Below are 139957 nucleotides of genomic sequence, written 5' to 3' on the forward strand. Positions count from 1 at the left end.
GGACACAGCTTAGCGACTAAACCACCAACAACTGTTTCATAGGGTTATTGGAAAGCTAATGAGATGAATGGGAAAGCACGTGATAAACTGTAGGTTGTTGTTATTTTTGTTTTCCTTCTGTTCTGCCATGAGAAGTGCTGGGCACCACCCACTAGTCAAGTAAATGTCACAACATTCATTGAGTACCTGATGTGGGCCAGGCACTGGGCCGCGCAGCAGAAGATGGCTACAGAGGTGACTAAGACAGAGCCTCTGCCCTCAGGGCACTCACTGGATGGTGGGCAGACTGGTGTGTAAACAGCTGGCTGAGATACAAGTAGGCATATGATTAGTGCCATGGGGACATATGGGCAGAGGGACCTCAGACAAGGGAGTGATTACTCGCTGCTAGAGAATGGGAGAAGGTTTCATAAATGGTTTTGAATTCAGCCTTGAAGGAGGAGCAGAGTTTTATTACTAATCAGAGAAGGCAGGGAACACATTCCAGGCATAGGGATCAGTAGGTGCAAAGATAAAGATTACATAAGGTTTGTAATCCTGTATGCCTGAAGGTGGAGTGATTGGGCAAGATACATGGTAGATTTAAACTCCCGGCTCTTCAGCCTCATCTCTACTCTGTCCCCTCCCCCGCTCACTATACACTGTGCAGACCTGCTTTCTACTGCGGTGCACCAGGTGCTTCTTCAAGGCTCTGTTCATCTCTGCTCTTTTCTGCATTTTTCAGGCTTTGCCCAAATACCACAGCTAATGTAAGGCCACCATTCTCTATTACATCACTCCATGATAAGAGCAGCCACTGGGGTGCAATGCAGGAACATCTCAACTAGGCTTGGAGAAATAGGTGTAGGCTTCATAAAGAAAGTAATTTTTACCTAAGTAATGCCCGATGGGTAAGTAGGAATTGGCCAGGTGCAGACAGAAGGGAACAGCATTCAGGGCGCAGGAAGAATATATACAAAACAAGAAGCACGGCTCATTCAAAAAACTGAAAGCATTTCCAGGTAGTTAGAGCTAGAACTTATAGGAGAGGCAAGGAATTTGATCCAAAAAGTAGTCATAACATCTGAATTTATCAATACTTGCCATGTGCCAGGCACTGTCAATTATAACATCACATGTCGTAACTCATTTTTCCTCAGGATAACTTTCTGAGGTAGGTATTATTACCTCCATTTTACAGATAAAGAAACTGAGACACAGGAAAGTTAACCATCTTGCCTGAAGACACATACCCATAAAGTAGTAGAAGTATCTCCAGAGTCTCTGCATACCAAATGACCCCGCACACTCCCAGATCCCAGTGTCCTTTTATTATAACAAATATAATTCAACTTTACTATCCCCAAGTGAAATTAACAGACAATTTAACCTGATTTAAAAAAAACAACAACATGATTTCAAAAAACAAATCAGGGCTTCCCAGGTGATCCAGTGGTTAAGAATCTGCCTGCCAATGCAGGGCACATGGATTCGGAAAGATTCTACATGCCATTGGGCAACTAACCCTGTGTACCACAACTACTGAACCCACATTCTAGAACCTGAGAGCTTCAATTACGGAGCCCACAAGCCGCAACTGCTGAAGCTCGCACGCCTAGAACCTGTGCTCACAAGAAAAGCCACTGCAGTGAAAAGCCCGAGTACTGCAATGAAGACCCAGCACAGACCAAAAATAAAATAAATAAATCTTTTTTAAAAATCAATATAAAGCCCTGACTATAAAAAAGAAATAAGAGGAAGGCATTTCAGTCTGTTAACACTCAGGTATCACGACACTGGAAGATGCATAGTGAAGTAGTTAGACGCTTGCACTGATATTTAGAATCACTGAGAATGCGACAGCAACAAATGCAGATGGACCTAAGGGTGTGTGTTGGGCAGTGCTGCCATTTACAAGGTGATTTTCCCAAATAGTGAACAACTCTTGTTAAAGTTCTGAACAACACAAAACAACAGAGTAGTTACATTCTTTTATGTTTACTTACTTAAGCTTTGACGGGTCTCAGTTGTGGCACGTGGTATCTTCGATTTTCATTGCGGCATGTAAGATTTCTTAGTTGCGGCATGTGGAATCTTCACTTCAGTCATGTCCAACTCTTTGAGACCCCGTGGACTGCAGCCTGCCAGGCTCCACTGTCTGTGAGATTTCCCAGGCAAGAATACTTAAGGGGGTTGCCATTTCCTCCTCTGGGGGATCTTCCCCACCCAGGAACTGAACTCTAGTCTCCTTCAGCTTCTGCATTAGTGCATTGGCAGGCGGATTCTTTACCACTGAGCCACCTGGGAGGTCCTGTTCTGACAATATGACAGACTGAGTACCTTGAAGACCTTCTCCCTAAAAACAACTAAAAATCCTAGATAAAAAATTTTTTAACTCTTAAATGCTTTGATGAAAAACTGAGGAATGTGGGGAGCAAACTAAGTGAAGGCTAAGCTAAACTAAGCTAAGTCACTTCAGTCGTGTCCGACTCTGTGCGACCCCATAGACGGCAGCCCACTAGGCTCCCCCGTCCCTGGGATTCTCCAGGCAAGAACACTGGAGTGGGTTGCCATTTCCTTCTCCAGTGCATGAAAGTGAAAAGTGAAAGTGAAGTCGCTCAGTCGTGTCCGACTCCTAGCGACCCCATGGACTGCAGCCTACCAGGCTCCTCTGTCCATGGGATTTTCCAGGCAAGAGTACTGGAGTGGGGTGCCATTGCCTTCTCCGAAGTGAAGGCAGGGGACATGAAAAGAGGTAAGAGGAATACTGAAGCAGGTTCTTGCTCAGAGGACACTTGCCTAACTACATGAGCTTGAGCTTTTGTCAGTGTCTTCTGGGGAAAGAGAGCATCCCAGGAACTCTTCAGCAGGGATTTTAACAGTAGATTCTCCCTGATAGCTCAGTTGGTAAAGAATCCACCTGCAAGGCGGGAGATCCCGGTTCAATTCCTGGGTCAGGAAGATTCACTGGAGAAGGATAGGCTACCCACTCCAGTATTCTGGCCTGGAGAATTCCATGGACTGTATAGTCCATGGTGTCACAAAGAGTCGGACGTGACTGAGCCACTTTCACTTTCAATCCTTCATATAGATGGGATGCCAAAGGACTACATCCTCATAGTTAAGGTGAACCAGAAATAAACCTGTCCCTTCCTCCCTTGAGGGGCTTCCCTGGAGGCTCAGACGGTAAAGAATCTGCCTGCAATGCAGGAGACCCGGGTTTGATCCCTGGGTGGGCAAGAGCCCCTGGAGAAGGGTATGGCAAGTATTCTTCAGTATTCCACTTCACTATTCTTGCTTGGAGAATTCAATGAACAGAGAAGCCTGATGGGCTACGGTCTGTGGGGTCACAAAGAGTCAGACACAACTGAAGCCACTTAGCACACACTTCCTCCCTTGGTGTAGGGTTAATGAAGATAGATTCCAGGCTCAGATGATAATTAATAGATTTCTCACATAGAAGGTTCAGTAGGACATTGAAAATCACATGGATAATTTTTGGTTGTGCAGAATGGTTCCTTGTATTGCCAAAATCTAGCATCCCTAACCCTGTTCACCGAATACCATAGCACAAACACTGTGATAAAAAAAGTCATCATAGGGAATTCCTTGGAGATTCAGTGGTTAGGACTCTGTGTTCTCACTGTTCAGGGCCACAGATCTATCCCCAGTCAGGGAACTAAGATCCCATAAGTTATGTGGTGCAGCAAAAAACAAACAAACAAAAACAAACAAAAAATTAGCCACCCAAGATTTCCAAGATGCTGCTATAGAGAACCACTGCTCTATGCTACACTGTCAAGTTGCCAGGGACCAGTTTGTGAAGGACTTTATTATCTCTCATGAAAAGTTAGATTTTATCCCAAGGGCAAGAGGAAAACCATGACAAGGTTTGAGTTGAGCAGTGCCATGACCCACTTTGCCTTCTAGAAAGAGCCCTCTGTCTAACTGCAGCATGTGCTGTGCTTAGTCGCTCAGTCGTGTCTGACTCTTTACGACCCCACGGACTGCAGCCCTCCAGGCTCCTCTGTCCATGGGATTCTCAAGGCAAGAATACTGGAGTGGGTTGCCATGCCCTCCTCCAGGGGATCTTCCCGACCCAAGGCTCAAACCCAGGTCTTCCACATTGCAGGCAGATTCTTTACCATCTGAGCCACCAGGGACGCTTTGGAGAACTGCAGCATAGAGGATGAATTAGAGGGGGCCGGGCTAAAAGCAAGAATGTTGTAGACGTCTCAGTGAGAGATGATGGATGCCTGCATTGAGTGGCAGCTGGACACAATTGGGCACAAAGACCTTGAAGACAGGGCTGCTTATCTGCAGAGCTCAAGGCCTCGAATCTTAGGTCTCCCCACTACTGAATAGGGTGAGGCTTTGGGCAAGTTACTCAACTTCTACCAGCCTTAGGCTTCCCATCTACAAAGTGAGATAAGGCTAAATGAAGGGACTTCCCTGGTGGTTCAATGGTTAAGAATCTGCCTTCCAATGCAGGGGACACAGGTTAGATCCCTGGTTAGGGAACATGCCATGGGGCAAGTAAGCCAATTCACCACAACTAGAGATCCTACGTGCTGCAAGTACTGAATCTTCGGGCTCTAGAGCCCATGTTCCACAACAAAAGAAGTTCCTGTGTGCTGCAACAAAAACCGGGGATTGGGGGGGTGGGGGGGTGGTGATGGTGGAGAGTGAGACTAAATGGAATGCTCCTGAACCATGTCTGCACTTGGAAACACTCACTAACTGTAAACGTGATCACTATGAGGGTATCAGTGGTAGAGATAGTGAGATGTCATTCTAGAGATATTTATGAAGTGGAATGTGATGGTTGAAGAAGGGGAGAACTCAAAGATGATTCCCAAGTTTCTGGCTTGAGCTCTTTTGTGCAAGTGATGCCAATACTTAGCCAGAGAGTCGAGGAGAAAGAAGAGGGGTTGGGGCAAGGAAAAAAGATTAGGGAGACTAGGTGGGTGAGGGAGGGAAAAGAGGTTCTTTAGGCCACGGGATGTTTGTGTCTGGAATTTAGAAGACCAATCCTAGCAATCTGGGACTCACAAACTGGTTTAGCTAGTCTCCAAGACAGCCCCTAATGACCCAGGACTCCACGTGTTCACTGAATCAGGGCTGGCCTGTGACTGCCTTTAATACAGAAGAAGGAATGCTGTACCAGGCCCATAATTAAGCTTTAGAAAGACCTGGCAGCCTCCAATCTTGTGCATCCACCCTAAACTCCCATGTGAGAAATCAGTTATCCTGTTGTAGAGACCACCCGGAGGGGGCGGCCTCCACATGGAGAGAGAAGACTAGCCATCCTAGCCTTCCACCTGTACCCACTGCGTATGAGATGCGTAAGCCAGCCATCTTGGACATTCCAGCTCCAGTCACCTTCTGACTGCAGCTGACTGAGACACCCCAAGGGGGACAGCAGAACTACCCAGCTGAGTCTCCATTAACTGGAGGGTCATAAGTTTAAAATGGCTTTTAAGTCATTAAGTTTTTGTTTTTTAAAAAACATTTATTTATTTATTTGGCTGTGCCAGGTTTTAGTCATGGCACTTAGTATCTTTGATCTTCACTGTGGCATGAGGGAGCTTTTCTTTAAATAAACTTTATTTATTTGTTTGTTTTTGGCCGTGCTGGGTCTTCACTGCTGCTTGGAGTTTTCTCTATGCAGTGAGCAGAGGCTGTTTCTAGTTGTGGTGCGCCTACTTCTCATTGTGGTGGCTTCTCTTGTTGCAGAGCATGAGCTCTAGGGCACACGGGCTTCAGTAGTTGTGGCTCCCAGGCCCTAGAGCACAGGCTCAGTAGTTGTGGTGCATGGGCTTAGTTGCTCTGTGGCTTAAGGGATCTTCCCAGACCAGGGACCGAACCCATGTCCCCTGCGTTGGCAGTTGGATTAGTGAGCCACCAGGGGAGCCCCAGCATGTGAAATCTTTAGTTGCAGCATGTGGAATCTCGTTGCTCAACAAGGAATTGAACCTAACCTCCTGCATTGGGAGCTCAGAATCTTAGCCGCTGGACCACCAGGGAAGTCTCATAAGCCACTAAGTTTGGAATAGTGTGTTATGCAGCAGCAGATGCTCAAACAGAGATAGACTGATGAAGTCTAAGCCCAGATGTATGGAAGGGAGAGAAGAGGGCTTAGGACAGAACCAAGGAACTCCTCATGCAAGGGCCCAGCTGAGGGAGAAAGCCAACAAGGGAGGCTGAGAAGGATAGGACAGAGGGAAATCCTGAGAGTGTAGTGGCCAGAAGTAGCAATGAGTGTTCAGGAGGGAAGGACCATCAGACACACTGAACGCCAGGAGAGGATGGTAAGTATAAGCATCGCTTGGATTTGGTAAAATGGGAGTCAGTGACCTTAACAAGAACAGTTTCAGTAAGTAATGAGGGCAGAAGTCAGATGTACTGGGTAGAAGAATGACACATTTTGAAGAAGAAAAGGACATTGTTGCTTAGTCACTGAGTCGTATCTAGCCCCATGGACTATATAGTCCACCAGGCTCCTCTGCCCGTGGAATTTTCCAGGTGAGAATACTGGAGTGGATTGCCATCTCATACTCCAGGGGATCTTCCCCACCCAGGGATCAAACCCACATCTCTTGTGTTTCCTGCACTGGCAGGAAGCTTCTTTACCACTGTGCCACCAGGGAAGCCCAGGATACATAGAGCACAAAACCAAACTAGAATTTACACACACATTGACCTGAGAATCTCACAAGCTTAACACTGAGGGGAGAAAGTTGCTGAACATTGTATCTGGTAGGACAGTATTTAAATCAAGTTTGAAAATATGTCAATATAAAAACTCTTAAACTCACTAATAAAAGGACAAATAACCCAACTTTTAAATGGGCAAAGGAGGGACTTCCCTGGTGATCCAGTGGTTAATACTTCACCTTCCAATGCAGGGGGTGCAAGTTCTATCCCTGGTCAGAGAGCTAAGATCCCACATGATTGGAAGCCAAAAAATCAAAACATAAAGCAGAAGCAATATTGTAACAAATTCAATAAAGACTTTAAAAATTGTCCTCATCAAAACAAAAATCTTAAAAAAAAAATGGGCAAAGGGCCTGGCAGTTGGCTGATGACTAGCATTCCGCCACAATCCACGACTACCCAGAATTTGACCTTTTTTGGAAATAAAGTCTTTGAAGATGGAATTAGTTGAGGCCATGCTAGATTAAGATGAAGTCATCCCAGGGACATCCTTAGTGGTCCAGTGGATAAGACTCCAAGCTCCCAGTGCAGGGAGCCAGGTTCAATTCCTGGTTGGGGAACTAAGATCTGACACACTGCAACTAAGCCCATGTGCCACAACTAAGATGAAGTCAAAATAAATACTTAAAAAAAATTTTTTTAATTTAAGTCATCCTGGATTAGGGTGGGCCCTAAAACTAATGACGGGTGTCCTTATAAGAAAAGAGTGTTCAGAGACACTCACAGGGAGAATACCATATGAAGATGGAAACAGAGTTTGGGTGATGTGTCTACAAATCAAGCAAATAAGGTTCCCACAACATGAAGCCATTGTCACCTATTCAAAGTGTACATTTGAGTGGGGCTTAGTGTAATCACAATGTTGTACACCCATCACTAACATCTAATTGCAGAACATTTTCATCACCCCAAAAGGAACTCTACACGTTAGCAGTCTCTCCCACTTCCACCCTCTTCCCAGCCCCTGGCAACCACTCATCCACTCTCTGTCTCTATGAAACTGCCTATGCTGGAAATTTCATATCAATGGAACCACACAGAATGTGACCTTTTGTGTCTGGCTTCTTTCACTTAGCACATTTTCAAGGTACCCATGTTGCAGCATGTGTTAGCATGTCATTCCTTTTTTATGGCCAAGTAACATTTCATTTTATGAATATACCACATTTTAGTTTACCCGTTCATCTGCTGATGGAATTGTGTTGCTTCTACTTTTTGACTATTGCTAATAATGCTGCTATGAACATTCTTATATAAAGACTTTCTTTTGGGGGTGATGAAAATGTTTTAACTATACTCCCATACAAAATGAAATTTAAAAAACTTATAAAATAAAATGTTCTAAAATTGATTGTGGTGATGGTTGCACAACTACATATTTTAAATAGTGGCTGTGAATTACATCTCAATAAAACTGCTACTTCCTCCTAAATGCAAAACACTATGCTGTTTTGAGATGTATACATATGTAATGAAAGTTTACAGAAATGCATGAAAATGATACCATGCTCAGAAAAGTAGTGGCCTCTGGGGAGAAAGGAAAAGGATGTGACTGGGGTAGGGTACCAGGGATCTCAGGTGTAGGGTAAGATTTCATTTCTTAAACTGAGTGGAGACCGGTGTTCATTATATTTGTCTTTAAACTTTTTGTATGATTGAAATGTTACACAATACATTTAAAAATAACTTTTGAACAAGAGTGAATGGTTGGGATACACAGGATATTTGCCAGATGCAAAAATCACTGCATACTAACTGCAAAGCGGGGGCAGGGCGGGGAAGGGTATCTTTTTAATGGAGAAATCTGGTAGCGCCTCTTTAACCACAGAGTCAACCTCAGCCACCACTAACAGGGGCCAGATGGACACTATTTGCCTCCTGGTGTAATGCTATTAACAACATCACCTATAAAGTATTCTTCCCTAGAATATTTAAGCTCCAGAAAACCACTAGAACTATACGGTCCAATCTAGGAACCAATAGTCACTGGTAGCTGTTGATCAATTAAATTGTGATTTAGTCTGCACAGACGTAGAAAACAGGCTTGTGGTTGCCAGGGGAGGTTAGGGTCAGGGAGGGATGGACTGGGAGTTTGGGGTTAGTAGACTATTGTATTGAGAATGGATAAGCAATAAAGTCCTACTATATAGCACAGGGAACTATATTCACTCTTCTGGGATAAACCATAATGGAAAAGAATATTTTTAAAATGTATATATATACGTATAACTGAGTCACTTTGGTGTACAGCAGAAATTGACACAACATTGTAAATCAACTATACTTCACTTAAAAATAAATTTTAAAGTGATTAGTCTGAATCCACATATGCTGCAAGTAAACCTGCACACCAAGTTTCAAAGACTTAATACAAAAAAAGGAAAGTAAAATGTCTCATTAATATGTTTATATTGATTACAAGCTGAAATGACATTATTTTGGATGCAGTGAGTTAAATAAAATATTACAATTAACTTATCTGTTTCTTCTTACTTCTTTAATGTGAGTACTAGAAAAATTTTAATTACCAACATGGCTCACATTATATTTGTATTGGACACTCCTCTCTAGACAGAACCAGTAGCTTAGACTCTACGGAGGGGATGAAGGTAAAAGTAAACAAGAGCCTTGGGGAAACAATCAGACAATTCATGCATTTACAAGATATCTGTCTAGACTGAAAAGTCAATGTCATCTAAAAAAGAAGCTATTCTAGATTAAGAGGCTAATGAGACCTAACAGCCAGATGCAATGCATGGACCTTGATTACATCAGGATTTTTTCCCCTAAACTTTTTTAAAGATTTATTTTTATAAATTTTTATGTATTTATTTATTTATGTTTGGCTGTGCCGGGTCTTCGTTGCTGCCTGCAGGTTTTCACTAGTTGTGGTGAGCGGGGCTACTCTTCATTGCTGTGCACGGGCTTCTCATTTCAGTAGCGTCTCTTGTTGGGGAGCACAGACTCTAGGCCCACAGGCTCAGCAGTTTCGGCACAAGAACTCAGTATTTGCAGCTTGCAGGCTTAGTTGCCTTGCAGCAAGTGGAATCTTCCCAGACCAGGGATCAAACTCATGTCCCCTGCATTGGCAGGTGGACTCAACCACTGGACCACCACGGAAGTCCCTTAAAGATATTTTTGACACAACCTGGGAAAAAATATAGACTGAATATTAGCTGATATCATGGAACTACTGTTGATTTTCTTAGGTGAGATAATGGTGTGGTGGACATGTAAGGCAATGTCCTTATTCTTAGAAGATTCTTACTAAGGCTTTTAAGAATGAAGTGATATTAACATTTGCAACTTACTTTCAAGTAGCTTGGCAAAAGAAAAAGTGTGTGTGTGTGCACGTGTGCATAGAGAGAGAACAAAAGCAAATTTAACAAAATGTTAATTATAGAGTCTAGAAAGTTCTAAGTATTCATTGTACTAATCATTCAACTTTTCTATGTCTGAAATCTTTCTTGATGAAAAGTTGAAGAAACAAGACAAAATAAAATAGGAATGAATGGGGGGACTTCCCTGGTGGTTCATTGGTTAAGAATCCTCCTTGCATGCTTCCCTGGTGGCTCAGTGGTAAAGAATCCAGCTGCTAATGCAGGAGACATGGGTTCAGTCCCTGGTCCGGGAAGATCCCACATGCCTCAGAGCAACTAAGCCCATGCGCCACAACTGTTGACCCTGTGCTCTGCGGCTAAGTCGCTTCAGTCGTGTCCGACTCTGCGCGACCCTATAGACGGCGGCCCACCAGGCTCCCCCGTCCCTGGGATTCTCCAGGCAAGAACACTGGAGTGGGTTGCCATTTCCTTCTCCAATGCATGAAAGGGAAAAGTGAAAGTGAAGCCGCTCAGTTGTGTCCAACTCTTCACGACCCCATGGTCTGCAGCCTACCAGGCTCCTCCATCCATGGGATTTTCCACGCGAGAGTACTGGAGTGGGGTGCCATTGCCTTCTCCAGACCCTGTGCTCTAGGGCCTGGGAACTGAGCCCACGTGCTGTAACTTCTAAAGCCCATGCTCCACAAGAGAAGCCACTGAAATGAGAAGCCCTCACACTGCAACTAGAGAAAAAGCCTGCACAGTAATGAAGACCTATCACAGCCACAAATAAAAATAAATAAAATAAAAATTATTAAAAAAAAAAGAATCCTCCTTGCAATGCAGGGGACTCAGGTTCTATCTCTTGTCAGGGAACTAAGATACGACATGCTTCGAGGCAACTAAAATTGCACGCCACAAATGAACCCACGCTCCACAACTAGAGAGACTTCCTGTCGCAATGAAAGATCCCCCATGATGCAACAAAGATCTCAAGTACCACAAATAAGACCCAATGTAGCCAAATGAATTAAATAAGTAAATAAGTTTTTCTTTAAAAAAAAAAAAATGGGACACGAGGAGGTAGAGACAATCTCTTCAGGAAGTTTTGCCTAGAACAAGAAACAAGAAGTGAAGGGGGAAAGTAGCTAGAATGGACATGTCAGCTCAAGGAAAGTGTTTATAAAAATGGAGAGTTGAAGGACCTCCCTGGTGGTCCAGCAGTTAAGACTCCACTCTTCCAATGTAGGCGGCGGGGGTTCAGTCCCTGGTTATTGTTGTTGTTCAGTCACTCAGTCGTGTCCGACTCTTTGCAACCCCATGGACTCCAGCACGCCAGGCTTCCCTGTCCTCCACCATCTCCTGGAGCTTGCTCAAACTCATGTCCATCGAATCGGCAACGCCATCCAACCATCTTGTCCTCTGTTGCCCCCTTCTCCTGCATTCAATCTTTCCTCGCATCAGGGTCTCTTCTAATGAGTTGGCTCTTTGTGTCAGGTGGCCAAAGTATTGGAGCTTCAGCTTCAGCATCAGTCCTTCCGATGAATATTCAGGACTGATTTTCTTTAGGATGGACTGGTTGTTCTCCTTGCAGCACAAGACTCTCAAGAGTCTTTTCCAACACCACAGTTCAAAAGCATCAGTTCTTTGGCACTCAGCTTTCTTTATGGTCCAACTCTCACATCCATACATGACTACTGGAAAAACTATAGTTTTGACTACGTGGACCTTTGCTGGCAAAGTGACATTTCTGTTTTTAATATGCTACCTAGGTTTGGCATAGCTTTTCTTCCAAGGAGCCAGGGTCTTTTAATTTCATGGCTGCAGTCACCCTTTGCAGTGATCTTGGCACCCAAGAAAATAAAGTCTGTCACTGTTTCCATTGTTTCCCCTCTATTTGCCATGAAGTGATGGAACTGGATGCCATGATCTTAGTTTCCTGAATGTTGAATTTTAAGTCAGCTTTTTCACTCTCCCCTTTCACTTTCATCAAGAGGCTCTTTAGTTCCTCTTCACTTTCTGCCATAAGGGGGTGTCATCTGCATATCTGAGGATATTGATATTTCTCTTGGCAATCTTGATTCCAGATTGTGCTTCAACCAGCCCGGAATTTCCCATGATGTACTCTGCATATAACTTAAATAAGCAGGGTGACAATATACAGCCTTGACACACTCCTTTCCCAGTTTTGAACCAGTCCGTTGTTCCATGTCCGGTTCTAACTGTTGCTTCTGGACCTGCATACAGATTTCTCAGGAGGCAGGTCAGGTGGTCTGGTATTCCCATATCTTTAAAAATTTCTCACAGTTTGTTATGATCCACACAGTCAAAGGCCTTAGTGTAGTCAATGAAGGAGATGTTTTTCTGGAATTCTCTTGCTTTTTCTATGATCCAGTGGATGTTGGCAATTTGATCTCTGGTTCCTCTGCCTTTTATAAATCTGGCATGAACATCTGGAATTTCTTGGTTCACATACTGCTGAAGCCTGGCTTGGAGAATTTTGAGCATTACTTTGTTAGCATGTGAAATGAGTGCCTGGTAGGGGAACTAAGATCTCACATGCCACATGGCCCAGCCAAATTAAAAAAAGGCGGGGCGGGGGTGGTTGGCAAGAATTGAGAAGGTTTAAATGTGTAATGGGAAAGACCCAGTAGAAAGGCAGAGAATGAAAGATTTGGGATATTCCAGTCAAATTTCTCATGCCTGGGAATAGTCCCTTGTGATAGACTCAACTGTACCAGTCCCAGGCCTCTGCCACGGTGAGACGTAATCTTGGTGGCGACACCTAGTGGATTCAAAAGGCACTGCTTAAATTCTTCACTCCAAATCCCAGATCCAGAGAGCCTCTATTAATACATTGGTCTGACTGCTTCAAATTATTTCCACCTTTTTGTTCATTGCTAAGCCAACCTCTGGAGGTGCAGCATTACTAAGTAAGTTCACCCGCTCCTACACAGCCCACAGAGCCCCAGGGCGTCATCCCCGACTTCCCGCATCCACAGATAGGCCATCCAACTCCGTGCCTGCAAGTCCTGGATCATCTCTTTTAAGAAGTTTGATTGTAACCACGCTGAACCCACAGACCATAAGTGAATCTCTTTGCCTTGTTTCCTAGAGCACTTATCCTCTTGTGTCTTGTCCTCCTCTTTCGACTCCTATTTCAAATAACCTAATTTATTCATTCAGCAAATATGTATCGAGTGTCTTCTCAGGGCCAAGTACTGCTCTTGGTACTGAAAAGGAACATGACAGACTCCCGGAGCTAACATTCCGGGGGCAGGAAAATCAAATACATGAGGAAGTATAGATGATGTCAGGTAGCAATGAAAGCCTTGAAGAACATGCAGGAGAATTAGGGGAGACAAAGTAGGGGGTGGTCAGGGCACTCAGGAAAGACTCAGGAAAGAGCAAAGGTAAAATCCCTGAGACAAGAATGTGTTTTAGGAATGGCAAGGCATGGAGAAGGAAATGGCAACCCACTCCAGTATTCTTGCCTGGAGAATCCCATAGACAGAGGAGCCTGGTAGGCTACAGTCCATGTGGTCGCAAGAGTCGGACACGACTTAGTGCACTATCTCACCCCAGAGATCCTGCCACATATACCACAAAAACCAAACATCCCCCAGTGACCTTGGCCCCACTGTTCCAATCACTCCCAGGTGGGAATTCAGGCACATGTCCACAGAGGTCACAGACAACATACAAACGGTTCTGTTATGTCCCATATATTACCCTTTCATGTCCCAAGGAAGACATTTTCTCTTAGAGATTTTCATTTAGTGTATCTTTAAAAAATCTTGTGTTAAACTTGCCTCCATCTTTTTCTTGGGTAAGGACAACCCAGAAATGGCCCTTTTGTGTCTGTCATGTTGCCATTCACAGCTTTCTTGATAGGCCTAGTACAATCTTGAGAACAGGGTTGCTGTATGCTGAATGTCAGACGGTAGCTCTTAGCTTTGCCTATCTTAGGTAGTTATGCTATGCATTTTTTATTGGTGTACCATGTTTGATTTTGTCCCTAATACCTTTGAAGTTTTTCTGAGAAATGAATAATGCAACATGAACTTATTAAAATACATTTTAAGCCTTTAAAAAAAAAAAAAAGGAATGGCAAGGCAGTCAGTGTGGCTGGAGAGGGTGAGGGAGAGAAGAGAGAGAAAGTGAGGTCAGAGAGGGGAGATTTTTGTTTTTAATCTGTGTTATCAAAAACAGAGGAGTGTTACAATCAGGATTGTTTTCATTGAAATATAACATTACAGTAAAGTGTATTAATATAAATCTCAGTGAACACATACTCACACTGTAGCCACATTCAGGTCAAGATATAGAATATTGTGTTTATGGCAGCACTATTTACAAAAGCCAAGACATGAAAGCAACCTAAAGGCCCAACAGATGAGTGGATAAAGAAGAGGTGTACATATCATATACACAATGGAATAGTACTCAGTCATAGAAAAGAATGAAAAAAAATGCTATCTGTAGCAACATGGATGGACCTGAGATTATCATAGTAAAGTAAGCCAAAGACAAACATCACATGATATCACTTATCTGTGGAATCTAAAACAAATGGCACAGATGAACTTATTTATGGAACAGAAATGGGCTCACAGACGTAGAAAACATTCTTATGGTTACCAATGGGGAAGGGGGGCAGAAAAAAGAAGGAGTTTTGGATTAACAGACACACACTACTATATATAAAATAGATAAATAAGTGTATACTGTATAGCACAAGGAACTATATTCAATGGCTTTCTATTTTTTTTTTAATTTCAATTTTTGGGCCACATCGTGCCACGTGGGAGATCTTGGTTTCCTGTCGTCCAGGATGGAACTTATGCCTCCTGAAATGGAAGGGCGGAATCCTAACCACTGGACCACCAGGGAAGGCCCCTATATTCAATATCTTTAATAACCTATAAAGGAAGATAAGCTGAAAAAGAAAATATGCATGTGTATATGTGTGTTATATACATGTATATATATATAAGACTGAATCATTGTTTTGCACCTAAAACACAACATTGTAAATGAACTGTACTTCAATTAAAAAAAAAAGATGTAGAACATTATTATCACCACAGAGGGTTTCTTCACACCACTTCAGTACTCTCTCCCATCCCACGAGCAACCACTGTGTTCACTTCTCTCTCCATAATTTTGCCTGTTTTATAACTTCTCTAAACAGAATTGTATGTGTGTAGTCCATACATCTGGCTTTGTTCACTCAATGTTATATCTATGAGATTCATTTACACAGGTGAGTGAGAGTCGCTCAGTTGTGTCCAACTCTTTGCAACCCCATGGACTATAGAGTCCATGGAGTTCTCCAGGCCAGAATACTGGAGTAGGTAGCCGTTCCCTTCTCCAGGGGATCTTCCCAACCTAGGGATCAAACCCAGGTCTCCCGCATTGTGGGTGGATTCTTTATCAGCTGAGCCACAAGGGAAGCCCATGAGGGGAGTAGTCATTTGTTCCTTTCTTTTGCTATGTAATATTCCATTATAAGAATATACAATCAATTTGTTCATTTACCTGTTGAAGGAAGCTTGGATTTTTTCCAATTTCTTTATCATGAACAAAATGATATGATCATTATTGTATATATTCTTTGGTGGACACAGGCACTAAATTCTCTTGGGTATATATACACCTAGGAGTGGAAATGGCACCCCACTCCAGTACTCTTGCCTGGAAAATCCCATGGACGGAGGAGCCTGGTGGGCTGTAGTCCATGGGGTCACGAAGAGTCGGACACGACTGAGCGACTTCACTTCCACTTTTCACTTTCATGCATTAGAGAAGGAAATGGCAACCCACTCCAGTGTTCTTGCCTGGAGAATCCCAGGGGCGGGGGAGCCTCGTGGGCTGCCGTCTATGGGGTCGCACAGAGTCAGACATGACTGAAGCGACTTAGCAGCAGCAGGAGTGGAAATGCTAGGTGACAGGTACAGAGTACATTTAGTCTTAGTAGATATGACCAGACAATTTTCCAAACTGAGTGTACCAACTCACACTCCCACCAACAATTTATAAAAGTCCTGGTTTCTCTGTATCCTCGCTGATACTTGGTATCGCCACTTTCTTTAAGCTTCTATGTGTGTGTGCTAAGTTGCTTCAGTTGTGGACTCAGTGATGACCCTATGGACTGTAGCCCGCCAGGCTCCTCTGTTCACGGGATTCTCCAGGCAAGAGTACTGGAGTGGGTTGCCATGCCCTCCTCCAGGGCATCTTCCTGACCCAGGGATCGGACCCACATCTCATTTGTCTCCTGCATTCACAGGCAGTTTCTTTACCACTAGTGCAACCTGGGAAGCCCTTCTTTAAGTTTAGCCATACATTATCTGATTTAGGTTTGTAAAAAAGCACCCTGGTTGCAGTATGGGGAACTAACTGGTGGGGTTAGAAGCGGGTTGGAGAGAAGCAGCTGAGAGCCCAGGTAGGAGGCTAGCGCAAGCATCCAGGGAGGACATGAAAGTGGTTTGGACTGGTGGTAATGGAAAAGTGGACCGATCAGGATTTGGTTTTGGTTGTTTTGCTGTTTTTTGTTTTTGGCAAGCATGTGGGATCTCAGTTGCCTGACCAGACACTAAACCTATGTCCCCTGCATTGGAAGTGCAGAGTCTTAACCACTGGACCACGAGGGAAGTCCCAGGATGTGTTTTGCAATTGAAGCTGCTGGACCAGGCAGATGAGGAGTGAGGGATAAGAGAAAGGGGCATCATCAAGAGTGGAGCCCTAGATTCTTGCCTCAAAAACTTGGGTGGATGGGAAGACTATTTTCTGAGATACAGGAGACTGAGGGAAAAACTGATGCAGGAGGGAAGGTCAACGGCTCACATGTGACTGAGTACGCAATGTTTCCGGGAGGTCAGGCTCCCATTAGAGCCAAACCCTAAGCTCTAGTTGCCCCACATCTTAGTATAACTGGTAGATACTGGTTGCGTGCAGAGTGCATGCATCTGGGTAGCAGCAGAGAATGTGCACGCTGTCTGCAATGGACAGATTTGGATTAGGGGCCCTGTTCTGCCACCTCACTCACCCTGTAACTTAGACACTTTGCTGGGACTGTCAGCTTCCATCCTCCACCTCACAGTGTTAGAATTAACCAAGATCGCATATCCATGGCACGCCTGGAACACGAAAGAGCTAAAACATTCATTCTTGCAAGTCCCAGGCACTAGGCGGCGTGGCTCCCGAGGCTAGCATCTTTCCCTCTCACCCACGTTTTTCAAAGTCACTCCAGGACAGCCCAGCCCAGAGTCCTGATAGATGGATTCCCTCTCTCCCCTTTTGGCCCTTCCCCAGCCTCAAAGAAACAGAATGGAGAACCGCAGGAGGGTGGATTCATAGACTTTTATCGGCTTTGACTCCAGCAGGTTTCTGCAATGACAACCGAGCCTGTACAGCACACACGCTTCACTCTGGTAGAGCTGTGGGGCATGGGAAGGGGTCTGGGAGGCCCGTGGGAGGCAGCAGGGCAGGGGTCAAGGCCAGAGGTGGGCAGCAGCCGAGACTGGACCAGGGGGTTTGGTGAGGACTGTGAGCGCTGGAGTGACAAGGCTGCTGAGAGGTGTTGGGAGGAAGGGTGGCTGCAGGGACAGAAGCGCACATCAGCAGTAGCAGGGAAGAGTGGACAGACAGAGGTCACTGTCTCTAGGGGTGGAGGGGGTGGGACACAGCGCCTGTGGATGTGGTGGGGTGGGGAGTCTATAGACATATTTTTGCGGCAGGAACAAGACAGACCGCAGTATAAAAGGGACTGTACAACGTAACCTATGATACACTGTTTACATATGATACAAGGCTCTTTCCCTCCTTGTGTTTTTAAAAAATAAATTTACAATTCCCGAGCTTTTGGTAAAAAATATATACACTCTCAGAACAGGAGCAGCAGCTTCTTTGGCTGGGGTTGCTGCTGCCTCTTCAGAAGGGAAAGAGGTGGTGCCAGAAAGGAGGGTGAGGCTGTGCCAGGAAACCTCACCCTGTAGCTGCCGGGAGTCTTGCACCCTCAGCCCTGGAGGCCCCTGATGGGAGAGGGAGGGGAGACTGAGAGGTAACAGAGGCATCGCCAGGGCCCAGTTTCGCTTTTCCAGTCTCTGCCGTTCCCTGCCCCATGTCGGGGAGGGGGGAGCGGCTGCCTGACCCAAGTACAGGGGTCCACCCCATCCAGCTCCGATGGGAAGGACCAAGGGGGTAGTCAAGACAGGGAGGAGGATGAGACCATGTGCTGGCATCCTTGCAGAAGGGCCAAAGGGAGATGATAACACCCTTCTTAGCAGTGAGACACCCTAAAATCAGGAGGATGGGCAGAAATCAACCCTGACTCCTGCTACCATGTCTCACCCCACTGCAATGTGGAGGGAGGGTCCTGTAGGCAGCTTAGGCCTGTGTTTCCCTGAGCATCTTTTACCCTCTCATCAGAGCCCACCCAGGGAACTTTAGGAGGCCTGAGTGGGAGATCTGTAAAGGCTGATGGTAACCCTCCTGTCTGCTGCTGCTCCCTGCCCTCTGGAGCGGCTTCAGCCACAAGCCTGGGGTGTGCAGGGCAGCGGAGGAGCTGGGCAGGGAGTGGTGGGGGTGGGGAAAGCACCCCGTACTATCCCAGGAGCAGACAAGGGTAGCACCAAACAGAAGGACCCCCTCCCCAGGACACACAGCACCTTCCCTCAAATGCCAGATGCAGTGCTACTCCTTCAAAGGGGCCACACGCGCATGTGCAAACACACACACACACACACACATGCATGCACGCACACAGACACAAGGGCAATATAATATCTGGGGGTGCCTCTAAGGGTCCCAGCCCTCACCAGGAAGAAGTCAGGGAGAAGCCAGGCAGAAGCCAGGCAGGTGGTGGAGAGGAAGGCTGCCAACCCTTCCCACAGCTCTGCTCTGTGAGATGAGATGGGGTGGGGGGTGGGCAAAGCCTTCCTGCCTGCTTGGGTAGAGGAGATGGGAAACTCCATCTCCGGAACAGACCTGGATGGGAGGGGCCGGGGAAGGAGCTCTCTGCCCACTGCTTCCCCTGGGAGGGCAGGAACCAGCAGAGGGTGGCTTGGGCTTGAAGGAGCATGGGGGAAAGGACTTCAGCAGGAAGAACAGGCTTATGAGTCCAGGGCTCAGTCCACCCAACTCCTTCCCGTGGGGCAGGAAGCAGCTCCAGAAGAAAGCTGTCAGATGTGGGCAGGGAGTCGTGCAAAGTGCTTGAGTGCCAGGTGCCCAAGGACCCTGGTGAGGGGCCGTCCAGAACCTCAGTTCTCACTGACTGTTGGCCTCCAGCTTGTAGGAGAGCTCGAAGAGGAGGTTCTGGTTGTCAATGACCTGGAACTGGCGCACGTAGGCCTTGGTCTGCAGGTGATGTGGGGAGGCCTCCATATCAAGGCCTGGGGATGCGAGGACAGGGAGGCAGGCAGTCAGGGTGCCCTTTTTCCCCTGCACACAACCAGCCCGAGAGAAGGAAGGGTGTGGACTGGGGTGGTTGGTGGGCAGGAGGGCCCCCAGGAAGGCCGGGAGAGAATGGAGAAACGAGACGTTTAAGGAAATAACACTGGAGTGTGGGAGTCTCCCAGAAACCCTCCTGCTCTGTCAAACCTCCACCTGTAACGCCCTCAAAACCCCGACTACTCACAAAGGGGCCGGCTCCGGTATTTGCGGACTGTCCTCACTTTTTCAGCCACTGAATGCTGGGAGATGACAAGAACTGAGTCCCGAAAAGGGCCCAGAAAGGTGCTCCCCTCCCAAGGCTCCCTCTCCTCCACTGGACCAAAGAAGGGGTGTGACAGAGGCCCAGGTTAGGGAGAGGCAGAGCTGCCCCCGCCCCAAGCTGCCTGTCAGTTTTGCCACCCATGGGCAGGTTGCCACAGTGACACCACCAGAGAGACAGTCAAGAGTCTGCCAGGCAAGCTGGGCACCATGAGGAAAGGTGCTGTCTTCAGGGGTGTGTGTGCCAAGAGCAAAGGAGGGTACCAGGCGCCCCACTCATGGGACTAGGGTTGGCAGTGTCACTCACCAGCTTCTCAATGTTCACCAAGCCATCTACCAGGGTCTTACTTCCCTCGTGCAGGAAAGTCAGGTCTAGGGATGGGGGGAGAAGCAAAGGAGTAAGAGGGGGAGATCCACTTTTCCTGGAAGCAACCCGAGGAGACTTGTAAAAACGGTTCGCTGTTCACTTGACCCCAGAAAATCATGCAAATCAAGAGGTTCAAATCTTTGTGTTCACTTTAAGAACACTCGTGAAACTGCCCAGGCCCCTAAGGGGACTGCATATCCCAAAAGTCACCAAGTATCTGAAGGATGTCCCTTTACAGAAGCAACGCGTGCCATCCAGTCGTTACAGTGGTGGAACTGGTAACCAAACAGTGGGGCTGGACTCAGGGTTGGTGGTGCAAAGAGTGCTGAATTTTTACTGCACATGCTCAAAAATGCAGAGAGTAATGCTAAACTTGAGGGCGGAGAGGTAGATTCCCTGGTCACTGAGCACACCCCAATGAACAAAGCCCCCAAGATGCTGGCGGGTCTTACAGAGCTCATGGTCAGATCAACCCATATGTGAGCCCTCCCTGCCACATGGAGATGATCCTTATTGAAAAAGAACTTGACCCCAGAACCAGAGAGGAGGCTGCACAGAAGAAAAAGACATCCCAGAAGAAACTGAAGAAATAAAAACGTATGGCTGGAGAATAGATCACACACACACAAATGCAAATAAAAGTTAAAAAAAAAGGGAGAGGAGGTCCAAAGGGCCCTTCCCTTCCCCTAAACCACATTCAACCTGGGGGCTTCTCTCTATGTGGCCACACACAGAGCTGAACTGAGAGGGAACTGAGGGTCTGAAAGGGGCATGGAACGTGTGGAGAGGAACATAGCTTGGAAGCGACTCTCACCTTTGAGGATCAGAGGCACGAAAGGAATCACAGGGGGTTTCATCTTGGAGATCACTTCCCGGTAGCTTTTGTGGTTCCTGCAGGGGTCCTAGGGTTCCACAGTAGAGGGAAAAAGTGACAAATAGGCCCAGTGTACCCCAAAGTTGTCCCCCTCCCCCTCCCCCAGCCCCTTCCCTACAAATATCTCCAAACAGACAGGGGTGTGCTTGGGTGTCTAAGTGGGGACTTCACTGCTGTATCCTCTTCTCTGTGGAAAACAAAGCCACAACCCTCCCAGCTTCCCTCCCAGCGTGGTGGGCTGGAGGAGAGGGGTGGGAAAGGGGGCTCCCAGACACCGAAAACCTTGAAAGGGAAGCTGGAGGTGAAAGGTTTGCGGGCACTGAGTCTCTGGGGAGCCAGTCCAGTGGCAGATAAAAGAGCCAAAGCCACTCACCGTCAGGTTCTCAAATTTGCGGAACAAGTTCTTGAATTTCCCTGGCAGCTTCTGCAGGTTGAAGGAAGGAGATGTCAGATTCTGGAGCTCCTTGGGTTTCATGGGCCCCCCTAACTAATCCCCAGGTGTTCGAGTGGGAAAGGGCCGGAGTGCCGGCAAGAGGCTGGGAAGCCTACGGGGTGGGAAAGTAGACCCAGCCTTGGGCTAGGTCTGGGGCGCTGGCAGCAGCCCAGAGGAATGATCTCTTCTGGCGAAATGGAGGCCACTGCTGATGCCTGAGCCACGCACAAAGCTTCCCTGGGTGCGGGCTGAAATCCCAGAGCCCATTCTGAGACCTGGGCCGGGCTGCCTGCCCCCCACCCACCACCCCGCGGTCAGGCGCGGATTCGCCTTCACTGATTTGCACAGGTACCCGGCCCTTCAGCCCTGCCCGGTGCCCCTTAGCTGTGTTCGCCAGAAGAGGGCACCTCCTTCCAATCCTCACAAAAGCTCCCCAGAGGCGAGCAGCCGTCCCGGGAAAGATCTCTGGGGTGAGCCCAGGAATGTCAAGACTGTGTGTGGAGGCCAAGATCCCCGAGGTGGGCCGGCCCAGGTGGGAGGCGAGGAGGCGGTCACCTCACCTCCCAGGTGAGCCTCAGGCGGCTGACGGCGGCGTTGTCCAGCCCCATGACCACGGCGTAGAAGGACAGCAGATCCTGGTTCTGCTTGCAGCTGCGGGGGCGAGAGGCCGGGATCAGCCGGCGGGAGGCGGGGTGAGCGGGGGCGGGAGGCGGGGTGAGCGGGCGGGGAGGCGGGGTCAGTGAGCGGCGGGCGGGAGGCCAGGGCTTCCCCCTCCGCTGCCGGCCGCACTCACATGGCCGCGATCTTGATGAATTTCTTGAGCAGCTGCGCGCGCTTGCCCGGGGCCTCGCAGAGCAGCACCTCGGTGGCCACCCAGTGGGTAACCTCGCTGCAGCGCTGCAGCAGCAGCTCGAGGTTGGCCGTCTCCCGGCGGCCGCGCTCCCCGTGGAACACGTAGTCCACGAACTCCAGCTGAAGCCGCAGCGGCGGAGGGGCCGCCAGGGCGTGGGATGGGGGCGGGGGGCGGGGAGATGACAGTGGGAGGCGGGGAGCCAGGACAGGCAGGAGGGCGGGGGCGGGAGGGGTGGAAAATAGAAAAAGCGGGGACAGGACAGGATGCAACGAGGGGGAGGGGAAACAACCAACATTAATAATACTCTACCATCTACCGAAAGCTCACACGCTGCCAGGCGCTTGAACCATCTGATCGACATTACTGTCGCTGCCTTTTCTTTAATAGTGAATATTTTACAAATACTAACTGTGGGTCAGGTTCTGTATAAGCGCCACTTGGATCCTGAACTACCCTGATGGGGGGCGGGGGATGGTCCTCTTTTTCTTCTTTTCTCCCCAGATACGGGGACAAAGGCTTAGAGAGGTTCTGGCGGCATATTGCCCCAGGGCATGCTGCAAGGGCGCGGAGCGTCCTAACCAGAACTTTCAGCCCAGAGCGCTGCCTCTCTGCAGGCCCCCAACCCAGCTGCAGCCTCAGTCCCCACCTCGTGCACACAGCGGAACAGCTCCCAGTGGAAGGCGGTAAGGTGGTTGGCCACGTCCTCAGGCTCCCCGCGATGGATCTCCGTGTCTCCAGGGGACACCTGGATTTCCTCAGGAAGGGGCACCTGGTGGGGCAGGCAGCGGCACAGGGGCTAGGCTTGTGAATTTCTGCCCCAGCCCCTCTCAGCCTCCACTACCAGCCAAGGCTTATGAGGGAGTTCTTACCAGGGCCTCAAAGCTGTCTCGGGTGCAAGCAAACAGGTGGCTGTTGATGCCCAGTGTGGTGAAGACACAGTCTTCAGTCGGCTGGAGAAGGACCTTCTCTGCAGGAGAATGAGCTGCTTTGCCTTAGTATCGACCCCTGCACCCTCGCATCCCCCAGCCACTGCCCCATCCCGACGCTCCCAACCCTGCACAGATGTACTCTAGACTAACGGGACTTGTCATCACTGGCCTATGCTGTATTTAAACGACAGTTTTCAAAAAATGGGTTGTCTTGCATTTACAACCTCCTTTTGACTCCCAACATTCTTTTTAGCTCTTCTCTTATTTTATCATCCCAGTGACACTGAGAAAACAGGATTTTTTTTTTTCTGTCTTAGAGGAAAAATAAGGCTATAACTACACTGCAGGGATTTTTGCCTTCCTACTGGGATTGGCGGAGAAGGCAATGGCACCCCACTCCAGTACTCTTGCCTGGAAAATCCCATGGACGGAGGAGCCTGGTGGGCTGCAGTCCATGGGGTCGCTGGGAGTTGGATACGACTGAGCGACTTCACTTTCCCTTTTCACTTTCATGCATTGGAGAAGGAAATGGCAACCCACTCCAGTGTTCTTGCCTGGAGAATCCCAGGGACGGCAGGGCCTGGTGGGCTGCCGTTCATGGGGTCGCACAGAGTTGGACATGACTGAAGCGACCTTAGCAGCAGCAGCACTGGGATTGGAGGCCCATCCTGTGTCTTTGGTCTCAAAAATGTAGCATCCGTAGATGCTTGAGGAGGTTAGAGGACCAGATCCCTAGGTGAGTAAGAGGCAAGCACCCAGAGCAGCATCCAAGTGTCCTGGACCAGTGTGCCCCCAACTTTAATGTGCACAGATATCACCTGGGGATCTTATTAAAACACACATTCTGACTCTGCAGGTCTGGGGTGGGGGCTGAGACACTTTTTAGCAAGCTCCCAGGTGATGCTCCTGTGGCTGGTCCCAGGACCACACTTAGAGTAGCAGCCAGGGCCTAGAATTCAGCTGTTACTTCTGCCCCGGGGCATTGGGCTTGTGAGTTTCTCTCCTTGTCCCACCACTCCCCCACCGCCCCGCCGCCCCCAGACCAGCCCAGCTCCTTCCGACCCTCACCTCCTGAGGAGGCCACAGCAACCAGGATGAGGGAATCCTCACGCCCCGCAGGCTCCTCTGAGTACTGCAACTTCTCCGTCACAGAGCCCAGGATGTCCTGCACAGATGCTGAGAGGCGGCTGCGTATGGTCACGTAAGAGTGATCAGGCATGTAGACCCGGCAGAAGACTAGACAGAGACCGGAAGGTGGCTTTTCACCAGTGGGCAGAATGGCAGCATCAGCACAGCCCCCTCCTGAGCACCTCTGTTCCCCACCCCACTGCAATCTTAAATGGGCTGGCCTCTGAAAAAGATGTTGCAAAAACTGGTTCTGAGACAGAAGGAAACCCCATAGAGGTCGCCGGTGATCCGGAGACCCCTCAAGCCCCCAGAACACTCACTCTCATCGGAACCCCGGAAAGCCACGCGGGTCTGCAGACAGGAGTCTATCCGACGGAAGTGGCGGAAGAGTGGCTTCACCTGCTTGCTGGGTGGCTGGCTCTCCTCCGGGATCCTGGTGTGGACACCGCTGGGCATCAGAGAGCCCGGCCAGGCATCTTGCATGCCAGGCAGGTGGCATCAAGCAGGGATATCAGAACCGGGTCAAGGATGCCCCAGCATCAGGTTCAGAGAGTGGTGAAGGAGGTCAGAAGACAGGACCATGGCCAGCATTGGGATGGCTGTCCGAATGACCGAATCAAATGCCACCTCCTCCCTGAATTCTTCTCTATCCACCCCACCCACCAGCAGAGGTCACCTTTTTGTCTCAGTGGCTGTAGGACATTGGGCTAATATGTGTTTACCTTCGTGTCTTATCTCTTCTACAAGATTGAGAGCTGACTGAATTTTATTTTCAACCTCCAGGCCTAGCACCCTGCCTGGTACATGGCAGGTGTAGATCATCAGCTGTTTGCTGAATTTTACTGACAAAAACTCCACAGTCTGGGAGGGAGACAGACTTGCGTACAGCTACTTCTCACACCAGACAGGTGTTAGATGATATAATAAAGGCACAAGAAGAGTTTTGTTGGTACAGGGAGGGAGGGGGGGACAGCTACCACCAAAAGATGCTTTCACTGAGAAGATGGCATTTGACCTGGACCTTGAAGGGCAACAGGAAGAGAAGGGGGTGGGAGGAGGGCACTCTGGGGTGGACCATATAAGTGATAGCAGGAAGTTGAGAACACACAGGTGTTCATGGAATTGGTGGGTGTATAGGGAGTGTCATGCGTAAGGGGGGATGTGGGAGATGTGGAGGGAAGGATCAGCAGAAGGCAGACAGAGAGGGGCCAGGATGCTGTTGGGGGAGGGGCATGGATATTTTGGGAACAGAAGCACAAGGTTGTCAAGTTTGAAAGGTCTCTCTGGCATCAGCATAAGAAAGACACAAAACCATAAGCTAAAGCCCTGGATCAGAGGCTGCAGCCATAATCCAAGTGAGAGATACTGAAGCCTAAATGAGGGTTATGACAGTGGAATGGAGAAACTGAAAGGGCTGAAAAGATGGACAGATGGACACAGTGGTGTCTTGAAGTCAGCTCACAATGGCTTGTGAAGGCAGACTGTTAAATTTTGGAAAATTTTGCCAACTGGTTTTAAACACAGCCATTAAAAATTTAATTATAATAGATAATTGTATATAAACATATATATGTTTTATAAACTTATAGCCAAATTATTATAATACAAAAAAGTCATTTCCTAATTGTTTCACCGTGTTATTCTCTGTGCTCTTCAGGTTATTTGCGTCTGTTGGATTTGTATGGTGAAGATACTACATAATGACCTGCTACCGCACATCTCCTCCCAACTTCACATTCAATGACGTCACATTGGGAGCTTGAAATAAACCATGGTGAAAGAATTTACACCATGCTGCTGCTACTGCTGCTAAGTCGCTTCAGTCGTGTCCGACTCTGTGCGACCCCATAGACGGCAGCCCACCAGGCTTCCCCATCCCTGGGATTCTTCAGGCAAGAACACTGGAGTGGGTTGCCATTTCCTTCTCCAATGCATGAAAGTGAAAGTGAAGTCACTCAGTTGTGTCCGACTGTAGCGACCCCATGGACTACCCCATGGACTGCAGCCTACCAGGCTCTTCCGTCCGTGGGATTTTCCAGGCAAAAGTACTGGAGTGGGGTGCCATTGCCTTCTCCGAATTTACACCATGGGAATCAGCAAAAGCTACAAGTCAGGGCTCTTTTTCCTGAAGTGCTGGCTGTTCAATATTTATCAGTACACCACTGGACTGACAAATAAGTGGATGGGAGAATGGACCCCCAAAATGTCTGGAGATGATGCTTTGTGCTCCTCTCCAGTGAGAGAAAGGGACTGAAATCAAGACATCTTGGAGTCCAAAGGCCAGAGGCACCCAGCCCTCTAATTGAGGAACAAGGAGGACTTTGTTCCTGGCCCCTCTCCAAGCCCATTCCCCTCACTTTAGCTCCACTGTTTCCACAAGCTGGTGCAGCCTCAGTGTGTCCTCTCGGAGGTCCTGGTAAAGGGACTCATCCTTCATAATCAGCAGGTACAGGTCCTGCAGAGACAAGGAGAAAGAAGGTGAGGGCAAGGGTCTCATCCCAGCATCACTCTCTGCAAAGGCAGGGCAGGGCCTCCATGCCTTCAAGCACAGAAGAATCCTATAAGCTAGGACTTGCTGGCCTCTTTTCTTCCAGGCACCCAGCTTGAGAAGTATGGTTCCTTCAAAAGGGCCCCTTCCAGAGCAAACAGCCTGGTCACCCACCTTCTCATCCCAGGCCCACCTTGATGATGCGGCCAGCCCCCTCTTCCTCCTGCAGCAGCCCCTGGTAGGTGTCCAAGAAATGAAGGAGCATGGCTAGACAGGCCTGCTTCCGGCCCAGCCCCTCGGGGCCTTCCATGCCTCCTGCCCAAACAAAGCTGACCCCTAAGTTAAGAAAAAGCCCTGGCAGGCAGACTTGAGGACACTGAGAAGGGGTATGGAAGGCAAGGCTTTGCAATGGGAGCCAAGGCCACCCCTAAAAATTCTCTAGGTTTGGGGCCAGAGAGAAAGGGGCTCTGAAGTTCCCTGGAACCAGGACCCCTCATGCCCCAGCCCAGGTTTTTGCCAGAATAGGTAGGGATGGCACCCACTTGACCACATGCAGCTCTTGCCTGTTTGACTTTCACTTGAAGAAATTCACTAGAAGCTACTCTGCCTGGACCCACCCAACCCCTGATCAGCCCACAGCCCAGAGCTCACAGCAGGCTGATAAAGGCCAATGGTGCTAACCACAAACCTGACCATCTCTCCGTGTAAGCCCTGGTGTTTCAAAGAGAACCTATGATATTCTACTCATTGGCCTGCCATTTACAATTAGGTCCTAGAATAACTCAGTGAGAGGCCCTATGAATAGCCCAGTCAGTGACTTGTCTCTAGTGACCCTATGAAAGCACAGCCATGACCTGATGTTTACATCAGACCCTGTAATAACTCGCTGGGCAACCAGATGTTTAGAGCAATAATTCAGTGGGGAGACAGGCGCTCTTAATAGAATAATAACACCTTACATCCATACAGGGCTCTGCAGTCTCCAAGCACTCCTACCTCTGCTGCTAGAATGGTCTCCACAACAGCCCCAGGGGCAGGTACTGTTTAGCCCCGTTTTACAGAAGGGGAAACTGAGGCCCCAGGAGGTCAGGTGATCTTCCCGAGGTCACACAGTTGGTGAGTGAAGAAATGGGATTGAAACCCAGGTGTGTTTTCTTGGGAAGAGCTTAGCCCCTCACATCCCATGGCATGTGGGATGCAGGGAGTGGCTCCCTCCTGACCTTCCCTTTCGCAAGCTTCACAAAAGGATATTACTGGTGCAGCTCCTGCAGAAATTTCTCCGTGGGAAGGAAGAGCGAATGAGTGAGGACGATGTCATCCAGCAGGGTATCTGTAAGAGCAGTCACCACCACTGATGTCAGGAGGGCACTTCCAGGACCTGGTTGGACGCTCACCACTCCCCCTCTCTTGCCTCGAGGGCAAATTCTCTTTAGCTGGGCTGGAGCCTCAGCCACCTGCCCAGTCATGCTCTGCACATGCCCCACCATACATACACACACACACACACACACACACACACGTGAAGGTTCTGGGCAGCCGCTGCGGGGGTGGGGTTGGCAGCTGCCGAGGCAGCTGGAGGGAAGGAGGGGGCGCCCTCCGATTGCCACGCCCACTTCTCGCCAGTGTGCGTGGGTAGCGGGTCATTTAATACGCCAAGCTTGACATCTGTGTGTGTGGGGGGGCGGGCGGGGAAGAGAGGTAGTCTCTACAAGTGTCTCTAGGCCAAGAGAACTAAGCACAGGTAGGGTCAGCGGCAGCGTGTGTTTGTGTGTGTGTGTATGTCCCTCCTCCCCTCCCCACTCCCTACCTAAGAGTTTTGAGTTCCAGCTAGGCAGGTGAGAACCAGCCCCATTAAAAGGGAGAGGGACGACTGCCATCTCTTTGATCCCAAAGCCTTTAAATAGAAAGCTTGTGTCCTCCAGCTGCCCAGGGATGGAAGAGTTAATGATGCAAGGGTGGAGGGGAGTGGCTCCTCACACCACCCTTTCCCCCTCCACACCCCCATCTGGGCCTGGCTCAGCCAGTCAGCCAGGTACAAGGTCGCCCTGACTTGCAGCCAGCCCTGGGGTGGGGCAGGGCAGCCTGGCACACACAGACAGGCAGGGCATGGGGAGGGAGCCAGGTGTCCTCATCAGAACAGGTTAGGGCCAGGTCCCCAGGTACTGCCCCAAGGCTTCTGATGGCCCTTGGGTCACCATCCCCTGGCCTCCAATTCTAGCCATGAAAGTGGAGCGGGTGAATCAACATGAGATCCTCAACTTCAATGATTTCATTTCACAAATGAGAAACCAAGGCCCAGAGCTGAGAGGAACTTGCCTGGAGCTAGAGTAAGAACCCTGACTCCTGCGTTTCAGTTCTTTTCTCACTGTGCTTGAGGCAAGCAGAGTGTCAGAGTGAAGTACAGTGGGCAGCGGGGGGCTGCTTTGGCTTGTTTGGGGTAGCTTGTGCAAGTCTCCTCTGCCCACACACCCTGGGAGGGAACTGAGATAGCTTAAGAATATATTGGAGAATATCAGAGTGGCAGGTTAAGCTTGATTCTCATCTATTCTGGGACTGCTTTGGGGTTTCCCCAAACCAGTTACTCTGGAGATCCAGCCTGCCAGTCCAGCTAATACAGTGACAGTCAGTTCAAGAGTCCTTCCTCAGGGGACACTGAGCAGCATCTGTGGCACCAGGCCCTGGCAAAAGGAGAAAGACAGTTTCTCCCTTTTTCTCTCTGCCCAGCCTTTCAAGTGAGTCAGAGAGCCCCTCCAGCCCTGATCCTCAGCCCCAGGGATGGGGACGAGGACTAGGGATGTCCCCAAACCTTCCCTCTACTCTTTATCTCACAGGAAAGATAAACAGAGCAAAGAAAGAGGACCATGGGGCAGAGTGGGGGAAATGGTGCCATAGGGGCTACAGCTTGGTGCCTGTCTCTTCCTAGGCAGGCTCTGGTCCAATGCACAGCCTCCCCAGGGAATGTGTCATAGAGACACAGCGTGTGTGGTGTAGGCGGGAAGTTATGGTTAAGAGAGCTGTGTGTGTCTGATATTTTTCTAATTAAATCCAAAAGGTGTCAGCTCCCCAGGGCAACTGCAACCTGAGCCAAGGAGAGTACCTGGGTCTTGAGAAAAATCTAGGGGAGTGGAGCCCCATTCTGCACACCTGGGTTGGGGCTCCCTGCAAAGGTCTGGGAGCAATGCGTGAAACCCCCATCTGTAAGCCCTCAGCCTGGGCTCCCAATCCTCAGATCCCACTGGGTGTTAGTGAAATGCTGACAACTAGCCCTGAAGACCCTTGGATCTTTTACTTCAGCCGCTAACCAGCAATCTGGGGCCTCAGTTTCCTCAAAATCTCCTTAGCAGGGGTGCTGGTGGGGAGTGGCAAAATAGCTTCATCATTTAGGGAATAAGCCTCTCAGGGTGTGGTTATTTTTAAAGAGGCCCTGTGCTGAGGCCTGCCACCGGAAGGGCGGGAGCTGGAGAGGTTTGGACCCCCCTGGATGCTGCAGGGCCTGAGGTCTGCCCAGCCACCAGACACCTTTGAATCCACCCCAAACTAGAATGCCTCCCTCCATACGTGCCCCTCCCCCCTTCCAAGCTGCTAGGGACAATGCATCCCTTTGCCAGAGCCTAAAGGCAGCTTGGGCCACTGTGTGCCTGTCTGGCGCTGCCCCTCCGAGTGGGTCAGCCCTCTGCTCTGGGCCTTCTAAAGAGAACCCGGGACTCCTAGAAGGTCTTTTGGGGCTTGGCAACCTCTAGAGGGCTGCACTGACTGGTCTGGGTAGCTTCCATCTTAGTGTGTCAAGCTGTAATTCTCAGCCACAGAAGGAGGTAGTCAACACCAGGGACCCACAGGGTCAGGATGAAATGTCCAGGGGAGACGAAGGGAGGCTCAATGAGGAAAAGGGGTTCAGCTTCTTCTCCAGGCGTGGTTGAGGCTGCTATGCAGAGGAAGGTGGCACTGCCACTTCTCTGCTGCAGAAAGCTCTGTCCTTCCCATAGGCCCCTACCCCACTTCAACTGACCACTCAACCCCACACCAAGGCTTCCGCAAGGCGCCACCATCACTGTCCAAGGGCAAGCAAGAGGACCCGGGTGGGGGATGGGGCAAACCCTACTCCGGGATAGATGAGCCAGCCCACTCCTTACCTGAAGCGGCGCTGTCCCTGGTGGCCCCTCCAGCCAGCCGCTCCAGAACCCAGTTCAGAAGATGCTCCGGCCGCTCGGGGGCGCCCAGAGGGGCCCAGGGTGGAGGAGTCAGAGGCTCGCCGGGGGACAGCTCGTCTGAGGAGTAAGAGGAAGGGGAGCGCAGGGGTCCCCCTCCCCCGAGCGGCCCGGGCCCTGGGACCTCCTCCAGCTGCAGCCAACAGGGGCCCCCGCTGCCGAGCTCTTCCGCGACCCCCGCCGGCTCTCCTCCGTCCTCCTCTGGGGGCGGCTCCAGCCCCGGCTCGGCGGGGGGCTCCCGGAGGAAAGCTGGGAGCAGCAGGCGAGACACACTCTGACGCCGCTGCAGCGGCCGCGGTCCCCCGGCTGGACCGCCGCCCCCGCCAGGTCCCCCACCCCCTCCAGGCCCGCCGCAGCTCCCCGGACCCCCGCCGGGACCTCCCGCCACCGTTCGCCCCGCCAGCTGCGACGTCTGCTTCTTTAGAAATTTCTCCAGCGGCTTCATACCCCGCCCCCCCCCCCCGCCCCTCTCCTCAGGGCCGCCGGGGGACCCAGGTGTCCCAGGCACGGGCGGGGAGGGGGGCGGGGACACGATGCTCAGAGCCGGAGGGGCAGAGCTGAGGGCCGTGCCAGGCTCCGGACTAGGGGCCAGAGGTGCCCGAGGCTCGCTGGCCGGAGTCCAGTGGCCAGTGGCCGGGGGAGGTGCCAGAGGGAAGGAGTGCCGGCTCTCAGTGGCCCCCCATGCCGGCTGCAGAGCACGCGGCCCGAAAAGTGGGCAGGCTGCGGGGCCGGTGCCCAAAGGCTCTGCGCTCCTGGGCCGGGCTGCGGCGGCAGAGACAGCGGGCGGAGCGCAAGGCTGTGAGGACGCGGCGGCGGCGGCGGCGGCTGCGCTCCTGGCCGGGGGGAAGGTGGCAGAACTGAGACCACACCCCCTCCTCCAGTCCCCGCCCAGTCCCCGCCCCTACCCTTCAGCGGCCCGCCCACTTGGGCCGCGCGAGGCTTGAACTTGGGCGCTGGGGCTGACCGTGAGGGAAACAGTAAGGGGCTGAATGGATTGGGTTCGGAGTAGACGCAGACATTAAAGGCAAGGGTGAGGGAGTCATTTACCAGTGGAGAGGGAGCTTCCTGGCTCGAGGCTTACGAGGACTCTTGGTATCACTGCAAAAAATCAGGCTGCACACCTTGATGGACCTGCCTGTATTCAAGTGAGGGAGGCCTACAAAAATTGCTGATTGGGTGTCCATCACTCTCGATCTCGATTGTGCCCTCTGTTGCCATACTCAGTGGAGTATGTGGTCTTTATCTTCCTTCTGTAAAAAGGGCTGGGTAGGCCTCGAGTGAACTGGCATTGGAAGGGGGGAGGGGGACGGGAGGGCACCACCCATCTGCCCTTTCTGGTAGGGCACAATAGATGGTGAGGGCCTGGCCTGTGAGAGGCAGGTACTGGCAGGCAGGTAGGAGCCAAGCAGAGAGCAGCAGGTTGTGGCAAGTCTAATTAGGGTGAGGAGAAGAGATGGTAGGCAGAGGGAGAGCGAGATCAGGAGCACAAGGGCACCTTCACCTACTGGCAGCAGGAGGAAGCAGAGCCCTGGAGATGGGTGACAAGCTCTAGAACTGCCAACCAACACCATCAGACATAGAGAGACCCTCCAGAGGTGACATAGCCATGGAGTGGGGAAAGTGGTACCAAATATGCACTCCAGATAATCCTTATTTCTGATGCCTATGCCCAAAGCATTCTGTCGCTAAGGATAGACTGTCCCAGGTAGAGGCGGGTATGGAGACACGCTCAGGGTAAGCACGTCAAGGTTAAAGTAACAAGGTGGGGGAGTGGCACCAGGCAACATGTGGGTTGAGGCTCCTTGGACAATGCCCCACCTCTGTTTACTGTGCATGGGCCAGGCAGAGACAGGAATGCGAAAGCCTGGGAGTGGTGGTAGAACTGAACAGGGTGTGTACTACACGTGTCACCATGTGTGCTTATCTGGTCCAATGTGTACAAGAGCATGTGTTCGCAGAATTAAGGCTTTGCACACCCATCTGTTTGTGGATTTGCAAAAAGGAACAGTAAAAAAGGAGAGAGCACAATTTTGCCTGAGAAGCTAGAGATCCAAGTATCAGTTTCCTGATACTTTCTTCATTGGATACCCTGATATCCCTGGGGTCAAGAGGGGAAACTGGCTGGAGTGGCTTGGAGCTCCCCAGGTATTTCATGAACTGAGTAAGAAGAGAGGAGGGCTCCACTCCCAGCACATGCCACAGTTACCAGATTAAGCTGGTTGCCTTGGTAACGTCCTCTCTGGGCAGGATTTGGGATTGTCATTTAGGAAGGGGGAAGGATTGGGGAGTGTGGAGCATGTGGGGGCTGCAAATACAAGGGTCAAAGAGACTCCTGGAATTTGGAATTGGGGAACAGGACCCCAGCACCCTCCAACTACTCAAGGATATCAGGCATAGACTAAGTTCAAGACCTTGAATCAGAGAGGAAAACCAGCATCAAGTTATGGCGCTCCTAGAACAGCAGTGGTTCTCGCCCCAATTGCACATTGTAATCCAAGGAACTTTTCAAAAATACTGTTGCCCTGGCCACACCTCAAATTAATTAAATCAGATCTCTGAGATAGGGCCAAGGTTTATGGTACTTTTTTTTTAAAGGATCTCCAAGTGATTTGCGTAGCCAGGATTGAGAATTACTGCCCTAGAGGGACAACCCAACTTAAGTGGGCTACTGATGCTGGGAGACAACTTTGGGATTCTAAGTCCTTTGCTGTTCTGAGTCTCCCATACTGACCTCGTGGGGAAGATGGTTGTCAAGGCATCTACACTCTATGATGGAAGAAACGGGGAGAGAGGGCGGTGTGATTAACACCTGTGAGAAGGGGGCCAAAAAGTTTAAGCACCCAGTCCATGGACTTCTGGAAGGGGATAGAGCAGGACTACCTAAGGCTGATCTGTCTGCCCCTAACAGCTGCCTTCTTTCTGCCCACTGAGAGGCAGGCTGGGAGGGCAGAGAACCTGGGGGCTTTGCTGAGCTTGAGTTTCTTCTTGCTGAGCTGGTTACCAGGGCAACAGGGAGAGCAATGGGATCTAACTGCAGGACTGGAGAATCAAGAGGCAGGGGTGAGGGGGAAGTATCTAAACACGCTTATTCCTCCAGCCAGCGATCCACCCCCAAGGCTGGCTGGCATTCTTTGTATGACCCCACGAGATCAGGCCCATAGTTACCCATCACTCTGCAGGGGAGGAGAAGGGAAGTTAACTGACATGATTCAAAGAGAAATCTGGGGTGAGGGTCAGAAGAGTCAATGGTTTTCTGGCTGTGGCAGCAGCAGCAAGGGGCATATGAGGGAGTCCCAACTGTCATTTGAAGATGTACCACAAAGATTTGTGGGACTCAGACAGCTGCTGCCAGCTCCACACTGAATTCAATTGCTGCCCCACACCAGGGACAGCCTTTGTAGTAAACTTCCACACCACCTGGGATCTGGAGGAGGAAATAGGTAAACTCAAAGCTAGCTACCCAGTGGCCTAGCTAACTGGCAGCATAACCAGAGCTGGTCTTTCGATCTCTCTTTTTTTTCCTTTAGCCAGACTTTGAATATATGCAACTATTAATTATTCTATACATAAATTTTAATTTCTTATAAAACTCTGTATTCCATATTGCTAGGTCACTTCTCATTTTATGCCACATTTCCATCAAGAACTATTTCCCCAAATCACAATCTGCCAGATTGTGCGTTGTTGTTCTAAGTTGTGTCTGACTCTGCGATGCCATGGACCATAGCCCACCAGACTCCTCTGTCCATGACGTTTCTCAGGCAAGAACACTGGAGTGTCACCTCTTCAACTGCACTAAGACTGATACGAGCCTCTTAGACTGTGGTGCTTGAGGTTTCATGCCAGTGCAAATTTCAAGAGGACAGCTACTTCTCTACACCTCCCCCTTATCCAGGACCTGGTAGTTATATTGACATGTGGGGCACCGCCCTGGGAAACTTGCTTGCCAAACACAAAGGCAGGCATGAGGGATACCAGATGTCACATGGGTACACAGCATCTATTCGTTTTTCTGGCCCCTGCACTTCCAGTCTAAGGGACTGCATATTCCTGGTGTCTACACGGCAATGTGGTTAAGAAAGTTAATCAATGGGGAGTCACTTGTGGCCCCACAGGGGCTTCTCACCTCTTTGGGCTTCCATTTCTCAAGTGTGAGCTGGCCAGAGTTGTGACTGTGACTCTACGGAGTCAGGGAGTCCTCTTCCCTCCCTCCCAAATCAAGACTCATGCAAAACACTGGCAAAGGAGCCAAGTTTACATGTCTAAATTTTATTATCTTCAAGTCACAATGCCAATCACATATGTGCGCTCTTTAAAACAGTTACAAACAGCAACAATACACATGGAGAAATTCTTGCAACAAAACACAGTGGACCAACAGAGACAACTGTCACAGTGTCTTAAGGTCTGGGAATTTGGGCATGCGGCCCACTGGCTTGAGGAGACATCTTCGGGTTTAAGGCAAAGGGAACAGCCTACAAAAGGCACAACCATGCGCTACCCTTGGAAGAATCTCTTAGTTATTTCCTCCTTGGGGGTTCCAGCTTGAGTGCCTCTCTCCCCTCCTACCCCACACCTGTGACTCAAAGTGGTTAAGCCAACTGCTGAAGAGAAGGGACAGAATTAGTGACATTACTTGGGGAGAGACACAGCTGCCACCTTCTCCCTCAGGTTCTGTAGGACAGAGACAGTGGCCAAGTGACCCCTGGCAGACGCAAGTGCCGTAGTAACAGGAATCTCTTCTGCAGAGGCAGCTGGGGAATGGTTCAGTGCCGTAGATAGGGAGGAAAGGAGGGAGAAGCCCTTGCCCTGAAAAGTGACTGCTTTTAGGCCCAGGTGTGGTATCCTGTTTGCAAGGACAGGAGTAAAACTGTCCTTGGGAAAATAAGATAGTAATACCTAAAACACTTACAGCAGGAAAGACGAGGAGAAGGGCAATTGCAATGGACAGGGACGATTGCTGGCTAGGTAATATTTACCTCTAGAGATGCATTGGTCCATAGCAACTGGAAAAGGGTGTGGTAGAAAGGATGGAAAAAAGAGCAGAGCCCTCTAACTCCACTCACCTCAAAGACTGAGCCCTGAGGACTGTGAATACACACCCCTAAGGTGCAAAGGCTCTCACTCTACTCTCCCTTTCTCACTAAAGCTTCTGGTTTGCTATCTCTCCCCACTGTTGACATTCTGCCTTCAGTAGAGAACTAAAGATTATCAGAGTACAGAGACTGATGGAGGCTCAAAATTCTAAAAACCCAAGGCAAGAAAAAGGGCTCCTACCACAGTTGAGATTTTCTCCACAATGGGACATTCTGTGCAGACAGCAATGCTTCCATAGTATTAGAAGAGTTAACAAGCTCCAAGTACACAATAAAAAATGCCAAGAAAAAAATGAAAGGTCAGCTCTTTGTAGACTTGGTGGGGGTAGACTGGCTGGTAAGTTCTCAATTATCTGGGATGTAGGGAAAAGCCAAAAGGGAACCCAGAGGAGCTAGCAAACCAAAGAATGAACTTGTTTAATTTAAAGGCAGAGAGAGTGAAAAAGAGGGGCAGAAGAAGGGGTAGGGTGATGGACTAAAAGAATATTAATTTAAGAATAACAAGCTAGGCTTTAAAAATGAACATCTTAGAAAACAAAACGAAACAGGAAGGAGCTTCCAAGCTTCCCTGGGAGGAGAAGACACGAATTTCCCAGGAGAAAGTGAAGAAGAGCAAAAGACGTGGGCTCCTAGACTCCGAAGCCTGGGCTGTCTGATCTCTGCTCCTCTGAGCACAGTTGACACAACACAAACTGAAAACGGGAGGGAGTCCACTTGTTTTTCGTTTATCCAACAGAGCCTATCCTCAGAGGAAGGCAGGAGTCCCCTTCATTCAGCTGCTCGCTGGTAGGCGCCACCTTGGGTCTTCAACGCTCTCCTGGCGCAGACAGCCAGTTGTTTTCTCTCCTCTCCTAGGTTTTCACTTCTGCTGTCCTGACAGGAGTGAGAAAAAGGGAAGAACCACCAAAATGTTACTGGACCTTTTAGGCATTTACAAGCTATTTTCAAAAAGCCACATTCCTAAAGAATGTACACTAAAGAAATATCCCTAAAACAACACAACAAAACCTCCTGGTTTTTGTCCTCCACAGCCTTTGTTTTTTAAAGAGTGGTTTTTAAAACTTATTTATTATTATTATTTTTTAAAATCTTTTGACTGTGCTGCATGGCATATGGGATCTTAGTTTCCCGACCAGGGACAGGATCCATACCCTCTGCACTGGCAGCTCAAAGTCTTAACCCCTGGACCACCAGGGAAGTCCCTCCTCCACAACCTTTAGAATTGGCTCTGCTATAACACCTCAAATTCAGATTTTCCCTTTCCTTTAATAAAGAATGCCCTCTTGCAGTTTTTCCTTCCATCTTCCCAAATAAAATGCTGCCACACTGACAATGGTTTCCACTCAACCCTACTCAATGCATTCATAAAATGAAGAAATTGGCAAATTTTGGGACTCCTCTAAGCCTCCCCCTGATATATCCCATGATTACAACTTAAGAGCATTAATTAGGTGATTGTTGAGCAAGTAAGCATGAAAATTAGTTTTAAGAACATTCTAAATCACAATAAGTTTTACACTTACTTTTATTTGATGTTAGATTTAAAATATTCAGAAATTCCTATTAGCTGGAACCCCTGCTTACAACCTGAAATCATAAAGTTGGAATTTGTTATCAGGTCATTATTTTTAAAAAAAGGAAAAAGAAAAAAGACCATTTTCCATAGAAACACAACAAGAAAAGGAAGGAAATCTGAAGAAAAGGAAAGCCCACTGATGTCAGATGTGCCCCAACATCCTTTATTCAGAGCTCCTTTCCTAGAAGCTCTCATACCTCAGGCGGTGGGGGCTTGATGGTGACTGGCTGGGGAGTCCTCCGGGGTGGGGAGGGCTTTGGCTGCACCTGCTGCTGGGCGGGGTTATAGTAGGTCACTCCTCCATATACCTGTGATGGGGCCTGGGAGCCCAATAAGCAAGGAAAAGAAAAAGGAATTAATTCATCCAAACTATGCTAAACAGGAAATATTATTCAGGCACAAAAATGAGAATATAGGGGAATTTTTTTATAATTTATAAGGAGAATCTGTAAGAGTATAGGGGAATTTCTAAGCTGCCCCCCTTTAAAATAATTATTCTTTTCTGCCTTAGTATGTCCTAATATAGTTCCTACTTCTTCAAAGTACTGCCCAACTTTCTCTAATTCCTATCATCAGCTGACAAACGGAAGACACTGAGCTCAGTGGTAAGACTCCAGATACCAGAAGGTGTTAACCTGTTGGGAGTTAAACACTATAGGGAAGAGTAGGGCTGGTAGGTAGAATATGGCTTTATTATGCAGTTAAATAAATTGCAGATGTGCCCACCTAAGACATACTAAAACACTTGAATGAAACACCACTAAAAAAATGGAAGAGAATGCACATATGATAGGCATCACCTAAGTAGCATTTCCAGCTTCTACCATCACACGCAAATCAGTGGCACTGAAATGCTCTCTAGAATTCCTTGAGTATTCTCCTCATCCTATATTCTTGTCTGATTTAAAGGATGTATACTTAAGAAAATCTCATCAGCCATCTCACCTGTGTATTAGGATACAGATGAGGAGGTGGTGGGGGAGGCAATGCCCCTGGAGCATAAGGGTAACTGGGATTGCCAAAGTTCATGACGCCTGGAGCAGAAAAGTAAGTAGGAGCAAGCAACTGCTGAGGTGGTGGTTGCCCTGGAGACATGGATACTGGTGGGGGATAGAGGCCTGGATTGGGCAGAGGTGCCGGTGCCTGGTGGGGATGTAAACCTGGACAAGGAGAAGAAACAACAATTAAAACAAGAGGTAACACCTTTTCCATGGGATGGCCTGGCTAGACTGCTCAGCACAAACAGGCTCAGACTTCAAGTCCTCAGGATGGACCCAAGAGGAGTTTGTTGCCCATGTAGCCAAAGTGGCCAGCCTCATAAGCAAGCAGCATAGAGCTGAGAAAGTTGGGGTTTGTGATGCCCCCAACACACATCCTTATGTACTGGAAGCATACAGAGGTGCAAAGCTTACCTGGGTGGGGAAGGTGCATTTCTGGCTGTACAATCATGCCCTGAGGAGGCAGTGGGGCAGGGCTGTCACCATGGGTATAGATTGGTCCCTGGAACTGCACTGTAAGATATCACATTGGGACTCTCATAAATCCTCACTCTTTCCATCAAATGGACAAGTTTCCTTGTCCCCCAAGCCGCTGAAAAGATGTTCTCAATTTTCCATATGAAGAAAACAGCAACCAGAGAATGTTTGTTAACCACCATGAGAGGTCACAAGGGAAGTTCAAAAGGCTGGTCTTTTAGTTCACTTCATCCTACCAAGAAATATATCCCAGCTATAAAAATAAACTCACGTGGATCATAGTAATGTCCTTCCATGATGCTGATATGCACAGGAGGGGCAGGGGGCTCCGGCACAGGTCTTTGCCGTTGTGATGAATAGCGTTTGGCTCGCCCACCCTGGACACCCTGAAAGAAAGAAAGAGGTCAGAGCAAGAAGACTTCCAAAAGGCTGACTCTCCTATTAAGTCCTAATGTCCTGTAGAACTGCAAAACATTTACTGGGTACATGGCAGTATTAAAGAAGTATTTGCAGGACTTCTCTGGTGGCACAGTTGATAAGAATCCGCTTGCTAATGCAGGGGACATGGGTTTGATCCCAGGTCTGGGAAGATTTCACATGCCTCAGAGCAACTAAGCCCATGTGCCACCACGGAAGTCCTTGCGCTCCAGAGCCCGGGAACTACATTTACTGAAGCCTGTGTGTCCTAGAGCCAGGAAGTCGCAACTACTGAGCCCATGTCCTACAATTACTGCTGCCCATGTGCCTAGAGCCTGTGCTCCGAAACAAGAGAAGCCACCACAATGAGAAGACTGTGCACTGCAAGTAGACAGCAGCCCCCACTCTTCACAACTAGAGAAAACCCACTGTACCAACGAAGACCCAGAGCAACCAAATAAATACAGCAGTATGTACATACCAAAAAAAAAAAATTACAAAATGAATTGAAAAACTGATGAAAAACATTAAGCTCTAAACCCAAACCTAAACCGTACATTTCCAGAGACCCTAAAAGGGAAACATGGGAAAACTGACTTGGCTTAAACAGTGACCCAACTGTGACATGCAACCCTCTACATGCGCCCCTTTCCGCCTCTGTACCATTTCTTCCATCCGGTTGAACTGAGGTGGAGGTCCTGCTCCCATGTGTATGTGGTTGGGCATACCTGTAATATACCAAAAAAGTCACTGCTGCAGAGCAGATAGATGTGAACAGAACTAAAGATACATCAAGAAAATGACAGGGTAAAGAATCCAACATGGGGAATGGCTCTCATCTTTTAAACTAACAAAATTCCTTTTAAACTATCTCTGCTTCCTGTCAACACCAGCATTTGGAAATTTGCCCTCACTGCCTGCCACCTTAATATAGCAGTAAAGCCTTTGAACATGAAAAAAAAATTACTTCAGTAATGCAACTCAGAAAATCCAAGTTCAAAATTTTCCCATCAAATATTTACCATACAGAATCCCTGGGAGGTTATAATTAGCATATTATATTATCAAACATATTGGAAAATCTCAACCCTAATGTTTCTGAGCAACAACTAGGCAGAGAAGGATGCTCTAAATCTACCTCTGATTATTTCTGGCCACAGAGGTCTAGGCTAAAAGTATGGGAAGAGATTCCCCTCTGGTTGAAGATGACTCAGGACAAAAAAGGATGTTCTAGAGACTGTCTTCCAATAGTAATAAGGCATTGGCAGGAGAGAATGTACTTCTCTATCCAAAGATCAACTCCAGGTCCAGTTTAGGCTACCCTAGTTTTTGATATTCCAAAATTAACACACACCAGAGAAGGACGCTAAAACTGCCAGTCCAAGTGAGGTTTTCCAATCTAAGTTTGAACTAGATTTCAGAAACAATGGAAAAGATCCTCTGATCTATCTGACTGGAGGAAGAAAAAAAAAGGATGGGTCAAAGGGGTGGTAGGTAGTTCCTAGTCATGAGCACTATGCTGTCCCAACATGATATCCACTAGCCATATATGGTTACTTAAATTTCAATTAATTAAAAATGAAAAGTTCAGTTTTTCAGTCACTCTGGCCACATTACAAGTATTCAAAAGCACCATCATTACAGAAAGTTCTACTGGGCAGCCTGGCTCTAGAAGACTAAGGAAATTAGAGGCTTTCCTTTCAAAGAGATTAGGAGATGCTTATCCAAATTCAAATGCAGTTTCTGCCTTGAAACATTTAACCATTAGCTAAAATAATAAAGAACACTGCCTTCTTCCACTTTTTCTACAGAGAGTGGTAAAGGATTCTGCACTCAGAAGCTCAATGGTGGTGACTGATCAGTTAATAGTAAACAGTAAGCAAAGTAGTGGGCTAGTCTTACGTAACAGATAAAGCTGCTCTGAGCTCTTTGGATGAATATGCCTATGGATCCATTTGTTTCTTGCAATTAATGAAAATGAAGATATTGTCAGACACCACATCTCTGAGAGATATTAGTTCCATGCCCCTGAGTCCAATGATGCAAAGGGATAAAAGCTAGTCATTAACCCTAGGTACCTACCCCGAAGCTCCCGTGATTGCAGGAAGGCAGGCTGCCCTGGACTCCAGTTCTGTTCTGTTATATTTAGTTGTGCCACATCTTGTTCAAGACCCGCTGTAGTAGAATCCACCGGAGCCTCCCAGTTTCCAGTCTTAGCAGGCGTAGGAGGTGTAGCTTCTGGGACTGGAGGTGCTGGGGTCAGCCCTTCAGGTGGCGGGGGCACCTCCTCTGCAACCTTGCCTGCATCTCCAGCTTTGATTCTGGTTCTTCTTGCCCGGGAATAGGATTTTTTTTCAACAGGCCTGTCAGGAACTGGTGGTGCAGTATCAGGAGCAGGATTTGGTATCTCGGGGGCTACCTCTTCCTTCTCAGGACTGCCAAGCACTTGAGCATCTGCTTCTGGAGATGGATCCCTTACAGGAGTCTGTTCCAAGTGCCGAGACCGGTAACTAGTCTCATGTTTAACAGTCTCACCAGACCGGCCAGCATGCTGTCCACCAGCTTCCACAGGCCTAAAACCAGTACGACCTTCCTTAAAGCCTCCAGATCGAGAGTAATTCCTGGGAGCCGACATGCGGCCAGTACCCGCAGCATTCCTGTTGATAAATGTCCTGGGTGGTAGGGTGCCCCCAGGACCCTGGTGGCGATGAGACTTACTTGGCCGCTCACCAATCCAGTTTGGATCTCTTTGTGGAGGACTCCCAAACCTGAACAAAGGGAACAGAGAAATATTAAAAGGGGCCACTAGAAATATAAACTGTGGGTCAGGCAGACTTCCCATATTCCTCACCCATTCAATTACGGGCCGGAATGGCATTTTAAAAAGCAGAGTTTTTTTTTTTTCCTTGCAAATATCAATAATATAGGCTCCAAAATGTCCTCACCTAGGTTTCCGGATTCTTCGGGGTTTGATATCATCAGGATTGTGAGCTGAGCGGATGTCATAGCCATAAAGAGCAATGAGCTCCTGTCGGGACTTTGGAGCCTGTTCATCTTCCCGAAACTTGTCATGCTCCCAGCGACCCTCATCCTTCCACAGCTTTCGCTGACGTCCCTTGGGTCTGGTTGGAACCAGGGAAAAGTGTCTTAAGTTGGCAGATTCTGCCATGTAAAGATGTTCATGAAATAAATAGGGTTGGCAGAGAAACATTAGGAACTCAGGTAATCTCTCCATCTTCCCAGACAGGTTATACAAAACAGGCCTTCCAAAAAGCAAGGGTGAATCACAGCACCTCAGGGCCTGCTGGGCATGAATGTAACAGGTATAAAAATAAGGAAAGCCTTTAATTCAAACTACCCAGCACTCTGGAAACATCTCTCTCCTATAAGGCCACCTATGCAAGTATTTAGAGGCCTTGCGCCTCAGATTAATGAAGGTAGTGGACATACAGGTCTGGATCCCAGCTCCTCCACCAAGAGTTACTAAATATTCTAAGTCTTACTTTCCTCATTTGTACAAAGGGGATAATCACAATACTTACCTTAAAATGTTGTGATCAGTAAATAAGACAATACAGGTAAAGCACTTAGTAAAGTGCCTGGCATATAGTAAGCATGGAATACATATAATACTAACATACTACAGAGCAGTAGCAAGGGGCTGTTACCTGACTTCTTCCTCCTGAGTCTGCCCTCGAAGATCATGCTCAAAAAAGAGCCCTTTCCGGGGTATGTATGCTGGGTTCTTCCGATCTTCATCATCGTCCAAATGCTTAGGGCCCTTTTTACCAACTTTGTTCTCCACAGGCTCTGTGCTTTCCTGTCGGACAGATAAAGAGCTCTTTACTCACTCCAAGCGTAAAAGCCCCTGTTCCAGAACTCGAATGGAAATGGAGGCCTTTGGTGGGTACTAACCTGTCCATCCCCACTTTGCCTCTCTCCAGTCACAGTGCCTTTGGTGTCAGGCTTTTCTTCTCCCTTCTCATCTTTTGCTGAAGAATTAGCAGCATCATTGGCTTCTGATTTCAGCTCCACTTTGGAGTTTTCCTCTTCACTGTACTCCCCGTCATCGCCCTGAAAAAAGTTTCCTGGTACTTCCTTGGTGGTCCCATGGATAAGATTCCGTGCTCCCAATGCAGGGATCCCAGGTTCAACCCTTGGGTCAGGGAACTAGATCCCACATATTGGCAACTAAAGAGTTTGCATGCCCAACTAAAGATCCCACATGCCGCAACTAAGACCTGGTGCAAATAAATAAATAATTTCCCTTTTAAGTTTCCCTGTTAGCTATGGAGATAAGATCTAAATAGTGCATTCTAAAATTTTTCATTCTTTAGGAAAACATTTTCTAACAAATTTTACTATAATGCAAGGACTAAAAGCAAACACTTCAATATGTTTACTAAAATTTCTACTGAATAGAAGCATTGTTAAAAAAAAAAATTAAAGCCACATTAAAAAAACCTATACAGGGAATTCCCCAGCAGTCCAGTGGTTAGGACTCTACACCTTCAATGCCAAGGGCCCAGGTTCAACTCCTGGGAGAAGAATGAAGATTCATCCACAAGCTCCACGGCTCAGACAAAACACACATGCATACATATATGTGTGTGTATACACATACACAGCTTCCCAGGTGGCTCAGTGACAAAGAATATGCCAACACAAGAAACGTGGGTTTAATCTCTGGGACAGGAAGATTCCCTAGAGAAGGAAATAGCAACCCACTCCAGTATTCTTGCCTGGAAAATCCCGTGGATGGAGGTGGGCTACAGTCCATGGGGTCACAAAAGAGCTGGAAACAACTTAGCAACTAAACAATATATATATGCACACATAAACAAGCTTATATAGATCTCTGTTAAGTTTCCAGTAAGATATGCATGGAACTGTCAGGAGCAGCAGCCTCTTTCACTAAGCTTATTGTAATAATCATTTCACCATGTAAGTCAAACAATTATGCTGTTGTTACACCTTAAACTTATACAGCACAATTTTACCTCAATAAAACTGAAAGGAAAAAAAACCAACAAAACAAATAGCTGCAGCCTCTGGGGAAGAAGCCCAGGGCCTATGGATCAGAGGCTTTTAGGTGTCTAAACCATACAGAAGCAGCTTTCTTTTTGATAATTTCTCTCAATAAATTGTCTCTTAAACATGCAGTGCCTAATAACTACACTCTAACTGAAGCTGTTAATTCTCTCATCTCAAAATGTCTTACAGCAGAGATTCCCAACCTTTTAGATTACGTGAATCCCCTTTTAGGACCTAAAATTTTCATGGAATCCCATGAGAAATAGCACAGTATAGTACCCATGAACTGAGAAAACACATAATGACAAACAACTGCTATATGTTCAATAATACTTTAAAATACATTAATATATTTTCATTAATTTATATATATTAAAAAATAGTAGTACATACAGATAGATGTTGATTTGGTCTATAGATAATGAGAACAGAGTTAGTGAATGTGCAATCCCTTATCATAACTCTGTACACTTTCCCACGGCACTATTACTCTCAAGTTGGGAAATAGTGGCTTACATTTTTTTATGTCTGTGATATGAACACTAAATTTTCTGTAACATGAGAGCTCTTTAGCCAGTAACTCTGTCTAGAATGATATAATTATAAAATTTTGACTTTTAAAACTTTAGAACTTGCATAACCACTGCATCTTAGAAATGAAAAAAAAAAAAAAATTAACACCCAAGTGCTCCCTTCCCTTTCCTTTCCTTGGCACAGCAAGATTGAATAACCCAATCAATTACACTTCAATTTTTTAAAAAACTGAATAATCCTGCTTGTGACATAGAAAATCTATCCATTCAAAGAAGGGTCCTGAGGCCATCCTTTAAATAGGGGCAACTAGAAAGGGTTAGGCAAGAGAGGTGTGGCTTGTTTCAGGTAGGGAAAAAAAGCAGCTAAGATTCATGCTAAGGGAGCTGGCTTCAGACTACAAGTTACTCTCTCATATCCTGGTCCTTCCAAGATTTGGACCTAGGGAAGCAGAGATAAAGGCTAAGGAGGTAGGTCTAGAGACCTAGAAGGACACAAAGAAATGGGTTCAAAGGAAGGTGGTCTAGTCCCCATGCTGGGCTAACAAGTCGGTGCCAAAACACCTCTGCCCCCCGGCAGACACGTACACTGTTCTCTTATTCTTCTATTGGATCTGACACTCGATCTGTGACTAACTCCAGGCCCAGGATGGCCTAGGAATATGATCAAAGATACTCACTGAGATTCCTGATGAAACAAGAAGCTCTCAAGCTCTGTTTCTGATCTTTTTTTCAAATAGGACCTAGACTGCCAGATTGGCCCAGATAAACCAATTAATTATCCTTCCCCTTTATTCCCTGTCCACCGTAAGTATTTCGGCCTGTTTTGAGTTAGGATTCCCAGAAAGATGATACTGTTATGAAGCTCATAGACCACATCCACACTATGAGAACCAAGCCTTTATTTACAGCTTTTTAACAACCAAGTACCCTAGATTCTTCCCATTTTCCCTCAATCACAAGAAATTTTCTCTCCTCTTGAGTTGGGAATGGGAGGGTGGTAATCATTCAGTTCTTTCCTTGGTCCTAGATTCCTTGCAGGTTGTGTTGCAAGAATCTGCAATTATCGTGCTTGGTGTGTATGTGACCTTAAATCACTACTTCTCCCCCCTTCAACCCCAAACCTGCCCCCACACACATTGACTGAATTCAAACATCTTAAAATAGTATCAGCATGATTAATGAGAGAACTTTGTTTCATGCTCTATCCTTCTTAGTCTGTGGTGGAAGGTCAAATGAAGCAAATTCCAAAGGAGAAACTAATTTTGTTTCCAGGGCAGGACAGAAGATACAAATAGCATAGTGCTGAGAAGACTCCAAATTAGAGTCAAAATCTGGTGTAACTGAAGCCAAGGTGTTACCCTAGGGTCAAGCTTCTTTGGCTACAGAAGTGGAAGTGTTAGTGACTTAGTCATTTCCAACTCTTTGTGACCCAATGGACTGCCATGCCCTTCTCCAGGGGATGTTCCCGATCGAGGGATTGAACTGCAGGCAGATTCTTTACCATCTTTGCCTAAAGGCTGACATCAAAACCATTTTCCCTACTGCTAACTTTCCCATTTAGTGAACACCCTCCCAACTCTAAAGCCTAGCCCTCCACTTAAGCAACTGCTTCCCTGGCAGAATTTTCATGCAGATGTTTTAGCTCATTTTTCTATTTCCCACATATTTCAGAGTAAAAGGGGAGTCTATCTTTCTCATTCTCAATGTCTCTTCCAGATCTCTGTCGCCTTTTATCTTTTACTGAGGTATAGTTGAATTATAATAATTTTAATTATTGCTGTACAGCAAAGTGGCATAGTTAATATATATATATGGCATATACATGTAATATAACTATATGTATATGTGTGTGTGTGTGTGTATCGGAGAAGGCAATGGCACCCCACTCCAGTACTCTTGCCTGGAAAATCCCATGGATGGAGGAGCCTGGTAGGCTGTGGTCCATGGGGTCACTAAGAGTCGGACACGACTGAGAGACTTCACTTTCACTTTTCACTTTCACGCATTGGAGAAGGAAATGGCAACCCACTCCAGTGTTCTTGCCTGGAGAATCCCAGGGACGGGGGAGCCTGGTGGGCTGCTGTCTATGGGGTCGCACAGAGTCGGACACGACTGAAGCGACTTAGCAGCAGCGGTAGCAGCATATGTATATATAGGGTGTGTGTGTCTGTATGTATGTGTGTGTGTATATACACACACACACTTTTTTTTTGGCCTCACCACATGGCATGTGGGATCTTAGTTCCCCAAACAGGGATCGAAACCGCACCCTCTGCATTACAGGCACAAAGTCTTAACTACTGGATCAGAGAAGTCCCTATACATTATTTTTCATATTCTTTTCCATTATAGTTTATCACAGGATATTAAATATAGTTCCTTATACTGTATAGTAGGACTTTGTTGCTTATCCATTCTATATATACCAGTTTCCATCAGCTAATCCCAACTCCACTTCATTTTAAATTCCTACTTCTCTGAGGCTTCTATCATCTAGCTATATCTTACTACTCGAAAGTTCGGATTACACCATTTTGCTTTTTTTTTTTGACAAAAGACCTACAGTAGTATTTGTTTTCACAAACTGAAAGAAATTTGAAAAAGATAAAAAAAAAAAAAAGGCAAAAGTGAAAACTGCACTCAGTGTTGGCTTTGCAGTGAGTTGTCATACAAGCAGCTCTATACCCTAAGCGGAAGGAGTGGAACCACCAAGCTCCTGCCCTGGGAACTACACTCAGCCTCTTAGCATCAAGCTGCCACAGCTTTGAACTGTGTCTGTGAGCATCGGTGCTTTACCTCAATTTATTTTGTGCATCACTTGGTGAGAAGCGTCCTAAGGTAATTGCTTCTTTGCTTTAAGTCACTTCAACTTACGAAAGGTTTCACAGGGACACTCTATAAATTCAACGGGAAAACCTCCACCTCTGTCTTTGCTTGGGTCTATCCCGTCACTGATCTGAAGATTATGGAAATACGCTCACACTTTTCACCTCCACTTCAGTCATCCACTTTCATGTATACATTTCAGACCAGTCTTACCTGGAACTGCTATACATTTTAAGTAAATTTGATCTACTTTTAAACATCTTAAATTTAAATACCCCAGGTTTTCATCAGCACTGCCACATAAAAAAGAATGAAGTTACATTCTTACCTGACTCCTCATACAAAGATTAACTCAAAATGGATCAAAGACCTAAAACTAAGAGCTAAAGCTATAAAAGTCTTAAAAGAAAACAAGCCTTTGGATTTGGCACGGATTCAGCAAAAGCTTCTTTGGCATGCATGACACCAACAGACACAGGCAACTAAAGAAAAAACATATATACTGGACTTCATCAAAACTGAAAACTTAACACCATTAAGAAGAATAAAGACAACCCAAAGAATGGGAAAACACACTTGCAAATCATGTAGATGATAAGAAATAAATCTAGAACATATAAAGAACTCTTACAACTCAATGATTAAAAAAAAAAAAAAGACAAAGTGGGACTTCCCTGGTGGTCCAGTGGTTAAGAATCCACCTGTCAATGTAGGGGACACAGGTTCGATCCCTGGTCCAGGAAGATTCCACATGCCACAGGGCAACTAAGCCCGTGCACCGTAACTACTCAGCCCTATCAAGCCTGTGCTCTAGGGCCCATGAGCAACAACTACTGAGGCCTGTGCACCCTAGTGCCCATGCTCTGCAGTGAAAAACCACCACAATGAGAAGTCTGTGCCACTGCAACTGAAGAGCAGCCTCTGCTTGCTGCTACAATGAGGACCCAGCCCAGCCAAAAATAAATACATAAAAAATTTAAAAATGGACACGGTATCTGAATAGCCACTTCTCCTAGGAAGATACACAAATGGCCAATAAGCACAAGACAAAATGCTCAACATCAGGTAAATACATATCAAGATACCATTTTACACATTTTACTAGGATGACCAGAATCAAAAAATCAAGACAATAATAAGTGCCATTGGTATGTGGAGAAACTGTAATCCCCACACATTGCTGCTGAGAATGTAAAATGGTGCAGCTGCTTTGGAAAACAGTCTGACAATTCCTCAAACAACTGAACAGTTACCATATGACTTAGCAACTCCATTCCTAGGTACATACCCAAGAGAAATGCAAACACACATCCACACAAAAACCTGAACATAGATATTTTTAGCAGTGTTATTCATAAAAAAATAGAAACCCAAGTATCCATCAGTGGATGAATGGATAAATAAAATATAGTATACCATACAATGGAATACTGTGTGCTTAGTCACTCGGTCACGTCTGACTCTGTGACCCCATGGACTGCAGCCCACCAGGTTTCTTTGTCCATGGGATTCTCCAGAATCTCCAGGTGGATTCTTTACTGTCTGAGCCAGGTAAATCCCACAATGGAATATTATTCAGCCATAACAAGGAATGAAGTACTGATATATGCTACAACTTGGGTGAAAACTTCAGAAATAATATGCTAAGTGAAAGAAGCCAGTCATATGTTATCATATATGATTCTGTTCATAAAGAAGGCCAGAATAAGGAAATCTCTAGACACAGAAAGGAAATATGTGGTTGCTAAGGGCTGGAGGGAATGAGAATGCAGGAGCTGTGGGAGGATGAGTGACAGTTAAAGGGTACAAAATTTCTTTTTGAAGTAATGAAAATATTTTGAAACTAACTATGGTAATGGTTGCACATACTTGTATGTACTAAAAACTACAGAACTGGACATTTTAAACTGGTAAGTTGAATGGCACATAAATTGTATCTCAATAAAGCTGTTTCCCCCCCAAATCCTGCCTGTTATTCCTGTCCGTCCCCAGTTATTTATCCTTCCCTCTCTCATTTCTCAAGACATCCGCTCCATTGAAATTCCCACCTTTTCTCTGCCTATCAGTCCTCTCCCACATTCGCTTTCTTCTCTTTCTAGACTCTCTGGCCCGATCATTTCAGCATTATCGGTAGCTCCCGCCAATCCCCTATTCCTATGCACTCAGGACTGGATCAACCAAACTGTCTGCTTTTCCTAAGCTTGCAACTAGACTACTGATCATCACTAGGGGGATTAAAAAAAAAATCATACAACTTTACATATCAGTGCCACCTCCAGCCTCAACTATTCAAACTTTCTTTATCTCAAAATTCCTATACTGTCCCTTCATCAACAACCATTCTTTTATGTTTTTCCTTCTATTATATTTCACAAGGAAAACAAAACAAAGGGAACACCAGCTTCCTTCCCACCTCTCTATAATTACAGTGGAAAATGTTTTTCTCATCTGGTTCCTATTTCTTCTCATATACTCAATTAAGGACATCACACACTTATTACCTATCCTCTCCCTTTACTTTCCCTTTTAATCATTTCTTCAACTTTTAGGCATACTTGATTCTCCAACTCAAAAAATAACACCAAACCCTCTCTTGACCTTAGAGCCTTCTTTCCAGCTACCATCTCTCTAGCCTCCCTTTCACAGTCTAATTTCTTTAAAAATGTTTCCTCAGAGGATTCTGGAAAAAATGGCAGCAGCATAGTTTTTGATCTCTTCAAATCTCCACATCAAATGGGGGCTTCTGACAGCAAAATCAAAACCCTCTGGACAATATTTACAACAAAACTAGGTTACAAGGTATCCCCCACACCCCAAAATACAAGCACATGAGCAAAGCAACAACTGCCACAAGACCTGCATCAGATTGGTATCAGGGCTAGAAAAAGCAGAGAGCAGTAAATGGACCTGAAAACAGGAGAACCTTGAACTAGTCAACAGGTAGTCAACAGAAAGTAAAACTGAAAACAATTGAAACCAGAAGGGGTTTTGCTGTCTCTAATAGAATGTGAGTTTAAGGATCGTGCAGTAAGAAGGTCCAAAAGGGCTGGAGCAATCCAAGCCTTCTGAAATCTTAAAATCAACCTGGCTGCCAGGGGTTCCCTCGAGGATAGAGCACCACACTGAAGATAAAATTATTGAGAAGAGAATCAGTTCAGCAGAAGAGGGACAAAAGGAATGAAGGAAGGAAGAAGGTCCAAAGCAAATTGGAGAAGGGAACAAAACCAGGAAATCTCAGAAAGGCATATATATATGTATGTGTGTGTGTTTTAACACTACAGGAAAATATCTGAGAAGGGAGTTCTACAAAGTTAGAAAAAGCTACTTTGAGCCATACTTCCTTTGAAAAGATCAGGAAGACTAAATAGAAATCAACAAAAGAAAAATATAGAGATCAAATCCCACAGAAACTTACTAAAAGAAAAAAAAAAATAAGTAGAATAGCACTCCTACAATGAAAGCATGCCAGAAAGACATATGCATATCGTACCAAAATTGCAACTTCTATTTCAAAATGAGCAAAAAAAAGACATTAAAAATATTATATAAGGCATGAAAGAACATCAATCAGAATTTTAAAAATCCAGAGATGAACTCAAGAAGATATTAGAAATTTAAAAAATCATTTAAAATACAAAGTCTAGAACTAGAAGGAACACAAACAAGAGTGAATAAACACAGTAATCAAAAGAAAATAGAGATACTACAAAGGATTAAAGAGAAAGGGTCGTTTACTGAAGACAGGAAGAGAGTATTTGGATGAAGTTCCATGACATACTGTACAGCACCTCTCATACCTATGAATATTGATCCAGAATGACCAAGTCTAAGAAAAATTTTAATACAACTATTGGACCTTAAAGGAAAATATACTAGGAATATCCAGACAAAAACAGTAAGTGACTTACAAGGGAAAGAAAATTAGGTGATCAGCTAGTTCTGTGCAAGATAAAAGCTTTGGGTCATACTGCTATTTTCCATGGCTACCATGGAAAGACAATTTGCAAGAAATACAATGGATACAGATAGCATGGTGAGTTGTACAATGAGTGAGTGGCCATCAAAATCTTTTTAACAGACACACTATTAAAAAAAAGGATGAAAAACTAACCTGTCAGATTAAGAGACAGATCAAAATTTAAGACAACAGGCAAAACTAAGCATAGCATCTAGGTATACACAGTTAGTAATTAAGAAGAAATGCAATCAAGTAACAGATAACTACGTAAAGCAAGATATCAAGTCAAACTCTTTAATCTAGATCAGTGCTGTCCAACAAAACTTGCTGGAATGAGGGAAATGTTTTTACCTATGCACATGAGGAGCTGAACTTTTTTATTAACTCAAATAGCCACGTATGGCTGGTGACTATCCTATTTGACACAACAGAACTACACTCCTCTCTTAAATTTTAGGAAATACATACCAGATATTGCCACATCAAAGCTGCACATGTTCCTCAATCTCAAAACATCCAAAACTTAACCCAACACTGTCCTTCCTGGAATCTCTTCCTTCTGTGGTCCCTTTCTTAGTGACCAACACCATTCTCCAACCTGGGCATTACTTGGACTCCTTTTTCTTTTTTTGATATTACAAATGTATTGAACTTCAACATTAGTAGCACAATCTTTTATCTTTTTTTCTTAAGGTAACAACACTTTTTTTTTCCTTATAATTACTAGTTTTTACAACAGGAGCTGTATCTTACACATAATGGAATTGTTTTATGATACTTGACTTATGAAAAAAGGTTTCTCCAAATGATAATTGCTCAAATGTAAAGGGTAAAGTAGAACTAGGGTGTTAACACAGGAATGTGTGTCAAAAGAACAAAATTAATTTAAATAAGTCATTCTAGATGTTAACATTAGAAGAACTAGGTGAAAAGCCTATGGAACATCTGTATTCTCTCTGTGATTTTTTTTGTAAATGCAGAATTATTCCAAAATAAAGTGTATTGAGAAGAAAAGTCCTTGCAGTTCTATTTCATTTACTAATCCAAGAAAAGTTTACTGAGGGCCTATTACAGATACTCTTATAAGTTCCCAGGATAGAACAGTGACAAAGACAGTCTCAGCCCTCTAGGAGCTTGCATTCTGCTCAGAGCTGAAGGGAATGGATATTAAAATCTGAAGGTTAGACTGCAGACAGGTCATTTGAGGCAGAGGTAAGTCTTAGGACAAAACAACAGAGGACACTCACGAGCAAGAGTCAAAACGCTCAGTATTATTCTAGGGCTTTGGAATGAAGCTAGAGAAACCCGGATCACCAAGCTCCCTCATCCCAGTCCCTTCCCTCAGCACGCTGTTGCTGTTCTTGTCAGTAAACTTTCTGGCTCTATCACAGGCATCTGGCCAGGTCCCAGACCTCACCTGGATCAACATCATCCTGTCATCAGGAGAGGTCAAACACTGCTGGGCATCTAAAGCTTATAGGAACCAAAACAGCGGTCTTTCGAGTTTCAGCAGAATTCTCTCTGACTCCTCCTTAATTCAGGCTCCACGTTCAATCAATCAAGAAATTCTGTTATTAATAATAATACCTAAATCTCTCTCAAATGTATGTCTTGCAGTGCCACTGCCATCGTCCCTTCTTTAGGGCACTATCACGCTCCTTGGACTATTCTCTTAACAGCTCTGTCTTCAGTCTTGCCTCATCCTCAGATCCTCCTCCACTTAAGCCTCCAACAGTCTTTCTTTCTTTGCTGTTAGAGTAACATCCAAATTCATTATATACATAATGGTAAACTGCTATAAAGTCACAGCCACAAAACCTCACTGAATACTCCACACTGCCTGGCAGTCTTTCCGATGTTTCCTTTCTTTAATGACTACTGCAAACATTACTCACTCCAAAACCTCTCATCTTCCTTTAATTCTTCGTGGATAACTTTACCACTGACTTCACAGAAAATAAGTCATCTCACCAATCACCACATTCTGTCATTCCCACAGCCCAAATAACTGCCAGTGCCGCCCACCTCTATTGTCGCTGCCACCACTCCACTCCACTCCACGCCACATTTTCTGCTTGCCTAGTCTTCCACAGTAGCTTTCTTAACTAGTTTTTCTGCCTCTAATCTTGCTCCCTTCAGATAATTCTCCCCACTGCACACAAAACAATTGTTAAAGATAACAATTCTAAAATATTACTGTGAATCAACCTGGGATTTTGTTAACATATAAACCTCTGAGTCTTCCCTCCCTCTGCAAGAGTCTGTTTCAATAGGATTTTCTTTCATGTAGACGTTCCTTGGATCTAACAAACACTGCTTTAAAATTTAAGTCTAATCCATACTCCATATCATACTCTGGTTTAAAACCCTGTTATACTTTACTTACTTAGAATAAAATCCAAATACTTTTTCAACCAGGCTTATAAAGTACTTAAGCTTTGGACTGAGATTCATCCTTACCACCAGTTATACTAAATCTTCCATGTCCTCCAACTCACTATCCTCCAATCCCACCACTTCTGGACTTTCTTCTCGGACTGTTTCCTCTGCTAGGAAAATTCTAGCTAGCTAACTCCTACTCATCATTCAGGTCTCTATTTGAAGAGTCCCTCCTGTAAATACTTCCAAACACCCTACACTCAGTTAGCTGCCCCTGCCATGTGCTCCCAAAGCACCCTATGCTTCCCATACCATGGCATTTAACAAAGAGTTATTGTAATTACTTAACTGTCTATATTTTCCCTCTCTGATCTGGAATGTAAATTCCATGAGGGCAGAACCATGCATCTTTTATTCCAGGGCCTAGCACAGCTCCTGGCGCTAAGAGGCATTTAATAAAAAAAAAAAAAAAAAGAAGTAATCCCTGCATGATCTGACCCCTACTCTATAATTTGCCTTTATTTCTGGTATCCATCCTGTCCCAACGATGTTCCAGCCACACCAAACTACTTTCAAGTTTCCAGATAGTCAATCTTCTCTCCTATCTCTGAGCTTTTGCAACTGTTGTTCCCTCTGCCTAGAACATGATTTGCCTGGCTAACTCCAATTTATTCTTCTCTGACTGCCTAATATGGAATCAGTACCCAGTCATTAACACCCTATTTAACCCTATCCCCCAGCAGTTGTCACCAAGTCCTATGATTTCCTCAATGTTTGTCTGACTTCTTTACTAAGCTGTAAGATTCCAAAAGATAGGAACTTTGTTATAGTGTTCACTTCTGCATCTCCAGGGCTTAATGGTAAATCTAATATGTAGCAACAGTTCTATAAGATTTACAGAATGAACCTTTGATCCACAATCCAATTCTTTCTGTATCAATCAGAGCTCTATTCAACAGTTCCAGGAAACAAGTAGCCATTCTGATAACATCTCTAGTAGTTTATCCAATCAAAGCAAACTAAGTTCACAAACATTTGGCTTAGGGAAACTTTCTGCTAAAGACAGAAAACCTCATCCGTAAACTGAGAAATGTTTCTGACACAAACCACTAAGAATCCTACCCTTCTGAGGTCTTCAGACATACTCAAAAAATACCCAACTGACTGGTTTCACCACCTAGGCATCATAAAATGGAGTGTCAAACATCCTGTGAAGGGCCAAAGAATGTTCTCCTTCTCTTATTTAGCATCTTATTTTCTTTAGATAGGGTGACAGGTCAACTATAAACAGTGTAACACATGTGGCCTGAAGAGGTTTATACAAAGTTTCCCTCTCTATATCTGAACACTTCGTATAATAGCTTTTCAGAAGCATAAATGAAGAATGCACAGGCGGAGTAACAAACAGGTCAGATGCTTTCAAACCACAGGCGGGTACAATTTTTAAAACACATTTTCCAACCTACATCATAGGAAAAAAAATCTATCACACTCACTTCTGAGTCTTCTGCACTTTCATAATCCGAGAGAACAGCTGAAAGAAAACAGAAACATATAAAGAAAAAAAAAATGCAACAGAAATTTTATAATTACATCTTCCAGTGCTTGTTGTGGGTCAAGCTAAAACTCTCATTTAATTCTGACATCAACCTATGAGGTAGATGAAATTATAGTCCCCATATACAGATGGAAAACAGGTTCAAAGAGTGACTTTGACTTTCCCAAGATCATACAGCTAGAACTTAAGCTCTTGAACATTAAACTACAAAGAGCCCCTTTGTGGCACCCTCCCCCAAACCCTTAACAGTCTGCTGCTGCTGCTAAGTCGCTTCAGTCGTGTCCGATTCCGTGCGACCCCACAGACGGCAGCCCACAAGGCTCCTCCGTCCCTGGGATTCTCCAGGCAAGAATACTGGAGTGGGTTGCCATTTCCTTCTCCACTTAACAGTCTGAGAAGATGTCAACTGCTGCAGACAGGTGACCTGAGTTTAAAGATCTCTATCATGATGCTACTCACCATCGCCCTCGATGCCATCTTCACTCTCCTGAAGGAAAGAAGACATGGGTTAGTTCTACTATTTTCAGGGGGTGGAGAAACGAAGACTGAACACAAAATGGTTGAAAAGGCAGACGAAGGAAGGAATATCTTTAACAGGCAGGATCTGAGGGAGGTCCCGTCTATCCACCTCCAGTCCCAATTTCTGAGTAAATATCCGCTTTCCATCCGCAGCAGCTCCGCCTGTCCCCCAACAAAGCCTCAATCCCTTCTCTTCCCTTGGAGCTCCGGATGCAAACCGCACCGGGACCGCTCTCCTCTTCAACACACTACGCCTCAGCATCTACCGTCAACTCCCAGCCTCCCATCACCACCTACACCCCGCCCCCGGTCCGCCCCGCCCGCGCGCACTCACACACTCCGACTCCTCAGCGCTCTTAGCGCCCCCGCTCTCCACCCGCCGCAGATGAAGGGCCCCAGCTCGGCCTCCGCGCTGGGAAGGCAGAGAGCCGCTGCCGCCGCCTCCAACACTACCGCTGCAGCTCCCGCCGCCCCGCGCCGGGGAACCGCCGCTGTCTGAGCCGGAGGCACCAGATTCTTCGTCCTCGGTGTCCTGCGAAGCGCGCTGCCGCCGCCGGTCCGCCATCTTACGGAGAACGGCCGCCGCTGGCCAGATCCTGACGTACCGCGCCCGTCGCAGGGGCTGCCGGGAGGCTTGAGAGCTGGTCCCAGCATGCTTCACTTGCGGCGCTGGTCGCCCCGCTTTTCGGGGGGAGGGGCTGGGGGAGGAGCTGGCACGCTGCGGCACGTTTGCGGGTGCGCGGGATAGCGTATTCGGTGACGTGAGGGGGCGTGGCGAGGCCCCTGACTTCCCCGCCGCTGGGCCCCGGGCGAGGAGAGTTGCTCTTGGGCGGGCAGTCGGCTACGGTCCTTGCCCGGCCATCTTGGGCTTGAGTGGATAGCGGTGACCTGTCACAGCTTCACTGCGGCGTTAGAGTTGTTTCATGATTTTCTTTTCCATCTCTCATTTCTACCTACGTTTGAAGCAGATCGTTTGACTGTATTCGTTTGCTTAGTAAAAATCACGAATCAAGGGAAACCTCTGAAGCCGTTGTGCTGCTTCAGATTTGTTATATCAGTCCATTTTAAGCTAAAGGGCGGAGGAGAAACCAGTTGTCTGTAGGGAAGCCCGAGGATTTAGTGTTGCAGCACTACAGTGTTTCCGCTGTATTCTCATTTCTTCCCCCTTCATGTGTCTTCCCACCCCAGCCATCACCTCCCTCAAAGTGCAGGCTAATACGATGTGCTTAGTCGCTCAGCCATGTCCTATTCTTGGCGGCCCCATGGACTGTAGCCAATATGGCTCCTGTGTCCATGGGGATTCTGTAAGCAAGAATACGCGAACGGGTTGCCATGCCCTCCTCCAGGGTATCTTCCCAACCCAGGAATCGAACCCAGGTCTCCCACATTGCAGGCGGATTCTTTACTGTCTGAGCCAGATGGTAATCTTACTAAAATTTTAGAACCGACTTAGAGATAATCATCAGATCAGATCAGATCAGTTGCTCAGTCGTGTCCGACTCTTTGCGACCCCATGAATCGCAGCACGCCAGGCCTCCCTGTCCATCACCAACTCCTGGGGTTCACTCAGACTCATGTCCATCAAGTCGGTGATGCCATCCAGCCATCTCATCCTCTGTCGTCCCCTTCTCCTCTTGCCCCCAATCCCTCCCAGCATCAGAGTCTTTTCCAATGAGTCAACTCTTTGCATGAGGTGGCCAAAGTACTGGAGTTTCCGCTTCAGCATCAGTCCTTCCAAAGAAATCCCAGGGCTGATCTCCTTCAGAATGGACTGGTTGGATCTCGTTGCAGTCCAAGGGACTCTCAAGAGTCTTCTCCAACACCACAGTTCAGAAGCATCAATTCTTCGGCGCTCAGCCTTCTTCACAGTCCAACTCTCACATCCATACATGACCACTGGAAAAACCATAGTCTTGACTAGATAAACCTTTGTTGGCACTCTGCTTTTGAATATGCTATCTAGGTTGGTCATAACTTTCCTTCCAAGGAGTAAGCGTCTTTTAATTTCATGGCTGCAGTCACCATCTGCAGTGATTTTGGAGCCCAGAAAAATAAAGTCTGACACTGTTTCCACTGTTTCCCCATCTATTTCCCATGAACTTCCTGATGTTCAAGCTGGTTTTAGAAAAGGCAGAGGAACCAGAGATCAAATTGCCAACATCCGCTGGATCATGGAAAAAGCAAGAGAATTCCAGAAAAACATCTATTTCTGCTTTATTGACTATGCCAAAGCCTTTGACTGTGTGGATCACAATAAACTGTGGAGAATTCTTCAAGAGATGGGAATACCAGACCACCTGATCTGCCTCTTGAGAAATTTGTATGCAGGTCAGGAAGTAACAGTTAGAACTGGACATGGAACAACACACTGGTTCCAAATAGAAAAAGGAGTACATCAAGGCTGTATATTGTCACCCTGTTTATTTAACTTATATGCAGAGTACATCATGAGAAACGCTGGACTGGAAGAAACACAAGCTGGAATCAAGATTGCCAGGAGAAATCTCAATAACCTCAGATATGCAGATGACACCACCCTTATGGCAGAAAGTGAAGAGGAACTAAAAAGCCTCTTGATGAAGGTGAAAGTGGAGAGTGAAAAAGAGATAATCATAGGAACGGGCATTGGTTTAATATCCCAAAATGACTTCCTTGCCAAACAGGTAGATGACGGAATGCTGTGATTTTAGCAACATTTTTCAGCAAGGAAAAAAATTGGTATATTTTCTCTGAACCATAATAAAAAACATACAAGAAGCGTGAGCTAACCGTGTACCTAAAGGAGTACACAATAATATACACCCGAGGGAGGTCACTATCATAGCACAGGACTCTGCCCCCTGTAATGCTTTTACAAATAATATGGTCAGGGCTACTGATGCTTACCAAATTTATAGACATTATGAAACTAGACGGTATTATGAATGCCTTCAGAGATAGTCAGGATCCAAACAGAGCTCAACTGGTTATAAACAAGTGGTCAAATGCGACAACTTGTAAATACAGGTCCAGAAACCAAATGCTTGGGCTCAAAATGTAGGATATATGATTTAAAAAGTGTTAAAAAAAAAAAACCTAGAGGATCCTATCAATCACAAAGTAAATTGATATAGTAAGGCTGCCAAATTTAGTGTCTAAGTAAAGTGATAGTCTGCCACTTTGCCTTTCAGTTGTTTGGTCTGCATTCAATTTTTAAATGGACATGAGCAAATTGTTCACTCATCCAGAGAACTGAAACATTCAAGATTCTTTTGAGGAACAATTGTAAGAGCTCTGAATGTGAACCATGAAGATTGGAACTGCCACAGCAAAGTATTTGAGGGACTATGTGAACCATGAACTTCCTGATGTTCAAGCTGGTTTTAGAAAAGGCAGAGGAACCAGAGATCAAATTGCCAACATCCGCTGGATCATGGAAAAAGCAAGAGAGCTCCAGAAAAACATGTATTTCTGCTTTATTGACTATGTCAAAGCCTTTGACTGTGTGGATCACAATAAACTGGAAAATTCTTCAAGAGATGGGAATACCAGACCACCTGATCTGCCTCTTGAGAAATCTGTATGCAGGTCAGGAAGCAACAGTTAGAACTGGACATGAAACAACAGACTTGAGGAGTACGTCAAGGCTGTATGTTGTCACCCTGTTTATTTAACTTATATGCAGAGTACATCATGAGAAACGCTGGACTGGAAGAAACACAAGCTGGAATCAAGATTGCCAGGAGAAATCTCAATAACCTCAGATATGCAGATGACACCACCCTTATGGCAGAAAGTGAAGAGGAACTAAAGAGCCTCTTGATGAAAGTGAAAGTGGAGAGTGAAAAAGTTGTCTTCAAGCTCAACATTCAGAAAACGAAGATCATGGCATCCGGTCCCATCACTTCATGGGAAATAGAGTCCACTTCCAGACACAGTGGAAACAGTGTCAGACTTTATTTTTCTGGGCTCCAAAATCACTGCAGATGGTGACTGCAGCCATGAAATTAAAAGACGCTTACTCCTTGGAAGGAAACTTATGACCAACTTAGATAGCATATTCAAAAGCAGAGATTACTTTGCCAACAAAGGTTCATCTAGTCAAGACTATGGTTTTTCCAGTGTCATGTATGGATGTGAGAGTTGGACTGTGAAGAAGGCTGAGCGCCGAAGAATTGATGCTTTTGAACTGTGGTGTTGGAGAAGACTCTTGAGAGTCCCTTGGACTGCAACGAGATCCAACCAGTCCATTCTAAAGGAGATCAGCCCTGGGATTTCTTTGGAAGGACTGATGCTAAAGCTGAAACTCCAGTACTTTGGCCACCTCATGCAAAGAGTTGACTCATTGGAAAAGACTCTGATGCTGGGAGGGATTGGGGGCAAGAGGAGAAGGGGACGACAGAGGATGAGATGGCTGGATGGCATCACTGACTCGATGGACATGAGTCTGAGTGAACTCCGGGAGTTGGTGATGGACAGGGAGGCCTGGCGTGCTGCGATTCATGGGGTCGCAAAGAGTCGGACACGACTGAGCGACTGATCTGATCTGATCTGATGAGGAAAGGAGGAATTGATTTTTTTTTTTTTTTGGTCACCCTGGAAAGCAAAGCAAGAACCAGTGGGCTCAAGTTACAAGAAGTTAGATTTTGTCAACAAGAAGAATTCTCTAACATTTAGGAAAAACTGGACAGGAGAAAAAGTGTTAGAGAAGAAGCTGGATTTCATTTGTCTGGAATGTTGTCAGAGGGAAATCATGTACTTGGGTCACACTACATGACCTATAAGGTCCTTCCAACTGAGGTTTTATTAATTAGACACCAGGCACCAAGCATCCTATCATCTCTTTTTTTTTTTTTAATTGCCCATTATCTGTAAGGAAGAACCCAGGACAAAGAGAGATGGAACATACATTGTGTACATACACAAATGGAAGTTAGTATCTCATATAAAAGGGAAAATGGTGTTTTTCTATTTTGTGAAAGTGGATTTCTTTTTCTAGTCCTTTAAAATATCCAAGCAAAATTGTTTAATGCTTCCCAATAAATCTAATAAATTGAAGCAGAAGTTCAAAAATTAACAGCCACAATAGTTTATTTACAGTTGAACTCTTTATAAGATATTTACAAGACAACCAATTTTACACATCAGAAATGGTATCAAAAGTATGAATTACAACACAGACAACAATATGAAATGGGCATAAAACAAAGCTGAAGTAGACAGACAAGCAATTTCTTTTTTTTAATTTATTAACACTAGCTTAAACTTTGTTAAAGAAAGAAACAAAGAACTATGTTTTAGGAGAACGGCAGGGCCTTCACTTGAAGATTGAATTTCACAGTGTTGTATCCCATGTAGGGAAAAAATAAGACTAATTTCCCCCCACACTCTGACACACTGTCTTTTTGCTCTTGGAACTTAGCTCATCTACTCTCCAACCTCCTTCTCAAAAAAACTTCAACATATCCAAATCAAAGGAGAATTGATCTAGAAGAGGGGGCAATAAAATAAAGAGATACTAGGTAGAGGGAAAACCAAGAAAATTAGAATCCACATAAATCTGGGCAAATAGCACCTCATGGATTCCTCTTCATCTAACTTGAGTTCAGAATCTGGGAAGTCCCTTGGGTAGCAACAAACAAAGGTGAAATCTGCTAACCCATATCCAAAGGAATCCAACAAATGCTGAAAATTAAGAAACTGAGAGGAATCAAGGAATAAAATAAAGAGAGACTGACTGGTCTTTTTTCTTCTTGGGCACATTTTAACATAGGTCAGAGTAGGAAAGCCAAACAGTTTGCCACATTAAAAGGATGGAGAACAAAGAAAATCTGGCCTAGTTTTTCTAGAAATCTCCTTCCTCTCCTTAAGGTGTGAGATGAGAGCCCCTAGTGGAATAAGTCCTATTTCTCTCTACATTCTTGCTGCAAAGAAGTTCACAGCAGGTTCCCTTGTGGAGAGCCCACTCTCCTAAGCAGATGGAGTTACAAATGAAAACCCATAGCCACACACACACACAAAGGAGAAATAAGAGCAGCAAGATCATCCAAGAATACTACATGTGCTGCCCGAGTAATTCCTTTAAAAGTCAAACTCAGGGAGCACAGACCAACATCTCACAAAAAGCTTTAGCAGTGGGAGGCCCCTGAGGAACTTTTTTCTTCCCTTCCCACAATGGTATCCCATTCTCTCATGCTCCACTGACGGGCCGGCCACACACCCTACATACCTTGGCTTCTCCTCTAAAAGTGCTAATAATCTGGGGACATATTCTCTTCAAGGATAAAAGCCCCTACCTTCTAGGAGATTAGACCCCTACTTGTTTTCATACAATAGTCCTGAAGACTAAAGAAAGGCAATTCCTATATATTTAAGACCAGAGGTCTTGGCTCTATTTTCCTTCCAGATAGTTACAGGGATCTTACACTGAGACCAAAGTGGCCTGGAGTGCTGTCCTGAAATTTTTTAACAAAATGGGGGAGGTGAGGGTTGGGAGGGGGGAACCAAGATGGTACACATACAAATCTATTTTTACAAAATGAACTGGAGAAGCTCATTAGGTACATCTGTTTGTTTCAAAATGTAGACATTTGCCAGCCAGAGGAAGCACATATTTCCACATACATCCCCACCCTCACTAAATCTCTAACCCACCACCAAGAGCTCAGCTAAAAGGATAAAACCCAACTAAGGAATACTCAAGAGGTGATGTGACACAAAGACATCTGTACAGGATCTGGCATGCCATTCCCAAACACCAACTGCTTTTGTTTAGAGCCATAACTGGCCCCAGACTAACCATCCTCTTTCTCTCTTCAGAAGATTTTATTCTTGAGGGGTGGGGAAAGAAATTCAGTTACCCATTAACTTAAGAAAATAATCACAGCCAAACATCCCTTCCCACATGGCTGTATCACAAAACAGTTTTAAGACAACAACTGTGTTTTCAGATATTTATCAACCAACTCTCCATTATCTTTTCTACCCTGTGAAGATGACTTGCTTCATCATGTCACTTGTTATTCCTCATTGGTCCTTAAGCTCCTGGTGAAATTTTGTTTTGTTTTAGGGTAAAAACCACTATACCCATACTATAAGGAAGGGTATACGGGGCGAGAAGAGTGCCATGCAGGCACAACTCTAAAGGCAGGGGTTGCTTCATCTTCCATAAGTCTAATGAAGAGAGCCCTTTTACCCCTTTAACATAGGCAAATGTAAAGAAGCAGACCCCTGAAGCTTCCAAGTCTGCCATCCTATAGATTTAAGTTGAGAACTCATTTCCCCAAAAAGGGAAAAGAAATCCCAATCACCCTCCACAATTCACAATTAGCCCAATGAAAGAGTTTTTGTGAAATCAGAGTGATGAAAACAAAACCAAGATCAGGGGAGTATGGAAGGGCATTTTCAGCAAATGGTAACATACATAAGGACATAGGTCACATATACAGGTCTCTGCCACTCCCTGGGAATGGCATGCTACAACTATCTGAAGACAGAAGGTTCTTGCCAGCACAGCTATTTCCTACACGTCCGATGAGGTGTTTGCTTCTTCTGGATCTCCAACCTGCATCGGCTACGCTCATCCAACCAGGGCAGCTCAAAATTCCTGGCAAAAAAAGAATAAGGAAATCAACCTGCAAGACTAGAAGAAATTTGGTATGGACATGAGACTGTCAAAGAGATGGTATATCCTTCACCATTCCTAGCCCTGACTCCCAAGTCCCATGTTTGGAGTGTCTTTCTTGCCTCAAAGTCAGAGCAACGGTGTGCTATTAAAGTGATTGAATAATCTATTTCTAAATCGAAAAGCAATCCTCCTAATTCCTGGCTTGGGAATCTGATCATTGCAAAAGCTAGTGGCCCAGGCAGCCTCACTTGTCAAAGAGCCATGGCTATCCCTAAGCCAACTATTCCACCTTATACTGAAGCTTTCATGAAGACTGAAAGGGAAGTGAAGTGCAAGCCACCTGAGAAGAGGGAAAAAAACTTTATACTTACTGTGGAGTTAGTTTTGGTAATGGTCGTCCAAATGCTACAACAGGCAAGAAGGGGGTAATCATCAAACTTTCAACTATGGAAGAAAGCCAGATGGGACCTTGTTAGTGACATAGATGGAAGATATCTAGCAACTATACCTCTTCCAAAATACCACATTCATTCAGAGCAAGCTGTATCCTGGAGCCTTGTACCCTTTTTCTTCTCCGAGAAACTTACTCTCTTAGATAAACAAAACTTACCATCATCTGGCTCAGGGAAAAATGAGGTAACCTCGGGCTCAGATTCCTGAATTCCTTTCTTTTTATACATTCTGAGCTGCAGTCGCTGTAAAATTCTTTGTTCCCTGATCCTCTGAATATCCCATCTGGGAAAAACAAACCAGACAAAGAAAACAAACAAACCCAATATTACTGAAAACCTGCTCTATAAAGGCAACTTATATAATCCAGATGCTAGGGAGATCCTGGCTGAGACTTCTAGATGAGGGGATGGGGGGGGGGGGAAGTAGGGGGTAAAGAAAACTGTCTGCTTGATTAGGGAAGAGCTGTTTAGGTATAGCAGTCTGGATCATGTGTTAGTGTTCCCCACAAGAAAAAGAGGCCAAACATCTTTAACAATAACCACTTCAAAACTGTGATACTCAATCAATTAGGAAGTCAGTAATTTAAAAGTATTAAGAGCTCCTGGGCTCCCCTCAGCATGGATGAGAGATGTCACAGTCCTATAGGCTCAACTGTTCCCACAGTGAACATCTCTAGCCTCACCTTTTCCTTCTCTTCTCATCCAGCTCCAGTTTTGCATGCCTCTTTGAAAACACACTGTCATCCAGGTTCTGTGTAAAGAATAGCAGCTGATAAGTTATTTATCACTGTGTGACATGTATTCTCATTTCCAGTTTCCAGGAATAAAAACTCTTTCACCTAAGTCTGTGAGTTCTATGGGTATCATGGGAAACTCCTGGTAACAAAAATCAACAAAACACATATTCCTATCCCCACTCCTACCCTTGCAGAATCTCCATATTTCAAAATCATTTCTATAACTTTCCAAAGTGAAAGTCACATAAAACTGAAACAACCCTTCAGACTGCCACAAACCCTCCCTACCGCTATACTTTATAAGGGTATGAGTTTAAAGTAAGTATCAAGCTTTCAAAAGGCAAATGAGCTTGGAATATATAATTCTGTTTCTGAGTGGTACATGCCTAACTTTTCTACTTAGCATGAAACCTAGCTCTGTTTTGAATATTCACTAGCTACTTATTTTTTAATAAATCACTTAGCCATTTTAGATCTCAGTTTTTTCATCTATACAACAAAGGAGTTGGACTTGATAATCTCTCAAGTTACCTTCTGGCTTCAGAATTCTATTTAACCCATCCATACAGTTATGATGACATATTCAAGTTATACCCCCATTTCTATCTATCTCTCACTCCCTTCTACTGACAGGTGTTGGGTACCTACCTCCAAAAGGTCTGAAGGATTTGGGTCCCTTAGAGGCTCTACTGAGTGGTCCCTCCAAGAAGGAACTGGAAAGAAAAAAAAAAAGAAAAAGAAAGGGAGGAGGGGTGGAACCACCCTTAAATCCAAGGTCACACAACCTACTATTCACTAGGACAAGAAGTCTCTCCCCAGATAAGACAAAGTTACCAAGTGATAGGAATCCATTCTATGGCCTCACCTGAAGCCATATTCAGTGTCCTCGCTATGGTATTGAAAGAACCTAAAATGCCATTGCAGTCTGCCAAACACAGGATCACAAAAAACCCTAAACCAATACCTGACAATTCATATAATGGATGCTATTGCAGTTCCTGAAAAACAACTGAAATTTGTAGTCATTTTGAAGTCTATAGTGTAATCACATACCAAGAAATCTCACTCTCCCCCATCCAACTGATGGGGGATGCAACTCCCAACCATCCACCATCCCACCAGCCCCCACCCCAGGCCCAGTCAATATAATTCCTATTCTACTCACCAGCCAAGACTGAAGTTTCTCCTGCAACACTTGATGGCATCAGACACCCTAAATAATGCAGGAAAGAAGAATCATCTCAGTGTAAAAAGAAAAAAAGCCCATACCCAAAATGGAGGAAAGGATCATCACTGATGCTCTCACTAGGAAGCCATTTTGTTTTTTTTGAGTTGCTCTTTTGAGAATTTCTCTCGGGGGAGGGGAAGAGGGAACAACAGACAAAAGAAAAGAAAATAAGCCCACCACTTTTTTTTTTTTTACACTGAGACGACTTCTTTTCTTCATTATTTAGGGTGGTTTCCCTGCAACAGTTGATGGCCAAGGATATCAAACCTTAAACTCAGAACATGGCAGGTGAGTAAAAGTTGACCCTATTTTTCAAATAAAAGATCAGTGTTCTCAAAACTTACACATGTAGTCTTCTTAAACAGCTCCCTCCTCCCTCCAAACAAACTACCTTGCTGGTCCAGCCTGAACAACATGCACAAAGACTTTGGCTTCCTTAGAACAAGCCATTGAGACTTCCTCTTGAAATAGGGGCATCCAGAATAAGGATTCACACATTTATTCACAACTCAGGCTCCTCAAAGGACTGGGATCCCCCCAATCAGACTCTGTCTGTACTACTAGACCCACAATATCAGAGGTGTTTGGAATTTTCTGTACTACGGCAGAAAGGGTTTTCAAAAACAGCCAGTCACACAGAACAGCTCCGGACCAAGCCATTTCTCAATCCCGGATGGGAAATTGCTTCACGGTTTCTCTTGTTACACAGCATTGCCATGGCAGCAAGAAGGTTAACCATTAAGGATGAACCTGTTCAACTGACTGAACCAACAAAAACCTGAACCTAGATCAGGGTCCTGGTCTATCTATGTACTCAAATGTAAGGCCTAATGAATTTTAGATAATGAAGAAGAGTAATCTATCTTCCCCACTTGATTTTGTCACCAGAACAGCCAAACAAAAGCCTGGAGAATGCTCTTGTCTTATTGGAATGGATTCCCATACCCAGCCCTACGAGGGCAAGACACATCAGTAGAAACTCAGGACTGTGACTCTATCCAAGAAGGCTTCCCCACCATCACCCCGGAGCACCCACAGTGACTGTCATAGACTAACATTACACGATTGAAGGCACATTCCAGTTACTGGTTGATGTAGGAGATAGGGAAGCATCTCTGTATGGAAGCCATGAAGAACAAAAAGGGAATGAAGACCAAGGTCCCATACCCCACACCCATCCCAAGCAGCTCAGATATCCCAAGATAGTCCTTATTGTTTGAAAAATAGTTTGTAGACCATTTTATTTAAATATATGAACAACCAATGGGCTACTGCAATCCAAGTAAACTCTTCACATTTAGAACCTTTGTGAAGTATAGTGAGATATAGTAAGACTGTTGGTCTTTGGCAGATTCCTCCTGCCCCCCAGACCGGGACACAGAGATACAGATAAATGTTTATATAGTTAAAGAGCGGAGGCCCAGGTGAAATTCCCCACCCCAAGCTGGCTCCCCAGCCCAAAAATTACCATTGGCCCCTGAGAACACCCAAAGACCACCCTCCCAGGTTTCACACAGTATCAATTGCAGGAACAGTCGTGCATGGCAAAGTATAAGTTCTATGCATTTCACAGCACAGAAAACCCTTCTTTCAGAGGGCATGCAAGTTGCCGGAGATTACACCCCCAAGTCTGGTGCTCTTGTGATGAGCAACTTACTGGCAAACACATCTCCCAGTGTTGTAAGCAGGCAAATACATTGAGCACATTTTGCTGTAATTCCATCTATTTGCAATGCCTGCACAGTGTCTGTCTCTGGCTGTTAACTTACTCATTCTTGACAGAACTCTGCTTTATTGATTGCACTTTTTTAAAAATGCCAAAGGCATTTTCACACTTGTTAGCTTGACCGCCACCACTAGGGTATAAGAGCAAGTGTTCTCTATGCCTTACTTGCTACAGTCTCCTCCTTCTTTGGAGAGGATTCCCGTAATGGTAACGGTGATGGGGGAGGCTGGTGCCAACGACACAAATACATTTCTGTGGTGGAAAGGTACGGCAAATCTTCTATCTCACTTGAGAAGGCTTTCTCCTTGGGATGGATGCTGGGTCCCTTCTGGGGAGTTGAGAGTCTTGGCGGGGTGTCCACTGAAGACCGGGGCTTTTCTGGAGTTTCTTGGCTCCTCAATTCACGTTTACAAACAGTTTCAGATAAGGAACCACAGGGTTCCTCTTTAACAGGAGAGTGCTTAGGAGTTTTTGTTTTGACTTTTGAAAATTCAGGAGCCAGCTTTTTAACAGGAATCTTTCTTTCTGTACTTCCAAATGGGGATTTCCTATTAGATAGGGAAGAAAACATTATAGAATTTTATTGACTCTTGAATAAAATCTGATTTGATTACATTTTCGGGCAAGAGAACTAGCTTGCACCAAAATGACCAGTATTCAAGTATCTAAATATCTGGGTTCACTTGGCTGTCATGAGCAGGAACAGCCTCATGCTTAACCGTATGTATAATAAGCCTTTAGTAAACGTTTGTTGAACAAGTGAGTTTCCATGCTTAAGCACCTCTACTACTATTCTATTTACTACTAAATGTAAAAAGGTTCCTATTTTATTCAAGATCCTTTAGCTAACATCAGATGCCTCTACTCTGTGGTCTATTTCACTCCTGTCAACCAGATGCCAGTCTTATCCCACCCCCCTATTCCTATACCATGTTAATTACAACCATTTTTTTCTTGCTATCTTCTGATTCTCTTTCTCCCACCAGTCTACACACACACACACACACGCACACACACACGCACACTTCAAGAATGTCATCTCCTTTCCTTTTTTACCAACCTAAGTTCTATACTTTTTCAAGATCCATTTCCTCCTTAAACTTTCACTATTCTAACACACGATAATTAATCTCTTAATAGTCTATATCACTGTTGTCCATCTGCATATTGAATTCTGAGTTTTCAAAATGTATGCTATCTTATAGCTAGACTAATCTCTTCGAGTCCAAGGACAGTTAGAGCTTACTTTTTTTTTTTAGAGCTTACATTTTTAACATCTACCAGTGTCTAACGCAATGAAGTAATTTAATACTTCCTAACTTGAAGTGAAGGGCTATAGTTTTAAGAAATTCAGCTGTCACATTTGCTGCCCATTCTCTTTATGATGTATACTGCATTCTATAATTATTACTGTGGCCAAAATGTTCCTAACACACTTTTATAGCCCACACAAGGATGTTTCAGTTTCTCAGTGCAGAAGACCTCGTGATTCAAGATACAGTTGTATTAAAACTAATTCATAAGTCCTCATCCCTTACTCTCAGTCACTGCAAACAAGTGACCTCAAGTCCAGACAGTGTAACAAAGTTATCAGCACACCTTTTGTGTCCCTTTCCACTCCGCCCACAGGAGAAAGGCTTGGGAGGCAGAGTCTGGGGTGTCTCAGAAAGCTCCGGCTGGCACTCCAGTTTAATTTTCTCCGATAGCTCCGTTTCCTCTCTTTCTTCAGTTTCATAGCCCTGAAACAGCTTGTGCCTTTCTTTCTCGTTATCCTTCTTTACCAGCTGCATCCGCCTTTCCATACGTTCAATCCGAGCAAGGAGCTAAAAAAGAGAGTGGCAAAATGCAGACTTAAAAAACAGAAAAATTAAACACAGGTACTTATCCCCATTCTGGAATCAGTCTGGTCTTCTGCCTCTTTTCATGAACCACAACAATTCAACTTATTTTTAACAGGCAGACATAATCTGAATAGATTTTCTTAATCACAATAGAGAAGACAAGGTACACTGGTTAATTTTAGGAGCTAATGTAGTTGGGGAGGGACATGGGGAATCTGTAGTTCATTCTTCTGAAAAAAAATCCTCTTCACCGGGAGAGGCCACAACATGCCTTTTAAATGGCATGGTCTCTGCTACTGCTAACATGTGGCTCCAAGTCAGTTTGGGAGTTTCCAGAATTAACCTTAATGTTCTTTTAGGAGGCCCTGAAGTTCTCCAAACACTATCCTCTCTACTTCCACTCAAAAATGCTCCACACGAGGGCAAAGTGCAGACAGTGCATTGAGACAGAATTAAAAGCTCACACAATCACAGTGCCGCTAGGGATTGCAATGTTATTTGAAAGGGGGTACGGTAGGGTGGGGAGGTGCCACCTAAAATGTGAACACTCAATTTGGAAAACTTATAAAAAGAACCAGTACCCATAAGTCCCATCAATCATCAAATACACATATTGCTTTGCATTTGAGATAACAGAAAAACTTACACCTATTTATTTAAATATTGAAAAGTGTTTTGACTCTAATAATTAAAGGGAGGACCACATGATCAAACACAAAATGGAAGTCTATTATCATTGAAAATTTCACATTAAAATGTTCTGAGAAAAGATGCCAACTGTGCTACCTATACTCTATAACAAGAATTTTATTTGGGTTAGACAGTGATATTAATGTTGACTTCATTACATCCACTTAGCTGCACAGATCTCATGAGGCCAAATAACAACTGGAATAAGAGAAACAAGCTTAAGCAACACTAAGACTGCAATACACAACAGAGGCAGTGAATGCCAAGTTCAGACTGACACTCTATCCTTAACTCACCCCACTTTTCCTGCCTAGGAAAATCTGCAAAAGGGCCATTACCTCAGGAACTGAGCAGAAACCACAATCAGCAGAGAGCCCCTGTCAGCCACACTCTCATTTCATCTCCTTCTGTTTTGATTCACAGCTTTAACGTTACTTAAACACGTTTGTTTGTGGATGACATTTCCTTGATTTCTTCTCCTTCACTGGTCGTCCTCTCCCGACTCCCCCCCCCAAGTCAGGACATGATGTGTTGTAATTACAGTACCATCACACCCCTAGACTGCAGTACAGTAGCTGAGCAGTGCCACCTCCATATTGAGTAACTTCCACAAATCAACACCATGAAATATTTTAATGAGACCGGCCCCAGCTCCCATCCCACCTTGCAGAATGCATTCTCTAATAAAACAGTTGCTGCCTGAAGAGATTCATTTGGAAAGCAAACAAAATGAATAGCCCTCTGCTCCCTTGCTCAGCCCTTGGCGCACACAACGCCAGAGAGAGAGAGGGAGGGAGAGAGAGGAGAGACAGAGACTGCTGCAGCCTGAACACAACAATTGTAGAAACCATGTTTATTTTTAGGCAGCTGTAAGGTATGCTAGCACTATAATATCCCACCACCACAGCTTTCCTGATATCTGGAGTATGTTTTAACACATCAGGTGCCCTTAACTACTGCTACAAGGGTAATAAAATAAAATAAAACAAGCCTATATAGTCATGCTCCTCAGAAGTACAAAGAAATAATAAATGACTTCCCTACATCTTAAGATTCTAATGTAGGGGGAAAAATTTTGGTCTACTTAATGCATTTAATAAGCTTAATTTCCCCTTATGCCTTAAAACCCTTCCAGTTTCTAAACACCATGCTTATACAAGGGAGCTGGTCAGTAGGTCATGTTTTATAACTCAGATTCCTATTAAAACAAAAGAAAAACTGTCTGAAATCAAAGGTGATGATTCTCCTAATATCATTTTAAAAAGCTAAAACAGGATTCCACTGTGAGTCACCCCAACCCCTCTGCCAATGAAAAGGTCTACTACTCTATCTAGATAAAGATGCTACAGCAGTGCTTAGAGCAACAGCTGCTATGGCCCTCTCCTCCAGAATGCATTTCTAACGCAAAGCTCTTTAACTCCTTCCATAAAGCAACCACATATGCATCCCACCTTTTCATTTTTCAACCCCTCACAAATCAGGTCTTTCCCACTCAACGTCTTTCCCACTCAACGTCTTTCCCACAAGTCTGGGGCTGTCATTTTAAATTAACCCTTTGGCACCTGAAACCTCCCCTCCCCCTCCTCCTGGGAGGTTGCCCTTTAACCCTTCCCTCAAACCCAACGTGTCTGTGAGCCTGGCTCCCAAGGACCCAGCAACTGAGAAGACTCCTTTGCTGGTGGCCGACCTCCTTACCCCTAACTCAGGGATACCTTAACCTCCTACAGCCCCCTTCCCCCGAGCATGCGCACAACTCGCTCCTCGTCCCGAAAGCAGATTAACCCTTCCCGTACCGTGTCTCTCTCTGACTTCAGCTCCTCGATCTCCTTTTCCTTGGCCTGCAGCTGCTGCTGCTGCTGTTCGATGAGGTCCAATTGCAGCAGAAGGATCTGTTTGAGGCAGGCGGCCTGACTGGAAGCTCCAGAGCCGCCGCCACCTCCGAGAGGGCTCTTCCTCATACTCTTCCATCGGCCCTCGCTGGCCGCCAGGGTCCCGGCGGCGGCGGTGGGCGCGAGGGGTGGCGGCCCGGGCAGAGGTAGTGGTGGGGGTCCCGCCGGGTCCGAGGCGGTGGCAGCTGGGGGAGCCGCCCCACCCTTGTCCCCAGCCCAGGGCGTAGGCTCTTTGGCCGCCGCCACGAGAGAGCCCGTCTGAATGGGCAGCACCGCCTGATACTTGGGTCGGGGACTGCAGCCGGCTCCGGCTGCCGCTGGCTCCCCCCCAATGCCAGCTTGTTTGGTGGCCGGGGGTGGACAGGGCAAGGGCACCGAGCCGCCCCAGCTCTCTTCCTGCTGCCCGGGGGCCGCCCCGGCCGGGAGTAACAAGCCCCGGCCCTTGCCGCCGCAGCCGGCCGGTGAGGGCGCGGGGCTCCCGCCCTGGGAGGAGGCCAGCGGGGGCCCCGGCTCCTTGAGCTTACGGTGCCGGGGGAGGAAGTGGGCTTCGGCCGCCCCAGGTTCGTCCTCGGGCCCGCCCAGCGCCGCAGCCCGCTCGTAGTCCAGTCGCTGCTCAGGGTTGCCGCCGGCAGGGGCCGCGGCCGCCTTGAACACTGCGGATCTCATGGTCATAGTGGTCCGGAGCAGCGTCGGGGACCGAGACGGAGGAGGGGGTGGGGAAGGGGTGAGGTGCGGGGGGTCGAGGACGGAGGAGGGGGAGGGGAGTTTGGCGGGCTCGCCTCAGCAGCGCGGCAGCAGGCCTCGGCTAGCGCGGCTCCTCCGGGGCCCGGGCGCCATCCCGCCGGCGTGCGGAGAAGTGGAGGCCGCGGCTGAGGCCCGCCGCCGGCCCATGGGGGCCTCGCCGCCGCCTCTGCTGCCGCCGCCGCCGCCTTCGCCTCAGAGGCAGAAGCTCGCACCCAGCCGCCCCCGAGCTCATCCCCGGAGCTCGCTTCAGCCCCCCCTGGCCCGGCCGGGCCCGCCTCGTCTCCCCACCCCACACCCCCCTTCCCCGCCCCGGCCCCCCGCCCCGGAGCTCGCCTCAGCCGCCCCGAGCCTCCATTTTCCCCCCCCTCCTCCTCAGGAGGGGGTGGGAGGGATGGGTCCGCCCAAAGCCCTCCTACTACGGGAGAGGGTCTGTCGCCTCACCCGGGGGTCTCCGGACTCGGGGTCCCCCTCCCCCACAGTCACCCCCGACGCCTCAGCGTTTCCCTTTAAAAAAACGGAGCCGCTCGGAGCCGCCACAGCCGCAGCCGCCGCCGACCGGAGGGCGCATGCGCCGGGAGAGAAGCAGGCGGGAGTGAACCGGGAGCGGAGAAGAGGGAGGCGGGCCGCGCTATTGTGAAAGGGGCCGCTGTCGCCTGGAGGAGGGCGGGCAGGGGGCCGCGGGGGCCCCGGGCGCGGGGGGCCGGCGAGGGGAGGCCGGGAATAAGGGGCGAGGACCGAGGAACCCGCGGAGCGGCGGGGTGAAGGTGGGCTGCCGGAGGAGGGGCGAGCCGGGGGAGGGTCCGGAGGAGGGAAGAAAGGGCGAGGGCGGCGACGGGCTGCAGGCGAATGCTGAGGGTCCGGGAGAGAGAGAAGCGCGAGAGAGTGGAGTTGAGAGGAAGGAAGGGGGCTTTGGGAGGCAGATGCGCCCTCCGTGGAAGTGTATCGAGTGCTCCATGTACCCGGCCTGCGCTGGGCGAACCCTTTCCCGGGCACGTTGGCAACAGGCCTGGCCCTCACTGGAGGGGCCCCGCGGCCCCGCGCGCCGCCTGGACCAGAGTTAGGATACAGGTTCCTGTTTGAGCTTGTGGGTGTTTCCTGGGCATAGAATTCTAACCCCTCTATCCCTGTGCTCCCCAGCAACCCCACACTTGTATGGGAGAGAATGAAGTTCTTTGTCTCTAAGGGACCCAGACCAGAAACGGAGGGGACCTCTGGTACCCCGAGGGAGGAAAATCCATGATGTCTGCTGCCTAGGGAGTTGTTGCCATCTCCCTAGAATGAAGTATTGCCAACTACCAACAGTTCTTTCCCAACGGCCACCTCCCTAGACTTCTTAAGTCACTTCTAGCGTCTTCTGGGAGTGTTCATGAAGGACTGAGGCAAAGGAAGTCTAATAAAGGATCTTTACCTTTACCGACAATAGAAATACTTTAGGGTATTAACGTATGCTGAGCACTTTGTCCTCTCTGTGTTCATTTTGTGTCTGTCTAAACTTTCAGGCAGCTTTAGCCAACAAGTCCTTACAGAATTTCTCCTTGAAAACTTTTAAATAGTTTTTATTGATTTTTCTTTTCTGTTTAGGTGGGATTTTTTTTTTTTCCAGTCTGTATGGACATGACTATCATTAGTTGGCCTCATGTGAAAACCTCTAATTGAAACTGTGTCTCTGCCCTGTGAGCTCAGAGCATGAAGCACTGCAAACTTTAAACGAATGGATGGGAATGTGCTAAGAAGCCAAGGGAGCCACAGCCCTCTTCTGCCAGACTGTATGGCCTCAGATCTGCAAAGGGAGTATTTGGAGTTAGGGATACCAGTGAAGTGGGGGCCATGTGTGGCAGGAGGCATATAGAATATGGTGATCTTTTTCAGTGTCAAGACCTTCAGTACCATCTCTACACTGCTCACATGCTCACTCATGTCCGACTCTGCGACCGCAAGGACTATATAACCTGCTAGGCTCCTCTGTCCATTTTTCAGGCAAGAATACTGGAGTGGGTTGCCATTTCCTACTTCAGGGGATCTTCCCGACCCAGGAATCAAACCCAAGTCTCTATACTGGCAACTCCTAAATTTAGATCTTCTTTCTAGGCTCATTCCCTCACTCCAAAATGATATATTCAGATGCCTAGGAAACATATCCACTTGGACTTCTAATAGGCATTTCAAATTTGTGTCTAAAAGCACACTCCTGAATTTGCCTCATCTAAATCCTGTTTCTTCTATAGCCTTCCTCTCTCTCTCACTTCATATCCAGTCAGTCTTCAATACCATTACTCTTCAATATGTATATCCAGAAACATACACCTTTGCAACGTTTCCACAACTTCCACCTTGAGCCATAATCGTATCTCACCTTTTTTTTATTGCAATAACATTGTAATTAGCCCCTCAGTTTCAACCTTTGCCTTCCCCCACTGAGGTCTGTTCTCAACACAGCAGCCACAGTGAACCTGATATGAGAACATGTTCTTTCTCATGACTTCCCATCTGACTTGGAGTAAAAACAAAATTATCCTTTTGGTTTTTAGAATCTGGTGATTCCTACTACTCTCCCCCTTACTCAGTCCCCTCCTGCCACACTCACCTCTTTGCTGTCCACACACACCCAGCATGGGTCTGCTCAGGTCCTTTCACTTGCTATTCTCTCCACCTGTCACTGTTTCTTCAGATATTCACGTACCTTCCTATTCATTGCTTCCGTGTTCTACTAAATGTCTTTTCATCAAGCCTTCTTTTCTGGCTATCTTATGTAAACCCACAACCTCTTCTAAATTCCTTCCTGGGCCTTTCCTGCTTTAGTTTTTTCATAAACTTATTACTATCTGAAGTGAAGTGAAGTCGCTCAGTCGTGTCCAACTCTTTGCGACCCTGTGGACTGTAGCCCACCAGGCTCCTCCGTCCATGGGATTCTCCAGGCAAGAATACTGGAGTGGGTTGCCATTTCCTTCTCCAGGGGATCTTCCTGACCCAGGGATCGAACCCAGGTGTCCCACATTGCAGGCAGATGCTTTAACCTTTGAGCCACCAGGGAAGCCCCTAATAGATAATGTTAGATATTACTATCTAACATGTAATTTATTGTGTTTATTGTCCTCTTCCACTAGAATGTGAGCTTTATGTTTTCTTTCTCTGCTGTCTCCTTAGCCCGTAGAAATATATCTGGCCTAAAGTAGGCAGTTAATAAATATTCACTGAGTAAATGAAGTGTTTAGATATTTAAGAGAAAGCCTCTACCCTTGACCTTTAGCTTGGTTGACAGTGACAGCCTTATTAATAGGGTGTAAATAGTGAAACCTAGGGAAGAAAAAAGTTGTCTAGAAGCACAGAGAAGATAGAACATACTATTTGGAGGGAACTGAGGAAGTGACAACTGAAGTGGGTGTTAAAGGTTGAGGCCATAGGAGGACATTTCAGAGTTGAGAACATTGCAGATACCTGGGATAAAAGGATGTATTGGAGTAAATGGAGAAGTCGACTGGACTTTAGCTTGGATAGTGGGGAGTATAGGCGATAAAACAGGCGAGGTATATTGAGACCAGATTATTGAGGTCTGAAGGCCCAGTTAAGAAATGGATACAGTCAACCCTCCACATGCACAGGTTCCACACCTACAGGTTCAACCAACTGCAAGTTGAAAATATTCAGGAACAAAAATTCCAGAAAGTTCCAAGAAGCAAAACTTGAATTTGCTACAAGCCCAACAATGATTTACATATCATTTGCATTGTGTTAGGTATTGTAAGTAACTAGAGATGACTTAGAGGATATGCATAGGCTATATGCAAATATACACCATTTTATATAAGAGACTTGAGCATTCGAGGATTTTGGTGTCCTGAGCAGGATTTTGGAACCAATCCCTCTCTGAGGGACTTGAGACAACTGATTTATCAGCCAAGGTGAAACACTGAAAGATTTCCAGCAAAGTGAGGAATAATCAGATTTGTGTTTTTGAAAACTAATATATGTTTGTACTGAAGGCAGGAGACCAACTTGCAGGCTATTAGTTCAAGTGAGAGATGATAAATGGTTAATATAAGGCTTGAGAATCTAGTTTTCGCATTATTATTTTAAAGAACTTTGTAATCAAGTGGAGAAGGAAATGGCAACCCACTCCAGTACTCTTGCCTGGAAAATCCTGTGGACGGAGGAGCCTGGTGGGCTACAGTCCATGGAGTCAGAAAGAGTCAGACAAGACTGCACGACTAAATTTTCACTTTCTTTGTAATCAATAGAAACAGTGAGGAGGGCATGAGGGAGAAGGAGGACTTTGTGGTCGACTTCTAAGACCAGGATTTGTTCCATGAACAAATTCCCTGTTCTGTTCCTCACTAGACCAAATGTTAGTCGCTCAGTCACGTCCAACTCTTTGTGACCAATGGACTTCAGCCCACTAGGCTCCTCTGTCCATGGAATTATCCAACAAACTCCCATTATTAGTCAAAGCTATGCTTTTTGCCAGTAGTTGTGTACAGATGTGAGAGGTGGGCCATAAAGAAGGCTGAGCACCAAACAATTGATGCTTTTGAACTGTGGTGCTGGAGAAGACTCTTGAGAGTTCCTTCGACAGCAAGAAGATCAAACCAGTCAATCCTAAAGGAAATCAACTTTGACTATTCACTGGAAGGACTGATGCTGAAGCTCCAATATGCCGGCCACCTGATTGAAAGAACTGACTCAATGGAAAAGACCCTGATGCTGGGAAAGATGGGGTGGGCAGGAGGATAAGGGGGTGACAGGATGAGATGGTTGGATGGCATCATTGACTCAATGAATGTGAGTTCAAGCAAACAGAGATAGTGAAGGACAGGGAAGCCTGGCGTGCTGCAGTCCATAGGGTTGCAAAGAGTGACACAACTGAGTGACTGAACAAGACCAAATCTCCTGGACTGGCATTACCTGGGAACTTGTTCGAAATGCAAATTCTTGGGTCCCAATCTGCTGCTGCTGCTGCTAAGTCACTTCAGTCATGTCCAACTCTGTTCGACCCCATAGATGGCAGCCCACCAGGCTCCCCCGTCCCTGGGATTCTCCAGGCAAGAACACTGGAGTGGGTTGCCATTTCCTTCTCCAGTGCATGAAAGTGAAAAGTGAAAGTGAAGTTGCTCAGTCGTGTCCAACTCAGCGACCCCATGGACTGCGGCCTACCAGGCTCCTCCATCCATGGGATTTTCCAAGCAAGAGTGCTGGAGTGGGGCGCCATTGCCTTCTCCGTGGGTCCCACCCTAGACATAGTGAATCAGAAACTCTGGGTGGGATTAAGCAGTATGTGTTTTAACAAGTGCACCAGATGATTCTGATTCACCTTAAGTCTGAAAAACACTACATTGGTGTCTATATCAGGACCTATTATTCAAGAACCAGATAGTAAATATTTTAGGCTTTGACAGCAGTGGAATTTCTTGCACTATTCAACTCTGCTGTTGCAGCACAAAAGACTGTAAATGAACAAATGGTGGCTGATGGTTAAGGTACCACTGGTATGGGGATTTAGAGGGAATGACAGGTTGCAGATTCACTGTTTGAAAGCAAAGGCTCTGGTGTGAATACCGCAAGCAGTGATCACATTCCTACCATGTTACAAAATTTTATTTATGGACACTGAAGTTCGAATTTCATACATTTTCATGTTATGTGAAATACTACTTTAGATTTTCAATATTCAAAAATACTTAGCTGAATTATTAGAGAAATGCAAATCAAATTATAATGGAGCACCACCTCAAACCAGTCAGAATGGCCATTATTTGAAAGTTTACAAATAGGACTTCCCTGGTGGTACAGTGGATGAGAAACCAGCTGCCAATGCAGGGGACTCAGGTTCGATCCCTGGTCCAGGAAAATTCCACATGCCTCAAAGCAACTGAGGGTGTGCACCACAAGAGAAGCCATTGCAAAAAGAAGCCTGAGCGTCTCAAGAAAGAGTAGCCCCCACTTGTCACAACTAGAGAAAGCCTGTACACAGCAATGAAGACCCAGTGCAAACAAAGATAAATAAATACTTCTACAAATAACAAATGCACCCATGTAAATTTAATGCCAGGCTCCTCTCTCCATGTGGATTTTCCAGGAAAGAATACTCGAGTGGGTTGCCATGCCCTCCTCCAGGGGATCTTCCCAACCCAGGTATCAAACCCAGGTCTCCCACATTGCAGGCTGATTTTTACTGTCTGAGCCACCAGCGAAACCAAAATTTAAGGCAGGGTGGCTTAATAGTGTCACTTACTCAGAGATCACATACTTCCTATTTTGCAAATGTTTAAATGTACCTTTCTAAAATGATGATGATAGTACACAGCAATTGGTAGTGGTAGTTTTTTTAATGTCCTTACTTGGCAAAATAAAAAGCTGGCAATCCTACATCAGTTCCCTACATTTTTTTTTTCCCTGAAAACTTTACAGCACTGAAATCCAAAATCTAGGATTTCACTGCTTCAGACTAAGTAAACATGCTTTTCTCCCCCAAAAGGCTGGAATTTTGAATTTGATGTCTGATCTCCTTCATCTCAATTCATAGGATGAGGTGAATAAACTACCAGAAAACTGAAACTTGGGAAGAGAAGCTCTCTAAAAAGGAAGAGAATTTTTGCTTCGAAACCATTAGTTTTTTTTTTAACTAATCGTATTTATTTATTTTGGCTGTACTGGGTCTTTAGTTGGAGAGAGTGGGGGCTATTCTAGTCACAGTGCACAGGTTCCTCATTATGAAAGCTTCTCTTGTTACTGCGCATAGGCTCTAGGGCTCCTGGGCTTCAGTAGTTGTGGCTCTCCGACTGTGGCAAGGCTCAACAGATGTGGCCCGTTAGCTTAGTTGTTCTGAGGCATGTGGGGTCTTCCCAGATCAGGGATGGATCCTGTGTCTTCTGCATTGGCATGCGGATTCTTTATCACTGAACCACCAGGGAAGCCCTATCATTAGGTTTTAAACTGTGATAATCCCTAAACTAGGACATATAAGGACATAAGATACCAAAGACTAAAGACCAAGAGGGAGAGAGTAGACCTGCTGGCTTGAGAAGGAGCCTGAGGTAAACCATAGGACCCATAAATCAAGTCCCTAAACAGTTCTCTGCCTATTTAATCCCTAATGGGATAGTGACCATTTCCATTTGCCCTCTGGCTAAGTGTATGGATGGAGATAAAGCCAACACTTCAACCATTATTCTTAAGACTTTTGGAATGACGGAATCCCATTTCCATGACCTACATTCTTTGACTGGAAAGCCTATAGTGTGGAAAGACCATGTAGCAAGCCCTTTTACCAGTCTGGGTCCTGGTTTCCCCAGACCAAAAAAAAAAAAAAAGAAAAGAAATAGATCACCTTTAAGACTGCATGAAGTTGCCTTTCCCTACTAATAGTGGGGTAGAACTAAGTAGTAAAAAGAGACTTGCTTTGGCTTCTTCCCAGAAAGAGAAGATTCATCTCTGCAGCTTCCTGAGGCTCTCGGAAAGGTAAATAAAGACTGGGGCTGCGTAGCTGGCAATAGCCCAGCTCCACAGGGCACCGAAATGAGACCACGGGTGGAGAGGCTACCTTTCCCTTCTTGAGTATTGGGGGATGGGGAACCAGCATGGAGCCACAGAAGTTTCCGGCTCTGAAGCTCGGCACCGGCCCAGAGCTCTTTCTGGCAAAAACCCTGCCCTGCGCTCCAGGCTTCCGCGAGCAGGATGCTTGCGTGCCGCTCCCGTTCTCCCCTCCGCGGGGGCCTCTCCGCAGGACACACCCTCCACCCTCTCTGCTGCCTTTTTTTTTTTTTTTTTTTTTTCCCAAATAAAATCACAACTCAAATTCGGGTATTTTTCTCCCTTTGCCAGCCCCGCCAAAACTTTCAGCGAGTCCCGCCCACTCCACGTGGACCTCCCTTCCCTTCCCAGAAACCTCTGCGAGGACACCCCCCCCCCCCCAACACGTGACCAATTGTAACATTTCCTTCTTCGGCTCCTTTTTCGCTGGCAAAAGGACTTTTAACGACTGAACAAAAGTGCCCCCTTCAGGGAGAATGTGGAGCAGCAGCATGGGGAGGAGAGGAAAGCTGACTGAGGGCTGGAGTGCAAAAGGGGGCTGTTGCTGCCTCTACTTAAGATTATTTCAAACCCACGTAACTCCCTGGCTGATAGCTTTAAGGATCATACAACTAAAAGATGAGGCAAATTCAAGAGGAGGGATGTCGTGAAAGGAAATTGTTTTGGAGGAGGAGTTAGGTAGAGTTTTAATCCCTAGCTGCAAACTTGACTACCTGTGCTTGATTTCCCCTAGAGTTCTTCACGATGTTGGCAGAGCTCTCGGAGATCCCCGAATACCAGCTGAGTTCTTTAATTATGTGCCGGATAACGGGAACGTGACCTCTCCTAGAGTGAGCCTTCAGTTTGTGGCCTCCTCCATCACCTCCCTTTCCCCAACAACACTGAAAACAGTTCTTCCTCTATGGGCTGTTTCCTCAAGCTGAAAATTATTTCCAGAATGCAGAATCCTCTCCCAGTGTTGAGAACATTTGCCCAGGATGGGTAGAGCCCTGGAAGATCATGTTCTGGAAGATCATGTTGGAGGAAAGGGGAGGGCAGGACAGTAAAAATCAGTCCAGTGGGAAGGTTTGATGCAGAGCAAGGGGACTAACCAGGAAAAGCTAGCCAGTTCAGTCGCTCAGGCGTGTCCCACTCTTTGCAACTCCTTGGACTGCAGCATGCCAGGCTTCCCTGTCCAGCACCAACTCCCGGAGCTTGCTCATGTCCATCAAGTCGGTGATGCCATCCACCATCTCATCCTCTCTTGTCCCCTTCTCCTCCTGCTTTCAGTCTTTCCCAGCATCAGGGTCTTTTCCAATGAGTCAGTTCTGCACATCAGGTAGCCAAAGTATTGGAGCTTCGGCTTCAGCATCAGTCCCTCCAATGAATATTCAAGACTGATTTCCTTTAGGATTGACTGGTTTGATCTCCTTGCAGTCCAAGGGATTCTCAAGAGTCTTCTCCAGCACCACAGTTCAAAAGCATCAATTCTTCAAGTGAAGCTAAACAGAGGGAACCGTTTTCCTTGGGAAAAATTCTCACAAAGACTTTGTCCATTTTCTTCTCCACTCCTTTTCCCCAGGTAAGATGTGAGACTGAGGGTTTGGGTAGGAATTGGGGTAATGGAAGGTATGTGACTGAAGGCTGACTAGGAGAAAGGGTTGTACATTAAGCAGTGCTCAGAAAAGGAAGGGTAAATTTAAAATCAGAATAGTCGGGTGCCATTTGTCCCTCCAGAGTCATAGAGGTCATGAATAGTAGATAACCCAAAGGCTAAAAGTCTCTTGGGACACAAACAGGGGGACTTCCATTGTAGCCAAGAGGTACACTACCCAGGGGCATACTAAAGAGAGATGTGTGGAAGGGAATGGGAGGAGTCCTAAGGCACTTATTTTCAAGCGAAACAGCTCCAAGGCAATGAAGCTAGAACGTAAAGGACACTTGCCCTCCTATAACTCAGCATCTGTCAGCGCTCCCGTTACCAGGTGCTATTTCCAGAGTTCTGGGCCTAGTGCAGGAAAAGGGAGGGGCCCTGGTGGAGAGGCTGAGGGAGACCCGATGGACTCCTCCCCCAGCCCAGCTGCAATTCCAGATTTTCGCCACTCGGGGTCTCCCGAGCTCAACCACAGCCCCAGAGTTAGGGACGCGGAGACAGAGAGCCTCCAGAGGACTGTTCAGGACTTCAGTGGTGACCCTGAGCAGAGAGGTGACTTAGGGGTCATTTGCTCTGAAGCTGCAGACCCTTCGCATGGCTGTTGGGAAGACATTCAGCCTCAGCCTTTCTTTCTAAAAGGGACTCGTGGGACCAAGAACTATAATAGTTCCCCACCTCTTACCCTCCGAAGTCATTTCCTCCCCTGCGCGTTTCCTTCCCCTCCCCCATCCTCGCGGTAGGAGCACTACCACCATCCCCCACGGCCTGTCAGAGTCCGGAGGAATGCTCTCACCCTGGCTGGGTGCCAAGCTCTGGACTTCCTGGGCTTTGGGGTGGGGCTTGGCCAAGGGGAAGCCCTTTGGACAGGAGAGCCACCCAATCCTTTTTAGCCTGCTCGCTCGCTCGCTCGCTCTCGCGCGCTCTCTCTCTCTCTGCTAAGCAAAAGGCTCATCTATCATTCTCTGTCACCATCACCTAATTTCCTATCCCCATAATAGGATTTCCTTGCCAGAGCAAAACATCCACAATCTGGAGGTGGTGGGCATCCTAAACACTGGTTCGTAGTGAGAAGTGGGGGTGGGGGAAAACTATTTTAGAACCTGTCTTGCCTGTTCCAGAAAGCCTGTAGCTGGAAGCAGAGGTTCAGCTGCCAGGGTCCTGAGCCCTGGGGCTCCTTGTGGATCCTTCTCAGAGCCATTGGGTCTAAGGAAGTACATCTCTTAATAGTAAAGCTTGGGAGTGGATTTCTGCTTATCTGACTACTTCTACCAAACCTCCATGTTCCTGAAATAAATCAGTTGAAATCTAAACTTGTTGGTTTACCTCAGGGCCAAGGAGATCTTTCCAGCCGACTGGAATGGGTTCAGTGAGAATGGGTAATGGGCAAAAACTACTCCCAAATCTAATGAATATAGAGACCAGGCCTGTCAGAGACCTCTGGCTCCTATCCAGTGGGTCACTGCTCAGAAATGTTTTTGCGTTGGAGGGGATAGGAAAGTCTTCTGATATTGTCCACAAATGACAAAAGTGAGAACTCAACCCTACCTCACAGTCCACCAGTGCAGATTTTGCAGCCTGTCTCCCTGAAGTCATCATCTGCAGATCTGTGCTAGATTCCTAAGTTCCTGTCTTGAAACCTCAGCCCCCCCACACCCAGGGCCTAGGGGAGAGCCGATGTAGGTCATTGCAGCTGAGCCTGCAGGGCTGTCTGCTCCTTGAGCCCAGTGCCTTTCAGACGGAGAGGAAACCTTGCAGAGAAGTGAGAGAAAGGGCTCTGTGAGAACCGGAGGAAAGCATATTCCTCAAAAAATGAAGCATGGAGAGGCTATAAGTCAACTGGTCACATCTGAGACAAGTCATGGGAGTTCTGCTCCTGAGAGGCGCTACCTGTGATGGAGGAGGGGAGTGGAGAGAGGCGAGGCTGAGCAAGGCCCCATCCCTGGCTTTCCCTCCCATGCTCCATTTTTTCTCTGCTTGCCTGTGTGAGGGAACCCTTCTTGTGTCCATCCCCCATTCTCCAGTCACCTTGCTTTCAAGGCTCAGGTTTCATTCTCAGAAGCCTTTGTGACTTGCCCTCAGAGACCTTCTGCTTCCTCTGGTCAGTTTTTGGGTCTCAGGAAGCTAGAGTAGGCCAGGGTTGTCCCCACCCTCCCCCATTGAAAGGCTCTTCCTGCTTTTTATCTGTTAAACTCATTTTGCCTGAGGGTACTTCCAACCCTTTGGGACCTCATTCCATTTCTTGACTCTCCCTACCCCTGCCACCCCACCCCCACCCCACCCTGAGGAATGTGTGTCTTTGTGTGCCTCTATGGCATCCGGTCCCATCACTTCATGGGAAATAGAGGGGGAAACAGTGGAAACAGTGTCAGACTTTATTTTTCTGGGCTCCAAAATCACTGCAGATGGTGACTGCAGCCATGAAATTAAAAGACGCTTACTCCTTGGAAGGAAAGCTATGACCAACCTAGATAGCATATTCAAAAGCAGAGACATTACTTTGCCAACAAAGGTCCGTCTAGTCAAGGCTATGGTTTTTCCTGTGGTCATGTATGGATGTGAGAGTTGGACTGTGAAGAAGGCTGAGCACTGAAGAATTGATGCTTTTGAACTGTGGTGTTGGAGAAGACTCTTGAGAGTCCCTTGGACTGCAAGGAAATCCAACCAGTCCATTCTGAAGGAGATCAGCCCTGGGATTTCTTTGGAAGGAATGATGCTGAAGCTGAAACTCCAGTACTTTGGCCACCTCATGCAAAGAGTTGACTCATTGGAAAAGACTCTGATGCTGGGAGGGATTGGGGGCAGGAGGAGAAGGGGATGACAGAGGATGAGATGGCTGGATGGCATCACTGACTCAATGGACTTGGGTGTGGGTGAACTCCAGGAGTTGGTGATGGACAGGGAGGCCTGGCGTGCTGCGATTCATGGGGTTGCGAAGAGTCGGACACGACTGAGCGACTGAACTGAACTGAACTGATGGCGCAGTCCATGGGGTCCCAAAGAGTCAGATATGACTGAGCAACTGAACTGAAGAGTATGATGGTGCTCATACTATTGGTTTTGCATGGGGAGTCAAAGGACCTATGGTTGTAACAAGTTTGGGGTCCCCAAGGCCAGCAAAAATAGACAAGGGACCAGTTTCTACCTCTAGACTCAAAACAGTTTAAACCACAATGGATTGTTCTGTAGGAGCCTCAGGAAGAAATGTAGGGAAGATGGAGAAAGGATAAACAGTCTTGGCCTTCTCTTTCCCTCATTCTTCCCCGCAAACCTTACCCTATCATGTCTCAGCTCCTTATCCTCTCACTACTCATTTGCTCTCATTTCCAGAATCCTTGCAGACAGTAGGCACTCAGTAAATGCTTTTCACACTGAGTCAAAATGAATCAAGTTACGCTCTCTGGCTATACTTTAAGATAAAGAAGCACAAAGGAAGAAGGAAGACCTTCCCCAGATTCTGGGATAGAATCTCCTACCGGACTGTTTGCTAGAGAAAAGAGACCCAGAGCCGTGGTTCTCCAGCATCAGACTCGCCTGTAGGGCTGGGTGGAACTCAGACTGCTGGGCTCCACCACCAGAGTTTCTGATTCATGAGCCTGGGATGGGACATGAGAACCTGCATTTCTTCTAACAGGTGCCCAGGTGATGCTGACCCCACCACTAATCCTGGGACCACCAGTGGATCCTGAGCACACCTGGCTTAGGCAACCACAGCCCCTCACCTCAGTGCTCACTCACCACGGGGACCTGGTTGGTTCTAATTTCATACAGTTTAGTAGGAAGGAACAGGTGAGAATTAGGAACACGTGACTCCTGCTCAGCCCTCCAGGGATCCCAGAGAGGGCAAGGGAGGGCAGAAGCGGGTCTCCGACTGATTATCCGTTCTGTCTCTATTTAAATAGTCCATCGACTCCGTCCTTATTGAAAGTCACTTCCCAAAAACATGTTTTGCAGCAGCAGCGGAGCACTAGGAATTTCCTGTGGCGAGGCAGCGCCAGCCCGGGGAGGGGAGAGGCCGTGCTGAGCGAGCGCCTTCCCTTGGCTCGGGCAGGGCCACGTGCCCCACCCCCTCGCTCGCACATGTCTGCGCCGCCACCGCCGCGGCAGCCGGGCTGTTTATGAGCGAGTTGTTGTGGTAGAAATGGAGCAGGCTGCACATGCCCGGGCCATGTGACCCCCGGCAGCCCGCGTGAGCCTCGGGCCGGCACAGACACACTCGGCCCGGTCCTCCACCGACCGGAGAAGCAGGAGGAAAGATGGGGAAGAAGTGAAAAGGCATTGGGCTCCCTTTCCCCGTCTCCTGGCTCTTTACCCTGCTTGCGTCTCCTTCTGCCTCTCGCTAGCCACCAGGGGAGAAAACACCCAGGAAAGCAACATGGTTTCCCCTGGGGCAGGTTCTCCTCCAAGGCAGCCCCTTGGCATTTACACAACCTAGAGCCCTAGGCCCCAAACGAACAAAAAGCCTCCCCAAGCCAAGAACACAGAATGCCAGCCTCAGCCCTCCAATTGATGTGCTAATGGCAGCCCAGAGCCAAGACTTGGTTTCCCTGCAGTCTGGGCTCCCCCAGTCAGGCTGCAGGGTCCCCTGTTTCTAGGAAGGAGGATGCCACCCAAAGATACAGTGAGTGCTCCGTCCAGGATTAGAACCTGGAGAGCTCAGGAATTTGTGGGGCTGGGGACTGGAAGCAAGGATTCTTTCTGCAGCAGTGATCTGCAGGGTGAGCAGACAGGAAAAGGAAAATCCCTCTGCCAACTGGGGATCGGGAGGAACTGAGGGATGGGATGGGGGTGGGGGTGAGATCTGGAAGAACACTAACCCCGTCCAGCTGGAGAACAAACTCTTCCTTAGGATGCGAGAGACAAGTTCAGCCTCCATCCCTCCATCCCTCCAGCCTCCCTTCTGCCCAGTCCTCCCAGCCCCATAGTATCTTGTCTCAGCACTCTAACCCCAGACCCCTGGTCCCAGCCCTGGGCTCTGGTCCCCGCCCGTGACCCTGTTTCTGAACTGCAGTGCCTCTAGCTGGGATGTGAGACGATGCTGGAGTCAGGCGGACAGTAGGTTAGCAGGAACAAGCAAACGAACTGAGCACGACCCACATTTCCTCACCGCATCAAAACTTCGCAGATCCTGCATTGCAGAGCTAGCGCTTTTTTTTTTTTTTAATTCTCTGCTGGGCCCCTACACACGTCTGCATTTTTGCAACCAGCACAGATTTTTTTTTCAGGGTGCAAACTGCGCATTCTAATGAGCCAAAGCTCCTTCCTGTGGCATTGAAAAATCTCTTTGGCAAATTGCTTCTTCCCACCCCGACCCCCAATTTAGAAAAAGGGGAGGGATCCCAAATTTGTGAAGTCGCATCCTCCCCCTCGCCTTCGCCTGCCCCCTCCCCCAAGATACTGCAGTCTTTCCAGACCAACTAACAGCTGCAAACCAGGGGAGAGAGATGGGAGGAGGGAAAACCAGCCTTGTTCCTTCTTTCCACTCAGATTGAGCTGGCTGTCCGGGGTTGCTTTTCTTCCCTGGGCTGCCCATTGCATCCCTCTTTCCCTCCTCATCCCAGCCAGTGTTTATGTAAGCCTCCCAGAAGCTACACTTGGCCCCTAATGTATGCCCAGGCTGCAGCTCCTCCAAGGTCCATCCTGCTCACGAGGACTGTCATGAGCCTCTGGCCTCCCCCAGGCAGCTCTGAGGAGATCTGCAGAGACCCAAGGAATGAGGAGAGACACTGGACACGGAGGTTTGAGACAGAACTCGGGGTAAACGATCGAAATAGGGGCAGGCACACGGGCATCCCCGCCCCCACCACTCCCCCTGCACATTCCCCTGTGTGTGTGTCCTACAGAGGCTCAAGGACAGCCAGTGGGCAGGTGCAGGAACCTGGAAGATGACACCAGCCCTGGGCTCCAGCAGAGCATACAAAGGTCGGACAGGATGGCCTTGGCATAACCTGTGCTGGATGCCACCGCCCTTCAACGTGGCAGGGGGAACTCCATGCCAGAAGGAGGGCATTCAGGGGCTTAGTTTTCTACTGCCAAAGGCGGTCCATGTCACCTCCCTGATCCTGTGGTTTTGGTGGGATCCTGGGTTCAGAGAGGGGAATCCTCCTTTGAGTTCCCCAAATCATCTGCTGAAGAAGCACTGACCCAGGATGATGAGTGGCTCTCAGAGGACTGTTTTTAGAAGTACTCGTCTCTCAAGCAGGTAAATGGGGAAGCAAGCTGTCATTTCCTTATGGCATTTTATACAACTTCTGTCTGTCCTTGGTGGCCTTCCATACTCCTTTAACCAATCCATTCTTTTTTTTTTTTAACTGAAGCTTATATTTGAACTGTTAGCAAGGAAAGAGAACTTTGTTTCACTGGAAAAGTCAATCAACTCAGTGAATTATAAAGGTAACCAAATATGTAACAAGTCATTTCTGGCAATAGATCCATATCAATTGGTTTCTACCAAGGGATCCATGTAGATATGGTTACCACCAAAGGGTCTGCGCGTACAAGGCTCCTAAGGGAGGAGGGCATCCATGCAGTCTTCATTCATGGAGCCCCTGCCGAGGGTGCCTTTCAGCATGACCTCCCAAAAAATCCTTTTTTTTGTGGGCGGGTGGCATCCCACATGTGGCTGGTGGGATCTTAATTCCCTGACTAGGGACCTGGTAGTGAAATTGCGTAGTCCTAACCACTGGACCGCCAAACGATTCCCATTTCCCCCCTAACCAATCCATTCTTGATATACCCCTTAGAAGGAAGCGGGTTTCTTTGGTGGCTCAGATGGTAAAGAATCTGCCTGCAATGCAGGAGACCCAGGTTTGATCCCTGAGTCAGGAAGATCCCCGGGAGAAGGACATGGCAACCCACTCTAGTATTCTTGCCTGGAGAATCCCATGGACAGATGAGGCTGGCAGGCTACAGTCCATGGGGTCCCAAAGAGTCAGACACGACTGAGTGAGTAACAGTTTGGAAGGAAGTGCCATGGCCCTTTAAGGGGCCCAGACCTACATGTCAGTGTCCCTCTCCCATCATCACCAACTAAAAAAGCTCAATGCCTGCTTCAGTTATCACCTCTGTAGCAGATAACATGGAACTCTGTCTTTTATTTATTTGGCTGCACCACATCTTAGTTGATCTTTAGTTGTAGCACGTGGGAGGAAGTTCGTCTTATTGTATGTTTGTTTGTTTGCACCTTATTCTGGCCCCCTTCTACCTCACCAGAAGAGGAGACTGGAGGAGGGAGGAAGGCAGGAGTTTAAGGGAAGAAGAAGAGTGATTGGAGTGAGTTAGAGGTTCTAGATGGCTAAGGTACTTGTGGGGTCAGGAGCAAGGGGTGCTCAGGCTTCCCCTCCGTGGTGACACACCTCACTTGTAGCACCAGGATGAGCTTGCAGCTCAGACATTCCACTCGGTGTAATCCTTCTCTCCAGGATGGGCAGCTTGCTAGTGGAAAGAGTTTGATCCACAGGCTCGGGGTTGAATTTCTAACATCCCCATTTTCATTGTGTCTCTTGGTAGTTCCAAGAGACAGCTGGGGGAGTTTTAAGCACCTCCAAAACCTCCATTAACTCCACTGTTATTTTTTCCCACCATTATTTAACGTGACATCTCAGTTTTACACACTTCACTTCAAATACAGCTTCAAGGCAAATCGCCTAGTCTCTGAAGCATCCTGGGCAAGTGAATAAATGTCTCTAGGTCTCAGACTGCCCACCTCTAAACTCAGAATGAGACCTACTGCACAGGGTAGTTGTGGATATTCAGTGAAATAATTTATGTAATACACTTAGCCCAGTGCCTGGCATATAGTTGGTGTGCATGCTAAGTCGCTTCAGTTGTGTCCGACTCTTTGTGACTCCATGAACTGTAGCCCACCAGGCTCCTCTGTCCATGGGATTCTCCAGGCAAGAATATTGGAGTGGGTTGCCATGCTCTCTGAAGGAGATCTTCCCGACCCAGGGATCGAACCCATGTCTCCCAGGTCTTCTGCATTGGCAGGTGGATTCTTTACTACTAGCGCCACTGGGGAAGCCTACAGTTGGTACTCAGTACATATTTATTATTCCCTTTCCTTGGAAAAAGGAGTATTGAGGTAAAGATAGAATCTGAGGCAAAACACATCCATGTAACCCAGCTCTGGATCATACTTCACCCTCCCTTTTTCCATCTCCCTCAAAGAACAAATTAACTCAGACTTTAACCCTCCTACTTCATTCTCTTGAAATTCTCCCCAAGACATCAAAGCTCTGGGTGGGTTAGGGAAAGCTGGCTGGCCTTTCAGAGAGCAGGAAAAAAAGATCTAGGAGGGCTGGGAATGAGTATCTCCCAGCGCAGGGCTTGCTGCCTGAGTGTAGGGCATTCCCAGAGTTTCTGTCTTGGGGTTTGCATCACCTGGGCAGGTAGGTTATTTCCCAGGGGCAATGGTTCTCTCGGTGAGAGAGGGGTGGGGGAGGAAGACACCTACTGAAGCCTGACCTGGTTTCCAGCAAGGACCCACCCTCCTCAGTCAGTCAGTCAGTCAGTCATTCAGTCAAGATTTAGGCCACCCAGGATTTGCACAAGGTGTTGTCCTGTTACCCACAGTATCCTACTGATGAGAAGAAAAGGTCTTGGATCAAACACACACATCCATGCACACTCCTGCCATTCACGCTTATACACTCGGACATGCAGTCTCTACGATCGCATACACACACACTCGGGCCAGAGCTTAGAGCTCTCACTCTTTTCCTTTCCTCTACCCTATCTCTGCTGTCTTCCCCAAATCAAAGAAATCCAAGAGAATTTAAGACATAGTTGGAAACACACTCACATACAGGATCCCACCCTGTCCCTAAATGGTGAGGTCAGTCTGGAATCTCAGACTCTGAGGAATCTGTGCAGAAGTGTGGGCAATATGGAGCTAGATGTGCTTTGCTGTGCCAGGTCTTGGATTCTATCTGAGCACTATTTATTAAGGGTCCAAATTCTTGGGCTGAATTTGGCTATGGGAGATATGGTGCATGAGTGCACATGTGTGTGTGTGTGTGTGTGTGTGTAAAAGAGAACTGGAATGTCCAGCTGGCAGGAGAGGGTCGGAGGCCATGTTGATATACACCTGTTGTCTTAGGTCAAGGCTGAAGTGAAAGAGAGGCCAAAGCTAGATTCTATTACAGGTCCCCAAAGGCCAGACAACCCAGCCTTTTCTCCCTCCCTTTGGTGGCTCTGAGTCCCATAGTCTCTGTCCTTTTCCCAGCAGCTGTTGACAGAGAGAGGAACAGGGTGGATAGATAGAAGCTTCTGGAACAAAGGGAGAATCCTGCCTCTTCATTATTCTGTTTCCTTCTCTCCAGTTTTAGAAGGAAGATCCCAAAGTTACTTGTCAGGGAGAAAAGGAGGGGCCCTGTAAGAGGTTCAGAGGAAGGAGGACCCAGAAGGAACCCCCCTCCTTTGCCTCCTCCTTCCCAGCCTCCGCTTTCATACCTCACACAGACTGCAAAACAACCCAGCTTCTTGCCAAGAGTTAGGCTGACTGCATTTCAGCTCATGCAGTCTCTGCCTCCTCCTCCCTCTCACTGGCTGTAAACTCAGGGAGGGAATCTTGACCCCTGGCCCTCCCCCCATGGGAATAAACACCAGCAAGCAGAACAAGGGGTGGGCAGGGTCACCACAGCAGCAAACAGAGCTGTAGGTGCTAAACAGGGCAACGAAAGGGAATGCTGAGGCTGGTGGGGAGCTGGAGGTCACGCCAAGGTCCCTGATTTTGAATCCAGCGGTGGCAGGTCCCTGGGCTCGGGTCCTGGCTCTGATGGAAACTCAGAAAGGGCACAGAGAGCGTGCAGTGCTGCACAAGGCAGCTCACCTCCCAGGGCTCCCTCCAGAGCCCTGAGGGAGGAGGGAGAGGGGGTGGAGGCCAAGTTCAGAACCAAATTTTCCTGAAAAGCCTCTTTCCTTGTTTGTCCTAGCCCCTCCCAGGCCCTCCCACGCTGTGCTGAAGCTTCCCAGCTCTGGGCCAAGGGGCTCGGGCAGCCCAGGGAAGAGCCCACTGCCTTCTCTCTCCCACTGTTCTTGGGGGCAAGGGAACAAAGCTAAATCCCAGGCCGTTGTAGGGAGTCCATCTGTCTTCCCCAGGGAAGCAGAGGGTCAGCGAGTGGTCAGGCCAGCTGCCCAGCTGCCTCCCCTTCAGTCACCATCACAGTCCTCTCTGCTTACTCACTTCCTCACCACCCAGCCTACTCCTTCCCCGGGGTCCACACGCCTCCTTTTCTCTACCTCTTTGATGGCTGTGTCCAGGCATCCATCAATGCTGTCCCAGGAGTGGTCTGTGAACAAGTGGGGAAGGGCTTCCTGTGTGCAAAAAAACAAACAAAACCCTCCCTAGGAGCAGTGGGACTGAAGAGGGATTAGCAGGAAGCAGCAGGTGGCGCGGGTTCACTGGGCTGCTTCAAGAAGAGGTTCTCAGCTCTCCCCACACCCAAGTCCTCAAACAGGATAGACCCGGGAATTCCCTGGCAGTCCAGTTAGGACTGCGAGCTCTCTGCCAGGGATCTGGGCTCAATCCTTGGTCAGGGATCCCACAAGCTGCATGGTGAGGCCAAAAAAACCCAAAACAAAACAACAAAAAAAACCATGATAGACCTCCACTGGAGACCCGCTTTCACCAGTGGGGTAGAGTTGCTCCTCTGAAGGGAGATGCTGGCTGTTTTTAACCCCTGTTCAATGTTTCACTTTCATGTCAGCTCACTGCCTGATGGTAGGCAAATGAAACCAGCAATGGCTGTCTGACCTTGGGCCAGTCACTCCTTCTAAGCCTTTCTCATCAGTAAAGGATAGGGGTTAAGATGATCTCTGTGTTCCCATATGAAACCCATACTACCCTGAAGCACTGGGGTGGAGCTGGGGGGGGTGCCCCCAAGTCCTGCCTTACCTCTGGTCCTTTTACTTTAGGACCTCAAAACACTTTCACCACAGTTTCCTTCCCTTGTCCTTTTTATTTCCTAGACAAAGGGAAATGACTCACCCCAAAGTCTCCTTGAGTGGGTGGGATGGTGTCATATAAGCAACCAGGGAGTCCCCAGGGACATCCTCAACCCCTATGGCAACTCCTTTCCCAAAGGGGAGTAGAACGCAAAAGGGGTCACATTTTCTTTCCCTCTCAGGACTTGGCTCTGCAGGAGCTTAAGCTCCTGACGGTGGGGCTATCTCCCTCCCCTATCATCTCTCTCTCTCTAGTGTGGCCACTAACCTCAAGGCAGGGTCAGTCCCACAATCACGTGAAGCCCTCACGTTTGCAAGATTTGCAGAAAGGGGCTGTTAGCTTTGATCTCCCAGGGAGCCGCCAAGCTTGTCAGTCCCTCCCCAGGAATTCACATGCCTCTGCCATACAAGCTTTCCAAACACGCCACCCTGACTCTTCAACGCACTCCACCCCACAAGGCTCGCAGCTCCTCCCCGGTTCCAGCAAGAGCTTATGCAAGGCAGAAATGGGGAAATAAACGCAGTCCGCCCACTTTGCCAACGGACTACATATCCCGACATCCTCGGCTTTACGCAGGCGCACCGAGCTCAACGTGCCTGCTGCTGGAAAAGTGTGTCACTGGGGCACGAGGCGCTCCCTGGGATCACATGGTACCTGCTCCAGTGCCGCGTGCGGCCCGGGAACCCTGGGTTGCTGGCGCCTGCGCAGAGCCCTCTGTCCCAGGGAAAAAGGCTGGGGCAAAAGGCGGCTGAGATTGGCAGAGTGAAATATTGCTGCCGAGGGAACGTAGCAGGGCACACGTCTCGCTTCTTTGCGCCTGGGTGCCCTGTTTCTCCCCATCACCTACTTACTTCCTGACTGCAGCCTCTCTCCCTGTGGGACTTTTGCACAAGGAGCTCCAGATTCGATACCCTGCAGCGCTGCGGAGTCGTCAGGCAGTGGCACCCCGTGCACTGCAGAGACCCGACCCTCCTTGCTACATTCTAGCCAGGAGTACTGCAGGCTGATTCCCTCCGTCCCCTTCCCCCACACTCTCTGCTCTTCCCATGCAAAACAGACCTCGGTGCCTCAGCGTTCTACCCTTCTTCAGGGCTGCAGTCCTGCCCCGCCAAGACCTTGCTGCAGAGTGCCTCGGATCCTGATCGTGAGCCGCGGGGGTCCACTCCCCGCCCTCGGCCAGTGCCCAGGGGGCGACAGCTGCAACTGTAACCTCCAGTTGTGTCAAGGTCCAGTTTGAATGACCGCTGTCAGCCAGTGAAGACATGACGACCCTGGACTCGAACAACAACACAGGTACTAAGATTCCTTTGCTACCATCATTCTTTCTATGTCACTGTCTCCTCTCCTCTATGCCTTGGAACAAGAGGAACTTTGAAAGGGACTGGGGACTCCCTTGGTCAGGGGATTTGCTAGTGATGGACATGGGGCTGGGATTTCCACAGCGGGTTGTTCGGCCTGGGAATGCGCCCGGAAACGCCCCACCGTCACCCTTCAGACTCCCAAAGCTCCCTTTAGCTAGGACTCAGATCCCGGGGAAGGAGGGAATGGAGAGAGTGGGTACGTGTGGTGAGATGAACAGTTTAGAGTAACTAGGAGTTTTGGAGCAGTGCCCTGAAACGCCCCCATCTATCCTCCCGCTGCAGTTGTGGCATGCCTGGACTTTTCGGAAAGAGGACCCCCTCTTTACAATCTTCCTCTTCCTCAGAGTCCGCAGGAACTTGAGAAGCAGAGGGGCGACTCGGGTTCCAGGCAGGAGGGACTGGGGAAATGGGTCGGATCTCATTGGGGAACCCTCAGTGACAGTAGGGAGTGGCACTTGAGGAGCCCCAAGAGTGGTGCTGTGCCCCAGGGAGGACACCCAGAGCGCCCAGGCAGCCGGGAGCGCTCACATGGCTGCAGAGCCGGGCCCACGTGCTGCGTTTGTTTTCATTCAGCAGAAGCCGTGGCCGCCACCCCATTGGTGGGTGCCTCCCGGCCCCGTTACATAATGAGCTCCGCCCCCCGGTTGCCCCGGCAACGCGTGATTTTCCCCCCTCCGCCTCTTCTCCTCCCTTTGTAGTCCCGACCCAGCCGGTGTTAGAAGCTCAGCCCAAGACCCCGACCCGGGACTCCTAGGAGGGGCGGAACGGGGGCGGGGCTACTGCTCCCGATTGACGGAAGTGGAGGGGGCGGAGCCTCGGGTACTGGGGTTCCTCGTTGGGGAGCCACGTGCAAGAGTCACACGTGGAGCTGGGACGTGAGGCCGGCTGAGGGCCCGGCTCCTGCCCCGCCCCGCCGAGATCTGGGTGAAGCTGGGCTGACTCACCGCCCCCGCCTGCCTCCTTTTCCTGTCCGCTTGTCGGAGGGGGGCCCCCCTTCGCCATAACCGATGCAGAGTAAGACGGAGTCATCCCTGACCTCTCGTGGCCTCATGTTTACACTCCTCAAAGAGACCTCACATCTAGCTTTCTCCTCACTCCTTTTCAATTTATTGTCCTTGCACCTACTTCACCTTACCGCCTTTAGAGTCAGCTTCTCCACAATACAAATTCCTTCTGTTCCCCAGCATCTCTTTTCTTAGTCCTGCCAACACTCTTACCCCTTCCCCCACGAAACAAGACGCAGCTTGCCTCCTAAGGACTTCCCCAGTGGGTAAAAAATCTCCCTGCAATGCAGGAGACCAGGGTTCAATCCCTGGGTGGTGAAGATACCCTGGAGAAGGAAATGGCAACTACTCCAGTATTCTTGCCTGGGAAATCCCATGGACAGAGGAGCGTGGTGGGGGACTTCAGTCCATGGGATCACACGACTTAGGGAATAAACCACCACCACGAAAACAACTAGATATCAGAAACATAGCTGAAAGGATATAAAGTCTCTTTTCATCTTTCTTTTCTCTTCCCCACTGAAAGTAAAACTGGGGCTCTGAGAAGGGAGTTGATTTCCTCTAGATCACAAATCAAGTTGTTGGTGGTAGATCTAGATCTAAAACCAGACTCTCTTGAATGTGCCCCTCCTTCCAGGTTGGAAGTCTCTTTGGATGAAAGTCTTACTTCCTTTTGGGGGATGGCTGAACTAGGTCAGGTTCATTTACCACCAGATAAATATCCCATCCCCCCACCTCAACCCTGAAACTGTAGGAGCTGATCTGTTGTGCAACTGTTTTACAGGGAACTGGGTTCACCCTGACCAACCTTGAGCTATTTTAGGGTGGCCCTGCCCAACTTAGTGTGTGTCAGTGGGTGAGCAAGACATGCCTCTGTAGACACGGTGGCATGGCCTGTGTCGGCTCACACGTGTCCTGGGATCCTCCCTTCTCCCACCCCACCGATGGCAAGCCAAGCGAGGTACTTGGCCAAAGGTGTGGCAGACAGGTCGCTTTTTTATCCTGCTAATGCAATGGGAACTCGGCCATCTGGTTGGCAATATAACTAGAGGGTCAAAGTCCCTGAATGGTTTAGAGAGCCAAGGTCATTGTCACCAGGCGGAGAGATCTAGAAGGGGGAATTCCAAAGCTTTAGGCTGGACAGTTTGTTCTTCACTTCCACCTCCTGCAGCTCATACTGTTAAGCCCTTCCTGGATTCAGAGATAGAGCCTATTCTGACTCTTGATTTTGGAGGCCAGGGGAACAGTACCTTTGGAGATGATGTCTTTCAGTTTTGAGAGAATGTAATTGTTTTATTCTTGTAAGACCTCTGTTCTCCTCACTGTTGGCTAGCTGCCCCTCCATGGTCTCATCCCTGGAATGGTGTTGGTATTAAAATTGGCAGCTGGGCTGTTTTTCTTGAAGCTTGTGCATTATGAATGGTTTTCAGCTGCTCTTCCATCCCCAGGTCAGCTGCTGACAATTAAGTCATTAGCTGCGTTTGATACTCTAAAGGAAGGCATCCAGGGCGGGGGGGGGGGGAGCAGTACATATGTGAGATGGCCACAGAGCATCACAGAGGTCATGCCTCTAGGGAGGTACCTCACACGCAAGGCAGACGCAGAATGTACCTGCCAAGAGTTGCAGGGGTTGGATGGCCATGTCTGGTTTATGTTGGGGAATTGCTTATTGTGGCTCTTCTGGGGACTCCAAGAGTAGGGGTGCCACATGGTTAACTTCTGAGTGCCCAACAGTTGACACCCCTTTCCCTTGTGTTCTCCTGCCAGGTGGCGTCATCACCTATATTGGCTCCAGTGGCTCCTCCCCAAACCGCACCAGCCCTGAATCCCTATACAGTGACAGCTCGAATGGCAGCTTCCAGTCCCTGACCCAAGGTTGCCCCACCTACTTCCCACCATCACCCACTGGCTCCCTCACCCAGGACCCAGCTCGCTCTTTTGGGAGCATTCCGCCCAGCTTGGGTGATGATGGTTCTCCTTCTTCTTCATCTTCCTCGTCGTCATCGTCGTCTTCTTCCTTCTATAATGGGAGCCCCCCAGGGGGTCTACAGGTGGCCCTGGAAGACAGTAACCGAGTGTCTCCCAGCAAGAGCACCAGCAACATCACCAGTGAGTCAGTTTCCAGCTGATTTGGGGGAAGGGAAGGTGTCCAGGTCTAGGTGGGGAGTTGATCTTCATGTGGCAGTTATTCCAGGGCCTACTCAGGCCTCGGGGATTTCTCCTAGAGTTGCACCAGCTGCTGTTGGCCCCGTCTGGTCATCCAAATGCCCCCTAGATACTGAAGTTCCTCCTCAGCTCTTCACCCCACCCAGTCTCCAGCCCAGAAAACCTCCAGCTCTCTGGCCACTCAGAAACCCCCGTTTACCTGCCTCCCCTCTCTTCCATTCAGAGCTGAATGGCATGGTGTTGCTGTGTAAGGTGTGTGGGGACGTGGCTTCGGGCTTCCACTATGGCGTGCATGCCTGCGAGGGCTGCAAGGTGAGGCAAGGAGGAGGGAAGGGCAGGGGCAGGTGACCCTCTCACACAGGACACATCTTGGCCTGGACCAAGATGCTCACTCGCTGCCCTGCTCCACAGGGCTTTTTCCGTCGGAGCATCCAGCAGAACATCCAGTACAAAAGGTGTCTGAAAAATGAGAACTGCTCCATCGTCCGCATCAATCGTAACCGCTGCCAGCAATGCCGCTTCAAGAAGTGTCTCTCCGTGGGCATGTCTCGAGATGGTGAGGCAGCACCATGGCCCCGCCAGCTTCCCCGCACCTTCCCCCTTTCTTCCACTCGAGGTTTCTGAATTAGTCCCTCCCTTAAAAAGTCCCAAGACTGTGTGTCTCATTTGCAGAGGGGGTGGCCATATTTCATCAGGGCTTGGGTAAACACACACTTCTTTCCCAGTTAGTTCCTCTGGTCCCCTCCTACCACAAGCCCTGCTTAGAAAACCCCCTTCATGGGTGTGGCCTTCTGGGTTTTAGTTTTGATATGGAACCCCAAGTCCTTGGGGGCTTGCCCTTTCAGGAGGAAGGAAGAGAAACATGTGAGTGTGCGTGAGAACTTCCTGACACTGCTCTCATCCTGTCACAGCTGTGCGTTTTGGGCGCATCCCCAAACGGGAGAAGCAGCGGATGCTGGCCGAGATGCAGAGTGCCATGAACCTGGCCAACAACCAGCTGAGCAGCCAGTGCCCACTGGAGACCCCACCCACCCAGCACCCCAACCCGGGCCCCATGGGCCCCTCACCGCCCCCAGCCCCTGCCCCCTCACCCCTGGTGGGCTTCTCCCAGTTCCCACAGCAGCTGACGCCTCCTCGATCCCCAAGTCCTGAGCCCACAGTGGAGGATGTGATATCCCAGGTAGCCCGGGCCCACCGTGAGATCTTCACCTATGCCCATGACAAACTGGGCACCTCACCTGGCAACTTCAATGCCAACCATGCCTCGGGCAACCGTCCGGCCACCACCCCACATCGCTGGGAAAGTCAGGGCTGCCCGCCTGCCAATGACAACATCATGGCCGCCCAGCGTCACAATGAGGCCCTGAACAGTTTACGCCAGGCTTCCTCCTCCTACCCTCCCCCTTGGCCCCCCGGCGCTGCCCACCACAGCTGCCACCAGCCCAACAGCAATGGGCACCGTCTGTGCCCCACCCACGTGTACCCAGCCCCCGAAGGCGAAGCCCCTGTCAACAGTCCGCGGCAGGGCAACTCCAAGAACATTCTGCTGGTGAGGGCACTGGGGGTGAGGTGGGCAGGGGGCTGGGGAGAACGGATTGAGCACAGGGTCGCTGGGTGTGTATGGAGGCTAAGTGCAGAGAGGATGTTCAGTCCTGCAGGAGGGGCTCTGCCTGGGAAACCCTGATCTCCACCTGGCATTTGATTGCTGCTTTACCTGAAAGACCCATGCTCCAAGGCCACAATGCTAACCCAGGCAGAATCTGGGGCCCAGCCCTGCTAGGGAAGCCCATCTGAGCTGGCCTGGCTCATACTCCCCTCCCCAAATCCTTCCCTTTTCCAGGCATGTCCCATGAACATGTACCCGCATGGACGCAGTGGGCGAACTGTGCAGGAGATCTGGGAGGACTTCTCCATGAGCTTCACGCCCGCTGTGCGGGAGGTGGTAGAGTTTGCCAAGCACATCCCCGGCTTCCGTGATCTTTCTCAGCACGACCAGGTCACCCTGCTTAAGGCTGGCACCTTTGAGGTGAGTGACCATTTGGGCTCCCTGCTCTCGACCTTGGGAAGGAGCCAGCAGAATGGGGGTCTGGGGTGGGCAGGGGCCACCTTACTCTTGAGTGATTAGGAAGGGGCAGAATCCCACCCAGTCCTGCCTGTGGATGGCCGGAACTTATGTCATCTCAAACGGGGTCTAATCACATCCTGCTACCGTAAAATAACACTTCAGAGTACAGCGCTACCCCCCGTTCTAGGCATGAGCGGATTCACTTTGGCGAAGGGCCTTGCCCAGGGTCACAGGGAGTGACAAGGCTGAGACTCAGATTCAGGCCCGCTGGATTCCAATGCCAGTGGGATGTTCCCCATCCTTCCACCCGCTCCGCCTCACTGACCACTCAGAAACTAGCCCTGGTCTTGACTGAGAAATCCAAGGCAGCACCTGTAACCCCTTCAGAAAAGGGTAGGGGTGATTTGGCAAGTCTTCCGCCCCACCCAGGACGACTGTCCCCGCTTCAGGTGCTGATGGTGCGCTTTGCGTCGCTGTTCAACGTGAAGGACCAGACGGTGATGTTCCTGAGCCGCACCACCTACAGCCTGCAGGAGCTCGGCGCCATGGGCATGGGGGACCTGCTCAATGCCATGTTCGACTTCAGCGAGAAGCTCAACTCCCTGGCGCTTACCGAGGAGGAGCTGGGCCTCTTCACCGCGGTGGTGCTCGTCTCTGCAGGTAGGTCAGGCTCTCGCCTGAGCCTGACCGGGGAGGAGGCGGACGCAGTTCGATTCAACACACCTTTTATGGAGTACCTACTCTAGGCCAGGCCCTGCACTGGGCACTGGAGATACAGACATGATTCAGACACAGTCTAGCTCAGGAGACAGACTCATGCCCGACTAATTATAAAACAGTGAGATAAGTGTCACAGTAGAAGCATGAACCAAGGGCTTTGGGAGCACACACAACTATTTCTGCCTGGGGAGCTGGGGAAGGAGGTGACACTCGGGTGGGGCCTCAAAGGACAAGCAGAGATACTGCCAGGCAGAGGAGGGGGGAAGGGCGTCCCAGGCAGAAGGAACCACAGAGCAGCGGGGGAGCCAGGGCCCTGTTGGGCCTGTTCAGGGAAGGAGAGTGGCCTGGTGGGGCGGGAGGGGGGCCGGCCTTGCTGAGCCTGGGCTCCTGGTTTGCAGGCATCTCCTGCTTTCGGGTCAGGGCCTGGGAGAGGGCGTTATGTTCCCCCTCCCGCCCCTTCCCCGTCGGCCCTCTGAGGGGCTTCAGGGGGAGGCTGCGTGGCCACCGCTGCATCCTCGCAGACCTCCGCGTCCTCCTCCTCCTCGTCAGAGTCGGAGGAGCTCAGGGAGTCTGCCTCACTGCTGTCGTCTTCCCCACAGACCGCTCGGGAATGGAGAATTCCGCTTCGGTGGAGCAGCTCCAGGAGACGCTGCTGCGGGCTCTTCGGGCTCTGGTGCTGAAGAACCGGCCCTCGGAGACTTCCCGCTTCACCAAGCTGCTGCTCAAGCTGCCGGACCTGCGGACCCTGAACAACATGCACTCCGAGAAGCTGCTGTCCTTCCGGGTGGACGCCCAGTGACCCGCCCGGCCGGCCTTCCGCCGCTGCCCCCTTGTACAGAATCGAACTCTGCACTTCTCTCTCCTTTACGAGACGAAAAGGAAAAGCAAACCAGAATCTTATTTATATTGTTATAAAATATTCCAAGATGAGCCTCTGGCCCCCCCGAGCCTTCTTGTAAATACCTGCCTCCCTCCCCCATCACTGCACCTCCCCAGCCTCCCCTATTTAAACCACTCTCCCCCCACCCCGCTCTTTCTCTCTAGCCCCCCGATCTGTTCTATTCCTGTCTCAAATCCAATAGTTCACAGCTGAGCTGGCTTCTGTGGTGTGTGCTCGTTCTGTGGGGAGGGGGAGGGGGTGGTGGAAATATGGCCAAGGCTGGGGGCACACCTCTCCATCTGGTCAGTTTGGGGGTGGGTACTCTGCCAGCAGATGGGAGGATACAGGGAAACAGCACGCAAGTCTAAGGGGGGGGGGTGCCCAAGGGGGTTATTTTCATCATATATTTATTACATAAATATATAGTAAAATAGACGAGCAACAATTACCATAAAAATATCTTTCTTTAAAATCCTGACCCAAAACACAACGGGGTGAAAAATCGCACATAACAGACACACTGATTGTCAACGTGGGGCAGGAGTAGGAGCCCCCAGGTCACCCCTACTGGCCCCAACCCCTCCCTGGGGAAGGGACCTACCGCCTTCCCTGTTTCTGGCCACAGCCCCCCTCCCCCCACCCCAGCACCAGCTTCTCATACATTCAGTAGCGCCTGCAGGGAAGTGTCCCCCTCCTCCCACCCAGGAGCTCCCAGGGCAGGAGTTGCTGTCCCCCTTCTGGACGGTGTCTGTGTCACACGCCCCGCCCTCTCCCAGCCCTGTAGACCCGCCGCCAGAGGAAGGGGTAGGGGCTCCTCCACCCCCACCCTCCCCAGGTCTGAGCAGGGAGGAGGCTGGATGAGGTATGTGTGTTATGAGTGATGGGAGGGGGAATACTGAGATGGAGAGGCGGGTGGTGGGGGCGGGGTAGTGGTCATGGCTCTGGCACCCCCTTGTCCTGGCCTGGCCCCCTCCTCCTTGTCCCAGCAGCCCCTCCTCCCACAAATACTGCACCTGCTGCCCCCACTCTGCCTGCCCTAGCGCCCCGGGCCAATACTGGGGAAGGCAGGCTGAGCACCCACATCAAGGCCATCCCCCTCATTAGCACCAATGGCCCCCAGAAGAGGGCCCTGTCCCCCACTTCCAAAGCAGGGACTGGGACGGCTGGCTGCCCGTCTAGAGCAGGTGCGTGGCACTCCTGAGTCCCCCAGCTCCTCCCCCACCACGTGTACTTGCTCACACATTCACACAGAGAAAAACACACACACACACACACACCCCACCTCACTGAGAGTGGGGGGAGGGGTCAGGGGTTACGGAGAGGAGTGGGGGATCACAGCTCATATGACTGGGCGGGGGTGGGTGGGTAGGGAGGGTTTCCCAAGTGCCTGCAAGAGGCCAAGCCTTTTGGAGGCCTTTTCTCCACCATGTGCATGGCTGAGAATGGGAATGGAGACGTGGCGGTGGGGATGCAGGGACGGGGAGACAGCAGACAGGTCAGGAATTCCACTGGGCCCCCAGGGGTGGGGGGAGGGTATGAGAGGGCTTATCCATGGGACTGGAATAATACAGGAATCAGGACCCCAGAAGAGAGATGGGGATTGAGACAGACAAAGACGGCACGGGCAGCCCAGGAGCCCGAGGGGCGGGGCAGGCGCAAGCACAGGTGCACTGCCTTTCAGGCCTCCAGCCCCAGCGGAGCGCCTGAACAGGGGGAAAGGACATGGCCCGCGGGCAGCGTAGCACTGCCCTCCCGTGCGTGTGCGTGTGCATGTGTGTGTGTGTGTGTGTCCACGCATGTGTGCGCATGTGTATAGGGGGCTGTGGCAGGCTGAGGGTCAGGGTGGGGTGGCAGGTTCCCCACTGCTTAAGACATTTTGCCCCAATAGTGCAAAGCGCAGGAAGCCCTGGCACCCCTCCCCCCGCCCCCTGCCCCATTCCCCATGGCTTCCGGGGGCATCTATGTCCACCCATCCATCCCTGCCGACATGCAGCCCTGAGCCCAGGGCCCTCCGGTCTGCTCTGTCCCTCCCCGCCCTCCCCTCCCCCACCCTCAGAGGGCTACCTCCTCCCTCCCTCTCTTCCCTGCGGAGTGGGCACTGGCAAAGAAGGGAGGAGGAGGGCAGCTCACCCAAGTGCAGACCAACAGAGCACTCCTCACCAGGAGGGTGGGAGGTGGCTCAAGCCAAAGTCCCTGAATTAGAGAAAAGAAGAGGGGGAAGGGGTCCCAGGGGCACAGGGGTGGCTGGCCTGAAGAGCTTCAAAGGAAAAAGGCGGAGCACCAACCTCGCTCTCCCCCAGGGCCTTGACTAAGTGCCACTGATCTAAGCACCCCATTCCGGGGCCCACCCGCCCAGATTCTGGGGTAGTGCTAGTGGGAGTGGGAAAGAAGGAGGGCAAGGGTTAGAGAGAACCCAGCAGACGGATGGGAACAGGGGCCCGCGGGTGTGCAGGTTCTGGGAGAAGCTCACACACACCCCTTTCGCCTCCCCCATGCTGCCCCCCCACCCCCGCCCCGGGGCAGCAGCATCTGGATCGTAGCTAATACTGCAGGATGTGAGGAGGGCGGGAGCTTGAGCCACAGTTTTTCCTGTGTGGGTGCCAAGGTGCAGAAGAGGAGGGGGGTGACAGGGAGAGGCCCCCGGGGCTGGGCACTTGAAAGGGGAGCTGTGCGGGCAGCAGGGCAGGCTGGTGAGGGGCCAGCTGGCATCCAGAGTGAGAGGTAGATGGAACTCAGCGGGCACGAGTGGCAGAGAGCAGAGGGAGTACTGGGGCGGGGGGTGCCAAAGGGCACAGAGGGAGGGGCAAGGCAAGGGGGCATGGCCAGGACCCTGCTGTATTAACTCACAGCTCTGATGGCAGCCCTACCCTTGGGGACCTGACGTGGATGGGGGGGCAGTTCTCTCTGATTTGGGGGGAGGAGGGGCAGCTCTCAAAGTGCTCGGGGGTGGGAGGGGGGGTCCTCCCCTCTGGCCAGCCTCAGTTAATAACTTAATATCATCTCTCTATCAGTCGCTCGCTCTTTTTTCCTCTGTCTAGTATTTCTTCATTTATCTTCTCCCCTTGCCTGGTTTCCAAAGTGCAGTTAGAATGACTGTAATTTTTAACCTCCAGGGGAGGAGCCAAGCCAAGCCTTTCTTTGCACCAGGCATCTGGGGAAGCAGAGAGGCCCTCAGCCTGGAGGGGGGACCTAGGCCAAGAGACTGGGCGAGGGGGCTCTCTCTTGTGTGTGTGTAGGGGGTGAGTGAGGGCCTTTGCCCCCACTCCACATTCCTCTATCCCCTACGGTCAAGATGGCTTGTCCGCTCTTAGTTCTCCCTCCCTTCTCCTACCTTCTCCGAGGACAGGGTCCTGGGAACTGCAGGACACGGTCCCCCCGCCCGCCTCCCACACTGTCCTTTTCATGGCAAGTTCATTTGTTTGCCCTGTCCCAGGGCTGGAGGTTCTGAGGAGGGACAGGGCAGTGTGGGGGGGTGTGTGGGGAGCTGAATCTATCCAAGGATGAGACGGAGGAGAGAAGAGGTGTGGGGGTCTCCCTCAGCCCCCAGCTCTGCCCCTTCTCTCCAGGCTCCTCCCCACCAGCTCCGCACACCCTCTGGCCGCCTGAGGCTTTAGACTTCCTGATCCTCAAAGACCTCGAGGAAGAGTGGGGGGAAGAGTTCGGTGGGGCACTCGACTTTCATGTGGAGGAAGCGGCTGGCGTGGCAGGCCCCGATCATGCGGAGGTCAGTCACCTTCATCAGCAGCTTGGGCCAGAAGTGCGGAATGTTGTGTTTGCGGTGGTTGACGTAGTGCTCGAACGCCAGCAGGTACGCCTCCTGACTCTTCTCAATCTTGTCCACACACAGCAGGCCCGAGCGGTCTGCAGGGAAGGAGGGGCAGGAGGCTGAGAGGGTGGGGGCGGGGCAGAGGCTGAGAGGCTAGGGGAGAATGGAGAAAAACATGCATTCTGCGGGGGCAGGGGGCAAGTGGGGGGCAACCGCAGGGCAAAGCCGGTGGAGGGGGCAGGTAAAGCAGACAGAGGAGTCAGAGGTGGGCCTGGGAAGAGAGGAGAGGAGGAGATGAGGCAGGCCTAGTGGGTGGAGAGGTGGGTTGGGCGGAGGAGTAGGAGGAGGTTGGGGGCAGGGACGGGGGTTCTGAGAACAGAGGAGGGAGGGGAAGGCAAGGTGGATGGGAACAAAGTCAGGAGTGGGGAACAAAGGAGACTATGAGAGACAGAGCAGATGTGGGGCAGAGGTGAAAAATGAAGCCAGGATAGGAGAGGAGGGCGTGGGAAGCTAGAGATGGGCCTGGAGAGAAGAACAGAGGGGGATGGGTGACAAAGCAGGGGACAGTGGACAGAGGATGGACCTGGGGACAGGGATAAGCTTGGGGGACAGAGAGGTGGGCTTGGGGAGCAGAGAGACTGAGGGGTTAAAGAAGGACAAGCCTGGGGCCCAGCCAAGCTCTCGGTCCCTGGAAGCTCTGGAGCCCCCCAGCCAGGCGAGGTACCTGTTGACATTAGCAGCACAGCCTGCAGCAGAGCCACTTCCGTGTCATCCAGGTTAAAGGCAGAGAGTGACTTGCCCAGTTCAAAGATGGCGTCAGAGACGACACCCAGGCCGCCATTCTTGAGCTGCTCCCGCTTGACGGCCATCTCCCCGCTCAGCGTCAGGGTGTCGCTCTCGGGGTCATAGCGGACAGCCGCCCGCAGGGACATGATCTCCATGCAGCACCCCTTCAGGAGGATGATCTGGTCTTCGCAAGGCAGCTGCAGAGTCACAGGAACGCTCAGCATGATCCTCCCCATGAGTGTCCCCTGAAGGTGCCCCTGGGAACTTCGAAGCCACCACCAACTGGGAACGCGTGCTCTGGACAGCTACCCTTGCACTGGGAGGCAGACCTACCTTGCCTCACTAAGCCTCACAACTAGGTCTCTGAGTTAGGTCCTGTCATTACCCCCATGCCCACTGCAGATGAGCAAAGGGAGGTTTAAAGAATTAGGCCACGTGGCCAAGGTCTCAAGCCAGTAGGGCAGCCGGTCCACAGAGTTAGTGCTCTTTAAAATAAGAATCTCAAGTCAGGATGGTCACGTAGACTTGCGGGGAGTTGGGCAGGGAGAGGCTGGGGGTGCAGGGCCGGGCCCATAGAGCCTGTTAGTTCTTTAGGAATCAGCTCACCCTGTGTATGCGAGTGTGCATGCATGTGTGTGTGTTGGGTGTGTTGACCTATAGGAATTGCTCCCTGTCCAGAGAGCTTCAGATAAGGATGAGCTGGGACTGGGTGACCCGGGGAGCAGCCCAAGGCTTCCCTCCAGTGTGACACCAGGTCTCTCCTCCCATCCATCACTCACCTCGGAGAACATGGGCAGTTTTTTGGCAAAGTCCACCACACGGGTGATGGCCGGGGTGATGATCTTGGTAAACTCGCTGAAGGCCTCAAGGTCCACCTTGTCTCCGTCTGGCATGGAGACGATGGGTGACTGGCCGATGTCATCCGGCTAGAGGGAGAGATGGGGGTCAGTTGGGGCTGCAGACCCCTTTCAACTACTCACTGAGGCTCCCTGCCCACCAGGGGGAGCTCCAAGGCAGCTTGGGGAAGCGGGGCCACTGCACCTAGGGACTCTGTGTCCCAGGCCTAGGGCTTCTCCCACCTCGCAGCAGAGAACAGACTAGCACCAGAGCTTCGAGACGGCTAATAAGAACAAGGATCGTAGCACCAGTAACCATAATGTCATGACAACAGAAGCTACATTTGACTAATACGTAGCTAGGAATTAGGCCATGTGTTTTACACGTATTATCTCATTTAATCCTCACCATGATTTATCACCATTAGTTGATGTTATACTTACCGCATTTCACAGGTGAGGAAACTGAGACAGAGTGAAGCTAAGTAATAAGCCCAAGGTCGAGGGACTAGTAAGCGGTGGAAACAGGATTTGAACCCAGGCAGTTTGATCCCTGTTACACACACACACACACGTGCTTGGTTTTAGAGCTGGTGCTCCTTACAGAGTCCTGTTTCACCCGCTGACGCACTCCATCCATCAGGAGTTCTCTGCCTTCCCCCACCATACACAACCAACTGTCCATCTCCTCCCACGCTGACCATTTCCTTGGCATTCAGTTTTGCCAAGGCCCAAGACAACACGTGGCCCCCAGGAGGCTCCCCAAAATACTGTTCCATGACTGTGTTCTTGCCCCTGCCTCCCAGTCACTGTGGACAAGAAAAAGAGGAGAGATCCTCCCCCCTTCACTGGAAATTTGATGAGGCAAGGCCCTGCCCTCATGGAACTCCCAATCAGATGGAAAAGGCAGTGACACATACACAGGTGTACAAATCAGAATGCCAAGTTGTGCAGACTAGCAGCTTTGGGGTGGATTAGTCTAAGAAGGCTTCCTGGAGGAGGCAAGACTCTGAATTCACTCTCCTCTCCTGGCCACCAGGCTGCCACTCTCACTCATGCCCCTTCTCTCCTTACCAGGAATTTCCGCCTCTGCTTCCAATGGCTGCCCTGGGCATTCGTGCTGCGATGGGCCTCCGTGGCAACATGGATCAGGTCCCACTCTTCAGGAGTGGGCTCTGGTCGCTGCTGCAGTGATCGGATCATCTCCTCCTTCCGTCGCCGCTCTCGGTTCTGCTCAATCAGCTTGCGCTTGGCCACCCGCTTCGAATCATCTAGAACCACTGTCAACAACAGACACGATGCCCTTTGCATGGCACACTCTGTCACCTGCTCAGAAACTACTCTTCCTGGTGTTTAGGTTGGAGAAACTCAGGGGAAGGGCCAAGAGAGGCTAAAGGACTTCCCTAGTAGTCAGGTGGCACAGCCTGGATCATGATAATCACTGGGACCACATCAACTCCGATCTGGGCTGACCCAGAGGATACCATGTTCTGGTCTAAGGGAGACAGTGGTTACCAGAAGACTGAGCCATCCAGTCCCTAGCTAACAAGATGCCCTCTCTCACCCCACAGAGAAGTGGAGTGCCTTCCCTGGTAGTCAAAAATACTGCGTTATGGTGGGGTACTCAGGACTTATTTCTACCCAACAACTCTCTGAAGACCCTTGACTGGTGAAAGGCAGGTAGGCACCAGGGCCCGTGCTCAGGGCCAATAGAGGAATCCTCTGTTTCCTTTTCTTCTGAGATGAGGGCAGCATGGACTGCTGAATTCCCTGAAGATTCTGAATACTCATTCCGTCACCAGCCTGACCCAGATGGTCACTCTGCCCTGTGGGTACCCTGGAAGGGAGCTGCCCCATCTGCACACACCCCCACCTACAGCTGCCTGGCCCGGTTCCCCCACCCATCCCCTTACAGTCCATGGCCATGCCCACAGCGATGCACTTCTTGAAACGGCACAGCTGGCACTGATTGCGGGTGATCTTGTCAATGACACAGCAGCTGTCGTATTTGCACGAGTAGGTGGGATGGAGGTTCTTCTGGATTGTGCGGCGAAAGAAGCCCTGGGGTGGGGGCGTGGAGGGGAGAGACAGAGCATGGTGTGATCACCATCTTCTCTTCCTGAACCAACCATGCAGCTCTCTGGCAGGCGGTGGGGGGCTAGGGGAATTAGTGAGGGGACCTGGCATCCTCTGGACAGAGCAAGCCCAGCATCACCTGGGCTCTGCCAGGACTTAGAAACACACATCTGCAGCCCCCAACTGCCTATGGGGTACCTGGGGAGTGGTGGTGGTGGCAGAGGTAAGGATGGTGACCATGGAGAGGAGATTTGAGCCTGGGAGGGTGTGAAATATGACGAGGCCTGAAGGAACAGCCACTTTGGACATCCAATTAATACCTGAGTTTCCATCTTGCTAAACAACTCTAAAAACAACACTGGCCCCAAACCATTCTCATACACGCTGCCTGTTACCTATGCAGGTGGAATTCATGAAATGGTGGAGGGCGGGGAGAATGTCAAAAAAATCAAGAAAAGGCATTGGGTGTGAACTTGTATGAAAAGAAAATTTTCAATTTTATATACAGGGTTTAATCTTTGCTTTAAAGGAAAAAAACCTCAAGACTCAAGATGGCAGTAATAATATGAAGGGCTAATGTCTGCTGCATACTTACTCTGAGCCAGGAGCTTCTAAACCTTTTCTTTCATGTATCATCACCTTTAATGCTGGTGTCAACCCCATGAGGTAGGAACTGTTACTAGCTCCATGTTGCCAACTAAGAAACTGAAGCTTGGAGAGATTAAGCCATTTGCCCAAAGTCATATGGCTAAACGGTCAGAACTGGACCTGAGGTATGAGACGCAAGGTCTGAGCTCTCAGATTCTGGGGTGCAATTAAAATCTACCTAGAGTACCGATCAAAAATACAGATTCCTGGGCCTCACTCTAAACCTCTACCATTGGACTCTCTAGGAGTGGGAGGACATCTCTATCCTTTGGGGATGACCCACTGGGACTCAGAGGGCCTTGAGGGTGAGACTCCCTGTTCTACACTATACTGCTGGTGATGCTGCCAGGGGGACTCTCCACTCCTGGTGGTCTTGGCTTGACTGGCACCAAGAAAAGAGGATCTTGAAGGCTTGATGTATTCTTCATCTTTCTGTTTCTTGAAAGGTCTTATATTTTCAGGAGGTGATGACTCTAGACAAACCACGTAGGTTGAAATGCCCAAAGTGAGATCTAATTAAGTCTCCCCAAGTCTACGGCCTTGTCCCCTCTGCCCAGGGAGACTCTGCCATCCTCTCCTCTGGGCTCCACCGTGCCCCTCCCGAGCAATGGTTCTCAACCTTTCGGGGGCAGTGGAAGCAACTGGGGAGCCTGTTGCAAGGCAGATGCCTGGCAGCCACCACAAAATGTTCTGGTAGAGTAGGGCTGGGATGAGGCCTGGGGACCTGCACTTAACAAGTAATACAGGCGGTCCAGGAACCAGATTTCAAAAACACTGATATTGCTTTCAGTCTTTCCCTGGTAGGCTGTGAGCAGCTTGAGGTCAAGGCAGATACTACACATCTGACGCTTAATACACTGAGTGGATGGATGGAAGCAGACATTTGTTGAGTGCTTCTTTTCTGTTTGGCACTGTTTTAAATACTTGATGTGCATTATCTCATTTAATTCTCCCAACAATGCTATGTGGTAGGTATTATCATTATCCTAACCCATTTTACAGATGAAGAAACTGAGGCTCAGAGAGATGAGGCCTCTTGCCTAGGAGTGGGAGAGCAGGGATTATGAATGAACAAATGAATGAATGAATTAATAAGGGAAATGACGATGAAACAGGTGGGCTTTAGGTTACACGTTTATAGAGCTGTCTGTCGGGCCAGGTGCTGAGGGACTTAACTTACAGGGAACGAGACGGGGGGCTCAGGTGGTGGGGGAGGGGCAGGAGCTGGCTGGTCCATACCTTGCAGCCCTCGCAAGTGATGCAGCGGTAGTGATAACCGGTTGCCTTGTCCCCACATACGACACACTGCTCGTCTTTGTCCAGGTAACTAGGGATATACCCTGGGAGGGAGGAAGGGAGGCAGGCAGGCAGGCATGGCTTGGGGCCCCAGCAGAGAGGCTTCGAGACTCTCCATCCCCCAACTTTTCCTCCCTTGCCCAGCCTCCCTGAAGGGTTCTCTGTCTCCAGGCAGAGTCCTGGAGACATATCAGAGGTCATCTTGCTCATCCCCTTCCCTAAGAATATGGAGAATTCAGTTCTTCTGACTGCCCCTTTAGGGCTTTTCTCTCTTGCTGCATCCCAGGGGCAGGGGGACACAGGAGAAGGAGAAGCAAATCTCGGCAGCAGCTCATCTCGGGGACCTCAGGTAAGGGCGTGATGGGAGAAGAGAGGGAAGAGGCCCTTTCTGACCTACTCCATCCTCAGTGGCTGGGGCATGCTCCACGTCACACCTCTCACCCAGACAAGTCCATCCCAAGCTCTCCAGGAGGCTCTTCCCACAGGACACAGGAACTGCCGGTACAAGCCCAGGCCCCAGAAGAGCCCTTTGCTGGTTCGGTGGGGTTGAGGGTGGGGAGGAAGGGCACACGCAGCCAGGCTCACCTGACATGCTGGTTTTCAGGGAACATTGGCCGTTCTTTCTTTTTCGCTTTCCATCTGGTGACCTGGTACTGGACAGGGGCAAAGTGGGTAGAATCAGAGAGCAGACCTTGGGCAGCCCCTCTTTGCATCCAACAGGCTGAGGTCATGCCTCAGGCCTGACTCCCTCCATCTACCTCCCACCTTCAGGTCAGCTGACAAAACTGAGAAGGGTCCAGCTATCTGAGCAAGAGATAAGGGGCTTGGCTGGGGCACAAGCATGTTCAAGGGTCCCAACACACACTGACACACACATTAGAGAACCGTAAACATCTATCATCTATAAAACATCCACATATTTAAGCCTTCAGTACTTGACACATATGCAGAAAGAATCTCAGGACATGAATCTTTAGGACATGCTTAAAACTATATAAGCTTTAGAATACACACAAATATATGCAGCATAATACCAGCACATATGAACAACTATGCTGCCTTCAGTATAAACCCAAGCATGGTATGTAAGCAGCAGTCTCTATTATCTATGTGGATATGACTTTCAGGGCTTTCTCAAATGTTATACGACCTCAAGGATATGCCCACGTGTTTCACAACCCTCTAGACAGGCACCTAATAATACCACGCCCCTCCCAGCAGCGAGCATGTCACTTGATTTTCAGCTCATGCACACACGTTAGATAACCACAGTGGACCACCAGAACCTAGACTCAAGGACATGAGAAAAGGATGCGACTCCCAAAGCCTCCCTGTCCACGGCCCCCGTTTAACAGAACAGCAAACTGAGGCCCCACCGGTGCCAGCTGACACAGTGGGCCGGGGTCAGAGCCAGAACAAAGACCCAGGGCCCCTCCACATAAGGTATTATAGCAGCCCTCAGCCACTGCACATGCATGTGGCCAGCCTCTCCACATACGTGTTACATAACCTCGGCACACACAGGTTACATAAGCCTTCTACATGCATGCACGGATTGTATAACCTCTCACACACACCCCGTGTGTGGCATGTTGCAGAACCCTCCCTCCAGAGCCCGATACACACTGACACAGTGACCTTGGCCAGGGTCACAGTCACAGATAGCTGTGTCCCACACACCCTGGGGATTACCCCTGTCTAATTTCTAGAACGGTTCGAGGGTCAGATCTGCTTCCTGTCTCCGGACGGGTGGGTATGGGGGAACGCCTAGCTACCGAGGCCCCAGCTGAGCTGGCGGTCTTCTGCAATTAATCAGACTTACAGCCTCTGGGTGCAGTACCAGGGCTAGCCACAAGGTGGCGCAAGGACATGGGGGAGGGGACGCTACGGGGAGGGGCTGCAGTCCTGGGGGGGACCAGGAACTGGCATTCCCGCCTTTCTCTGCGTTAGGAGCAGACTCTCCCAGACCCACAGAAGAAGTCTGGGCAGCGAGGTACAGAGGCTGTAAGTGAAAGCTATGCAATGACAGGCTAAACCTTTTTCAGAGTTCCCTGGGGTGGGGACTGGGTAGGGGGATACCCCACTGCCCTTACCCAACCACCAGCCCCATCCACTTCCTCCACCCTTCCAGGGACCCAGTCTTGGGCCCCAGGGCTTTGCTGGGCCAGGACTCCAGCCTCCTGGCTCAGGATCTGGTCTCCTAGGCAACGGCCACACTGCTCCCCAGAGCACCCATCCCCCACCCTCCCCTGGCCATAGGCACAGGCTGTACCCAGCTCCCAGGGCACCATGCCAACAGAGACGGAGCTCTGTGCTACTTGGAGCCGATGGGAGAGGCAGAGACCCTCTGGGCTCCTGAAAGGCACTGCAGATGGTAGGTAAGCCATCCCTAGCTGTGTGTGCAAGGCTGATGTCTGCTCCACGTGGGAGCAAAATCTTCATAGCTGGTATTCACTTCCACTTCCTGGGAGGAGCCCCATGGCAGTGCCCGCCCTTGCCCATGAACAAGGAAGAGCTTGTGAGGCTCCCAATAGGTTCCAAATATAAGCGTGAGCTGTGACCAACAGCTACTGGACCATGTGCCCTGAAATGTCATGTAACAGGCACCATGGCTTCTGGACCGCACACTGGCAGTCAGAAGTAAATGAGCTGGTAGGGAGAGGAGGAAAGATTGCAAATGGCAAGGCTGTTTGGATTCCACAGATGCAGGTAAGGCTGGCCCAGGGGACCAGGGAGGGGGCAGGATTTGAGATGCCCAGCACCATCCAGGGAGGGGCCATGTGCCTGCCGCCTGTAATTACTCTACATCACCTCGCCCTTTTAGAATGGGCATCTCTCCATCCAGGTGCCTAATTCCCTGCCACATGGGAACATGACCTCATCTCCTGGGCAAAGGTAGGCAGCAGGCTGGCTGGCCTCATGCCCCCACCCTGGCCCCCGCCACAGAGGTACTTAAAAGACCCAAGCTCAGCTCTCTTGGGCCCAGCCAGGTGACCCTGCTTGCTGCCTAGGAGTTGGCACGACGTAGCTGCCGAATGCATTACCTGCTCTCCTCTGGGTCTGACCCACACTCCACCTTGCTTGGCTTCTGTTCCATTCACTTCAATTCCATCCAGGATGCCCTCCAGCACGCCGAGAGACTGGGGTGGGCACACTGGCCCCCCCGGCACACCCACAGGCCACCCACCCCCTGCCACCCAGGCCCTAGGGCACAGCACCCATGGTGCCCGCCTCAGCACTTGGCCTTTCACACCATGCCCTGAGCCCCAAGGGGGGCAGGCGGTGAAAGGGGCCAGGGAATGGCAGGTGGTAGGGCTGGGTGGGGGAGCAAGCCGGGTCTGTAAAGGGGTCCTGGGTGGGAAGAGTAACTTCTGAATCTTGTCCTGTCCAGAGGTCCCTGCAGAGAGAGGAGAGAGGCAGGGATAAGGCGGTGCCATGGTGGGGCTAGGCGAATAGGATTCCTTTGGTACCAACATTTTGGGGCTCATATTGAGATGATGGGGGGGCTTCCCTGGTGCTCCAGTGGCTAAGACTCCACGCCCCCAATTCAGGGGGCCCAGGTTCAATACCTGGTCAGGGAGCTGGACCCCACAGGCCGCAACTAAGAGTTCGCAAGCCACAACTGAAGTTGCTGCACACCGCAAGGAAGACCTGAGACCCAGTGCGCCACCACTAAGAGCTGGAGCACGCCAAATAGATAAATACCATGAAAAAGAAAATACTGAGATGGTGGTAGTCACAGAGGGCAGGCACAGGGAGAGGACCAGGATAACCATTCAAATCAACAGAGAGCAGGCAAAAAAATAAATAACCACCACACAGCAGGCAAGACTGGAGATCCACAGCCTGATTTCCAGACATGAACAAGGATGGAGGGAAAGAATGAGGTCATCCATGTACCTTGTCTCAATCCTCACAATCAAGTGAGGCCCTTGTGTGTGTGTTAAGTCCTTGCACTCGTGTCTGACCCTTTGCGACCCCATGGACTGTAGCCCGCCAGGCTCCTCTGTCCATGGGATTCTCCAGGCAAGAATACCGGAGTGGGTTGCCATTTCCCTCTCCAGGGGAATCTTCCTGACCCAGAGATTGAACTCGCCTCTCTTGTGTCTCCTGCATTGGCAAGTTCTTTACCACTAGCACCACCTGGGAAGTTCCTGGCCCTTAATATGCATCTATTAAACATCAGCTGCTATTACCAACCCCCTCACCAAGTTTTCCTAAAACTCATCAGTACTGTAGGGCAAGAGGCCACCAGAGACGGGCAGCTTTGAGCCCAGGCACAGGGCGCCAGGGGGCGGGGGGGGGGGGGGGCGGCGTGTACTGGGCAAGGAAGTGTGATTTGTAGAGGTGGCATGCAGGAATCCTGAACACCCACCTGAGTGCCTCAATAAAGAAGGACGCTGAAAACAGTAGAGAGCTGCCCCCCTCCCCCAGCTGCTGGCCCAGTTATGACTCCCCAACCCTGGCCCCACAAGGAGATTCCCATACAAGGTCCCACATCACACTTCCCAGTCTGAGGACCAGGCTTCCCCTTCCCCATTGGTTTAGCTGAGCTGCCACCCACCAGGAAGGCAAGGGAACAGGGAATGGAAAATAACCCCCGTTAATGGCACAGAGAGTATGTGCCCTCTGGTATCAGAACTTCGCAGGTGAGTAAACGAAGCCTCAGAAAGCTTGAACATTCACTCAAGTGGGCGCAGCTAGTCAGCAGCCAGCCTCCAACGCTGGCCTTGTTCTGCTACCTGGGGTCTAGGGCAGTGCCATCCTGGGCCAACCATTCCCTCCACGCCACACTGCTGACCCCAGGCTGCAGACCTGACGCTCCGTGTCTGCCCACACAGGCAGGTGTGGGCACAGGAAAGGGGACAAAAGGTGCAGCTCCCTGCACACACCCCTTCATCCCTCCATAGTGCAACTGCTGCAGCAGAGGCTTTGCCCCTCAGCCCCACCTCCAAGAACTGATAAGGAGTCAGGGTGGGAGGGGAAGGGAGAGATAAGTCAGGCCATTGGGCAGGGCAGGGCCGGGCCATGGGACAGGGCACTGGGGTGAGTCCCCATCCTGGGGAGCAGGGCAGGAGGACAGAAGGGTGGCCCATTCTGCCTTTGATACCCCCATAGACCAGAGCTGGGCACTGGGGGCTGGACAGGAGACACTGGTGGGGGGGGGCGGGTGAGAGCGGGGAGCCTTAGCCCAGGGAGCCGTCAAGAAAGTAGGTCAAGTTTTTCTTGGCTTGCGGAGAAATTCCTGTTATAAATTTATAATGGCGTAGCCAGCCCTAAGGGGTGGAGGTGGGGGAGAAAAGGAGTGGGTGGGGTTGCCCAGAGCCTGGGCACAGGGGCCTGCCGCTCCAGCCAGAGCGCTGAGGGGTAGGGGGGCCAGGGTAGCCGTGGGGGTGGGGCTGACAATAGCGGGCTATTTTCTGTTGCCTCTGTTTCCACGTCTCTCTGCTCAATGTAGCTTCCTTTGGTCTGTCTGTCTGTCTGCATCAGAATGTCTCTCTCTCTCCCCCCAGGGGTGGGGCGTCTCCCTGTGTCCCCCTCCCCCCGAGACTGTGCCTCGGCGCTGGCACAGCCTGGCTCCTGCCCACCTGGCATGCCGCCACCACTTGTTTACAGAAGCTGGAAAAATCCACTCGCCAGCCTGAGGCCTGGGCGCCCCCGGGCAGGGGAGGAGGCAGACACAGGAGTGGGCACAGGGAGAGACGGGCAGCCCCGGGGAGCAGGCCCTGGGGGCAGGTGAAGGCAGCCAGGGTGTGCAGGAATGGGTACCGACAGCTGTGGGCCAGGCAAGGCGGGGAATCCCGGTGGCAGCGCATGGCGTGGGCAGCTCCCTCCCAGGCCATAGAGCTGGAGGAACCCCCTCCCCGCTCACCCCTGCCCCTGCCCCTACAGGGCACACCTGGGGCAGCGCCAACCTAAGCCACCATGTTTATCTTCCCTTCCCCCTCCCAGGCCCAGTCTTAACTCCAAATGTGTCTGGGCACTGCCAAGGGCTTGCACGTGCCTGCTGGGAGCGGCGTTGAGCAGACCAGTGCCTGCTGCCTGTTGGTACCACCCAGGCTCCCCGGAGCCCCTGGCAGCGGGCAGTGGAGCAAGGTCCTGCCCTTGCCGCTCAGGGCACCCTCGCCTGGCACTTAGCTAGAGGCTGGAGCCCCTGAGGGCTCCTTGTCGTCTCTCTGAGGACATACCTGGGCCTCTGAGGCGACAGAGCGGGCAGAGAGCCCAGCATGCAGGGAGGCACACGGCACGTGGGCCAGGCCTGCGTTGGCCGTGGGCAGATGAAAGTCCACGGGGAAGTGAGGCGGGGACACCCACCCTGAAGGGCAGCCTCTCGCCCCTCCTCCTGGAATCCTGTCAGTTCCCCAAGTGCCTGCCGGGCACAGACCTGCAGAGGAAGAGGCTCAGGCCCCTGGAGCCATGCTGCAGAGCAGGCTGGACAGCCGGGGGGCTGGAGCCATGCTGCAGAGGAGGCTGGACAGCCGGGAGGCAAGGCCCACCTGTCGGAGGCCTGGCCACCCACTTCCTCTTTGTCAGATAAGAGCTGCCTGGTGGCAGTGTGGGCAAGGCGCCCGTGGAGGGGGAAACATTTCATTAAGCTTAAGTGCTTCTGGGATGGGGGGACAGAGACAAGAGGCCAATGCAGCATCCACAGGCACCATGCCAGGTCCCCACTGCAGGGACTGTCCCACTCTGCAGTCCTGTGGACCCAAGGGAATCCCTGGAAGGATGCCTAAGGCTGCCAGAGGGGGGACTCTCTGCCCCCAGATCGAGCCCCCAGGTCTCCACACCAGTCTCCTCTGGGTCTACTCTTGGCTTTGGCCCTACCTGTCAGGGCCCCTGAACTTTGTCCTTAATGCACTAAGGGAAGCCCAGCCCTCCTCCTTGCCAAGCAGAGGGAAGGACATAGAGAGAGGGGGGCTGAGAAAAGGGGAGAAAGAGGAGGAGGAGAAGGGTGAAAGGGACGAAGGGGGAGAGGAGAGGGAAGATGAGGAGGGACAAGGACAAAGAGATGGGCCGAGACTGGGGTAGAGGCAGGGCTGACAATGAAGTAGATGGAGAAGAAGAAAGGCGGCAGGGAGGTGGGGGTGGGGAGAGAAGGGTGGGGGAGACAGAAGGACAGAGGAGGGGAGGAGACACAGAGAGAAAGGTAACAAAGGAAGATGGGTGGGGGGTGCTCGGTGCCCCGCCCAATTCCCACCTCACGCAGGCTGGGGGGAGGGCAGAGCAGAAATGGTTTCCACGGTGACAGCTGGTTCTTGGTGGCCTGGCATGTGGGCTATTAATAGTGCTGTGGGGAGGTTCGCACCTCCCTCTCCCCTTCCCCTTTGCCTGCTGCTAGGGTGGGGGGTAGATTCTTCACCCCCACTCCCAATTATCTGGCACTGATGCCCTGACTGCACACCATGGGGGCCAACAAGGGTGATGCTAAGAGGCCCAGGTGGCCACTGCAGCCCACACACAAACACACACACACCAGACACACGCGCGGGCATGCACAGGCAAACACAGGCATCTGTGTGCAGACATGACCGCCTGTGCCAACGTGGGCTCCCATGGGCAGCCACAGACACCAACAGCCCCCGGGGGTTCTGGCGACGGCGGAGGTTGCAGAAGCAACACCGGCCCCCAGGTTGAGGGCTGGGTGCCTCTCAGGGCTGGGATCTTTATCTCCTTTCCCAGATCCCCCACTCTGCTACTCTCAGGTATGGACTTGGGGGGGGGGCGGGGGGGGCTGCCCCACCCAACTCCCTGTTATCCCAGTGCTGGGAGGGAGAGGAGGGGTGAAGGCGGGAAGGGAGGTGCTATTTGGCAGGTGTGTGATGGCAGAGGAGTACACAGATGCAGGCACCAGCTTGGCAAGCAGGAGGGGCCAGGGGAAGGCAGCAGCCTTCCGTGGACTCTCACAGGGCCCCCATGAGAAGGGATTCTGGAGCTCAAGGGCAGTGACCCCTGACGTCGGATCTCCTGAGCCACTCTGGGGCCTTGGAGGCTAATGGGAGATGGGGGTGGGGGATATAAGGGGGAGATTGGTTACTTAAACAAAAGGATCCTCTACCCCAAAAGAATATAACAGGAAATTCCCCCCTGCAGGTCAGAGACAGAAAGACATAAACAGTAGCCTTGACTTGGGCCAGATGCCCAGTAGGAACATCAAAGACTGTTGGGCTTCCGCCCACCCCCACCATAACCTCACCCACCTGCTGCTCTCCTGCACCTCCTCCCACCCCAGGCCAGCTCCTGTCAGGCAGCAAGGTGGGCACCCAGGTGTGGGGCTCACCTCCACACCCCCTGCCACGCCTACTGATGATGGTGGGGCCCACAGCTCCTGCTCAAGAGCTCAGCCCCTTCCCTGCCAACCCACAGATCTCCATACCACCCCCACTCCCCACAAGGAATGGAGAGGGAGATCCAAATAGCCAAGAAGGCAGAGTTAGGAGCACCCCCAGGCTGAGCACACTCTCCCTGCCCCCACCCCCCCAGCAGCCAGTGGGTAATCGGAGCTGGGAGCTGGGGCAGCTGAAGGCTGGAGGCATGAATGTCACGGGGCCAAGGCGCTCACTGCAGATGGCATCATGGGCACAGGGCTGGGGTCCTCCTTTCCCCACTCCCCTCTTCCAGGGAGGAGGTGGCACAGAGGAGTCTGCGAGCCCTGGAGAGCTCTACCCAGGAGGGAAGGGAATGATCGAGGGGAAACGAAAAGCGGGGATGTTCTCCCAGGCACCCCCAGAGAGGCAGAGATAGCCCCCAGCCAAGACGAACAGGCACAGGCAGGGTTGGTGGGGGAGGGACTGAGAGGGAAGCGGGGAGAGAGGAGCTGGGAGAAGAGGGAGGGAATGAGGAAAGGGAGGAGAGACTGAAAATTGTGTGTGTGTGTGTGTGTGAGAGCGGGAGAGAGGGAAAGGGAGAGAGGGGGAGAGGGGAGGGAGAGAGAGAGAGCAGGCGAGAGCGAGCAAGTAAATGCAGCCGAGTCTGCCCGCACACACACGGACACGTGCAGACACACACACTCACCCCGCATGCGCAGAGCCGCGGCTCCGGTACCCCATTCCAGCGGAGAGTCAGAGCCCTCCCCGGCCCACACATGCACAAAATGCGCGCACATGGATGCGCGCACAACACACCCACTCACTGATGTGTACCAAGACGCCCGATAGCCACTAAAGCCTGGGGTCCACGCACTCCCCTTCCCTCGCCCACGCCCCATGCGCCTGGGTAAAAGAGAAAATGAAACAGGCGGCTCTGGAAGCCAAGAGCTCATCTCCTCCCTACAAGAGGAAGCGAGGAGGAAGAAGAGGCTTGGGGGCTGGGTCCAGTCCCGCCGCTCTGTGCCAGTGCTAGAGGCGTGCTCTTGGCCCTAACCTTTAACCCCAGTCCCCGTGCCCAGACTGGGTGCCTGCCTCCAAAGCAGGGGAGCAAAGATAGCATTTTCTGGGCACCGGTGAGTTCCATCTTGCTCCCCTTGTCTGCCCAGAGAACTCCTGACACCTCCCTGTGGACCACCTCACAGCCCGGCATGCCACAGGGTGGCCCCCCTTTGGTGCCCCAGCCGTGGCCTGCCAGGGAGGAGGGCAAGCAACACCACATGCCTGAGAACCACACGGTCCTCTCTCCACCAGCCCCAGCCGCCTCTGTGAGAGCCTGAGAACGGTCTCTGGTTCCAAGCGGCCTCTGTGTCCCCCACCCACCCTGCAGCGTCCCAGACCCTGGGAAGAGACGAGACTCCACAGGCCTTGTTGGCCGTGACAGCTCGCAACAGGGGCTGACTACAGGTGCCATCTCACGCTGTGTTATTTGCCCTCACTCCGCACAAGGTGGGCATCCCTGTCTCCAGATTACGAAAACCTAAACCCAAAGTCAGCAACTGGCAAGTGGTGAAAACCCAGCCTCCAACTCCCAGGCAGTGGTCTTCCCACCATGGTCATGCGTGCCTCCCTTCCCCACGAGGCAAAAAGTCCCCCAAGCACCTTTGCAGCCATGAGAACTAGGGTTGAGATTGGCGCCCCCACTCCAGAGGCTCCCCAGTGGCCCACCACAGGGCATATCGCATATTGTCTTGGGGGAGCTGCATAAAAGGGATGGAGGGCGGAGAGAAGAGTTTCATCACCAGATTCACAGAGGATAAGAGGCAACCCAAGTTACACACTGGACCCCCAGGGGCTGCACCCAACACCCTTCTTATGCTCTGCCCCCACCCTCCACACTAATGTCCCCTCTGTGCAGGGGTGGGGAATCTGTCAGCCAAGGGTGGGTCCTGAATGATAGATCGATGGTAGGTAGCTGAGATTTTGGGTCCCCAGGAGAGAGGAAGGGTGACTTACTCCACACATAAGAAGTGAGAGGGGTTGTGGAGAGGAGCCTGCTTTCCTTGTTTTTCCTCTCCCACACTCCCAGTGCTCAGACTTGTCCCAACAGAGATGCAGCGATGCCCAAATATTCGTGCATTTGTCCCTAACTGGGGAGGTGTGTCCCAGGCTGCGATACCTAGGGCTCCTTTAAGAAGCAGCTAAATAAGGTGAGGATCGGAGGAAAGCACAGTGGTGGCAGAGGGGCTCCAGGCTGCCCAAACTCCTGGTGGGAGAGAGAGAGGTGTCGTGCAGAGGTGACAAGGAGGCTGGAGATTAGGGACCCACTATCCCTACCAACCCCACCTCATGCCTGTAATGTCCAGGAGATCCAATTCTCCACCAAGCTTCTCCAAGAAATCCAGGGGACCCCAGACCCACAGATTTCCTTGCTGTAACAGCTAACACATGCAGTGCTTGCGCACCAGGCACTTTTTAAAAGCATTTTATATATTCTGACGGCTGTAATCCTCAAAAAACCAAATGAGGTCGGTATTACCATCCTCAATTTACAGATAAGGCAAAGGAGAGGTTAAATTGCTTGTCCAGGATTACACGACTGCCAGGGGCAGAGCTGGGATTCAAACCCAGGCACTCTAGCTCCTACATATATATACACATGTGTGTGTATATGTATACATATATATATGCACATGTATATCCCTGTTTTTAACCATTACAGCATACCACCTGTCAGAGGAACAATACCTTGTTCTTTCATCCAGCTATGTGTTCCCTGTGACCCAGCCTCAGTTTCCCTTTTTGTAGCAGCCATGGACTCTCCAGGGTGGAATCCGTGCCAGTACCTCCTCATCCATTGTCCAGACCACAGTTAGAGGGGAGCATGGCCAGAAATGGTAAGTGCCCCCTGCTCAGATTTCCTCTCTGGAAGAACTACCCACCCTGCCAGCCCAAAGTGAAGGGCCAACCCATGGGAGAGGGCCTCACACAGCCCCACACAAAGTCTGGGCAGCTGTACCCTCAGAACCAGGCTCAGAGGCTGGGCAAAGCGGACACAGCTGTTGGGCATCTCTGAGGTGGGTCTCAGCTGCCAGGGATGTGGAGAAAGGCCATTGTGAGTCCTGCTCGGCTGGGTCCTGCCAACTCCCGCCACTGCCCCTGGGCGGGGAGGGGGGGGGCGGCGATTATTTTCCAGTGGGTCGGTGTGGAAAGAGCTTCTGCTAACCTTCCGTGGCTTGCCCACCCAGACCTTCCACCCAGGCTGAGCCCACCAGCCTGAGAAATGAGCGTGGGCAGTGGTTGACCCCTTCTCTTCTCCCCCTATGCTCAGCCCCCCAAACTTGCTGGCCGCAGCTGCAGGGCTGAGGAAGTGCAGGATGTCCTGAGCAGCCAGCTGAGCCCCCCGCCCCCCACCCCAACCTCTCGCTGACCCCAGAGGCAGGGCAGGCAGGCCGAGGGGCGGGGTCTGAGTACTAGCAACTGGAGAAGAATGGAGAACATCACTGCCGGTTCCCAGCTCCGAGCATGGAGGCTGTGGCAGAAACGGACACCAGAACAGGGGTCAACGAGGGGGGTGGATAGGGACAGGGTGAGAGGGAGTTACAGACTGGTGGAGAAACAAGGGGAGAGAGAAGAGACACAAGCGAGACAGAGCACTGGAGACGGTGGTGGAGCAAAATTCCAAGTCAAAAATACACAGCACTCACCCAGACACTCACCAGCTTACGGCCTCCTAAGGGAGGCTTCCAAGTTTAGACAGGAGGGCAGAGCTGAGAAAAGGGGCCAGACTCCGGGTGGGAGGCAAGAACTCGGTGGGAGTTAGTGGGGGGAGGCCGGTGAGCATCCCCAGTAATGGCCCAGACCAACGAGCCCAGCAGGGGCTGAGGTTATCTGCTTTTGGGGTGGGGGTGGGGGCTGCTCCCTAGGAGGCAGGTCTCCCCAAGACTCCCTCCCCCCCAGCAGCCAGGGTCATCCCAGCTCCTGAAGTCACCTAACATTGCTTCACGTGCGTGACTCAGCCCTCTAGAACCCCCTCCCCCTTACTCTTTGCTCTGATTTTCCTGTCCCTCAAAAAAATAAAAAAAGCCTGGAAAAAGAAGGCAGGAGGAAGCTTGAGGGGAAAAGTCTACGACTGCGTGTACATCTAGGGGTGTGCCTGGCCGCACAGCTAGTGTGTGCATGGGGGTTGTAGGCCTGTGACTGCGTGGTCCTGAACCTTCTGAGTGCCTCCTGCACCTGAGCCCCTGGGACTGTGTGCAGATGCCTGCACCTGTGTCCAGAGTTCCCACAGTCAATGAATTAAAAAGGATTACGGAGCACTTCCTATGCTCAGCTCTGGGTGGGATCCAGAGCAATTCCAGTGATTCTCCTGGGTCTCAAGGAGCTCACCATCTAGGGGGTGGGATGACAAGGGAAAGAGACAGAGAATGTTATCTATAGTGACTGCGTGCCTTCCACCATTATGGGAGCAGGGTCTTTTTTGTGTGGTACACAGCACCTCAGAAAGCCACAGTAAGAGTCCAGGAAAATACTTGTTGCTGAGTTGTGTATATGTGTGTTGATGTGCAACTGCGTTTGCGTTTGACCGAGTGACAGCGACTGTCACGGCAAGGCGATGATGCCTGTGTGACTGGGCTCATGCGAGCTCGTGTGTGCCTGTGAGTGACAGGGTCTTTTGTAATGTGTGGCTGTGTGCAATTGCTCTGCGTTCATGCATGCAGGCGATAGTGACTTTTTCTGTGTGGGTGACAGCGACTCCTCCTTGTTGTGTATGAGAGCATCTCCCCGTGACCCTATGCCTGTGCAAGGGTTGGTCTCCCGTGGGTGTGTCCCACCCTTCTGAGCTCCCCTGTGCAGTGGCAGCGTGCCTCTTCCCTTGTCCCCATGTGGGTGTGTCCAGCAGTTCCTGTCCTTGAGTCTGCCTGGGTGTCCCTGGGTGTGCATGTGGCCGTGTGTGTGGGCATATCTCTGTGTCTGCATGGCACATTTGCTTCCCCCTCATCTTGGACCACAGCCCCCTATATCCCTCCCCTTCCTGGGGCCTGAGCCAGCATTGAGGGGTGGGCTCCCATCCCACTGGTTTTCCTTCTGCGACCTCCAGACCTCCACCCCCGCCAAACCCCCCTCCCCCGGAAAACGGGAGGCTCTCTCCATTGCCTCTATAACCCCCATCCCGCAGGCTTTACCTTCACACTGGACAAGGGAGGGCCCCAGGCAGAGAAGGGGCACCAGAGACACGTTGCAAGGGGAGGGAAGCGGGTGGCACACAACACGGGCCTATTCCTCCCTCTCTTCCCCAACCACCCTGGCTTGCAACTCCCCTAATTATCCAGGGACCCTCAGATACACCCCCCAACACACACACACACACACACACACACACACACACACACACACACACCCCCAGCCGCGTTTTTGCAATTAGTTGTGTTGCAACCAGAGAGCCATGTTCAATTGGGGAGGCGAGTGAAGTGGGGGGGGGGGGACTTTCTTCTCCTGGGGCCCGGGCAAGCCCACCTCCCACCCCACTCCTACCGCCCTCCGCTGCTGGAGGTAGCCTTGCAAACGCCACTCGGCCTCGGCCTGGGAGGCTGGGGGTGGGAGCTGGGGGGGCAGGCCTCCAGCGCACCGTAAACAAACCGCGGCGCGGCGGGCGGGGGAGCTCCGGCGGCCGGCAGCGGGGCCGGGCCCGGGAATGCGCAGCGGACGGGCCGGACAGAGGCCGGGCGGGCCCTCGAGGGGGAGGCCCGGACGCCATCTCCGCCGGCGAACCCCGGGGCCCACCGACCTCCCAGCAACGCCTCCCTTCCCCATGGCGTTGAAGCTGCAAGCTCCCGGCCAGTGACAGGGTCACTGGGGCGCCCGGGAAGGCTGAGGCTGGCCGCGGGTACCCCCCGGACGCCCCCAGCCCGCCTGGGAGCTGGCCAGAGAGCCCCGCGGCTTTGCATAATCAATCGCGAGGCATTTGCATATTAATGCCCCCTCGCTCCCTCCCCCTTACCTCGGCGTGGCGCGCTGGACCGGGCTGGGCAGCGACGCGGGGGTCTCAGCGCCCCGTGGCGGGGGCGTCCATGGGGGGCCGGTGGGGCCCGGGCCGCCCGCCTCCTGCGCCCGGGTGTGAGTGCGAGTGAGCGCGGGGGGGCGGGGGGCGAGTGTGGCGGCCCCGCGGCTCCTCCGGCAGAGGCGGCGGCCGCTCTTGGCTCCTCCCTCCCCCGCCCCGCTCTGGCAGGGGCTCGGGCTCGGCGCGCCCAGCCGGCTCGCGGCTGCTCCCTGCAGGCCGCCTCGCCGCCGCCGGCCCCCGCCCCCCGCCCCCCGCCGCGCCCTGGGACCCCGGCCAGCCGCCCGGCCGCCCCTCGGCCGCCTCTGCCCCCTCCCGACCCGCATTCGCCCGCCCCACTCCAGGCGGCTCCGGCAGGAGTGGTGCTTGGTGACATATTTTGGAAGAGATGTCATTTAAAACATAGCCTTCGCTTGCTGCAAGAATTGGGGGGTTGGGGGGTGGCACCACGAGGATGGAGAAGGGCACATCGGCGAGCCGAGCCGCCTGCACTTTAGAAGTCCGGGAGAAAGTCTAAACACCAAACCGCAGACGGTTTAGAGTTTGTTTTGAGTTCGGGTCCCTTTTCTGCCAGTAACTCACTGTATGACCTTGAGCAAATCACCACCTCTCTAGGTAACAAGCTTCCTCAACCTTACAATTCGAGGATTGAGCACGTGACCCCTGGGGTCCTCTTAAATTAAACCATCCTGTGTTTTTAATCCTTTTGGGGGTATGCTTCCCCATTATCTCCCTTGCAGGCTCATTTTTAACATCATTACCTGCCTGATCCACTGCCTCCCCTTTCAAATGTCACCCTCCTCCAATGTAGGCTTTTTCTATTCACTGCCACCAGTCATTTCCTCGACAATCTGGTGCTCTTTCTGAGCTGGGGAGGGGGCGAGGCTTGCCCTACCCCCCTTAACTGTCAGCTTCAGGACAGTGGGTTTTCCTTCCACTTTTGCCCCTCCCCATCCAAATGTACAGGGCCAGTCCAGAGAGAAGGGTGGGCTGCGAAAAAATAGATCCCCCTTCCCCAAAGGAGAGGTCTCCATCATGCCAGCCCCACCTCTCATACGCGTGCACGCACACACACACACACACACACCTGCATTCGTGGACATAAAACCAACCCGGTGACGCCAGAGCCCCTTTCATCTCGAGATCTCCCAGCAGCAGGCAGGACTCTAATTACCCCAGCACCCCCTCCGGCCCCGCCGGTTCCCCTGCTGTCATTAGCCCAGTTTTACCAGCGGGGGCCCTAGCCTTCCCACGGCTCCCAGGGCGGGGCCCTGTCTCCACCGTCTGCTCTTGGATAGGTGTGTGTGTGTGGAGAGCTGGTGTGTGTGTGTGTGTGGAGAGCTATTCTACCAGAGCCCAGTTTGTACTAGGCAGAATCACTTGCCAAATGTGGGGTTCTGACCAACAGCCTATGGGAGTTGGGCTGCCCTCGCTTTTCTTAGTCTCAGCCACCTGCATCCTGGCTCTGTTGCAGCCACTTCTTTTACAGGGGGTCCTGGCATTTGCAATGCATGGATGAGGGGAGGATAATTCTCTTGGGACCTCCCTGGAATCACAGGGATGAGAAGGGCAGTTAGGGAGAAACCCTTGGGATGCAGAGTGGAGTGCTGGTGATGAGGGCTTTGCAGATGGGGGAAGGGAAATGGCAGCGGGGAGCTAGAGCTGCAGCCTGCAGAGTCAGCATGCAGTCAGTGAACCTGTGGGTTCTGCCTGGGCTCATGGTGGACATGCAACAGCTGCAGTGTGGGGCAGGAAGCTGATCGTGCAGGGTCAAGGCAGCGTGCAGTGGGAGGAGCACCGAGGGTGGCTGTCTGCCAATCGATGCCACCTCCTCAGTGATGGGATTTGGCTGATATGCTGGGGCAGGGGGCAGGGCTGTGCTGTGCAGTGCCCAGGGTGCAGGCTGTGCCATGTGTGGAAACAGTCCTTTGGGACTGGGTTGCCCAGGGAGCTGGGAGATAATCTCAATGCATAAGACACATTTATGAGATGAGCTACTGTATCTTCTGCCTCCATCAGCCAGAACCAGAGGCGGTGAAGAGGTCTAACGACAGTCAGGATTAGGGCAGGGTGATGGAGTCCAGAGCGGGAAGGTGCAAGCACTATGGTTTTCCTCTTCCCTCCATTCCGGCTTCCCCACCACATCTCTCTAATGAAAGGTCCTAAAGTTATTGGATGAGGGAGACTTTATGAAATCCTAAACCCAGAGCCATAGATAATGAAGTGCCTCCTGATCTATCTGTTTTTCCCCAGGGCCTGAGCAGGCACTTTGAATTCAAAGAGGAAAGTCCACCCGTCCTACCTTCTTCTTACCTCTCTCACTTTCCTTCACTCCCGACACGGGCTGGTAACAGACCTGGACAAGGGCAAAGTGAAGGGCACACTGCCTCCAAAGCAGGCATCCTGCCAGATGCCAGGATCCAGCCCAAGTCTAAGCTCACAGACCCTGGCCCTGGGTCACGTCATTCCCCTTCCCACCCCACTCACCCTGCCTACCCCCATTTCTCAAGGCTTCTAGCTCATCTCAGAGTCATTTCGTCCCCAGCACGTTCCCTCCTTGTCACGAAATCCTTATCCAGGCTGCTTCTCCCATCCCTGCCACCTCTTCAGTGCTGAGTCCAAGGGGAGAGCAGAAGGGTGGGGCTCAAGTGAGAATGGATAGAGACCCTGCAGGGATGTGTCTGACGGCCCCCTCCCACTTAGACTTTGGTTGCCAAGGAGGCAGCAAGAACAGCCTGTTCTCTGGGCTCCCATTGGAACAGCTATGCCCAGGCCTCTCCCTCTCTTTCTTCCATTTCTTCTCTCCCTCCCAGACTGTTGCTAGGAAGCACCCCAGGACTGATCAAGGGTCTTACCCCTAGAAACCTGGGGATCCAGATAGCTTTCTAAAGAGCTTCTCCCAAATCCTGGAAGCCAAGACCCCACCCAGCATTCTCCACCCCTACCAAGAATCCACAAACAGTTTGGGGGAACGGGGACAAGGCCTCTGTCAGCCTGCCCTGGAATGAACGAGCCCCTCAGTGGCCTGGGCATAAGTAATTCCCCTTCCCATCTCCCTTTGACCTCCTGGGTCCTGGGTGATGTCAGCAAGTGATGAGGTGTCCAACAGACACCCCCTGACTCCGCAGATACAGCCCCACTTATTGGGGGCTTCTGGAAAGAATAAACTGAGGTATCACCAACTAAGAGAACATAAAACCTAGGTATTTCTTTCTCTTACTGATTTTTTAATCAAGAAAAGATAGTGGAAAAGGAGGAGACAAAAGGAGGTCAGTTTATGCAATTTGGGGATCAGCGGCTGGCAGAGATGAGAGACTGAGAAATTAGCAAACAGTTGCCCAACTAAGAGTAAAGTGACCACTTATTGCTCCCTATCAATCACCTTTGTCCCATCAGATGCCCTGTTTATGGGTCACAAAAAAGAGAGCCAGGGAGGGGACTCGGGCCTGGCTAAGCCTTGCTTTGGGATCTGAGGGTAAAAGTAGAAAAAGAAGCTGACACCTTCTCCAGGTTATCTTTCAGAGCTTCTTCTACTTTTGTTCATTCATTTGACACTTTCTTTTTGAACATTTAATACATCTCAGGTATCAGATCCCCTAAACGTTTCCAGCTTCTGGTCTCAGAAGGTTCCCACCTGGAACCCTTTCATCCTGCTTTGCCAGGAGAAGAGGTGGGGGGCAGTCTCCTTTACCTGCCACACCACAGCCCTCCCCCTCCAGTTAAAGGAGAGATGGCACAGGCAGCTGTGGAGGTCAAGAGGACAGAGTGGCTCTCAGAGCCAGAAGGGAGGAGCAGTGGCCTGTCTAGGGTTCAGGATCATGGCACTCTCCTCCTCCTTGCTGGAGGGTGTGGAGAGAGAAGGCATCCTTCAGGTGTTAGAGAGGAAACCATTCTGAGGTTCAGAGTGGTTCAGATTCAGAGTGGTTCAAAGGTTCAGATTCTGCCTTTCGCTGTCCTGGCTGGCCTCTTTCTGGACCTCTCCTGGGGCCAGTGGGAAGATAGAGGCGGAACTGGGGGGGATCCAGGAGCTGTCCCTGAGGGGGGGACCACCTTGCAGTCTTCTCCATCCTCCCCTTCCCCAGATAGACAGAGAGTGGAGAGCTGAATGTGGGGACGGGTAAGGGGAGGGAACTGGTTTGGAGCCAGCTGTGTACAGAGTGTGGAGTGTGTGGGAACGACTTGCTTTCTTTCCCATCCACCTGCTGCCAATTAACTCCCCATAGTGGGGGGACCCAGGCAAGCGTCCAAAGGAAAATGTTCTTCCCTATAGAGAGAAGGGATGATGACACCCTTTGTGCCTTGCGTGCTTACCAAGTATTTCAGAGTTTCTCGGTTTAGACTTGCCACTTTTCTCTACACTTCTTTCCAGGCTAGATGAGGAGTGTTCCCATCCCCTTGGGTACCCAAACCCCAATTCCTCATAGCATTTTACACCACTGCAAGTCCCCACTCCAACCCTTTTCAGCTACTCCTTCAGTGTTGCCATGTCACTCTGCCTGGCTGGCTTTGTTTGTTTGTTTGTTTGTATTCATTTTTAATTTGAGGTGCCGGGTCTTAGTTTCAGCACATGGGATCTTTACTTGCAGCGTGTGGGATCTTTAGCTGGGGCATGCAAACTCTTAGTTGTGGCACGTGGGATCTAGTTTCCTGATTAGGGGTCAAATCCAGGCTCCCTGCATTGGGAGCACAAAGTCTTAGCCACTGGACCACCAGGGAAGTTCTACCTGGCTGGCTGGCTTTTACCTGCCCCTCTTCTCCAGCCAGTCCCCTTCCCCAGCCAGCAAAATGAAGAGCTTGGACCTTGGGGCTAAGAGGGTGGAAGTGAGAGCTCAGCTTCTATCGGTGCTGAGAGAGAAGAAACAGACAGCCCAGGAAAGTGGAGTAAGGAAGAGGGATATTTGAGAGGGACTGTGGGTGGGGAGGGTTTCCTTCTACTCCCAAAGAGGATGCTGGCATCTCTTCTCTCACCCACTGGAGGATTATCACAGAATCCCGGTCTTGTGGAGGGCAAGTCAGAGAGCCTGCAGGGCCCTAGAAGCTCTTCTGGTTTGGAGGAAAGAGGTGGGGTATGGAAAGGCAGTCTCTGAAACTGACACGCTAGAGAGGACAAAGTAGCAAAACTGCAAATAGCCCTTACCCAGAACTAAGGGAATCCTTGTAGTAAATTCTTTGGCAGTCCGGTGGTTAGGACTCCCTGTTTTCATTGCTGAGGGCCCAGGTTCAATCCCTAGTCAAGGAATTAAGATCTTGCAAACTGTGCGGCACAGCCAAAATAAAAAAATTAAAAAATAAAAGGGTGTCCTTTTAAACCCTTAGAAGTCCAGTCCTTGGGGAAACCCTGCCAAACCAAGAGAAAGAGCTACTGGTGAGAGGTGGGGGACAGCGAAGGCAGACGGTCTCATGACAAAAGCCGCCTCTCTGCCACTGTAAAGTGGGGGAGGAGGCACCCCTCCCCAGAGGTCTGCTAGCTTCCTCCCAGAAGGGGATGGTCTGAGTTCAGAATGCCACTCTCCTCAGGGCCCAAACATTCTCCACTCCCATGTGGACCAAGTCAGAAGCAGTCACAAGGTTGACAGCTTTTCTCTGAGAGGACAGTTTGGGCTCTGTGGGATGGGAGTGGAGCTGCAGGATGCATGGATGTGTCTAGGTGGGAAGCCCTAAGCTGCAGTGACAGCAAAGAATAAGAGGAGGGAGGCAGGCGAAGGTAGAGTTGGGGGCCTGGGAGAAGCAGTGAAGCCAGGTACATGAGAGACTGCTGAGAAACAAGGTCTGTAGCCGGCTTCAATGTGTGTGGCTGAGGGGATTTTGGAGGTCAAGTGTGAGAAGTCTGGGTTCTCCCTCCTTCCTGCTTTGGAAGCTTTGGCTACACATATTTGGCAGCTGTTTTGTATAAACATTATTCCCCAGTGGTGTCGCTTGGGCAGGCACTAAAGGGAGCAGAATGGAGGGGGTTGTGGGTGGGTTATGGGGAAGGAAGAAGCTGAAGGCAGTCATGACCTTAGAGGGATGTGATCTGGGTCTCCTCCAGCTGCACTCTCCTCTTCAGAACAGGAGTTCTGGTCTCCCTGTTTAGACTATGCTCCAGACACCCAGGATTCTGTCATTCTTTGCCCCAAGAGCTGCAGGTTTGCTTCCAGAGCCTGAGGAGTCTGCTCTTCCAGATTCATCCCTCTGAGAACTGAGTCTGACACTTAAAGGGTGACCAAAGAATGGTGATTGGGAAATATGGATGGAGCTTGGATTCATGGATGGGGATCTGAGGCTCCTTGTGATATGGGATGCAGGGCTGAAAATAGGGCTGGCAGGACACTGTCTTGTTCTGGTTGTAAATGTAGTTCTGGTTGTAAATGTTAGTGGCAATCTGTCCACAGGGCAGGACAGGGATGAGGGCTGTGTGTGGAGAGGCCCAGCTGCTGGAGTCAGAGGTGGGTAGCATTTACTTTTGGCTTCTCACTGGGGAAGGGGGGGTTGGAGAAAGGCTAATATTCCAAACACTGGACATAATTATTTATAATGTGGTTCAATAGGTTAAAGCAAGACATCATGTTTTTAAAGTAATTAATTTATGTTTGGCTGTGCTGGATCTTGGTTTCTGAGCATAGGTGTTCTCTAGTTCAGATGACTGGAGGGTTACTCTCTAGTTGTGGTCTGTGGGCTTCTCTCTTCGGTGGCTTCTCTTGTTGCAGAGTGTGGGCTCTAGGGCCTGTGGGCTTGAATGGTTTTGGCTCTTGGTCTCTAGAGCCTGGGCTCAGCATTTGTGACCCATGGGCTTAGTTGCTCCTTGGCAGGTGGAATCTTTCCAGATCAGGGCTAGAACCGTGCCCTCTGCATTGGCAGGCAGATTCTTAACCACTGGACCACCAGGGAAGTCTAATCATACTGCTTTTAATAAACATTTTTTTAAAAAAGAATTTTAGTTTTAGATTTATAGGAAAAAAATTGAAGATAGAGAGGATTCCTATATACCTCACTGTCAATCCCTACCCCTTTAACCTTTTACTTAGTATGGTAGGTGTTACAATTAATGACTACTATGCTATGATAAGTCACTTCAGTCGTGTGCGACTCTGTGCGACCCCATAGACGGCAGCCCACCAGGCTCCCCCGTCCCTGGGATTCTCCAGGCAAGAACACTGGAGTGGGTTGCCATTTCCTTCTCCAATGCATGAAAGTGAAAAGTGAAAGTGAAGTAGCTCAGTCGTGTTGGACTCTTAGCGACCCCATGGATTGCAGCCTAACAGGCTTCTCTGTCCATGGGATTTTCCAAGCCAGAGGTACTGGAGTGGGGTGCCATTGCCTTCTCTGAATTAATGACTGACATTGATACATTATTATTAGCTGAAGTCCCTGCTTTATTCAGATTGTTTAGTTTTCGTCTAAGGTTCTTCTGTTTAAGGATCACATCCAGGATACCAAGTTACATTTAGTCATCATGTCTCCTTAGGCCCTCTTGATTGTGACAGGTTCCTAGACTTTTCTTATCTTCGATTTCCTAAACCTCAGTTTCCTCCTTACGTCTCCCTTAGTCAAGCAGTTGGCTGGGCCAGGAGATTCCGAGAGAACTGCCAGATTTTAGGGTGAAGGGGTGGGTGAGGTGTGTTCAACTGACAGAGACGCAGTGTCGCTTTGGAATATAGTTGTGGAAAGGAGAAGAACTCTGGGAAATCCGGGGTTTCGGAGGAAAAAAAAAGCCAGGAAAGAGAAAACCTATGGATGAATTATGCCACACCCGTGTTGTGCCTACTAACTAGCGGGCAATGAAAGGGTGTCAGAATTTGATTTAAATGCTAGGTCCACAGTGATGTCACTGGAAGAAACTTAATTGCGGTAGGCCTTTTGAGAGCCTTTCCCCCTAAGCTTCCTGAGTCTCCGAGATCCTCAGCTCCTACTCGGCTTTCCCTCAAGGAGAGAAACAATGCGGGCTGACTAGCTTCTCGTAGCTTCCGAGCTAGCTGAGTCCAAGGAACTGCAATTCCCAGAAGACATAGTGGTGTGACCGGTGTCTCGCTGCCTTCCTATTGGTTCATGTTTGTTACTGTCAGCCAATAGAAAGCTAGCTCTTTTATAAGTGCCAAAATGGCGACACCTAGGATCTAGAACTAGATTGTCCGGTAGGCTTAAATTTGGGGAGGTGATGGATGGAAAGGAAATAGGGAATTATAGTTTCAGGGTTGGGGAGGGTGGAGGAAGTGGGGGGGAGAAATTTGGATTTGGGGTAGTAGTGGCTGAGGGACGCAGCCAGAGCTAAGGGCATATTTAGGCAACCGGAACTGGCTTAACCCCTTACTGCCCATTTATTCTTTGTATTAAGCACCTTTGACACTCTCTTCTTATTGCGCTTGTTTAAAGAAGAATGGTTCAGGTGGGAATAACCTAATAGGATCCCTGTTTTGCCCCTTTCCCCTTTTTTTCCTTTCTAGTTATACTTCCCTTGAATCTTCCTATATCGACTCCATTCCATCTAAGTCTGCGCTCCATCCCCCATCCCCGCGCCTGGTTCTTTTCCTCAGAATCCCTTTCCCTTTCTCTAGCTTGATTTCTCCAACCTCAAGGCTGACTGCTACCGGCCCGGTCTCCTCAGAGTGAAATCATGAAGGTGGTGAACCTGAAGCAAGCCATTTTGCAAGCTTGGAAGGAGCGATGGAGTGACTACCAGTGGGCAGTCAACATGAAGAAATTCTTTCCCAAAGGAGCCACCTGGGACATTCTCAACCTAGCAGGTCTTAAGTGAAGTAGGAAGGAAGGATGGGAGGGCTAAACCCAGAAATGTTGTAACACTGAGTCTTCCTTTGTTATTCTCCTTGCAGAAGCACTCCTGGAGCAGGCCATGATTGGACCTTCCCCCAATCCTCTCATCCTGTCTTACCTGAAGTATGCCATTAGTTCCCAGGTAAACTCTTCTATCTATTCCAGACAGGGTTTGAAGGTGAAAGGCTTGGAATACAGTTGTCAGCTCAAATTTTCAGGTGAATTTATTTGAACACATCATTTCCCTGAGCCTCAGTTTTCTTGTGAAAATAATAATACTCCATTGGTTATGATGAATATTACATTAATTTCTCTATCAATAAATACTCACATATGCCCTGGGGATTTAGCTGTGAACAAGGTCTAATTCCAGCGCACAGGTATTGTGAGTAATATAGGTATGTGAATAAGCAGTCAATCACAAGATGGGATTATGATATAGGACAGAGTACTATGGGAGTACATGGGAGGGATACCTAATCCCAGGTTGAGCAACCAGGGAGGAAGTGATGTTTAAACCAAGACTGGAGTGTTGAGTGGGAATTAGCCAAGGAGATTGATGAGAGTGCACAAAGCAGAGAGAGAAGAATATGCAATGGTTGGGAGACAAACATCACATGATATTTAGGAATTGAAAATAATGTGATATGGCTAGAGTAGGGTAGGCTTCCCTGGTGGCTCAGTGGTAAATAATCTGCCTGCCAAAGCAAGAGACACCGGTTCGAACCCTGGGTCAGGAAGATCTTCTGGAGAAGGAAATGGCAACCCACTACAACATTGTTGCCTGGGAAATCCCATGGACAGAGGAGCCTGGCGGGCTACAGTCTATGGGGTCTCAAAAGAGTTGGAACACCACCTAGCAACTAAACAATAACAATGGCTAAAATAGCAGTTTTGGCCTTAGAACATTTTATACTCTTAAAAATTGAGACTCCTGCAGAGCTTTTGTTTATATGTATTATATCTATTCGTATTTACCACTTTAGAAATTAAAAAATTAAAAAAATACTTATGTATTTAAAAGTAACAAAAAAGTAAACCCATTGTATATTAGTATACATAACGTTTTAATGAAAAAGTAACCATATTTTCCAAAACAAAATGAGTGAGGAAAGTGGCATTGTTTTACATGTTTGCAGATCTCTTTAATTCTGGCTTAATAGATTACAGCTGAATTCTCATAGCTGCTTCTGCATTCAGTTGTTACAGTAGGCTGTTTCAGCTGAAGAAAATCTGGCCTTGCACATCAGATATTTAGTTTGAAAAAGGAAGAATATTTTAATAATTCTTTCAGATAAATGTGGATATTCTGAAAGGTTTATTAAAATATTCTTCCCTTTTAATTAACCTTGAGTTTTAGTAACTTTGTATACCTGTGTCACTAACATCCAAAATAAGATAGACCATTTCCATTCTCCCAGAAAGTTTCTTTGTGCCCTTTCTAGTCCATCTTCCTATAACCACTAAATGTTTTCTATTCAGTTCAGTTTAGTTCAGTCACTCAGTCGTGTCCGACTCTTTCCGACCCCATGGACTGCAGCACACCAGGCCTCCCTGTCCATCATCAACTCCCCAAGTTTACTCAAACTCATGTTCATTGAGTTGGTGATGCCATCCAACCATCTCATCCTGTGTCGTCCCCTTCTTCTCTCACCTTTAATCTTTCCCAGCATCAGGGTCTTTTCAGATCAGTCAGTTCTTCGCATCAGGTGGCCAAAGTATTGGAGTTTCAGCTTCAGCACCTTTTTCTATACCCATAGATTAATATTGCCTGTATTTGGATTTCATAGAAATGAACTCGTATTTAGTATTAACTCTTAATGCTCTGTCTTCTTTTAACATAAATGTTGTTGAGCTTTATGTTATTGTATATGTCAGTAGTTCATCCTTTTTTAAATTTGCTGAGTAGTATTCCTCAGTTGGCACGTAGTTCTTATGCTTCCTCTTTCCTCTTGGCATCAAGTCTCATTTCCATGTTAGCACATATTCATCTACTTTGGTTTTTTCTGGCTGCGCTGGGTCTTCATTGTGGCATGCTGACTTTCTCTAGTTTTGGCTCTCAGGCTTCTCTAACTGCAGAGCACAGGCTCTTGAGCACCGTGACTCAGCAGTTGCAGGCTCTCTAGTTGTGGTTCACAGGCTTAGTTGCCCCTTGGCATGTGGGATCTTAGTTCCCCAGCCAGGGATCAAACCTGTGTCTCCTTCACTGGAAGGCAGACTCTTGACCACTGGACCACCACGGAAGTCCCTACCTTGTTCTTTTTAACTGCTGTGTACTGTTCCATATATACTTAATTTCAGTTCAGTTCAGTCACTCAGTCGTGTCTGACTCTTTGCAACCCCATGAATCGAAGCACGCCAGGCCTCCCTGTCCATCACCAACTCCCGGAGTTCACTCAAACTCACGTCCATTGAGTCAGTGATGCCATCCAGCCATCTCATCCTCTGTCGTCCCCTTCTCCTCCTGCCCCCAGTCCCTCCCAGCATCAGGGTCTTTTCCAGTGAGTCAACTCTTCGCATGAGGTGGCCAAAGTATTGAAGTTTCAGCTTTAGCATCAGTGCTTCCAATGAACACCCAGGACTGATCTCCTTTAGGATGGACTGGTTGGATCTCCTTGCAGTCCAAGGGACTCTCAAAAGTCTTCTCCAACACCACAGTTCAAACATCAATTCTTCCACGCTCAGCTTTCTTCACAGTCCAACTCTCACATCCATACATGACCACTGGAAAAACCATAGCCTTGACTAGACGGACCTTTGTTGGCAAAGTAATCTCTGCTTTTGAATATGCTATCTAGGTTGGTCATAACTTTCCTTCCAAGGAGTAAGCGTCCTTTAATTTCATAGCTGCAGTCATCATCTGCAGTGATTTTGGAGCCCCGAAAAATAAAGTCTGACACTGTTTCCACTGATTCCCCATCTATTTGCCATGAAGTGATGGGACCAGATGCCATGATCTTCGTTTTCTGAATGTTGAGCTTTAAGCCAACTTTTTCACTCTCCTCTTTCACTTTCATCAAGAGGCTTTTTAGTTGCTCTTCACTTTCTGCCGTAAGGGTGGTGTCATCTGTATATCTGAGGTCATTGATAATTCTCCCGGCAGTCTTGATTCCAGCTTGTGCTTCTTCCAGCCCAGCATTTCTCATGATGTACTCTGCATATAAGTTAAATAAGCTGGGTGACAATATACAGCCTTGACGTACTCCTTTTCCTATTTGGAACCAGTCTGTTGTTCCATGTCCAGTTCTAACTGTTGCTTCCTGACCTGCATATAGGTTTCTCAAGAGGCAGGTCAGGTGGTGGTGGTTTTAAATTTTTTACCATTGTAATCAGCATTTCATTGTATGTTCTTTTTTTTCATTGTATGTTCTTATACTTAACCTCTCTGCATATCTGTCACTGTTTCCCTAGAATAGATAAACAGAAATGGAATTGCTGGTTTGAAGAGTGCGCATGTGTTAAATTATAATAGATCCTGCAAATTGCCCTCAAAAGATGATTCTCTCAGTTTACACCTGCTCCCTAGTGCTTGAGAGTATTTCTCCACACCTTTTCCAGTGTTGAATCTTTTAACATTTTTTTTTTCCAGAGAAACAAAAAATTACAACATATTATAAGATGTATTTCCACGATTGTGATGATGAGTGTATTTTTTCAAATGCTTACTGGCTCTTTGTATATATTCTGTGAATTAGTTATGAATTTCATTTGCCCAGTTTTTTATCATTAGTTTGTTTTCTGTATTTTTTAAGTAACAATTTTGTGTGTGTACGTAAGTGGTAAGTCGCTTTAGTCGTATTTGACTCTTGACAACCCCATGAACTGTAGCCCACCAGGCTCCTCGGTCCATGGGATTTCACGGGCAAGAAGACTAGAGTGGGTTGCCATTTCCTTCTCCAGGGAACCTTCCTGACCCAGGGTTCAAACCTGCATCTCCTGTTTAGCAGGCAAATTCTTTACCACTGAGAAACCTGGGAAGCCCATAAATCACATACCATACATGTTATGCATTTAAAGTGTACAGTTCACTGATTTTTAGTGAATTTAGAATTGTGCAACCGTTACTGCTGTCAACTCAGACCATTTTATCACCCCAAGAAGGATTCTTACTTACTGATTTTTGTGTCTTTTAATATGTTGTATCTTGTAATTATTGTCTGTTATTTATGTTTTAAATTTTCTTTCTATCGGTTTTTAAACTTGTTTTCCTTTCTTAGCATGCAGAATTTTATCATATTTTTTGCGGGAGTGCAGTGCCACGTGGCTTGCAGGATCTTAGTTCCCCAAACAGGAGTTAAACCCAGGCCCTTGGCAGTGAAAGTGGAGAGTCCTAACCCCTGGACCACCAGGGAGTTCCCTAGAATTTTAAAAATGTATTTGTTTTCAGATTTAATTGCCTTTTTTTCTCTATATGACTTTTGTCTTTCATAAGGGCTTCCCTACTCCAAGGATCAAAATATAATCTTTAATTTCTGCCACGACTTCACTTTGTTTAACCCATTTAGAATTTATTCTGATATGAGAAAGAGATCCAAATTTATTTATTTTTCTGAATAGATAGACAATTAGCTTAACTGCCTTAATTGAATAACACATTCTTTTTTATATCTTAAATTCTCTGATAGACGAGAGTCTATCTCTTGACATTCTAGTATATTTCATTAACATATTTGTCTTTTCTTGGACTGTTGCTTTACTATTTTAATTACTATACCTTTGAAGCATTTTTGATGCTTGTTAGGCAAGTGTTCCCTTAGTTGTTTTATTTTTCAGAAATTTCTTGGCTGTTTTCAGGCATTTTTCTTTTCCAGTCAGATTTTAGAATCAAGTTAAATTCTTAGAAAAGCCTATTGCATTTTGATTGGAGTTTCCTCGACTTCGTGAATTTGGGGAATTCGTAGGGTAATTTTGGAAAGATCACTCCAGTTGTAGTTTGAAGAATGAGTTGGAGAGAGGTAAGACAGAAGAAGGCAGCAAGACAGTTTAGTGTGGCTTTTTTTTTTTTTTTTTCTGTAAAGGACCAGATAGTAAATACTTTCAGCTTAGCTGGCCGTATGGTCTCTGTTACCACTGTTCTATCCTTATTGCTCAGAAGCACATACTGGTGACATATAAATAAATGGATGAGGCTGTGCCCTGACATAACTTTATTTACCAAAAAAAGGTGATGAACCGGATTTAGCTTGCAAGCTGTCATTTTCTAGCCCCTGATTTCTGCTGTTGCAGTGATTTAGGTAAAAGATGATACTGGCTTAAACTTGAGAAGTGGCAGCAGAAAAAAAAAAAAAAAAAAACAGATGAATTCAGGAACAATTTAGAAAATGGTACTAAGAGGATTTGGTGATTAATTGGATGAAGGGTGTGCAGGAGAGGAAGAATTGAAGGCTAGTGTCTCAGTTTCTGATTCAGATATCAGATGGCTGATGGGATCTCAGGAGACAGTGGGAGAAGAGCAGGACCATTGTCAGGGTTTGGTTGCAGGTGAGGGTGGAGATGCCTTATTTGATTCTGGCCTCATTTCATGGAAGGTGCCTGTGTGGGTTGTCCAAGAGTAGACACTCAGTACGCAGTTGAGCATCAATGTTGGAGACGCAAAAGGAGAGGTGGATGCTGGAGTGGCAGTTTAGGAGTTGTCAGCCACAGGTGACAATGGAAGCTATGGGCATGGATGAGATTTACCCAGAAAGAGCGTGCAGAGGGAACAAAGAAGTGACCCAAGCCATATTTCTAAGGAACTAGTCACATTTCAGGAACATACATAGGAAAATAATTCCTCATAGGCATCTGCAAAGAAGGGACCAGTGAGGAAAGAAGGAAAGCAAGAAGGTGTGATATTAAGAAAAGCCCAGGGGGA

General features: G+C 49.4%; 6 protein-coding genes across 22 annotated transcripts in view; 2 read left to right on the top strand and 4 right to left on the bottom strand.

Annotated features, from left to right (window-relative positions):
* Positions 1-8318: 8318 nt before the first annotated feature.
* RAPGEFL1 (Rap guanine nucleotide exchange factor like 1) lies at positions 8319-31462 on the bottom strand. Of its 10 annotated transcripts, none has more exons than XM_044938994.2 (15): positions 30930-31462; positions 28051-28129; positions 26993-27128; positions 26669-26766; positions 24632-24744; positions 24252-24419; positions 23124-23236; positions 22901-23023; positions 22195-22373; positions 21962-22052; positions 21342-21392; positions 20909-20996; positions 20035-20099; positions 19654-19708; positions 17365-17614 (listed from the first exon to the last, which is right to left on the bottom strand). In XM_044938994.2, the coding sequence occupies exons 1-15, from the start codon at positions 31447-31449 to the stop codon at positions 17442-17444; spliced, it is 2052 nt and encodes a 683-aa protein (XP_044794929.1). In that variant the 5' UTR covers positions 31450-31462; the 3' UTR covers positions 17365-17441. The 10 variants fall into 10 exon arrangements, with proteins under 10 accessions (XP_025135959.1, XP_044794929.1, XP_044794933.1 ...); XM_025280175.3 differs by lacking the exon at positions 17365-17614 and adding an exon at positions 17955-19408 and having other exon boundaries at positions 23124-23221; XM_044938999.2 differs by lacking the exon at positions 17365-17614 and adding an exon at positions 17955-18049.
* Positions 31463-35253: 3791 nt separating this feature from the next.
* CASC3 (CASC3 exon junction complex subunit) lies at positions 35254-56994 on the bottom strand. The gene is made up of 14 exons (XM_006068601.4): positions 56710-56994; positions 56316-56343; positions 55795-55832; positions 43484-43642; positions 43237-43388; positions 42514-42690; positions 41651-42336; positions 40232-40296; positions 39423-39537; positions 39089-39187; positions 38622-38836; positions 37874-37996; positions 37624-37687; positions 35254-36973 (listed from the first exon to the last, which is right to left on the bottom strand). Exons 1-13 carry the CDS (start codon positions 56938-56940, stop codon positions 37664-37666), a joined length of 2112 nt encoding a protein of 703 aa, XP_006068663.4. The 5' UTR covers positions 56941-56994; the 3' UTR covers positions 35254-36973; positions 37624-37663.
* A 4433-nt stretch (positions 56995-61427) lies between these two features.
* On the bottom strand, positions 61428-73562 carry MSL1 (MSL complex subunit 1). 3 transcript variants are annotated; one of them, XM_006068599.4, is made up of 9 exons: positions 72449-73562; positions 69724-69947; positions 68290-68672; positions 66336-66383; positions 65819-65883; positions 65117-65184; positions 64592-64716; positions 64353-64425; positions 61428-63960 (listed from the first exon to the last, which is right to left on the bottom strand). In XM_006068599.4, the coding sequence occupies exons 1-9, from the start codon at positions 73214-73216 to the stop codon at positions 63870-63872; spliced, it is 1845 nt and encodes a 614-aa protein (XP_006068661.3). In that variant the 5' UTR covers positions 73217-73562; the 3' UTR covers positions 61428-63869. The 3 variants fall into 3 exon arrangements, with proteins under 3 accessions (XP_006068661.3, XP_044794935.2, XP_006068662.3); XM_044939000.2 differs by lacking the exon at positions 72449-73562 and adding an exon at positions 70994-71276; XM_006068600.4 differs by lacking the exon at positions 66336-66383.
* Positions 73563-94021: 20459 nt separating this feature from the next.
* NR1D1 (nuclear receptor subfamily 1 group D member 1) lies at positions 94022-101799 on the top strand. Of its 2 annotated transcripts, none has more exons than XM_006068596.4 (8): positions 94022-94683; positions 97523-97864; positions 98145-98233; positions 98333-98477; positions 98833-99470; positions 99762-99947; positions 100436-100646; positions 101306-101799. In XM_006068596.4, the coding sequence occupies exons 1-8, from the start codon at positions 94653-94655 to the stop codon at positions 101503-101505; spliced, it is 1842 nt and encodes a 613-aa protein (XP_006068658.1). In that variant the 5' UTR covers positions 94022-94652; the 3' UTR covers positions 101506-101799. The 2 variants fall into 2 exon arrangements, with proteins under 2 accessions (XP_006068658.1, XP_044794936.1); XM_044939001.2 differs by lacking the exon at positions 94022-94683 and adding an exon at positions 95536-95765.
* A 176-nt stretch (positions 101800-101975) lies between these two features.
* THRA (thyroid hormone receptor alpha) lies at positions 101976-125514 on the bottom strand. Its single transcript, XM_025280184.3, has 9 exons — positions 125299-125514; positions 114039-114391; positions 111580-111647; positions 110938-111038; positions 108888-109035; positions 108049-108254; positions 106918-107064; positions 106077-106335; positions 101976-105447 (listed from the first exon to the last, which is right to left on the bottom strand). Exons 2-9 carry the CDS (start codon positions 114089-114091, stop codon positions 105197-105199), a joined length of 1233 nt encoding a protein of 410 aa, XP_025135969.1. The 5' UTR covers positions 114092-114391; positions 125299-125514; the 3' UTR covers positions 101976-105196.
* Positions 125515-133412: 7898 nt separating this feature from the next.
* Positions 133413-139957, top strand: part of MED24 (mediator complex subunit 24) — a 24030-nt gene continuing 17485 nt past the window's right edge. For 2 of the 5 annotated variants that reach the window (XM_044939004.1, XM_044939003.1), the window contains exons 1-3: positions 133533-133717; positions 133887-134075; positions 134163-134245. In XM_044939004.1, coding sequence (XP_044794939.1) covers positions 133946-134075; positions 134163-134245 — 213 coding nt within the window. In that variant the 5' untranslated portion in view covers positions 133533-133717; positions 133887-133945. Of the gene's footprint in view, positions 133467-133530; positions 133718-133886; positions 134076-134162; positions 134246-139957 lie in introns of those variants that run through there. The other 3 variants (XM_025280177.2, XM_025280179.2, XM_044939002.1) reach the window with 3 other exon arrangements.

Source organism: Bubalus bubalis, chromosome 3 (genome assembly GCF_019923935.1).
Source record: "Bubalus bubalis isolate 160015118507 breed Murrah chromosome 3, NDDB_SH_1, whole genome shotgun sequence".
Taxonomy (NCBI): Eukaryota; Metazoa; Chordata; class Mammalia; order Artiodactyla; family Bovidae; genus Bubalus; species Bubalus bubalis.

Excerpts from the sequence above, each read along its gene's own strand:
- RAPGEFL1 (XM_044938993.2), bottom strand. The coding sequence starts at position 31,449 with ATGAAGCCGCTGGAGAAATTTCTAAAGAAGCAGACGTCGCAGCTGGCG. Across the intron at positions 23,024-23,123 it reads GAGACAGCTTTGAGGCCCTG|GTGCCCCTTCCTGAGGAAAT; the intron begins GTAAGAACTCCC and ends CTGCCCCACCAG. Across the intron at positions 22,053-22,194 it reads TTCATCAAGATCGCGGCCAT|CTGCAAGCAGAACCAGGATC; the intron begins GTGAGTGCGGCC and ends TCGCCCCCGCAG.
- CASC3 (XM_006068601.4), bottom strand. The coding sequence starts at position 56,940 with ATGGCGGACCGGCGGCGGCAGCGCGCTTCGCAGGACACCGAGGACGAA. Across the intron at positions 40,297-41,650 it reads GCAATCACGGGAGCTTCGGG|GTATGCCCAACCACATACAC; the intron begins GTAGGTACCTAG and ends GGTATATTACAG. Across the intron at positions 39,188-39,422 it reads AGGACATTACTATGATCCAC|TGCAGTTCCAGGGACCAATC; the intron begins GTGAGTTTATTT and ends GATATCTTACAG.
- MSL1 (XM_006068599.4), bottom strand. The coding sequence starts at position 73,216 with ATGACCATGAGATCCGCAGTGTTCAAGGCGGCCGCGGCCCCTGCCGGC. Across the intron at positions 64,717-65,116 it reads GATGAGAAGAGAAGGAAAAG|ATGGGATATTCAGAGGATCA; the intron begins GTGAGGCTAGAG and ends TGTTTTTCCCAG. Across the intron at positions 64,426-64,591 it reads TTTCCCTGAGCCAGATGATG|TTGAAAGTTTGATGATTACC; the intron begins GTAAGTTTTGTT and ends TTTCTTCCATAG.
- NR1D1 (XM_006068596.4), top strand. The coding sequence starts at position 94,653 with ATGACGACCCTGGACTCGAACAACAACACAG. Across the intron at positions 98,234-98,332 it reads ATGCCTGCGAGGGCTGCAAG|GGCTTTTTCCGTCGGAGCAT; the intron begins GTGAGGCAAGGA and ends CCTGCTCCACAG. Across the intron at positions 98,478-98,832 it reads CGTGGGCATGTCTCGAGATG|CTGTGCGTTTTGGGCGCATC; the intron begins GTGAGGCAGCAC and ends ATCCTGTCACAG.
- THRA (XM_025280184.3), bottom strand. The coding sequence starts at position 114,091 with ATGGAACAGAAGCCAAGCAAGGTGGAGTGTGGGTCAGACCCAGAGGAG. Across the intron at positions 109,036-110,937 it reads TCACTTGCGAGGGCTGCAAG|GGCTTCTTTCGCCGCACAAT; the intron begins GTATGGACCAGC and ends CCCCCACCCCAG. Across the intron at positions 106,336-106,917 it reads AACTGCCCATGTTCTCCGAG|CTGCCTTGCGAAGACCAGAT; the intron begins GTGAGTGATGGA and ends GTGACTCTGCAG.